Below are 104,932 nucleotides of genomic sequence, written 5' to 3'. Positions count from 1 at the left end.
TTGTATCTAACAAAAAGCAATGAATTTAGAAATGTGAGTCACCTAAGTGTTGTTAAAAATGATAAGAGAATCCAGTAAGGGTTCGAACTCAGAAGGTAAAATAACCAACTTGCAGGGTGATACAGGCAACAGTAAGCAGGTCTATGGAATAAAAGACTCTTTTTCCATAGCAGCAAGAATTATAAAGGGCCCGGGGTTTGATCTGAGAGGTTACACAGAGACATATGTATATAATTAAAAATAAAACAAATCTTAAAAAAAAAGAAATCCACATCGTAGTATGTTGTTATGGTAGGACTTCCTGTCTGATCACGCTCGCTAATATCAGAAAACAAGAGACATGTCTAGCATGCAGGAGGCCCTGGATTCCATTCCCAGCACTGAAACAAGCAAATAACCAAATAAGCTATGAATGTGTCTCAATTGCCACCCGACTCACAGCCACGATAAGGTCTGATTGCAAAAAGGCCAAGGCTAAGTGTCGGGGTAAACACGTGGACCTCCAGGACCCGTCGACCTAAGGCTGACTGACTGCTGAGAGGGATTCTGGGTGAGAGAGACTGTCTTCCGGACTGCTTAAAACATAAAACTGGGGACAAGTCAACGTGGAGGGGTGAAAATTTCCTATGGCCCCACCCCTAGACATTGAACTACACGTAACTGATGACCGCGCGGAGAGGGAGAGGTAGCCTCTGCCAAGGGCGCCCCTCATTGGTTGTCCTCCTTAGAGTGGTCAGCCCCGGGAGCATATACTCACAACAAAAACAAGGGGCAGCAGGCTGTGCTTACATATGTGTGTGAGTGAGAGAGTGTGTGTAACAAATAAATAAGAGAGAGCTCTAAAGCTGAAAGTGATGGGAAGGGCGTGGGAGGGGCTTGAGGGAGGGAGGGGCTTGAGGGAGGGAGGGGCTTGAGGCAGGGGAGCTTGAAGAAGAGGAAAGGGGGGTGGGCGGAGAAAACGAATGACAGCCGGGCGGTGGTGACGCACACCTTTAATCCCAGCACTCAGGAGGCAGAGGCAGGCGGATCTCTGTGAGTTCGAGGCCAGCCTGGGCTACCAAGTGAGATCCAGGAAAGGTGCAAAGCTACACAAAGAAACCCTGTCTCGAAAAAACAAAACAAAAACAGCAACAAAACGAATGACAAACGTTGATGGTGGTGTGGATGAAAGGGAACCCTTAACCTCCGCTGCTGGGGATGTAAACCAGTCCAATAACTACGAAACTCAGTACGGAGGGAGGCTTCTTTACAAAAACACCAGGAGGATTTCCATAGGACTGGGTTAAAGCCTTCCTGGGTATTCGCCCAAAGAGCTCCAGCAGGTTGACTCGGCGCAGAGACACTTGCACTGACGTGCTTATTGTAGCTCTAGTCACAACAGCGAGTTGGGGGACCAACCCCGAGGTCTCAACTCCGAGGAACCGAGAAGGAAAAGGTGGTGTGTGTAAACGGCGGCGTTTTCCACAGGTGTGAAGAATGAAGTCAGGGTGTTTTCAGGAAAACGGACGCAACTGCAGATAATCATATTAAGGGAATTAAATGAGTCTCAGAAACACGGATATTGCATCTTATCTCTCATTTTGGCTCCTAGATTGTATGTGGGTACAAAAAAATTATATATATCACGATATATATATTATATCGTTCAAGTAAACTGTCTAGGGTTCTAAGGAGGACCAATGGGAAGAGAGAGGGAGGGAAAGGAGTGGGTACAGAGGGTGCAAGGAGGAACGTGCTCAATATGAAGTATATACATGTACAAAAGCTTTTAAAAATTAAAATATGGATCAGTGAGATGCCTCACAACCAGGACCGACATTGTGAGAGGAGAGAATCAACTCTTGAAAGTAGTTCTCTGATATTTACATATATACTATAACTTGTGCCTCCACCCCCCAAGTAAATAAATAAAAACAACAAAAATTGAAAATATATAAATTAGAAACACAGCTTGGGAAAAGTATAAAATTTAGAATGGGGTATGGTGGTCTACGCTTGTACTCTTAACCCGCTGTGGAGGCTGAGGCAGGGGATCACTTAAATTCAGGAGTTTCAAGCGAGGCAATGGAACATAGTTAAACCCATCTCTTCAAATAAAATTGGGACTGGACTGTAGCTCAGTCCAGAGCACATGCTTAGCATCCCTAAGGCCCTGGGGTTCAATCCCAGCACCGTGCAGAAACAAAACAAAAAACAACTCACTCAACAAAGCAGAACATAACCTCACCCATATCCCACAAAACTCCTAACAGAAAACCTGATTAAACACCCCCCCAAATCTGTAAAGATGACTTTTTTAAAAACTAAAAACTTTATACTTTTGAAACACAGTGTGCAAATAATGATAATAGAATCTGTCTGATGAGGAGAGTATTTACAGGGTGTTTGTAAGAGAGACTGAGGTAAAAGGAGCAGGCAGGAGACAGGGAAGAGCCTGCCTCTTCCTACATTCCCTTCCACAGAGTTAAATGTTGCTGAATTCTAATTATTATTACTATTATTATTATTTTATTTGTATTATTTTACCTGTTTGGTTTTTCGAGACAGGGTTTCTCTGTGTAGTTTTGCGACTTTCCTGGATCTCACTTTGTAGACCAGGCTGGCCTTGAACTCACAGAGATCTGCCTGGCTCTGCCTCCCAAGTGCTGGGATTAAAGTCGTGCGCCACCACTGCTCGGCCAAATTCTAATTATTTTCAAAAGAAAAATGTCGGGTTGGGGATTTATCTCAGTGGTAGAGCGCTCGCAAGTGCATGGCCCTGGGTTCGATCCTCAGCTCAAAAAAAAAAAAAAAGAAAAAGAAAAAAAAGAAAAATGTCAACTTACATCTTAAGAAGTTCACCACTCAAGAAACTTAACAGAGCAAGAGACAGTTGGCATTTCTTGTGTACCAAGAGACTAACTAGGGATTCTGTGGGCATCTTAATTAACCGGACTAATTTCTGGTGTAAGAAGTACCTTTTGCCCATTTTCCCAGAGGAGATTCACATCCTTGGAAGAGAGTCTAAGGTCTGCAGACCCACACAGCTTGTGACTATGGCAGCGTGTGAACTCACTTCGGCTGCACAGAGAAGGGGCCGACGGCCTGGAAGGTTGTTTGTGTCCATCCCGTCTTTGACCTAGAAAGTCTAGGAAGTTGAGGTGCTCTGGGAGAACAGGGAGGCCACCCAGGGCAGGTCTGGATGCCCCTCTGCTCTGCCTCCCAGGGGCCACACAGCCCCAGGCAGGGGTTAGGGAGCTCCATGACATGCGGCCAGGCTGCCTGTGGCACCTGGACTGGCCTTGGTGTACTTGCTAAAGCAAACACAAAATGTCTGTCCCTGCCCAGTGAGGGGACCCCAGACGCCTGAAGCTCTCCTAGAAAGACTGTCCTGGACTCTCCTGGAAAGACTGTCCTGGACTTTCGCTTCCCTGACCTTAGAGGTCCTTGGGTCTGATGCTACTCCAGATGGTCTCTACTCTGGAAGTCCTAAGATGATGTCCTGTTCCCATTGCAGTGTGCTGCCCCAACCCTCACCTGGCAGCCCAACCTCTGGGGTCAGCTCATGAGAGCCAGAGAGTGGGGAGGGCATGGGGGGGGCACACAACACCAGCTTCTCTCTGACCTCAGCCCTCATTCCCAGCATGGTTGGGCCACTGTCCTCCCCTGGGCCCTTAGCACTGGCCTAGAGCTAGGAAAGGCACTGTGTCGAGAGCACCAGGTTTCATTCCAGGGGTCCCCTCTCTTGGAATGGACCAAAGACCTGGTTTGGGGGCTGCTTTCCAATCTCGCGCCTGACCTGGGTCAGACCCAGGCAGGAGTGGTGGGAAGACAGCTGCCCTTCTGCATGACAAAGGGTGGCCCTGCTGGAGAGCCATGGAACACACCAAGTCTTGCAATCCACTATGGCTTTTCTCTTTAGCCCCCCGACTGAGGTTGCCAGAATCGGCAAATAAAAGCTCTAGATACTGGTATAATGCAAATCATAGGTAAACAGTGAATAATATAGTCGTGTAATCATGTCCTGAATTCAGTCCCGGTTTTATTTACCAGCTCTATTCCTGGTGGGTTGCTCAATTTTATTTCTCTAGTACAATTATTCAAAGGCTGGCAAATCCACATTCAGGTGTCCGTCCGGTGTCTTGGAGGAGGCTTAGTAGACTGGAGAGCATAGCCACACACACCCCATGTCCCTATTCCAGCCACACAAATGGCATGAGTCTTTCTGGCTTTCTTCATGTGCCTGGGCAGGACTTGGCAGAAGACAGCTAGATGTATGGAAAGCACTGACTATTGTGGGCACTGATTTTATTTTATTTATTTTTTCATGACAGGATTTCTCTGTGTAGCCCTGGCTGTCCTGGAACTCGCTCTGTTGACCAGGCTGGCCTTGAACTCAGAGATCTGCCTGCCTCTGCCTCCCGAGTGCTGGGATTAACGAACGGTGTGTGCCACCACTACTCAGCAGTGGGCATTGATCTTTATGCTGCCCCTTGTCTGAGCCGCTATCCTCTTGGCTCAAAAATTGGGAGGGGGTGACTTTCAACTTTAATTCCCATAGGGCAAGGAAAGGTAAGGATGGGGCTCCTTACTGGCCAGCCCCAGGCTCTGTGGCCAAGGAATCCTCTCCAAAGTGGGACATGCTGACTCTTATCAGCCTAGAAGTCTTTGGAACACCTGGCCAGGTGTACTGCGAGGCAAGTCGGTTGGAGAGCCCAGGTGTTGATTGGCATTTGGATCTTTCCAGGGTTTGGAAGCAGAATGAACAAGATTATAGCTGCACATTCCAGATACCGGGAGCAGGCACCCAGCAGAGAATGAGCCCTCCGCATCTTCTCCGAGATCAGCCCCCCCAGTCTGTGCTGGGGTTGAATTCGGGGCTTCACGTGTGCAGGCAAGCGCTCTACCATTGAGCTATTTCTGCTTCTGCCTTGAATATCTTAACTGGTCAGGCACTCTGAAGTCAATGTTGAGGCATATTAACAGACAGTGGTGGCCAGATGTTCTCGGTCCAGACAGGCCTTTGTGTCCTTTCTAGACAGCCCCTCCGCAGGGCTCAGGGGCTTGTTTCATGCTGAGCTCCCAGGAGGTCCCAGGGGTGTGACCCCTCTCCTCCTCCTTCTTCCCCACCCCCACCCACGGCCAGCTATAAAGCTGGTCCGCACTAGCCCTCAGTAGACTCAAGACCGTTTCAGGACACCTCAGGGATACACACAGCCACAACTCCTCCTCCTGGGCAGCACCATGCGGTCCCTATGGCTCTGCTGGGCACTCTGGGCACTGTCCCTGGTTGGCCCAGGGGCAGCTCTGACTGGCGAGCAGGTCCTGGGCAGCTTACTGCAGCAGCTGCAGCTTACTCAGCCGCCGGTCTTGGACAAGGCTGATGTGGAGGGGCTGGCCATCCCCTCCCACGTGAGGGCCCAGTATGTGGCTCTGCTGCAGCACAGTCACGCCAGCCGCTCCCGAGGGAAGAGGTTCAGCCAGAACTTTCGAGGTAAGCCTCCCCACGTCCTTCATCTCTAGGAAAGGCAGGCTCACCATGCATTCCCACCTGCGGTGTCAACGGGCCCTTGCTTTGTGGGGCTCAGTGTGGAAGTCATGGGGACATAGACTGAGGGGTTGCTAGAGGGTGTGAAGATCTGGGAGGGTGTCTGGGTCTGGGACCTGGCTGCACACTGAAGGACCCTTGGGGAATAGGAAAAGGGGGCCTGAACCTGCTGGGAAATTCAGGAACCAAGAAGAGGAGAATGAAGGAAAATAGAGCCCCAGGAGAGGTCAAGGCCACATAGAACTTCTTGGAGTCACCACCTGGAATAGTGACAGACTATGTCTTGCCATGAACAGAGAACAGTGACTGGGTAGAGGCAGTCTTTCTGAGTAACAGAAAGTTTGGAACAGTGAAAGCACAGGCGTCTGGCTGTCAGGATAGCAAGGGCCAGCCAGCACGGTAGCACCGCCTCTTCCAGCTGGAATCAGTTCCAGGGTACAGCCACACCCCCAAATTCACTCTTCTATGGTACCTAGGCCTGGAGACATAAGGATGCTGGTTTTGAGAAGGCAATAGAGATGATTGCTGAGGATAGGTGTAGCTGGCAGCTCAGATGACCACCTTGCTATCCTAGAACCTCGGGTGTTAGGGAACACGTTGACTGATGCCATTTAGGAATGTGACAAGTCCTTAACATTTGCACTAGGGTTCAGCGGTCCTGATAAAGATGTTCACAGGCTCCTGCTTCTCTTTCATGGATGTGCCATTGAGCAGAAATCCTCATAAGAGAGTCTGCCCCTTAAGAAAGGCACAGTTCCACTAGTGACCTTGGATTTCCAGTCAGCCTGACTCTGTACTCACCGTCCATCTTCTCTGCAACCTTCCCTAAAGAACCCTGCATTGCTGCGCTCTTGAATCCCATCAGCTCCTTTCTTGCACAGGGTTCCAAAGCCACCAGCAGGGGTGGAAGTGGATAATAAAAAAGATACAACCCCACCATTGTTTCAGCATCCAGGGCCTCATTGCAAAATTTACAAACCCTAGATAGGGGGAAGCACCTCTTTTTCATCAGGCTCCCAGTTCTCCTGTGGATTAGAAAGGAATCTTGGCCTCGGGTCTTGCCGCTCTGGAGGTTATCTGGTGCCAGTAGAGGCCCGGCTGACTCTGTCCATGTTCACAGAGGTGGCAGGCAGGTTCCTGGTGTCCGAGACCTCCACACACTTGCTAGTGTTCGGCATGGAGCAGCGGCTGCCGCCTAACAGCGAGCTGGTGCAGGCCGTGCTGCGGCTGTTCCAGGAGCCAGTCCCCAGAACTGCTCTCCGGAGGCAAAAGAGGCTGTCCCCTCACAGTGCCCGGGCTCGGGTCACCATTGAGTGGTTACGCTTCCGAGAGGATGGCTCCAACCGAACTGCCCTCATCGACTCTAGGTATTGGTTGTAGCTGTGTGTGTGTGTGTGTGTGTGTGTGTGTGTGTGTGTGTGTGTGTGTGTATGGTGGGGGGATGGGGAGCTCGGATCGGCCCTGCTGGGGGAGGGGAGCAGCAGACGATGGGAGGGGTGGGGACAGGACGGGACCCGGAGACTCCTCCTGACTCGCAGCTGTATCTCAGGCTCGTGTCCGTCTACGAGAGCGGCTGGAAGGCCTTCGACGTGACCGAGGCCGTGAACTTCTGGCAGCAGCTGAGCCGGCCGAGGCAGCCTCTGCTGCTGCAGGTGTCGGTGCAGAGGGAGCATCTGGGCCCGGGGACCTGGAGCGCACACAAGTTGGTCCGGTTTGCTGCGCAAGGGGCGCCGAGCAGCGAGGGACGGGGTGAGCCTCAGCTGGAGCTGCACACGCTGGACCTCAAGGACTACGGGTAGGCGCTGTGGGTTAAATTGATAAGCGAAATCCAGAGACAAATGGGGAATTTGACTTAACTGTGAAATGACGGAGTTTCAGAGTGTGTGAATATTTAGAAAAGTCCCTCCGACTATTAGGAAGCCCCCAGAAAATGTTATTTATTTTTAGTTCTATCCACACCCACATAAACATCCAATTCAGTTGTTTTCTTTGCTGTGGCGCTAGGGTTGGAACCCAGGGCTTCACAATATACCTGTGCTCTCCCCAGTGAGCTATACATTCAGCCCAATTCTTGAATACTGCGAGAGCTTTTTTTTTTTTTTTTTTTTTTTTTTTTTTTGAGACAGGGTTTCTCTGTGTAGTCCTGGCTGTCCTGGAACTAGCGCTGTAGACTAGGCTGGCCTTGAACTCACAGAGCTACGCCTGCCTCTGTCTCCCAAGTGCTGGGATCAAAGGCCTGTGCCACTCCCGCCCAGCCCAGTGTGGAACTGGATCTTAGTCTCCCTCCCAGACGCCCTGATTTTAGCCTTCTCAACTGACCTCTGCTGTCTCATCCCCACAGAGCTCAAGGCAATTGTGACCCAGAGGCGCCTGTGACTGAAGGCACCCGATGCTGTCGCCAAGAAATGTATCTGGACCTGCAGGGGATGAAGTGGGCGGAGAACTGGATCCTCGAACCCCCAGGGTTCCTGACTTATGAGTGTGTAGGCAGCTGCCTGCAGCTCCCAGAGTCCCTGACCATCAAGTGGCCATTTCTGGGGCCACGGCAGTGTATTGCCTCAGAGATGACTTCTCTGCCCATGATTGTCAGCATGAAGGAGGGAGGCAGGACCAGGCCTCAGGTGGTCAGCCTGCCCAACATGAGGGTGCAGAAGTGTAGCTGCGCCTCGGATGGGGCGCCCATACCCAGGACGCTGGAGCCATAGGCACAGGATGTGGCGTCCCCAAGGATGTGACTTCCATGTCTATCTGAAGTGTTCTATTGTACCGGGAGAGATGGGGATTCTGAATCCCTGAGGGGCTAATGTCTGTCTTTGCTCTTTGATGAGCTCAGCATTGGCTTTCTCTGGACCGGCCTCTTCCCCTTAGATTTTACCTTCAAGGAATGTGACTCAATGGCCACTAGGGGGCCCTACCTAGCCATCTCTGTTCTTCATATTGTTCACTGCACTATGTGTTAAAGCACTTAAATGTACAGTTAATGTCAGCTAGGGACAGAATTCCTAATTGTCACTGGATCTGGCCTGAGCCCCAGTCTGAACTTTGGACCTAAGAAACAAATGTATCAAACACGCTCAACCTAGGTAATATGGACTTTGCTAGATGTGAATAAAATGTGTTTTGTTCTGTAACTTTTGTTGTTGTTGTTGTTGTTGTTGTTGTTGTTGTTATTTGAGACAGGGGCAGAGGCAGATGAATCTCTGAGTTCCAGGCCAGCTTGTTTTACAGAGCTGGTTCCAGGACATCCAAGGCTACACAGAGAAACTCTGTCTCCAAAAAAATGTCAATGTCATTGTCATTCATAATTCTAGAAGAACAGGGCTCACTCCTCTCAGACTGATACAGGGAGCATTACAGCATTGTCTGGAACACAGCAGGATACCACGTTTACAGAAACTTTAAAGAAATAAGCGATGCAGGATCTCAGCCCAGGGAAGGGACCTTTTAGTCTCTCCGCCAGTCTGCACAGCTGTTAGCTGAAAATCCCATAGTCTGTCTCCTGACACTTCTCATCTTGACTCAGTAAACAGGAGCGATCCCCAACTCCCATAGTTTTGGTTTGAGGAACCAATGCTTTAATAATTACTTTACACACACTGATTGGCACATCTGAGCTAGTCCAACTCACACCCTGGATTTGTTTATTATGAGAGGGTCTCAATTTGGAGTTGCCTGTTTATTTTTTATTTTAGTATTATTATTTCTTTGAGACAAAGTGTCATGCAGTTTAGGATGGTCTCCAACTCCACAGGCCGTCAAAGATGACTTTAAATATTTTTAAAATTAAAATTTTTTTTTCTGTGTGTGTGTGAGAGAGAGAGGGAGAGAGAGAGAGAGAGAGAGAGAGAGAGGGAGAGAGAGTGAGAGAGAGAGAGAGAGCCAGCATGTGCTGTGGAAGTCAGAGGGCATCTTTTGGGAGGTGGTTCCTCCTTCAACAGTGGGTTCTGGGGGTTCAGACTCAGCTAGTCAGGATTTCATGGCAAAGGCTTTGACCCCCAGAGCCATCCTCTTGGCCAGGACCTTGAACAGTGTTGTGATTACAGGCTCGCACCCACCATGGCTGGTTATATGGTGCTAGGCATGCAAAGCAGGCTTCATGCACACCACCCAAGCACTCTGCTAGCTTGAGCTACACCTCTAGCCTCCAGTTTACTGTTTTCTTTATGTCAGCTCACACTCTGACCCATCACATCACAGCCTTCTCTGCACTTTGAGACAACTAACTGTCACCTACGGAAGAGCAGCCGCAGGAAAGCCTTTGCTTCCGTTATCAAGCATCCTAACACGCTCTTTTCTTTGGTAGTGGTGCCACCATCTATCCTAACAGGACTGGGGTTAGACCCCAGGACACAGGCCAGACAGGTGTCGGCATCATCCACAAAGGCAGGAACTGAGGGCTAAAGATGTGTGGAGCGGGAGCAGGCCGAAGAACAGACAGAATCCATCTGAGGAGCCAGGGGAATGAGCAGAGATCTAGAGAAGCCAGCTAGCTGTGGGGTCCTTAACAACGGCAGCAGCAGAGCAGGGGCATGGCCAGGCAGAGCTAGGGGAAGACAGGCCAGAACAGAGTTCTGGGAAATAACTGTTAGCTAGGCGCTGAAGTCAGAGGAGGTGGAAGTCAGAGGAGGAAGGACGCCCCGTTTCAGATAGCCACTGGCTAGAATCAGGGACAGGGAGGTGGCGAGGATATTTTTATCTTTACAGTAGAAGATGAAAGCTCAGACATGCAAGTGAGGTCAGAGAAGAGGCAAAGCTGTGTCCTGGGGCACAGGAGCTGCCCAGGCATGAAGTTGGCTAGTGCTGGCCAGGACTCCACGGCCAGCTTTGGTTCCACTCTTTTCCTTGTGGAAACTGAGGCCTGCAAGTGGGTAGTTTGCAGCAGTGGTCCTGCCCCAGGCCCATTCCCCTAGCACATCCAGCGACGGACCTGCCCTGGGTGAGGGGGCAAAGCAGGTGCAGAGGCTGCTGGTTCGCTGGAAACCTCCAAGTCCCAGCCAGAACACACCGGATGCTCAGCGTGTTTGGCTGCAGTTGGCAACGTTGGTGGCCTGGGCCGGAGCAATAAGGTGTGGTCCCAGGGAACGCTAGAAATGCTGTATTTTATTTAGGGCAGGACAGAGCTCTGGAACTTTCAAGATCCCGGCTCCTTACCACCGCGGCGGGCTTCCCTGTTGGCTACAGATGGCTGGAGGCAGGGTAGGTCTACAGTGCCCCGGCGCTCTCCAGCACTGCGCCCCAGCTGGGCCAGCTTATGAAGTTCCTGGGGACATTCAACCCCACACCGAGCCGATCACGAATGTTTGCAGATAGATACTCTCCAGCGCTGCGACCATCCTAGGCTTGGCCCAGTGTCGTCTCAGTGGGGATGTGCTGAGGCACAAAAGGAAAGCAGTCTGGAGACGTCCTCTCCCGGCCTTGTGGGCGTTGTTAGCTGGTCTGATCCCGCCCGCAGACCTCGGCGAGGACGGCCACGCGTGGACCAGGCTTAGAGAACCACAGCCGGGCTCACTGCCCGGCGCACGGTCTTCGCGGTCCAGCTGGCGCCGGCGCGGGCGAAGAGTCCAAATTAGGTAAGGCGTGGACGCAGCTCTGCGCATGTGCAAGAGGCGCCGGAGTTTCACTTTGTAACTTTTAAGTGGTGGGGACGCTGCCCCGCCCCGCCAGGTACCGCCAGACCACTCCCCTCGGCGCGCGTCGCCGCCGCCGCCACCGCAGGTAAAGTGGGAAGGGGAGCCCAGCAGCGGGAGGTCGCGACCCGCCGCTCCCAGGAAGCGCCGGCCGGGGTCCACACCGGGCAGTACGCCTCGGGTCGCTTTTCCTGGCGGCCGTGGGGTGACAGTAGCCAGGCAGGTGGCTAGAGGGTGCCAATCAAACCCCGCGCCTCTGGGACTTCCTGACAGCCTTCCCTGGCTGCGTGGCCCACACGTCCCTCCCTGTTCCTCCCCGGGCTTTGGAGTTTGTCTGCGGGGTCCGATCTCCCCGCCTAACTCGGAGGGCAGCCTCAGATCCCTCTCTAATTCCTTACGAGGCTAGACCCGGCTAGAGTACAGGCTTTTGTACGGTCCTGATGACCACTCCTGCCCTGGTAGCATCCGGTGGAGGAAACCTGGGGACTTGGGGAAGGGCGGGGGAGTGGGGCGCGGGGAAGAGCCCGGAGAGCTGCGACTGTAAAGAAACTACATCCGACAACTTATCCAGGGACCTGATAAGCCTGGCTACCTGAGACCTCGAGTGGGGTGGAGTTGCTGCTGTCTTTCAACCGTCGGCAGGGACCAACAGCTGTAGGGACTTCTTGCAAAAGTCCTGGGAACATATTTTCTTTCCTGAAGCTCTGGTTGGGTCCCAGAGCCTGCCCTGTTGAGGGTTTTCTTTTTTTGGGGGGAGGGGGTGGAAATGAGATGGTGTAATGCTGAGCATTTGCATAGATGTATGTTCATTGAATATGGGATGGTGACTACTGCTAAGCGTGGGCACCTAGGTAGGTCTCCTGAGCCCACAGTGACTAATTGCTTTTTTAAAAGACACCTCCCCTCCTGCTTTCGTAGTGATGGGGGGGTTGGAACACAGGCCTTGCTGCACATTTTAGCTTGGCTTCCACACCCCTAGAGGCTTCTCAGCTTGGCTGCCCCTCAATGGGTGCGCTCCCACCTGCCCTCCCAGAGCATGTTACTTTGGCAAGGCAAGAAAGGGCTTGCGAACCTCAGGAATGTTCCAGGAGCAGCCTCTGACTTTTCCCTCAGCTGGGGTGGGGTGGGGGGTGGGAACTCGTTGCCCTGGCTGGAAGAGCCGAAGGTCTGACACTATGAGCTTGCCCACGCTTGGTTCCTCCTCTTTTCCCTTCCCAAGCCTTCCTTGTTTGCTCTGCTGCATTTGATTTCCCCGATTGTAGGTAGCCCTTGGGGGACACTGAGGTACAGCAGCTGCCCTTGGTGTCTGCATAAGGCAGAGCTGGCCACCTGCCTGAGGAGGCTGGGTCTGATCTCTGGCTCAGGCTATCTTCCCTGCTGGCTGAGCCCCGCTTAGTTCTTTCTTTTTTGTTTTATTTGTGAGTCAGAGTCTTACCGTGTAGCCCTCGATGGCCTCGAACTCGCAGAGATCCACCTGCCTCTGCCTCCTGCATATTGGGATTAAATGGGTGTACCACCACACCCACCCTCCCTTACCAAACTTTGTAAATTCTCTTGGGAAACGTGCTTGGCATGAGCAAAGTGACTTAGGAGTGTGACTGGGCTGTTATGGAAAAGGGGGCCACAGGTACCCTCCTGGGGTCAAGGCCTCTCTCTTTCTCCAGGCCCTTGGACTTTGGTGAGTCACCCTTTCCACCGCCAGCTCCAGCACACACAGTGCCTCCTTCCCTGGGACAATGACCCTCTGTGAACATTTACAAGGATGTTTTTCCTTTTCTCTTTCCAAGCCTTCTTTGTTTGCTCTGTCTAGCTTCCCTTCCCCTAATTCTAGCCTTAGGGGACCTTGGGGTGCTGCAGAAGCCCTCCGGGTCTGTATGAGGGATTGATTTGGGATGGGTGCCACCTCTAGCCCGCGGTCACAGAAGCGGGAGAGAGGCCGCCTGACTTTAGCAGGGCCTTGAGCCACTGGACAAGAGATATGAAGCTGGAGCCGCAGGTGCTGCTGGGTGAAGAGAGGGGGATGGGGCAACCCAGAGGACACCTGGGAGCTGGAGGAGATCTTGTTCAGGCAGGAGGAAACCCACTGGGCAAAACCAGAAAATGGGCACATGGGATGCGAGACGTTTAGGCAGGTCTGGGGTAGGAGCAGGGTGCAGAAGGGCTTCTGTTCTGAATTGCTAAACTGGAAGAGGGTGGCTCCCTTGTGACTGATGTGGCCCTGGGGTCATCTGTGTGGCTATGGGGCAGTTTGTGAAGGTTGGTATGGCAGGGACAAGTCAAAGTGGACAGCCTAGCAGGAAATGAGAAGTAAGCCAGGGGCCCGACTCACTGAAAATGGGAAACTAGGGGTACTGATCCAACTGAGGACCTCCCCACTGACCTTCCTCCCTCGGTAAGTGTGGCAACCAAAGGCCTTGCATCACCAGGCAGGGATGTTTTGAAGTACTGATGTCCTGGTGATTTGTTTTTTCCTTTGAAGCAGTCTTATGTGGAGATTTCCATTCGTGCCAGGGATGCCTGAAGCCGCAGGAGGTGTTAGCACTGAGCCTGGGGCCGCGTCTGTTGGTCTCAGCTTTCTATTATAGCCAAGGCTGGCCTTAAAATCCCTTCCTCCTATTTCCTCCTGAGTGCTGGGCTGCAGGCCTTCTGAGACCGGTCCTTGCTCCTCTGGGTGAGGTTTAGAGGAGACAAAGCTTCAAGGTGGAGATGGCATCCATGACTGTTCACAGCCACCACCCCACAGCTATAGCACCATACACACGTCTTCCTCCTCCAGCCACTGCAAATTCCTCCGAGGAGGAGAAAGTGATCCATTCTCTTAGGCCTGTCTCCCACTTCCTATCTGCCTATCTGGCATCCCCTCACTTCCTATCTGTCACATTGCACTGCGAGAATGTGGTGTGTGTGTGTGTGTGTGTGTGTGTGTGTTCCCCAGCATAGCGGTCCCAGTAGCCAGAATTGGGATTGGGCCCCTGCTCCCATATCCTTCCCTCACTTCTTAGCACGCATATTGCATTGCACTGTGTGTGTGTGTGTGTGTGTGTGTGTGTGTGTGTGTGTGTTCCCCAGCACAGCAGTGTCAGAAGTCAGAACTGGGACCCTTCCCCCACCATGACCCAGAACACTTTCCTAGCATTTTAGGTAGGTCTAACTTCTGCTTCACTTCTCTCCACCCCCTTTCTTGTCCCTAATTCTTCAGTCTCTCTAGCAGATAGAAGAAACCAACTTTGAGGAAGTCCTCTGGGAATTGCAATTTCAGCAGATTTGGGGAGGTGGGAGCCCAAGGAGGAGGTGCTTTCTTATGACTCCCCACTCATAAATGATGTGAGGAACAGGCCAGAACCTGGGCTCCGAAGTCCTCAGTGCCAGGGGACAGACTGGAGAGATTTCCGTTGGATGTGCCAGGGGTTCCAGGAGCCTTCAAGGCAGCACCCAGTCTGCTGCAGCTGTGTCTGGGTGAAACACTGAACCTTCTGTTAGAGGGGAGGTGTAGACGGAAGAGGGCGGGGCTAGGGGCCTGCTTTGCCCCAGCCTCGCCCAGGAGAGGGCCTAGGCCTCTCCTCTCTGGCTGTCCCTCGGGCTTTTGCCTCTCCGGGAAGCACCCTGTGGTGGCACTTGAAGAGTCAGGGTTCGAGGCTCCTTCCTGCTGCACCCAGCTTCTTGGTTTGGGAGATAGATGGCAATTAAGTTTCTGAGACTTGGTTTCCAAGTGCAGCCAGTCAGTCTTGGAGATTCTGAGGATAGCTGGAGAGGGTTCTTGTCCTTGGCTCAGACGACCAACAGTGTGCCTGGCTGTTCCCATCCCAGTTTGCTGGTGTCTGAGGTTCCCTCTTCCCAGCCTTTGTGGCCCTCTCTCCTGCTTGCTTCTGGATGCCTTGAGGACTCTTGCAGGATCTGTTTTCCCAGCAGTACTTGAGGCTAGGGGAACTTCAGCAGACCACCCCCTCTGACCACCCCATCCCTTTACCTCATTTACCCCCTTTGGGGCATCGGCTCACTGTGTCCCCAGGTGGGTCTGACCATCCGGGCCATTCCCATGAACGGAGCTGGTGTCTGTGAGCTCTACCAGGTACAGAGGTGTGGTGTTCGGCTTTCCTGACGGTGCTGACTGGGAAAACCGAAACTTCCCACCCTCATCTTCTACTCTGTTCCCTAGGGAGAGAAGGCATGATGACCAGCTCCCCATTCCTGGATCCCTGGCCGTCCAAGGCGGTGTCCATCCGTGGGAACCTGGGCCTTGGGGACCGTCCCAATGATTCCTACTGCTATAGCTCAGCCAAAAACAGCACTGTGCTTCAGGGGGTCACCTTCGGAGGCATCCCCACTGTCCTGCTCATAGATGTCATCTGTTTTCTGGTAAGGTCCTCTCTCATTTTAACTTCTTGTTCTCTAGGATCATCTAGGGAATGCACGTGAGGTAGATACATGCACCCGTGCATGCTCTGTGGCCCTGGACGTGTGTAGATAGACCCTGAGCTCTGGAAGGACTGTAATGATTCCTTCCTCAGAGGACTTGGGCCTCGTGTGGCAGTGTGATCATGATCCCGATTGCAGAGCCATTAGCCAGTCCTGTCTCTTCCTCCTGGCCCTCAGGGTGGGTGGTACAAGAGATCTGAGGGTATGGACCAGGGTTGGAGCAGGCGCAACTTCTCGTGTGTGTGTGTGTTTGTGTGTGTGTGTGTGTGTGTGTGTGTGTGTGTGTGTGTGTGTGAGTGGGTACTTCCTGTAACCCTGGGGTGCCTGGGGCTTTCAAGAACCAGAAATAGATTCCTAGAGCTGACTTCAGGGGATGTGTGTCTCTTTCTTTAATGTGGACCTCTGTTCACAAAGATTCCTCCAATTTGAAACAGATGTTATTATCTTTGCAGTGACTCAACAATGGTTGAGGTGTGTGTGTGTGTGTGTGTGTGTGTGTGTGTGTGTGTGTGTGTGTGTGTGTCTCTGTGTGTGTGTGTCTGTGTTTTGCTTTAGGGGCAGAACCCAGGGCCTTGTGCATACTCCCCAGGTACTTTCCTATTGAGCCACATCCCAGCCTGATTAGTTTAGATTCGTTGGCGTTAACATGCACTGTCTTTTCACGAACACCCCCAGAGCAGCGGCTCCCCTGACCCCTAGCTTCTAAGAGCAGAGACCATGGGGTATATGGGAGGGTGGGGTTCATATCTTAGGTCTGCCCGGGACAGGTGGCTAAGCTGACTGGGTAGCTAGTAAAGGAGGGGAGGGAGTCAGAGGACCCCAGTCCCTGCCAGGCGGGAGCAGAGCCCCACACCAGCCTCTGACCCTAAATGTGACCACAGAAAGGCATTTCTTCCTAATTTTGGTTCCTAGGACTAAGGTCTACATTGTTGCTCTTAAAATTTGCTACATTGTTGTTCTTCCGGACTGACGGGGAAACTGCCGCTTACCACCTTGACTTGCCCGAAAAAGGGCTCTACTGCCAACGAGTGGGTTCTCAGCGCCATCCTGTTGGCAGGAGAAGAACAGTTCTCCACGCTTGTGGGACTTGGCCAAAAGGGAGGAGCAGACTAGGTGCGGCAGTGTGCTGAGAGGGGATGGGTGGGATCCTATGCCTTCAGCATGGAGAGCTAGGCTAAGGTGAGGCGCCCGGACAGAACTAGGAAGAGCCCAGGTGGGTTGGGTAGCTGTTTGGGAAGAAAGTCACTTTCATTTAGACTGTCCTGGGAGGAGTGATTTTATTTCTTTTTAACTCCATGAGGGACAAGGTCTCACTATGTTGCTGAAGTGATCTCTGAGCACCTGCCCTCAGGCAATCCTCCTGACTCAGCTACTCTAATAGGTGGGATGATGGCTTAGACAACCACAATGGATTTTTGTCTTGTTTTTGTATGTTTGTTTGTTTGTTTGTTTGTTCGTTCTTTCAAGACAGGGTTTCTCTGTGTAGCCCTGGCTGTCCTAGAACTCATTTTGTAGACCAGGCTGGCTTCAAACTCAGAGGGAGATCCACCTGCTTCTGCCTGGGATTAAAGGCATGCACCACCACCGCCTGGCTATGAGTGTAGATCTTTACTGCAGGAATTTATGGGGTCAAGTGGGGGCCATGTGTGAGAAGACCAGGTTGTGGGAAGTTATCCACACTGTGTGCACAGAGGCAAGGCAGTAGTGACAGACAGTGACCGAATGCTGAGGGACTTGTGTTTGTCCTACAGTGTGACTCATCTGCCTGTGAAACCACATCGCCCACTTCCTGACTTACCTTAAGAAAATCTTACAGAAACTCAGGGCTTATGGATTTCCCTTAAGGAAACAACATTCACCTTTAAAACCCCAGTTTCTAGGAGGGACTCTGCTCAGTGACTGAGCACTGATCTAACATGTCTAAGGTGCGGGTTCCATCTCAGCACTAGATAAACACATACATAAATAAATCCAGTTTTGACCAGAGCGGGCAAACCTGTGCTATTCAGATGTTACTTTTCCACACCTCTCAGAATCTCAAAGGAGTCTGTGTAGGTTGTGGGGAGAGCTGGCCAGGGTGGAACTAAATGGTCTGGGGAGGCAGGGAGCATCTCAGACATCTGGAGCTAATAGGCAGAGAGGGGCTGCTGGTGTCACATAGGCCTGTTTATCTGTCCCAGCTCTCTGGGTTGGGCCAGCCTAGAGTGCCAAGGCCTGACAGGGTTCACTGGATGCGCTTGCTGTGTGGAGTCTGCAGGCTTGCTTTTAGAGGAAACAAGTGCAAGCCTTGTGGTGCAAACAAGTGGTGGCACATGCCTTTAATCCCAGCACTCGGGAGGCAGAGGCAGGCCTGGTCTATAGAGCAAGTTCCAGGACAGGCTCCAAAGCTACACAGAGAAACCCTGTCTTGAAACCCTGCCCCCCCCAACCCAACAAACAACAGAAAAACAAAACAAAACAAAAACAAAGAAAAAAAAGAAAGAAAGAAAGAAGAAGAAGGAAAGAAGAAGAAGAAGAAGAAACAACTGCAAAGAATAAACAACTGACTCAAAATAAATTAAAATATAATTAAGAAAAATCAAGCCAGGTGCATGCCTTTAGTCCCAGCTACCACTGCCTGGGGCTGGAGGATCAGTTGAACTCAGGAGTTAGAGGCAAGCCTGGGCAATCTAGTGAGGGCTTGTCTCTAAGAACAAGGTTTGGGTACGAAGTAAAGGGGAGAAAAACAGTTTTTCCAGTTTGGTGAGGTCAGACCTCACCTTCTGACTTGGGGGTCTGCTGTGGCTGATGTACTTGAGCAGGAAGACTTCACTCAAGCCTGTGGCCATGTGACAGCCTTGGTGACATGGCCCAGGGGATGGAAATTGTCAGATGTGTGAAGGAAGGTGTCAGGCTGCTAAGTGTGTGTTATTTCTGGGCTGGATGGGTTCCTCTAGGTCGCTGAGTCCAGCCTTCCCCAGAACCCGGCCGGCCAATGTTCTTGACTTGGTTCCTTTTCTCCTTTTAGTTTTTAGTCCTGGTGTTTTCCATCATAAGGAGAAGATTCTGGGATTATGGCCGGATAGCCCTGGTGTCAGAAGCAGGCAGGTAAAGAAAGCATTTAACTGAAAATGTGTATCTACGCATCCCTCTGAGCGTGAGGGTCATGTGTGCATTGTGCAAATATGTGTGTATGTAGATGCATGTTTGCTTACGTGTGTACATTGATATGTGTATGTGTATGTGTATGTATGTGTATTTCTGGGATGGGCTGGAGCCGGAAGCTGTATCTTTCTTTCTGCTGGCTACTGAAGACCCCCTTGAGGCCTTCCTGCTTAGAACTGTGCTGAAGGAAACCGAAGCTGGAGATCCGCTCTCTCCTGGGGCTCTGGTTTCAGGCTGTGGAGGACCATCCTTGCCTTTAGGGTTATTGCACCAAGGGAGGAGGATGACATTTTCTTTCTCGCCTTGGACACGGCTCTCTGAGAACATCATATTTGAAGGGTGCTACCTTGCTCTGGGGCTGGCTTAGGGATCAAGAAGGGAGGTGGGGTGTGGGGAAGCGGCCCTCCTTCTTTCTTGGTCAGGGCTCAAGTTGGATGAGCCTCTCAAACAAAACACAGGCTCTCTGGCCAGACCTCAGGCTTTTCCGGTTCTACTCTGGGTGGGGACAGTTCTGTGCATCTTACTAAAGGTGAAGATGAATCCTAGAACTAGACTTTCCTGTTTGGTCTGGTTGCTGTGAACCTCTGGAACTTGTGTTGGATGAGGCAACATGTAGTGAATGGCAGACATCAGATGCCCACTCCCAGGCCTATCCTGGTGGCCCATGGTCATTGCTTCAGCTCCTAAATGTTGCAGTGGTGGGATGGGGAAGGAGGGTACATTCAGAGAGATGCTTCCTTCTCCCTCAGAAGATCCCTTCAACAGCTCACTCAGCTTGGGCCTGAGCATGAAGGTCCTACCTCAGAACACAGGAGAGGCTGTGGGAAGTGAGTTCTGTGGGAATGGTTTACTTTCTAACTCTTGAGGACACGTCCTTTCACACGAGTGCTATTCTCTTCCCTCCGTGTCACAGAACCGGGGAGGGCACCTCATTCTCAGACAAGGGGTCTTGGAGGACACTTTGAGACAAATATGTTTGGGTCTGAAATGCTGTGAGGGGTGAGGTGAGCAACCCCACTTCCAGAGCCAACTCCTCCGTGGCTCAAATAGCACATGGCATTTACTAATGTGATCTATTCTACACCTTGGCCAAAGCACTGAGCTCCAGGTTCAGTGAGAGACTCTCACACCATAAGATGAAGAGAGACAGAGGGAGATGCCAAGTGTTGGCCGCTGGTCACCACGTGTGTGTGCATGTACAGCTGTACCTTAGTGTATACACACACACACACACACACACACACACACACACACACACACACACACATGTCACAGTATTTAACATGCAGTCCATCCACTCTGAATTATACACTTGAGCATTTCTCACCTTTGACTTTAGAATTGGGATGCCTCTTTTTTTTTTTTTTTTTTTTTTTCCCTGAGACAGGATTTCTCCGTGTAGCTTTGCATCTTTCCTGGAACTCACTCTGTAGCCCAGGCTGACCTCGAACTCACAGAGATCCACCTGCCTCTGCCTCCCGAGTGCTGGGATTAAAGGCGTGTGCCACCACCGCCCAGCAATCTTTTTTTTATTTATTTTATTTTTATTTTGAGAAAATGTCTCCTATGCCCTGGCCTCACAGGTTGATCTTCTTTGAACCTAGGATCCTCCTGCCTTCACCGTCAAGTGAGTGCTGGCATAATTACAGGTGTGCACCACCATGCCCAACACGAGATTATCAGTTACAGCTTAACTGGCACCACTGTTCCTTTCTTAATGGTTCATTACAGAACTATGCATCTGACCACCACTGGTATCTTGGATTAGATAAAAATAAAGTGTGTATGCATGCAACATATGTATTTTTTTTTCAGTTTTTACAGTTTTTCAATTTTTATCTTATATGTATGGGTGTTTTGCATGCACACATGTCTGTGCACCACACGTGTGCTTGGTACCCACAGAGGACAGAAGGGGGTGTCCACAAGAGGGTGTTGGGTCCTCTGGAACTGGAGTGACAGATGGTTGTGAACCCCATGTGGGTGCTGGGGACTGAACCCAGGTCCTCTGGAAGAATAGTCAGTGTTCTTAACCACTGAGCCATCTCTCCAGTCCTGTGTGTGGTTTGAAGTGGGCCCATTCCAACGATGAGGCCTTACGAGTATTCTTACTTCTCTGAACTACTTCCTGGGTGGGAGGAGGGGAAACGTGTTCACTTGTCACCCTCTGTCCCTGTGGCCACTCGTTCTCAGGCGTCTTTCTCTGGAATGAAGCCTCTGTGGCTGTCATCCCAGTCATTTGGTAGGATAAAATACAGCATTCCAAATTGATCTAATGCACTGGAAACAGATAACACTCTGAAGTTCCTTTAGGTGAACCAGCTCAGTGCTGAGGTTGGAGTGTGTACACACAGGTGTGGTTCTTTGATGACCCCGGGGCCCTCTGCTCTTCAGCCCATACAACACAGTTTTTGTTTTTTTTGTTTTTGTTTTTGTTTTTGTTTTTTTTAATTTGGTTTTTCGAGGCAGGGTTTCTCTGTGTAGCTTTGTGCCTTTCCTGGAACTCACTTGGTAGCCCAGGCTGGCCTCGAACTCACAAAGATCTGCCTGCCTCTGCCTCCCGAGTGCTGGGACTAAAGGCGTGTGCCACCACTGCCCGGCACAACACAGTTTTATGCCATATGGGTTTGTGCATGTTGTCTCTTTGTTTCTGTTTTTGTTTTGAAGCAGTTTATATTTGTTGCAGCCACTGGGCGTCAATAACTTTGATCCTGAACTCTAAGATTAGTAAGCAAAACACTGGGAATGTATATTTAACCTTCCTGAATTTTAGAATTATTTATCTTTTTTCCCCTTTTTATGTCTCCAGTGAAGCCAGATTCCAGAGGTTGTCGTTGTCATCTTCTTCTTCCTCAGGGCAACAAGACTTTGAAAATGAACTGGTTGGTACCCAAGGATTGGTTGTTTTTGTGGCCGGAAGGGCAGAGGGTCCAGCCTGGCAGGAATGATTGATGGAGGTCTGGCAGTTGTACTCTGTTTCAGTGATTAAGAGCAGCACTGTGGTCTGTGAGTGGTGGACCCTGGAGAAAGCGCCCCTCCACAGGAGCAGAAACACAAAGGCTTAGAAGAACCTAGAAAGAGATAGTGTTTAAATGATCCCTCACTGCAAGGCTCCAGTAACTGCAGGCAGAAAGGGCTGTGGATCCCCAGGGCTTTGCCAGCAACTTGACATGGTTACTCCTCTCTCACACTTACGGTTCTTGTGCAAGAGTTAATTATTGACTTGTCTGTTAGATTTTGAGCCAAATGTGGGCAGGAACTCTGCCCCCCTCATACAGCCTTGTCCCCAGCACTAGATATCTGGTAGGGTCTTAGTCATTGTTGAATGAGTGGTGAACAAATATTTGTCTTTCCCAGCAGGTAACCACCTAGCTTTATGGAGTAGTAAGACACCAGTGATCACAGAACGTACACATGCTTCTTTCCCTCTCCAGGGCCTGCTCTGGGGTACTTTCCAGCTCTCTAGACTTGTTCCTGTTTGTTGGGTTTTTTTTGTCCCACTGTTTTTGCCATTTGGAAATAATTTTACAGAAGTTCACATCACTTTTCCCAGGTCTTGGTTGAAGTTTTGTGATTTGACCCTGGCGCTTATATAATGCCACCGACTGACAAAACTTGAGGGTTTTTTTAGCAAGGTTGTGGGTTTTGTTTTTGTTTTTTGTTTTAATCCCTGCCCCCCATGGGATTGTGCCTTGCAAAGACTGAGAGCATAAGGGAGTGACTTACTGGATGTGTGAAGGAAAATCCTGTTTTACGCAGCAAGAAGTGGGATGGTTATTTAATCTCAAAGATGTGATAGTATCTGCCTCCCAAAGACATAGGTGTTGGATGCTGATACCTGTTCTCTGTCTTCAGGGATGCTGCCCTTGGCTGACTGCCATCTTCCGCCTGACGTGAGTAAGATGGGGTGTCTGCTGCTGGGCATGTGACTTTGTGTGGGGTTTGGTCACTCAGGAGGAAGGACCTGAGGTGTTTGACCCTGTAATGGCGTCTGTCATACTTTTCCAGCTCAGGGCCCAAAGAGTGGAGAAGGGCTAGAAAGAAAGTGTCTGGGAAGTCTGTGCAGTCAGGGCACAGGAAAGAAGACCTTTCAGGCGCATAGCTCCACTGGCACTCAGGGATCCCCAAACTGCAGTAGGATTCCAAAGGTTCTTGAAGCTAGTGGTAAACTTCGTTTAAAAATATTTCATGCTGGAGAGATGGCTCAGGGGTTAAGATCACTAGCTGCTCCTAAAGAGGACCCGGGTTCAATTCCAAGCATGTGCATGGCTGCTCACAACTGTCTGTGACTCCAGTTCCAGGCGATGTGGTACCCTCACACAGACACACATGCAGGCTTCTCCACCTGACCTTGGGCTCAACTTCCATCAAGCTCCACCATTTACAACAGGGTCTCTCACATATTAGTTCATTGGAATTGGCCCAGGCTCCTCCATGGTTTCATCAGTTCTAAGATGGCTGCTTCTTCCGTATTTCCACTTATCAGAAACAGAGGACCTGCAGTTATAGCCTGTGGTTGCTTAGCGGCCAGCACTTTCTTGTTTGTAGTGTGACACATAATGACATGTGTCTAACAAGGATGGCTGTGTAGGCTTCGGCGTGGACACCAACAGTGGCCGAGCCGAGACTCCTGCAGGCCCTGATGGCTGGCTGGCTCCTTCAAGCACAGAAGAACCCAGGCCTTCATCACCAAGTGTTTCTTAGATTTCTCTCCTCAAGTCCAGAGACAGAGAGAGAGAGAGAGAGAGAGAGAGAGAGAGAGAGAGAGAGAGAGAGAGTTTTTGAACCAAATGAGGTCACTGTATGAACATGGGATGGGATTGAATCCAGGGCTTCATGCATAGTAGGCAAGTGTTCCACTTCTGAGCTCTATCCCTAGCCCTCGTCTAAATAAGTTTTATTTTCCCACTTATTCATTTCAATACATATAAACCTGTCTAGCAGAGTTCCTATTCATATCCAGTCAGTGTGAAATATGAAGTAGAACAATTCCTGCCTAAAGTAAGGCAGAACAACCAATCTTTAATTAGCTTACATAATTATTATAAAAGAAGAGGATATCATAGAATTAAGAAAATGTGTTGGTTTAGGGATACTGAGTCCCTCTCTCAGGGCCTCAGTTTCCCGCCTGAGTTTGAGTGGGAGTTGGGTGGCAGTTGTAGCTGAGGGGAGGCAGGGTCCCTGGGAGAAGCCAGAGGGAGCAGGTGGGTGTGTGCATGGCTTGCTTAGAAGTGGAAGGTGGTTCGACACTGAGCAAGCGGGAGACTCACTAGCATGTCCCTGAGCATCCTTGGGAGTTGGATGCGCTTTGTGTTCCTGGCATCCTGAGCTCTGCTGGGTGGATGAGGTGGGGGAAATGGGCAGTTAGTTCCTCTGAGCCCATTCAGGTGTGGCTGTGCGGTGTCTGCAGTAAGGTGCCTGGATGCAGAGCCCATGCTGCCCTGTGTAAATTCACTTTCTTTTAAAAAAATTATTATTATTTTTTAAATTTTATAATTTAATTTAATTTTACATATCAGCCACGGATTCCCCTGTCCTCCCTCCTCCCTCCCCCCAATCAACCTCCCATTCCCATCTCCTCCAGGGCAAGGACTCCCCTGGGGAGTCAGCTCAGCCTGGTAGATTCAGTCGAGGCAGGTCCAGTCCCCTCCTCCCTTCACCCAGGCTGAGCAAAGTGTCCCTGCATAGGCCCCAGGCTCCAAACAACCAGCTCATGCACTAAGGACAGGTCCTGGTCCCACTGCCTGGATGCCTCCCAAACAGTTCAAGCTAACCGACTTATCCCGAGGGCCTGATCCAGTTCCATGGGGGCTCCTCAGCTATTGGTTCACAGTTTATGTGTTTCCACTAGTTTGGTTATTTGTCCCTGTGCTTTTTCCAATCATGGTCTCAACATCTCTCGCTCATACAATCCCTTCTCTCTCTCTCTCTCTCTCTCTCTCTCTCTCTCTCTCTTTCTCTTTCTCTCTCGCCACTGATTACTTCTAGACTTGCTTCTCCGGCTTTGCCACACAGGGCTTTCTTGATCTCTGGAGCAGGAACCTTGGAACCCCTGCTGTGTGCAGACTATGGGGGGGAGGGGAAGAGTAGGAGGAACACCTGGCGCTCCTCTCTCTATGGCAAGGAAATCTGGCTGTTGTGAGCTTGAGATTTTCCTCCTGACTCAGGGATTCTTTGTGGGTAGGAAGGAAGGCAGCTCAGGTCATCTCTGGGGCCACAGCAGGGTGAAGGGAAGGACTGATATAGTTGGGTGGGATGAAACACAAAATGTTCAAAACATGGCGCACCGTATTCTCCCAGCCCTTCCTGGGGTTGGGGGAGGGGACAGAGGGTGAGAAGGAGGGCCTGAGTGCGCCACACTGCATTCCCCAAACGGCTTTCGTCAGCCATCTTGCTGTGGAAGCAGGTAGGGATTGTGGGAAAGTTGTATCCACCTACCTCATCCATTATATAATGAGAGCACGGATGTTTCTAGCAACAGAACGCGGAGGATGGCAGTTCCTCTGCTGAGAGCATGTTGTTAGGACTGAGGATGGCTCCAGACTCATGCCAATAGCTTTGCCTTACAAGTTGTGTGGTCCTTAAAGCTGTACAGTTTTTCTGTGCCTTTGTACCCACACATCACAGTGAAGGATGTGGGCTAAGACACTGGCCTCTACAACTGTCCTGAGGATTGGATGAAAACTCCAGGCCTGGCCTGCTACTGCTACCTGTTAAGAATGTCTCCACATGTGTGTCTTGGCCAGCGATGACCAGATCCTGGAGTGGTGTGGAGAGGATGCCATCCACTACCTGTCCTTCCAGAGGCACATCATTTTCCTGCTGGTGGTGATCAGCTTCTTGTCCCTGTGCGTCATCTTGCCCGTCAACCTCTCAGGAGATTTGCTGGGTGAGACCCTTTCTCGGCCATTGTCTGTATTGGAATGGAGCAGGCCAGTGGCTCCACGGAAGGGACTTGATTTGGTAGAGTTAGACCCTGGGGGATGTGAAACAATCTTAGAGTGACTTCAAGAAAATTATTATCCAAATAAAGATCTAGAGGAGAATCCATTTAAATCTGGGCTGGGAGCTAGGGCCCCTTAAATATCAATTTTTGGTTCCATCTAAGTAGGGGAAAAAAAACCCACCCACCCACCAACCAACCAATCAACCAACCACACCACAGGTGCTATAGAATTGGAAGGTTTTAGCAGGTGTGTTTTGCTTGTTTTTTGAGACAAGATCCTACTATGTAGTCCAGGCTAGCCTTCCTCACCCTGCTGCGTGGCGTGTTGGGGTTGTAAGTATAGCCACCATTCCTGGCTTCAGAATGTATCTTTCCATTTCCTGCTCTTACCCAGGTCTGGAGACCACGATTCATGGATCCAGAAGGTGTCTGTGATACACTATGAAAGTCATTGTGGAATTATATCTCCCTAGCTTCCAAAATGCCATCCCAGATCCACTTATGACGTTTAGTGGTTCTCAACCTTGAGAACCTTGAGTTGGTAACATCCAAGGATGCTTCTGGTTATTATCATCAAAGCATCTTTAAAACAAACCTCAGTGCAAAATGAACTTAAATTCTGACTTTGCTGGCATGGTAAGCTGTAGCAGAGGTCCTGGTTGATGGAGCTTTGAATAGGTTGGTGAATGATGTCCTTGTCTTCCATGTCTAGGAAGACCTGCCACGTCTAGGCATCTTGTGCTGTGCCTCCCTGAGCTATAGAACTCTAAGCCAAGATCAGTTAGGCTTCTTCCTGTGTTCCCATCGTGATCCTGGAACTAAGTGTCCGTTTCTCTGCAGATAAAGACCCTTACAGCTTTGGGAGGACAACCATAGCCAACCTGCAGACCAAGTGAGTATGGAGCTTGTTGACCTTGAAGAAGGTTGGTTTGGGAACCTAGGGCAGGCTGGAAACACCCCAACACTGCTGTGTTGTTGGGCTATGGTGTGAACATGTCCCAGGCAGCTTTGGTTTCGCAGGAGGCATAGAGCCCTATGTCAGGACAGGGAAGCTGTGAACATGTCTTGGGAAGCTTCAATTTTGTAGGAGGCTTGGAGCCCCATGTGAGGCCCTGGGGAGTTAGAGTGTGAACATATCTCAGGCACTTCAGTTTTGTAGGAGGCATAGAGCCCAGCGTAAGAATAGGGATCTCTTCAAAGTATTTACTCCCTGATGAGGGCCATTGGCCCACATGGCCTCTGTTGGAGGCAAAAGCTATAGGCTCTTGGCAAAGTACCCCTTGAGGGTGATCCTGCCCAAGCCCTGCAACCCATTCCTTCTGTCGGGATGCCCAGCCCTGATAGCAGGTGATCTCTTCCTTAGCAATGACCTCCTTTGGCTGCACACTGTCTTCTCCGTCATCTACCTCTTCCTTACCGTGGGCTTCATGTGGCATCACACACGGTCCATCAGATACAAAGAGGAAAGCCTGGTGAGTGAGGCTGGGGCCTGGGACATGTTCCGGGAGGGTCTCAAGTGAGAGATGGAGGGGACGGCCCCCACGGTCTCCGCAGACCCACATCAGTCATGAACTTGAGGTGAATGCTGGAATCTGATTTCCGTGTTTATGATCTCACGTGGCATCACACTGCCACCATCACCTGTCACTGTTTTTCAAAAGACAGGGTCTTGTGTAGCTCAGACTGACTTTGAGCTAGCTGTGTAGCCAAGGATGACCTTGAATTTATGATCATTTTGCTTCCATCTCCTAAGTGTTAGGAATACAGGCATGCATCGGCACAACTTATTATTATTTAATTTATCGGTAAGCTGTAATTTGGACATTTTCCTTTCTTTTCCCAGTTGCTATTTGATCTGTGGGGTCAGGGCTTGTAGCTACTGCTGTGAAGTAAAGAAGTACGTTGAGGACTGAGTGTGAGCCCGGGGTAGAGTGCTTGGCTGCCATGTGTCAGGCACTGGGTTTGATAACCTAGCACGGCAGGACAAAGTAACACGCCCTCTCCATTTCAGTTTCCTTTGTTCCTGTGATAAACACCATGCCACACAGCCAAGTTAGGGGAGGGGAACGTTGATTTAAGCTTGTACTTCCAGAACACGGTCTGTCATTGAGGGAAGTCTTGGCAGGAACTGAAACTGGGACCCTGGAAGAATACTGCCTACTGGCTCACTCCCAGGCTTATGGCCTTGTAGCCTTTTTTTCTTTCTTGCCTAGGGATGGTGCCCCCCATAGTAGGCTGGCTCCTCTGACATCAGTCATCTATCATGACAGTCTCTCATAGATATGGCCACAGACCAGTCTGCTCTGGGTGATTCCTCAATTGAGGTTCCTTCTTCCCAGGGGACTGAGTCTAGGTTGTATCAAATTGACAAAAATGAGACAAAAACCTAACCCTCCCTCCCCCAAGCCAGAACGATTTGGGCTAAGGATGGGTGCCCCGCTATGACTTGCTTTGTTGTGTGATTCCTTTGAGCCACTGTCCTCTCTGGGCCCGTTCTCAGTCCCCTGCCCTGCAAAGGAGGCTCATGAGTAGTGTTGGAAAAGGATGCAGCATAAATAACACCCCTGGACCTCCTATCTACCGCTTTCTTTCTTGAGATGTGAAGCAGGTGATACCAGCTGCCCCCCTGCCCCCCATTACCCCGTGACCTGTCTCTGACTTTCTTCCTGATACTTCCCTGCCAGGTGAGACAGACCCTGTTCATCACAGGACTCCCCAGAGAGACAAGAAAGGAGACTGTGGAGAGCCATTTCCGGTAAGAGAAAGACCCTGTGAGCCACTCACTGGGCTGGCGCCTCTGAGGCCTGTACTGTATAGATGGACACCCGTGTCTTCTGTCTGCATATGCAGGGCTAATCCCTCCCTGACACGAGTATCAGGTGGCTTCCCGGGGTGGCCCGGCTGAGCTGTGCCAGCAGCCTGGTGGGCTGGTGTGTACTCGGTAACTGTTGTAGTTAAGCCTCGGGGACCCAGGATCCAGAGTGCTCACACTGGAGACTGAGAGCCCAGCCCTCACAGATTGGTCTCCCAGACCCCCAGGATGCTGGCTGGCTGGCTGCTGGGAGAGCCTCTGGCTGTCAAGGGCTCTGGGACAACCTCTGCAGCCATCACGCCTGCAGACAGAGCAGGCAATGCATACGGCCACCGGCAAAGGCTCGGGTTCAATTCCTAGCCAAAAGAGCAGCTCCAGGGCTCCCTCTTCGTCCTTGTCAGTTCTGCCAAATACCAGGAGTCAGCTACAGACTAACTTTGTGCAGTTTGTGACAAAAACAAGAGGTGAATCATCAGTAGAGACAGAACTGCAAAAGAATGTTTAAAATTATTGACGAGTCGCTCCTTCAGTAACCACAACTGTTTTTGGAAAGATTTACGTGGAGGTGCATAGTTACATGTGTATGTGAATGTATTTGTATATTCACTTGATACGAGAGTGATTTTCTATTCTTTGGAAAACATTCCTCCTGCCAGGCTTTGTTTGGAAACAGTGAGTCCACTTCATGCACACACTTAATTAGAAAAGCCAGTGTCCTCATTGCCCTGCAAGCGCTGCATGGCTCTGGCTTTGGAGGCCTTCCCGGGGAAGGCTGTTGGAGTACAGCAGGGACCTGGGGCTTGCATTGCAGCAGGGTCACTTTCCCTGGGAATCCCTTCCTCAAAGTCTTTTCCTTTCACCTTTTTTGTGGTTCCGATGATTAAATCTTACTAGACAAAGCCTCTACCACTGAGCCACATCCCCAACCCTCCTCTGAGCTTTTGTTGGGGTCTGAAATGGTCCTACTGACCAACAGATTAGTTAGCTCCTCCATGGGCTTGCCCTAAACTTAAGCAGGCTCCGCTCCCAGCACCCAGAATAGCAGCAGGTGGTGCCCGATATGGAACCAGAGACCTCAGGAGGCATTTGGACGGGGTTTTGTATATGGCGCAGGGCCATTTTGCGATCGCTGACCTTGGAGCTAGGCTGCCTGGATTCAGCTTCTGGCTCAAACATTCAGTCATTGTGTGACCCTGCTCACAGGAAACCCTTACTCTGCGTTTTGTTGACTGTTAATGTGTGTGTAGACATTTTCCAGCCTGAGGATGTTTTGCTGTTCTTAGACCCTCTAGAGGTCTATTGCTTTCTAAAAGGTTATGGGCTGAGTAGGATTTCAGGGGTAGCCTAAGGTAGATACATCCCTGGAACAGATGATCAGTTTCTTTCCTTGAGTGTCTGGAGAGGATAATAGTGCTGGGGTGGAACCCAGGGCCTTATGTATGCTAACACTCGACCACTGAGCCGTACCTCGGGCCTGCTCTGTTCATATTTCCCCACGAGAAATTCCTGCTAACCAAAAGCTGAGTCGGTAGAAATTTGTCAGTTTAAGGCAATTACTTTCATATTATTAAAAATAATACCTCTGGGGCTAGGGATGGAAAAAGTGATACAGTGTATGTTTAACATTTACGCGGCCATGGATTCATTCCCTGTCAACACACACTCTCACACTACATACATACACACATACAGACACAGATACACACACACACAGATACACACAGACACAGACACACATAGATATACACACAGACACACACACACACACACACAGACAGATGAACAGACATACAGATAGACACAGACACACACACACAGACACACACACACACACAAAGACAGATGAACAGACACACAGATAGACACAGACACACACACACAGACACACACACACACACAAATACACACACACACACACAGATACACACATAGACACACACACACAGACACAGATACACACACAGACACAGATACACACCCACAGACACAGACACAGACACACACACACAGACAGACGCACAGACACACAGACACAGACAGACAGACAAGACACACACACAGATACACACAGACACACATAGATATACACACACACACACAGACAGACACACAGACAGACTGACAGATGCACAGACACACAGATAGACACAGACAGACAAAGACACACAAGACACACACACACACACACACACACACACACACACACAGACACACAGACAGACTGACAGATGCACAGACACACAGATAGACACAGACAGACAAAGACAGACAAGACACACACACACACACACACACACAGACACACACACACACACCCCTCTTTGTATTAAACTTAAGTATTTCCCTCTGGAAAATTAGGGACAATAGGCAGACAGCAGCAGTGTGACCCCAGTGCAGGGGCGGGGCGGGGTAGTCATTTCTACAGGGATGTTCTATTTCAATGGCCTTCTCTGCTCCACCTTGCTGGCCCGCCGCAGGGATGCCTATCCCACATGTGAGGTGGTGGATGTCCAGCTGTGCTACAGCGTGGCTAAGCTGATGTACCTGTGCAGAGAGAGGTAAGGAGGTGGGGGCCTGAGTTCAGCCACAGCTTTCCCCCCCTCTTGCTCCGAGATGCCCACCTGCATCCTCGCTGGGACCCTTCAGCTGGCAAGGGGGAGGGTTGGCCTGCCCCTTTCCGGATCTCAAAGCTGAACTCCTAACCCTGCTGGTGGTGACTAATTGTTGGCTGTGGCATGGCCCCGGGAGTGTGAATCTGAGTTTGTGCCTCTTTCCTACCTTACAGGAAGAAGGCAGAGAAGAGCCTTGCCTATTACACAAACCTGCAGGCCAAGACAGGCCGACTGACCCTCATCAACCCCAAGACTTGTGGCCAGTTCTGCTGCTGTGAAGTACAGGGCTGTGAGCGGGTGAGACATTGCCACCTACCTGCCTGGAGCAGGGGACAGGCATGGGTACCCAGGTCACATCACCCAGGGACTGTGTCTTCCGGCAGGAAGATGCTATCTCTTATTACACCCGAATGAACGACAGACTGCTGGAGAGGATTACAGCTGAGGAGTGCCGGGTCCAGGACCAGCCCCTAGGAATGGCCTTTGTCACCTTCCGTGAGAAGTCCATGGCTACTTTGTGAGTATGCTCACGTTTGTCTCTTGTGTAGAGGCACACTGCCCTCACCTCTTGGGTGCCCTCACTCTCTGTTTGAGTGACAGCTGGTAGGGCTGGGTCCCTGCCAGGCTGATGTGGCCAGCCTCACTGTTGAGCTTTCACCCTCTGCTCCAGCCCAGCAGTCCACCCTGCTGTTTGTGTGCAGCATTCTGCTAGGTGGATTGGAACTCAGGACCCGGGGCCCTGCTCTGTCTGTTGACACATGAACAGCTATGGGGACACTGTGGAGCACTCTGGGTGTCCGTAGCTACAGGATCCCGGAGCTGCGAGCTTATGAAGTTCTCTCAGGCCTAGGACCTTGGTGTCATCTCACCTCAGAGCACAGAGTGTGTGTGCAGGGTGCAGAAAGGATGCCAAGCCTACAGTGCTTTATGTGCTTCAGGCGTGGTGGCTCTGGGGATGGTCTCTGGGATGTTACCAAGGGCTCTGGCCTCAGACTGTGGGAAGAGGAGAGGTACTCAGAGGCAGCCAAAGCAAAGAGAAGCCTGAGATGGTGAGGGTGGGCCATGAGTCCTAGGAGGGAACTTCAAGAATGGGCCATGTGTAATGTGACCTGATGCTGTTCCTGGACTGGCACAAAGTCAGCTTTATGCCCCAGTGTCACAAGGAGGCATAGAGCATGGCCCCTGGCAGGCATGTTCTAGTAGGGCTGTGCAAACAACATGGAAGCGGGCCAGACATCTGGGGATGCTAAAACCTAATGTGCTGGGCCTTGCAGAGTTATGATGAGGATGAATCAAAACCTTCTGCAGCATGGTAGGCATGGCATTTCTTTTTGATTGTTTGAGACAGGGTCTTAAATAGTTCAGATTGGCTTGGAACTCACTATGTGGCCTAAGCTGGCCTTGTCTACTGTCTTAGTTAGGGTTTCTATTGCTGTGAAGAGACATCATGACCATAGCCACTCTTATAAAGGAAAACATTTATTGGGACTGGCTTACAGTTTCAGAGGTTTAGTCCATTATCATCGTGGCAGGACACGGTGGCATGCAGACAGACATGGTGCTGGAGAAGGAGCTGAGAGTTTTACATCTGTGATCCACGGGCAACAGGAAGTGACAGTGGACCACACTAGGCCTGGCTTCAGCTTCTGAGACCTCAAAGCTAACCCCCTAGTGATGCACTTCTTCCACAAGGCCACACCCACTTCAGGAAGGCCACACCTCCTAACAGTGCCACTCCCTATGGACCTATGGGGGCCATTTTTATTCAAACCACCACATTTACTCATGGTCCTCCTGCCTCAGCCTCTCCAGTGCTGGGATCACAGTGTGCAGCACAGCATGCTTGGGTCTCCTAGCACTAATTATAATATGATAGTAACAATGGGGCAGGCATCCTGTGCTCAGACCCTTATTCTGCCTGCAGCTGCTGTGGAGGTATGCGACACACAGGTGAACGGCACCGTAATGGCTTCTGCATTTCTTGACAGCATCCTCAAAGACTTTAATGCCTGCAAGTGCCAGGGCCTTAGGTGTAAAGGTGAGCCCCAGCCATCCTCCTATAGCAAAGAGCTCTGTGTCTCCAAGTGGACTGTCACCTTTGCCTCGTACCCTGAGGATGTCTGCTGGTAAGTTCCCAGACTGGGAAGGGTGGGAGAGGAACCTGGCTTCCTGCAGGGGTTAGGGGGTGGAGAGATGGGGGATTGAGGATTGGGATGGGGGCTCCCTGGTTACCTGGAGCATAGATGTGGCCTGGCTTTTTTTTCCCCCTTAAACAAATATTTACATACTGCCAGGTGGTGATGGTGGTGGTACACACCTTTAATCCTAGCATTCAGGTGGCAGAGGCAGGTGTATCTCTGTGAGTTTGAGGCCAAACTGGTCTACAGAGTGAGTTTCAGGGCAGCCAGGACTGTTACATAGAGAAACCCCTCAGGCTGGAGAGATGGCTCAGCAGTTAAAGGCTAGGCTCACAACCAAAAATACAAGAGAAACCCTGTATCAAAAAACCAATAAATAAATAAATTATTTATTTATTTACTATTTTATTATTTTTTGGTTATTTTGAGATGAGGCTCTGGCTGTCCTGGAACTCACTATGTAGACCAGACTGGCCTTGAACTCACAGAGATCCTCTTGCTTCTGATATTAAAGGTATGCACCTATATACCCAGCTCTTTAACAAATATTTAAACACCTACTATATGTGTAAGTGAATTAACAAGATTCTGAAAAGGGTATCAAGGATTTATTAAGATATAAAATGGAAAGTAAATGCACTCATGGATACGGAACAAAGTAAACAGCCACCGTGGTCCTCCATTCTGTCCCTGTGTGTGTGTGTGTGTGTGTGTGTGTGTGTGTGTGTGTGTGTGTGTGTGCATGTGTGTGTGTGTGTGTGTGTGTGAATGGAACCAGCAGTCTGATCTCTGACCACCACAAGAGACAGTAAGCGCTCTCTCTACACTCTCTCTCCTCAGTTTTAAGCAGTCCCATACCCAGAGAAAACCACGCCTCTGTCAAGCCAGATACCCCAAGGTCATTGGCAGAGCAAATTCCGAAAACACTATATGCCAGATACCATTCTATTTTCATTGGTTTTATTATTTAGTTTTTATGTACAGGGGAATTTTGCCTGCATGTATGTCTGTGTACCACATTGTGCCCATAAAGACCAGAGAGGGTGTCATATTCTCTGGAACTGGAGTTATATAGATGGTTGTAAGCCTCCATGTTGGTGCTGGGAATTGAACCTGGATCCCCTGGAGCAGACGGTACACTTAACCATTGAGCTGTCTTCTAGTTCCCATGGCCTCATATTTAATGGCCAGCTACACAGGTCACGAGGAGTCTAGGCTCTGGGCCTGGGGCTGTGATATGTTTGATAAGTCTGTGCTTTTCCCCATCAGTCTTTAGCATTCAAATGCTGTCCAGAAAAAATACCATGTGAGCTATGTACTTCATTCAAAACTGTCTAGTAGCCATGTTAGAAAAAGAAATAATTGAAATTAATCTTAATGTAAACCTCTTACAGTATACTTCAAATGTTAACATTTTAACACACAATATATATCGAGACTTTTGTTTCTTTCATTCATACTCAGTTTTTGAAATCTGTTGAATATTTTATGTTTCTAGCACCTGTCAGCTGAGGCCACTCACACCTCAAGTGCTCAGTAGCTGAGTGGGTATGTGCCCTGCCACACTAGGCAGCACAGCCCTGGATAGAATGGCGGCCATACTACGGAGCTGAGCCATATCCGTAGACCTCGGGTGACATTTAGGACCCACACTGAGGATGGAGGCATCCTAACATGCTTGCTGCCTGCCAGGCAGGGCTTTCTCAGTTGCTTGGGTGGAGTCAATGCACATATCCAGCCTCTGACAAGATCTTTCCTCTGAGTCATAGCGTATCCCGGAATTGAGGGTGTTTTTGTGGGGTGAGGAGACAGGTCCAGCTGTGCCCATGCTCCCTGGCTCCTTGCACCTCAGCCCATGCCCTCCCTGGAAAGAATGCACTATTAGTTACAAAGTGTCTCGGCACTCTGAGAAGTGCTAGGCTGGAGTTTTGCCTGGACAGTGTAAGGTGTCTGTGACATCACTGGTCATTCCCATCACTACTGACAACTGTTCCCTTCTGAGCTCCAGGACCTGAAACTCAGCCTTCTTGTGGCTGAAGGCCAGTGCAGAGAACTTGCTTTGCTCTTGAGGTCCAGAGGAGCCTCAGCCAGAGTCCTAGTCTGGCCTCCCTAAAGTTGCCCTGAGGCGCCTCAGCCATGAGCACTGCTGGCATTGTGGGTGGCCTGTGCCTGGGAGATTCAGCTCTTGGCTGGTGTTGCCCTCTGCAGGAAGAACCTCTCCATCCAGGGTGTCCGCTGGTGGCTGCAGTGGCTGGGAGTCAACTTCACTCTGTTTGTGGTGCTGTTTTTCCTGACCACACCCTCCATCATCCTGTCTACCATGGACAAGTTCAACGTCACCAAACCCATCCATGCGCTGAATGTGAGTTGGTCAGCCTGCAGGAAGAGGGCGGTGGGGAGCAGTGAGAACCGGACATGGAGCTTGAAGGTTTGAAGTGGGGGGCCATGTCACTCAACTCTGTGTGTGTGTGTGTGTGTGTGTGTGTGTGTGTGTGTGTGTGTGTGTAAGTGTGGAAGCCAGAGAAGGATATTGGTTATCCTGCTTGATTACTTGGAGACAATCGCTCGTTGATCCTGGTATGAGTTGGGCAGCTAGAAGCCCCAGTGATCTTCCTGGCTCCACCACTTACAGTGCTGTGGGCAGAGGTGTGTGCAAGCCTGGCTTTTCACATGGACTGCTGGGGATTTGAACTCAGATCCTCATGCTTGCACAGCCAATAGTCTTACCCAATGGAGCCTTCCTAGCCTGCGTTCGCCCTTTTAAGCTTTAAGTGTCATGGTGATGTTTATTATAGAACCTTTATGGTAATGCAATTATAATCACTTAATGGAATCATTCTAATGCTCAGCAGGGAAGAGCATCCAAGTTGAATGAAGTCTATTTAGTCTGAAGGAAATGGGAAACATTTATGGAAAAATTGCATAGTGATTTTGGTAAGCTTACAATAAAGCAGAATATACAGCTTGACATGATGGCTCATACCTTTAATCCTAGCACTTGGGAGGTAGAGGCAGGAGGATTAATGTAAGTTCAAGGCCAGATTTGTCTACTGAGTGAGACCCTGTTTCAAAAACAGGCCCAGAGACATATCTCATGGCTAAGAGCACTTACTGCCTTTCTAGGGGACACAGGTTCTGTTCCCAGTACCACACCAGGCAGCTCACAACAGCCTGTCACTCTACTCTCCACACCAGCCTGAACGTGGTGCACGTAAGGTCACACAGGCAAACATACATGTAAAAATAAACAAGTCTAAAAAAACCCAACCAAACAATCAAATAAAACCCCCGACACACAATGTAGAATGCTCCGAAGCAATGTCTCCAGTGATGCATATATGTGAGGACAGAGAAGGGGCACAAGGCATAGGACACACGAAAGGAGCCTCTTTGGTTGGGTGGGATTGTGAATGGGTTTATTTTACGATTTAGTCCTGATTATCTTGCTTTAAAGCACTATATATTTGCTGTAGGTAATGAATGGTTTTCAAAATACCTCAGATGATCAGGCATGATAGATACTCAAGAGGCTATGATAGGTTATATGCCCAGATGTGGTAGTGCACACCTGGAACTCCAGAGCTTGGGAGAGGCCTTGGCACCCTGGACCTGGCTTTTCCATCACTCACTGGTGAATCCTGAGTCTGAGGGTTTGTTTTTTTGGTTTTTTGAGACAGGGTTTCTCTGTAGCTTTGGAGGCTGTCCTGGAACTCGCTTTGTAGACCAGGCTGGCCTTGAACTCACAGAGATCCACCTGCCTGTGCTTCCCGAGTGCTGGGATTACAGGCATGCGCCACCACCACCCAGCCTGTCTGAGTTTTTCATTCACTAGCTGGAATTGGTCACCTGTCATGTTACACCTGTGATAGATAGAAGGAGCACTGATCTGACTCCAAAGATATTAAAAAATACCTCAGTATACACGGCATGGTTTCCTTTAGATTGACAGCAGGTACAATTCAATCTCTTGCCAATCTTTTTTTTTTTTTTTTTTTTTGTTTTTTTGAGACAGGGTTTCTCTGTGTAGCTTTGCGCCTTTCCTGGAACTCACTTGGTAGCCCAGGCTGGCCTCGAACTCACAGAGATCTGTCTGGGTCTGCCTCCCGAGTGCTGGGCATGCACCGCCGCCACCACCACTGCCTGGCTCTTGCCAATCTTTGGATGCAGGGCCAAGGCCTGTTTTTCTGAGATATTTCTGCTGGTTAGAGTTCCCCTTTGTCTGTCTTCTAGAAACTACATTCTTATTTAATCAGTTCTGATCCTAGTTTGCATTTCTCTAAGTAAGAATTTGAACTGTGGATGCAGCTCAGCGGCGTAACAAGAAAGCAGGCACAGAGCCCTTCATCCTCTCCCAAGTACCCCAAATAGATGAATACATGAAGTAAAGCAAATCTTGAAACATGTGCATGCCTGGTGCTCGAGGCAGCCAGAAAAGGGTGTTGGGTCCCACTAGAAATGAAGTTATAGATGGTTGTGAGCCACCATGTGGGTCCCGGGAATTGAACCCATGTCCTGCGGAAGAGTAGCCAGTGTTCTTAACCACCGAGCCATCTCTCTGGCCCCTAATTTACTCTTTCATAATTCGACAACATATTTTCAGAAACTGACCTTAATAAGTCCTTTAAACACATTCAACTTAAGCTTTTAAATTCTTACGTATTTATTTTGAGGTCCTGGGAACTCACACATACTAGGCAAACTCTCGATACTGAGCCACACCTCTAGATATCCCAGCTTAGTTTTCAAAGAGAATCTCTTCCTGTTTTTAATGTTCCTTTAATCAGTGAAAATAAATTCTGTAATGACAGTAGCCAGTCCAACCAGTATAAACAGGATTAGGACCAGATACCATGAGGCTGTGGCAAGCTGCAGCTGGACAGTGGGGACTGACTGGCAGACAGGCCGGCCGGAGAGGAGCCCTGGCCTCCAAGCAGCCGCTGTCAGCTCTCCACTGGGGATGGGAGGCCGGTCTCACCTGGCCCGTCATTGCAATGATAACGCCTTTCTTTGCTGTAAAGGTCTGGGTAATCATGCAGGACAGTTACTGTTTATTTGCTAGTGTTTGTGGACTGCCCACCCGTTCCCCCACACAGTTTGGATTTTTTTGTTTGTTTGTTTTGTTTTTTTAAGGTTTTGTTTATGTTTCTCTTTTTTTTTTTTTTTTTTTTTTGCCAGAGCTGAGGATCGAACCCAGGGCCTTGCGCTTGCTAGGCAAGCGTTCTACCACTGAGCTAAATCCCCAACCCCCACACAGTTTGGGTTTTGGAGGATGGCTAGGAGCACTTTGAGCCGCCAGGTCCCCAGGGACCCCCAGTCCTCTCTTGACCCGATGTGGTCGGTGGCCCTTGTTTTTCAGAACCCTGTCATCAGCCAGTTTGTCCCCACACTCCTGCTCTGGTCCTTCTCGGCGCTGCTGCCGTCCATTGTCTACTACTCCACGCTGCTGGAGTCTCACTGGACGAGGTGAGCAGAGCCTGAGCCTGTTCTGGGGTGGATGCCTCTTGCCCCACCCAGGGCAGCAGGCACATCGCTGGATCTTACTCGACAACTTATAAACTTGTCTCTGTCCCCTGCAGGTCGGGGGAAAACCGGATCATGGTGTCAAAGGTCTATATCTTCTTGATCTTCATGGTGCTGATCCTGCCCTCTCTCGGCCTGACGAGGTACCCCCGCCCCCGGGGCAGCCCCCCGTCAGAAGCAGGACCAGTTCTTGCCATCTATTCTGTAACTGTGATAGTCCTGAAAAACAGAAAGCTTGTGAACAAAACTTACAGAAAATCTCCTCTGCAGGGAGGGTCTGTTCCTAGCTGTGTTCTTCTTGTGGAAGGAAGTGCCTGTTAAAACACGTGTGATGAGTCACATGTAAGGGGCACCACAGGAAACAAATGTCTCAAGATTGGGGCTGCTTTGAGAGGGGAAGAAAAAGAAAGTGTGTCGTGACTACATGATCATGACAAGAAAACCGGAGGGCAGAGCTCTCTCGATTGGTGTGATCTCTCGATTGGTGTGAGCGAGAACCCGGGTTCCATCTCCAGGATTAAAACAAACAAACACAAACAAACAAACCCCCCCCCCCCCCACAAATCCAAATGAATAAGAAACTCATGGAATTCATCTGCCTTTCAGCCTGGATTTCTTCTTCCGATGGCTCTTTGACAAAACTTCCTCCGAGGGCTCCATCAGGTTGGAGTAAGTATTGGCTCAGCCGCCATCCAGAGTGCAGCTCTAAAGAGCTTTGTGGGGGAGGGCCCTGCAGTGTGGTGTTAGGCTCCGGGATAGGCATCCCTCCCTGGAAATAACAGGCCTTGCAATCACACCGGGCCCCCCCTGCATTCCTGGACCGTGCTGTGGGAGCTGACCTACTTTGTGTATGCGTGCAGAGATGTGGTTGTCATTTAGGCCAAGGTTCCATTACTGGCAGTCACCTCCCTTGTTTGAGACTTACTTACAGGCCACAGAACCACTGGGAGAAGGGACGGCTGGGTTTTGTGAGGCCCCAGTCAGGGAAGGATACCAACCAAATGTAGTGACTGTGTAGCCTGTGGATTGTTTTGTCAGGAGAATGGAGTTCAGTTTAGGGCTGGTATGTGTCCTTGCTCCTCCTGTAAGCCTAATTGTGACAATGGATCTATGCTAAATGTTTATGAGTCCTTTTTTATTCAGCCCTCATAAGAAGCTATGAGGGATTGCTGGAGAGACAGTTTCCCGTGTGTAAAGTGCTTGTAGTCCAGGTCCTGGGACACAGACAGGAGGATTCCAGGAGCTTATTGGCCATCCCCAGCCAGTGAGTGGGCTCCAGTTTCAGTGAGAGAGAGAGATAGGGTCTGAAAAAATAAGGTGGAGAGCCATAGAGGAAGATATCTAGTGTACACACATACACATATCCCCCACACCCCACAGAGAGAGAGAGAGTCAGAGAGAGAGAGAGAGAGAGAGAGAGAGAGAGAGAGAGAGAGAGAGGAAGCTGGATAGGGAGATGGAGAAAGCTGTGATTTACAGACAATGGGGATCAGAGATGTTGAGTAACTCACTCAAGGTTGTCTGGCTAGTTATTCAGCCTATTTCACTATACTGGGGGCTTTCAATAGCCCCAAAGGCTCTAGATTGATTGGGAATGGTTGTGGGGAGGTTGGCCTGAAAGGATGGGACATTTGTTTCTTGCTGAGTTGACTGGTGACTCAGGAGCAGAGAGCTCCAGATAGACAAATACCTACCCAACTAGCTCTTGCCTTGGTGGCCAGTGGCTTCTGACTACCAAATCCGATGGCCTGCTCTCTTCCTATTCTCTGTGACCTATGAGCCATATCTGACATATTGGTGGAGGGAGGCTCTTCCTGAAATCAGTGTTCTCGCTTGACTCTGAACTCTGCTCCTGGCCTCTCCGCCCACAGCATCTCCTGTGCAACCTCCTTGGGACTTCCTGCAAAGCTGGGTATTGGCTGCCTGAGGGCTCTGTCCTAGCCCTCCTCATCTGGACTCAGGCTTCATTGCTTTTTAACTAATGAATTAAAATCTGTGCTCAAAGGGGCTAACGGTATGCCTCACTGGGCTTCCTCAAGAAGTTAAAGAAAAAATTAAATTCCACGGTATCCACACTGTTAGGTTAGAGTGTGCTGTCTCCTTCCTCAGCCTCAGTGGGAGCCCCTGCTGTGCCCTGGGGACTTTACCTACCCTAACCTAGATCTGTTATGCCCCCAGTTTTCCTCCTAACTCTCAAGTTGGTCCAGAAAAAGCCTTGGAGCTCCCCATGCCTTTCTTCTTCCTCCAACTCCGTATCCAGTCTGTCAGCAGATCCCCCAGTTCCATCTCCAAGAAAGATGTAGAATTAGACCCTGCCTCCTGATGGCCACCAGCACCTCCCCCAGTGCGCCCCATAGCGGTGATAGTGTCCCCCAAACAGTGGGATCCTTTCAGCCTCACGGTCTGCCTCCCCCCAGCCTGTTTTCCAGGCCCACCTCCCCTCATACTGTTCCTGGCAATGCCAAGTCCACAACTCTTCATCAATGTCATTATCCATGGTCTTTTGGTGTCCAGGTGACCTGCTTCCTCAGTGACCTTTTCGATCAGTCTCCCAAGCTCATTCCCACCCAGGCAGACAGCCCCTCACTGCCTGTCATATAGTATATGCCTGTGTTTGTTTGGGTCCCCAGAGAGTGTGCAAATGCAAAGTCAGCAGAGTCTGGGGCTTTGTTTGTTTGTTTTTGTTTGTTTGTTTTTGTTTTTTGAGACAAGACAGGTTTTCTCTGTAGCCTTGGCTGTCCTGGTACCTGGAACTTGCTCCATAAACCAGGCTGATCTTGAACTCACAGAGATCTGCCTGCCTCTGTCTCACAAATGCTGGGATTTTCTGTTTGTTTGTTTGTTTGATTTTATTTTAAAATTTGAGGCAAGGTCTTGCTGTGTAGCTAGAAGGGCCTAGAATCATGATCCTCCTGCCCCTGCTGTGTCAGTGATGGGATTACAAGCATGATGGCTTGATTTTATTCTTAGCTTTCAGCATAGTAGCTGACACACAGATTGTCTCTGCAAGTGTGTGCTGAAGGAGGGAAGCAGGGAAAGCCCTCCTCCCAGAGGTCCCCCCTTCTCCTTCCAGCTGGAAGGAAGTTTTGGGTTCCCAGCTCACAGGCCTGTATCACTTTCTAGGTGTGTCTTCCTGCCAGACCAAGGCGCCTTCTTTGTGAACTACGTCATCGCCTCAGCCTTCATCGGCAGTGGCATGGAGCTGCTGCGGCTGCCCGGCCTCATCCTCTATACCTTCCGCATGATCATGGCCAAGACGGCCGCTGACCGCAGGAATGTTAAGCAGGTACTGCCTCGGGTCCTCCTCAGTGCTCCCTGCCTGTGAGCCTCTCAGCTCTCTGGAATAAGTGCTGGGCACAGTGACAAGAGCTGTTCAAGTCCAGGCCCAGGGTCGCCTCTGCCTAGAACCTCTTTGGATCATGGCAAGTCTTTCTCTAGCTTCCGTTCTGAATCATGGGCTGGAAGAAAGAGCTTGGGATTTTTTTTTTTTTTTTTTGGTCTAACCAGTCTGGCCACATATGTATTACTTTTCTCATCCCCCTTACAAAGTGCCTGACCGAGCAGCTTAAGGAAGGAAGGATTTATTTTGGCCTTCAGTTTGAGGGTACAGTCTATGGTAGAAGGAAGGAGTCGGGGTGAGAGCGTTTTGTACCTGTGGGGTGGGAGCCTGAGACAGCCACCTCACACTAGATCCTGTTAGGAAGCAGAGAGACCAGTGATGGCGCTCAGCTTGCTGTCTCTCTTTCTTTCTTTTTTCAAAATTTATTTTATTTATTATGTATACAGAAGAGGGCGCCAGATCTCATTGCAGATGGTTTGTGAGCCACCATGTGGGTGCTGGAAATTGAACTCAGGACCTCTGGAAGAACATTCAGTGCTCTTAACCTCTGAGCCATCTCTCCAGCCCCAGCTTGCTGTCTTTCTTTCAATGTGAGGCCGTAGGGCACACAATGATGCCACACACCTTGGGTGGGCGTGGTCTTCTCAGTTAAACCTCTCTAGTACTTACACAGAGAGCTCTGTCTCCTTCTAGGTGATTCTGAATCCAGTCAAGTTGACAATTGAGATTAATCATCGCACACCAAACACATAGCTAAAACCTACACATTCAGTGGTTTAAACACCTGCTTAGCAAGAGAGAGATCTATGTCACCCATAGATCCCCTTTCCTGGGGATCTCTGTTTGGACTGATTCTTAGGAGCACCTCCCATGTCAAAGCTATTCCAGGCTATGGCACATCTCCAGACCTCCTAAGTTGGATGGTATGGGGTTGCTATTTCCCTGTGCCCTGGTGAGAAGAAGCAGGGGGCCAGTTGTCCTCTGTATTTTGGGATGTGGACACCACTGATCTCCTTGTTTCAGGCCACTTGAACTAGGGTTGAGCTGGTGGCAGGGAGAATGCCCCGTCTGGGTGAAATCTCTGGATGGTGAATACTCCAGCTTGTGTCTCTCCCAGGAGCTCATAGCCCTGGTGGTCAGACACAATTCCAGGGACTCTGTGAGAGCACACACACCAAGCCTTGGAAGATCTGGCTGGAGAGGAGAAAGCCAAGACTTGCAGAAGCTCTCCTAACTATTTGTCCTTGCCAATCCTGTTGGACACCTCCCACCCCCCATGCTTGGAGTATATAAGAGGATGTTTGGGGGCAGAACCAGCCTGGGAGTTCCTTAACCCTTTCTTTCCCTAGAACCAGGCCTTTGAATACGAGTTTGGAGCCATGTATGCATGGATGTTGTGTGTCTTCACCGTCATTATGGCTTACAGCATCACTTGCCCCATTATCGTGCCATTTGGTAAGTGGCCCTGGCATCAGTCTCAGGGTTCGTGGACAACTGACTCTTTCATACCTGTGTGAGAACGCCGGGTCATAGTGGATTCCCAGCAGTGACGTGGGGTTACTGGAACCACAGCCTGTGACACAAAATTTCCTTTCCTTTCTCAATGATTGCTTCTGCTGGCCTCTCTCATCATGTCTGGTGTGAGTTTCTATTCTGGCCCACCATGGTATCCTGTTTGATTTGTATATGTATGCATATGTATGTGTGCATGGGTGAGTATGGGTGTCCATGCACTTGGTATATAGGCCAAAATAGATATTGGATATCTTTCTTTAGTCTTTCTTTCTCTTCTCTCTCTCTTTTTTCTCTTTATTTCTTTCCTCTTTTCTCTTTCTTCTTCCTTCCTTCCTTCCTTCCTTCTTTCCTTCCTTCCTCTCTCTTTCTCTCTCTCCCTCCCTCCCTCCCTCTTTCTTTCTTTTTGATTTTCAAAGAGAAAGTCTCATTTTATAGCCTTGGTTGGCCTAGAACTTACTATGTAGACAAGATTGGCCTCAGACTCCCAAAGATCTGCCCACCTGTGCCTCTGCCCCCTGTCCTGGGACTGTATGTCACTATGCCTACCCTTGGATACCTTTCTCTGTTACTTTACACTCTGTTTTTTGGGGACAGTCTCTGAGTAAACATAGAGCTCTCTGACTGGCTAGACTGGCTAGCTCTGGGGACCTACCTATTTCCACTCCCTCCCCTAGGGTGTGGTTACAGATGTGTCCCCCATGCCTGGTGTTTACATCGGTGCCGGGTCTGATCTCAGGACCTCATGCTTGCAGCAGGCACCTTAAGGGACTGAGCTATCTCCCAGTCATGATTGTTTTTTTTTTTTAAGCTGAGGATTGAACCCAGGGCCTTGCGCTTGCTAGGCAATTGCTCTACCACTGAGCTAAATCCCCAACCTGCCAGTCATGATTTTTATTATCATTATTTTTATCATCATCATCTATAGCTCATGTATTTCATAAAGATGAAGTCTTGCTGTGTTGTAGCACACACAGATCAGCTTCAGACCCAAGACCCTCTGCTTCAACCTCCCAAACACTCAGGTTGTAGCTGTGCTCCCATGATTGGCTCTTTTTAATATAATTTAATTATTTAATTAATCAAGGACTGGAGAAATGGCTCACTGGCTAAGAGCACATATTGTTCGTGCAGAGGACCCGAGTTTGATTCCCAGCATCCACATCAGGCAGTTCACAACTGCCTGAAAACTCTGGCCTCAGAGAACTGACCTCTCTCACCTCCTTGGTCACATATATAAACATACACAGTCACATAAATAGATAACAAGATTTAAAAAATTATTTATCTTTTGAGACCAGGTCTCGCTATGTAGCTCTGGCTGTCCTGGAACTCACTATGTAGACCAGCCTGGTCTCGAACTCACAGAGATGCATCTGCCTTTGCCTCCCATGTGCTGGGCTTGTGGCCCAGCAGAATCTCCTGCTCACAGCCCCTCTTTGGCAGGCCTCATCTACACCCTGCTCAAGCATCTAGTGGACCGGCACAACCTGTACTTTGCTTACCTCCCGGCCAAGCTGGAGAAGAGGATCCACTTTGCCGCTGTGAACCAGGCCTTGGCTGCTCCCATCCTCTGTCTCTTCTGGCTGTTCTTTTTCTCCTTCCTTCGTCTGGGTAAGGGGCATTCTGCTCTGTGTCCGGTGCCAGGGGCCTCATTTTCCCACATGCCCACCAGCCAGTTGGGTCACTAACTGCTTTCACAGCACCAGTGTGGTAGAACGTGGTGCTCCTGGGTGAGGGCTGGTTGGTGTGGTGTTGACAACCTGGCTACTGAGCTAGGTCAGGTGTGACAGAGCTCCATAAATCCCCATGGAGAAGACAGTTCCTGTATCAGTTCTGGGGGGACTGAGTCAGAGGAGATGAAATTCTACAGTCACCCCCAGAGAGTCCTTGTCCTGCCTTGCCCTGGGCTCCAGAGGCTGGGGGGATCTGTCCCAGCAATCTCACTGTCAATGACCACTTACTTGGTGTCCAAAGTCTGACTAGGGATGATTCCAGCCATCACGTGGGTCCTATGCCCTGTGTACTCTTGGCTCTGAGGACACCATTCTGGCTATTGTAGTGAGGGGCAGTGGTGGAGGCTAGGGAGAAGTCACCCACAGTTTGAGCACCAGGCCTGACCCCTTCCTCAACAGAGCAAGCAAGATAGGAAGTCCCCTGCCTCAAGGCTGCTCCTGTGTTCCCAGGTCTGAAGGCCCCCGCCACTCTGTTCACCTTCCTGGTGGTGCTGCTCACCATTCTGGCCTGCATGCTCTACACCTGCTTTGGATGCTTCAAGCACCTGAGCCCCTGGAACTACAAGGTACCCGGCTGTCTGCTGTGCCTCGGCTCTCTCTTCTTCCTCCCTCCCCACGTGACTGCAGTACCAGCCTCCTGCAGCTTTTCTTTGGAAGTGGGGTGTGATGTGGCTTCCCTCCCTTCTTGCAGGCTCCTGTCCCTCTCCCTCAGTGGAGCTGAGCTGGGAGCCTGGTGCCGACTGGTTCCATTATTTTGCTGGTTATAAGTCTGTTTGTTTGGGGGAACTTAGTTCAGAGAGACCGGTTCTGTTCCTCATTGTGTCTCTGCTGTTGTCCACAGACAGAAGAGTCAGCAAGTGACAGAGGAAGCGAAGCAGAGGCCCACGTGCCCTCGACTTTCACAGTAAGCATCCGAGTTTCTACGTGGTAGCTACCCTTTGTCACTCCGGTTGTAAGGTCCCATCCAGAGACGCTGTAGGAGTGTGCTGGAAGAGTTCTATAAAAACAAATCCCAGGGCAGTTGGCAGGCTAGTTTTGAATTAATGCCAGTTGAAAGGACTCCCTAGTCAGACAGGATGCTGCACCTGCACACCACTGAGGCATACTCTGCCTAATAGATGCCCATCTTTAGGTGGACCGCAGTGCCCCACCCACTTGCCCTCACTCAGCCCTACCGCCTGGAGAGTTGGGCCTTTAGTGTGGCTGTATCCTGTGGTTGGATGCAGCTTTGTCAGGTTATTCAAGTGTCTGTGTGAGGACCTCTGACAGCACGGGAGACCGCGGACTTATGCCCCTTTGAGTTTAGCAAATGTGTAGGGCACCTGTTCTAGAAGGGGGTGCCAGGTTGGAAAAGCCCCTTTTTCTTCTTCTTCTTCTTCTTCTTCTTCTTCTTCTTCTTCTTCTTCTTCTTCTTCTTCTCCTTCTTCTTCTCCTTCTCCTTCTCCTTCTCCTTCTCCTTCTCCTCCTCCTCCTCCTCCTCCTTCTTCTTTTTCTTCTTCTCCTCCTCCTCCTCCTCCTCCTTTTCTTCCTGCCTCTGTCCTCCAGGGTAGGGTGTGGCCCTTGGGCCCGGTGGTAGAGTGGTGGCTGCTGGCCCTCTTAGCGGCTGTGAGGCTAGGACTCTGGCTAGCCTCCTCGGTCTTAGTCTTTCCAGCTTCCTTCCTGGGGTAAAAGACTCCTCTTAAGGTCCATCCTTGTCCAAGCCCCTGATAAGTTGGTATTCAGGAGCATAATTACCCAGAGACACCCTACGCCCTGCCAGCCAGCAAGGAGAGCAGGCTGCGCAGACGCTGGAGGTCCCTCATTTCCAGCCTGGGCCTGGAGGATGCATAGATGACAGACATGTGTCTCTACAGACAGCCTGGTTCCCAAATAAACTGAGATGGTCACCCAGAGTACAGGAGCAGGAAGGAGTGTTTCCTCTGAGAACTAGAGAAGCCACTTTGTGTCTTCATATGATCATGAGAACTGGGTTGTAATCTGCTTTCCATTTTGCTCTGGCTGCTGAGAAATGCACAGTTGACTTTTTTGGGGTCCAGACACTCCATGTGAATGCTATTTCTTGCTATGTATCCACCGGTTAAGAGAAAGAGGGGTAGCATGGGGCATGACCAGGATGTGGAATGTCAGACCTGCCACCATCTAAGATCTAACTCTTGAATTTGCCAACAGCCCTATGTGCCTCGGATTCTGAATGGTTTGGCCTCAGAGAGGACAGCGCTGTCCCCACAGCAGCAGCAGACCTTATGGTGCCATCCGTAACATCAGTGGGACTCTTCCTGGACAGCTTGTGGCTCAGAATCCTAGTGACAGTGTGGCCTGTGCCTACCAGGAATCCTGAGAGTGAGCAAGCTGCTGGTCTGGCAGGCTCTGGGCACTCAGGAGGCCTGAGGGACAGAAGGGACTGTAACTCAGACAGGCTCTTGAGTTCTTTCCTGTTTTAAAGCTCCTGTCTTGTGAGAAGAGGGAACCAGTGGGTCATGGGGGCTCAGGCCCTTGGCTGAGGGGATACGGTAGGGCTGCTGTCCCTATGAGCCTTCTGTAGGTTGCTTTTCTGGTTCTAGTGTGGGGAGCACCTGCAGCTTGCTCCCTCCCTCCCTCGTGTGGTCATGTGAGGATATGCACATTTATTCCCCCATCCACTCAGCAAGGGTACAGTTCTGTAGGTGGGATGATGTCCCTAGTGGTTTGTAGCCAAGATCATGTGTTGGAATTTTGCCCTCAGGCTGATCAGATTTGGAGACTATGGGTTGATGCAGAGTTGTGTCCAGGAAAGCCCAGGACACTGTTTAGCCTTCTGCAATGACCAGCGAGCCTGAGACGGAGCCCATGTGGGGTCCTACAATGCTTCCTCTGCCCCTTCTCAGGGATCAGTGGACGGCTGTAAGGACAAGGAAGTATCATGTCTTTGCTTACAGCAGCAGGGCAGCAGGCGCCTGCCCATTGGCTATATAGCCACCTCTGCACCTGCTGTGTCTCTGGGATTTTGTATAGTGTTGCCCAAGATTCTGTGACTGGGGTCACCCCGCAGTAGGCAGGGGCACTGAGAACCATTAATAAAGTACCTATTGGGCTGGTGGTAAGATCCCACCTCTCATGAGTCTTCCAGGTTAATGTGTGGCTTTTCATGTCCACAGAGACTTCACCTAGCTTCTACTTGATGTGTCTGCTCTGTCCAAGATGGGAGGAGCATAGTCAAGGGTACCCTGGAATTACGAGAGGACAGAGTGGCAGGCACAGAGAGAAGAGGGTGCCCCCCCTTTCTTCTGTCTTTGGTAGCTCTTTCTTTTTCCAGAGTGGGATCTGGGGTTGGGCCACAGGGGACAGGGTGAAGCCGGGTGCCCACATGGAACAGAAGGGGTGTGGTAAGACACATCTGGGGATATGGGACTTAGCAGTCCAAGGTTGAGTGAAAGTGTGGGCCAGGGCAGAGCTGTGGTAAATCAGAAGCTAACTACTTGGGCCTGCCTCAATTCCTTACCACAGACAGGGTCCCTTAGCATAGGGACCAGGCAGGATCTGCCATCCCTCTTTCACAGGTCTGGTGGCCCTTGACTATCAGGGCCTTTTCATGTGAGCCGGCCAGACACACTGCCTTTTCTCCATGGGCTTGAGCTTTGTGAGTGTCTGGATGGTGCCAGCACTACTCTGGGGGCTGCTTGCTTGAGGGTGGCACTGGCCAGTGACTGTTTCCAGCTGCCTTCCCTGCCTTTGCCAGTCTGGACTGATTTATAGGGCCCAGTAGGCACCAAGCACAAGGGCAGAAGTGTGAGTTCACCTCTGGGAGGAGAGCCGTGTGTGGGTCACAGAAGTGTGAGCTCACCTCTGGGAGGAGATTTCTGTGTGGGTTGCTTTGGAGTAGAGGATGTCATTTGGTCCAGCTGTGCTTAGAAGTAAAATCATTTGCCACCAAGGCCACATTGCTCAACACAGCACGTCAGGTAAACTTTAGGAAAGATGCATAGGTGTCACAGACAGGTACTGAGGTGAATTTTGCTCCAGAAAAGCTTTATTAGGTGTGCTATGAAGGGAGGAAGCAAGCCAGAGAGCCTCTGAGGATGTGGGACAAAAGGGGGTTCTTCGCAAGTTGGAGAGGTTCCATGCTGGGTGATCTAGCTAACGTGCTGGGGGTGGGGTGGGGGAGAAGGTACTAGATAAGAGTGAAATCGTAATCCAGAGTTGCCTTGGGTCTTGGCAGCAGGGGATTAGGGGTCTATGCTTGCCCATAGCTGCAAGGTGGAGGGAGAGGCTTTGAGGACAAACCAGTTGTTAGTTCTCCACCTCCTCTGCAGGAAACATGGCTAGATCTTTCCAGAGCTGAGGCACCTGGTTCTTAAAGTGGCCATGTGCTTGTTTGTTTGTTTATTTGTAGCTAGAGTTTTTCTCTCCGGGTCCCACCAAGCCCCAGCAGTCCACTTATAAAATAAACACACAGACTCTTATATAAACTGTATGGCCGTGGGAGGCTTCTTGCTAACTATTTTTATATCTTAAATCAACCCACTTCTATTAACCTATAAGTTGCCACGTGGCTTGTGGCTTACCAGTATCTTAACATCTTTTCATGGCCTTGGCTGGCAGCGTTTCTCTGCCTTAGCCTTCCACTTCCCAGAATTCTCTTCTCTGCTTGTCCCGCCTATACTTCCTGCCTGGCTACTGGCCAATCAGCATTTTACTTATACAGAGTGATATCCACAGCATTTATTTGGTGTTTTTTTTTTTTTTTTTTTTTCCGAGACAGGGCTTCTGTGTGTAGTTTTGGAGCCTGTTCTGGATCTCGCTCTGTAGACCAGGCTGGCCTTGAACTCACAGAGGTCTGCCTGGCTCTTGAGTGCTGGGGTTAAAGGCGTGTGCCACCACTGCCTGGCTGGCCGTGTGTGTTAAGATCTGTAACCTAACATGAGGGTGGTGAGACATGGAGGAGGTACCCAGGCTCTCAGAGCCTGCAGGGCACAAAAACTTCCTTTAGAAAGAGGGCGTCTTTCTTAAGGGAGACTGGGGAGACGCCAGGGCTGCTGCTGCTGCAGCTGAAGGTTGATCCCTGAGGGCATCACTGCCTCTCTGCCAGGGACACAAACTTGCGGATGTCCTGGGCCAGAAGCTTGGGCTCTTCAAAGGCAGCAAAGTGGCCCCCACGTTCCATGTAGGAATAGGAGATGAGCTTGGGGTACTTGACCTTCACCCACTTTTCTGGAACATGCAGAAGCTCAGAAGGAAAGGCGGCATAGCCGGTGGGCACGGAGACCTTCATCCTGTGAGGAAGAGGAGGGGTTGCTGTGGATTCAGGTTGTGGTCCTGCTTGCTTGTCCCTAAAGCAGGACTAGTGGCTCAGGGCTGAGAGAGGCCATGGGAACCTTAATGACAAGGACAGATTCAGCAATCAGTCAGCATTCCACTACAGCCCCTGTGTCTACTCATGAAGGATCCTCTCTATCAGGAGGACCATGTGACAGGTCGTGTGAGCCTCTAAATGCCCACTTTGCTAGTCCTGATGTCACCTGAAGGTCTCCATGTAGACCTTGCAGATCCCAATGCCTCTGTCCCCGCAGACCAGGATCCCGAGATCATCTGATGTCTTTCTTAACTTGCCATCACACCTTCTTTGGATTAAAGGCCAAGTGGTCCCCAGCCCCAGAGGCCCCTCTCCCTGCTCAGCCGGGCTTACCCCTCATGCCTGTGGACCATGACGCCCTGGCCCAGGTTCTCCTTGTAGAAGCGCTGGGAGGAGACAATGGTTCCTGTTGTCCAGTAGATCATGATGTTGGTCAGCAGATCTTCCAGGGAGAACTTCCTGGGAAAGAGCACAGATGTCCAGGCTTGGTGCAAAGGCCCTTGCCTGTCTGGCCTTCCTTAAATGACGAATGCTGTTTTCTCCCACAGACTCAGGAATCAGTCAGCCATTCCTGGGTCAAGGGCCTGTTTCTAGATGGATAGCTACTGTAGAGTGCCAACCATGGCAGGCAGCAAGCGCTAAATTCCTCAGCAGCTTTCATTCATGAATTCATCTCTGCCACCTGTCTCCATGGGAAGTCACGCCACCCCGTCTCACCACCGGGCAGCACCTGTACACCCAGGTGCTCTGAGCCCAGAGGTGCTACCACAGCTCTGACCTCCAACTTCCTCCTGGGCTTTCCAGGTCTCTGCTAGTACCACCTACCCTCTAGTGACCATTCTCCCACCCCCAGTTCAAGATTCCAGGTTTCTCAGAGAAATGAGTTTTCCTCTCTTAGGATCCCAAGGGATTTGAAACTCCTGGCAGCGGGAAGAGGCTGGTCTCCTGGGTATTCCTCAGGAGCCAGCACACAAACAGGCTGGAGGTACCAAACCAAGAGTCAAGGGACTGCGGTGCTAGTCTCGGCCATTAGTACTAAAGAGCCCTGGACTCTGGCAGTTGTTTGCCATGCCTGTGTCTCAGTTTGCCCTCAGGTAAAAATAGAACGAGGACACTTGGAAGACATGTAGGGACATCAAAGTCAAGCACAGTAGAAAACATGGGTCCCTTACTTTGATCGCATGTCAATCAATGTGATGATTTGGATATGAGGTGCCCCACACAAGGCTCAGAAACCGATTTGAGGTCGGGCTTTGGGGAAGTGATTGGATCCCGAGGGGTCTGACCTCATGAATAGGCAACTCTATAGATGTCTTTCAAATTTGATAGCATTTAGGAGGTGGTAGAAATTGCAGATGAGTCCTGCCCACAGCTCTGGAATTGGTGCTTTGTGTCACTGAACAGGGAAAGGAAGGCATAGAACCTGGGGACTACCGGTCAGAGCAAAATCCTGCACCAGGCTGAGGAACAAGACTTAAGTCCTGTGCATGGTGCATCTTCCAGAACTCTGGAGATGGGCTGGCTCCCCAGTCTTTTCCACAGCCCTCCCTTGATTGGCCCCGACAGAATCTAACCTACAGTCTAGTCTGTGGAGGTTCTGGCTGAGAGGCCCTGAAATTCTGCAATAAAGGTTGCTCACTGTCCTGGAGACTCCTTGGCTGTAGGGGGAGCTGCTGAGTTCTGAATTCTCTGTGTCACTAACCTGCTGAACTAGACATTTGTCCTGTGGGTGCCTCCCCGTCCATCCTCCACACAGGGTCCCCCGGTCACAGATGTAGGACACCAAAGACAGAGGAACTTGCTGGCCCCCTGTAGAGGGTCTTGATCAGGGATGAATAGTAGGCAGAGAAAGGTAGAGCCTGGAGACTGGGTCCTTGCAGCAGAGCGGAGGTGGGGGTGGGGGCTCACCTCTCCAGGCCTCCATCCTCCAGTTCAGGGTATTCCTGGTTGGTCCAGGTGGAGAACTTCTCTAAGATGTAGGCAGCCAGGCCCACGGGTGAGTCGTTCAGAGCACAGCCTGGATGGGACGGAGCAAGGGAGGTACTGAAGTCTGGCCCTAGGGAGTATGACTCCAGGATGGAGGTGTGGGGATGGATCAGCATTGTGCCAGGCAGAAGTCCTGTCTCCAACACAGCCCTGCCATGAATCCCGCATCTGGAGCCTGTGGAACCTCATCTGGTAAATGGGTCCAATCCTCCCCATGATCTCATGGGACTCACTATAAGGCAGTGTCTTTCAAACTGAAGGGCAGATCACTCTGGAGTTCTTGAGGTCCAAGAGAACACACACACACACACACACACACACACACACACACACACACACACACGCTTTATGTGGCACTGAGCCTTGAACCCAGAGTTTCACGTTTGCTAGGCAAGTGCTGTAGAACTCAGCCATTCATCCCACCTACAATGCTGTTTCTATAAAGGTGAGAATTTGGGTCTCTATATCCTGATACTTAAAATGAGAACAGAAGATATGGCTTAGTGGTTAAGAGCACTCACTGCTCTTGCAGAAGACCTGGGTTCGGTTCCCAGTACCCATGTGGCAGCTCACAACTGCCTGTAGCCCAGTTCCAGGGGGATTGGATGACCTTTTATGACCTCTGAGGGCTCCTACACACACAGTGCATATAACACACACACACACACACACACACACACACACACACACACACACACACACGAGAGAGAGAGAGAGAAAGGAAGGAAGGAAGGAAAGGAAAGGAAAAGAAAGATCTGAAAGTACATTAGAGGAAAACCTATTGGAAACATCGGCACATGGCTGAGATAAAACACATCCCTGCGATTAAAACTGCAGGACATTGGGGTGGAGCTCAGTGATGTGATACCTGCTGAATATGCATGAGGCTCTTCATTCATCCTTAGTGTCAAACCAAACAATCAAAAACAAAATAATAGACCCCAAACAAGCAAAACAGGAAAAAGCCCCAGACCAAACCAAAACACAAGGTTTCAACCATAACGTAGGTGAGTATCTGGAATGTTGTGTTGCCATAGGAACTGTGAGATGCTCAGAAATGGGTCCAACAAATTCTCAGGTGGGTTTTTTTGTTTGTTTGTTTGTTTGTTTTTTGTTTTTGTTTTTCGAGACAGGGTTTCTCCGTGTAGTTTTGGTGCCTGTCCTGGATCTCACTCTGCAGACCAGGCTGGCCTTGAACTCACAGAGATCCGCCTGGTTCTGCCTCCCAAGTGCTGAGATTAAAGGCGTGCACCACCACTGCCTGGCTCTCAGGTGTTTTTAAGTGGACTAGGGGACCATCCAGAGGGCCCTTATGAGTCCTCCAATCCTTTAGGGCAGTGGTTCTCAACCTTTCTAATGCTGCGACCCCTTAATACAGTTCCTCATGGTGTGGTGACCCCAACCATAAAATTATTTTCGTTGCTACTTCATAACTGTAATTTTGCTACCATTACTAATTGTAATGTAAATATTTTTTTGGAGAGAGAAGTTTGCCAAAGGGGCCGCAACCCATAGGCTGAGAACTGCTGCTTTAAGGGTCCCATCTACCTTTGATATTGAGTCACTTCATGGCTCATTAAATTACAGAAAGCCAGGGCAGTGCAAATGCCTCTCGTCAGTAGAGATGGACAAACGCATTTTTCTAGTGATCTTTATTTATCACTCTGTGGATGAGCTCTGCATTCATTAGAAAACTGGTTTGTAAGCCAAGCAGTAGTGGTGCACACCTTTAATCCCAGCACTCAGGAGGCAGAGGCAGGTGGATCTCTGTGAGTTCGAGGCCAGCCTGGTCTACAGAGTGAGATCCAGGACAACCAAGAGAAACTGGTTTGAAAAACCAAAAATGAAAGAAAGAAACCTGGTTTGTTCTTCTGTCTGCCTTTGCTGCCGTTAACATTTTACTGGTTTCCCAGGAATAAATGAATGAAGTGTTCTGGGATCTGCTCACTCGATACTGGTTAGGAAACTTTGAGCTTTTCAGGTTTCAAAGCAAGCTGTCAATAGAACCTGGGGACAGGAATGGTGGCTAGCCCTCCTCTCAGACGTGGCTGAGACTTCAAGTCCCCAGGGTATCCCAGAGCTGCTGAGCCCTCAGCCTTCTGCCCTGAGTCCCCCTTCCCTGTCCTCCTTGGAGAGGACTGAAAGTCAGGCTGGCAATGAGCAATCTAAGCCCCGCGAGCACACAATGAGTTATGTTAGTGGAGGTGTTTAGATTAGCCTGGGAATTTGGAAAGTGTGTGGAACTGTGGGAACTCGCCTCCATAGAGAATGCAGTCTCTGTTCCTAGGCCCTTGCTAGGGCCTTTCAGTCTGTGCACAGCGTTCCTAGGGGGAACCGGTTTCCCTCGGGGTTTGCCTCTCCTGAGTGTGCTTACCCACAGTGTCTGGCTTGGTGGCCTGGATGTGTAGGTAGCCACTCTCCCTCATGATGCTGTAGAAAACCTTCTCCTTGAAGGGGTACAACAGCTCGATATCCCTCTCAGTGTAGCCAAGAAATCTCCTGAAACGCCGGCCCAGGAGAGGGGTCAGGGTGTAGATATTTTTTGTAATGAAAGCTACATTCAAGTGCAGGCCTTTCACGTGGCTGTGGGCAGAGAAATGGGCACAGGTGATTTTGGCTGCTGTGAAGCACAATGAGAGGAGATGGGGGAGGGCAGGGACAGGCCACGGAACTGAAGAGCACAAGCCAGCCTCCTTCAGCAGTCTGTTCCATTGGGAATCCATGGGCTTGGAGGTGAGGGACAGGAAAGGACAGTTTCTAGAGAGTTCTGGTCAGGGCTATTTCGGAGTCTGCCAACCATGAAGGTCTATCAGGTGTGTCCAGCCTACAACCCGTGGACCACTTGTGTACCAGGAAAGGTATGAATGGCACTCAGTACATTGTGGTGATACTGGATTGTAGTGTTGGAAGGTTGGACATCCATGGATGTCGCCTGTATCTCTGCTAATGGTGCTTTGCCTGGGTGCCGGTCCAAGGGTCACCGTTCTTGTGTTATCCCAGGAGGATGGTGTCAGTGTGTTTCATTTTCAGATATTGGTAGGAGGGGAACTCTCTCTTCTGCACTGGGTCACCACGGAGGGCTTGGCTTAGAGAGAGAGAGCTCCAAGTCTCCCTCCAAAGGGGCCTGGTGTGAACAATGCTGTGTCCTGTGTAGATGCTGTACACACACAGATACCGTGAGGCTGTGCTATGTACGACTTCATCGACTCACTTGGGAACCATCTGGGCCATGTTGGTGCAGATGAGGGACCCCCAGTCCCCGCCTTGAATGTAGAATTTCTGGAAGCCCAGCCGTGACATCAGCTTGTAGAAGATCCTGGCAGTGGCCACCGTATCCAAGCCTGAGTGTGAAGGGGACAGAGAGGGGAGGGGAGTCATGAGGATGCCTTTGGAGCACTCAGGTGCCTATGAAGTGCCCCAGACTTGCCTCCCTCCAAGCTGAAGAAACGGAGGCCCACAGAAGGACAGCAGGAATCTTAGAGCTGCCAGGAAGTGTCCCCCTCACAGGGAAAGGTGGTGAGAGCTGCCCTTCTCAGGGTAGGGCATGATTCAATAGCTACCACTCTGCCAGGCAAGGAAGGTATGTGCACAGCTTGGCTAGCCTCTGCAGAATGCAGGCCACCCTGTATAGGGGCTTTAGTAGCCATGCTGGCCTAGAGCAGGGCATGGCTTAGGTATGGAGCTGTCCCTGAGCAGTAAATATAAGAGTCTAGGCCTGAGCCTAGGCAGCTATCTGTCCCCTTGACTCATGCTCTTAAAGAACTGGCCATGTAGAACCTAAAATGTCCCTCAGATTTTCTTTCCCAACTGTCTAGCCACCCTGGTTCATCTTAGAATGAAAACGTGGTGGCATCTTGGTCATATGAGGCACAGTCTGGGACGTGCCACCCTCCGGCACCCTGTACCTTTCTTGCTGGATGCCTCTGAGAAGCCATAGCCAGGAATGGAGGGACAGATGACTTCAAACACGTGCTCGTCACTCAGGCCATGGGTCTTGGGCTCAGTCAGCAGCGGGATGATCTTGTAAAACTCATAGAAGGAGCCGGGCCAGCCATGCACCATCAGCAAGGGCTTTGGGGTGCGGCCTGAGGGCAGCTGGGGAGGCTTCACATGGATGAAGTGGATGTCCAGCCCTGGGGACAGAGCAGTCGGGGTGAGGGAAGGGGGGTCCTGCTGTAGTGGAGGCTGAGGTCCTGGGGAATCTGGTTTCCCTGTGTGCCATTCCTGGGAGAGAATAAGTGCTGTGCCCTTGGTGTCCCCAAGGTACCCATGACAGCAGTGACAAGTCTCACTGTTGGGTGCTCACAGTGTGCTCTGGCTATGTGCAGGTGTTCACTGACCTCCCAGTCACAGTAGCGTGTTCTCTCTGGAGGGCAGAGATGGGCTGGGGACATTGCCTGGTTTACAGCAGGGCTCATAAACACTTGTTCACTGAGAACACATCAGGGCTGGGAGAGGCCCATATATCCAGCCACCCGGGGTAGCCTTCAGCAGAGCAGTGCAGTCTGGTCTCATGAAGGGACTATCATCCATGTGCTCATTAACATACAGAAAAGTTCACTGGTAGATGCTAAAAGCAAATCACCATGTCATATCTGTGGTGTGATCCAGTTTTTTGCAAAAGTTGGGCTAAGATTAATCAGAGAACCAGGTGTCAGAGCTTGGGGGAAAGAGGGACCTGGGAAGGTCTGTTATGAGGCAGGAGGATGGCGCCAAATATGAAGCAGGAGCTTTTCAGACTAAACTTACACTGGAGAACACAGAAAGGGAATCTAGCTGGAGACTTGATTCACCTGGGGTCTGAGGTCACCAAATAGCATTGTGGATGGTGAAGAGAACCACAAACCCAGGCCCAGAAGAACCCATCCTGCAAGCATCAGGCCTAGCAGAACCCATCCTGCAAGCACCAGGCCCAGCAGAACCCATCCTGTAAGCACCAGGTCCAGCAGAGCCCATCCTGCAAGCATCAGGCCCAGCACAGGCTGCCAGTCCTGCTAGATCACACAGGATTGTCTTAGTGGGCCGCTGTCCAACGTGGACTCGAGGCTGGAACTGTCCTCTTGGAGCATTTGTACCCTGAGGAGGGCTTTGCACTGTAACACTCTAGTAACTATGGTTACTAGGGAGACAGTAAGTCGAGGCTGAGCTCCCAAGCTTGCCACCCATGAAAGGGAAATATTGCTTAGTGCCATCCTGGCCATCGCCTGTCCTGCTTCCTCCTCCAGAGGCCACTTGCTCTAATGTCAGGCTCTGTGTGGTTTGCCACAAGAGAATATGAACTTGAAATGTTTATACAGTGGCTCTGGTTTTCTTAAGTGTTTCCATATCTGATTGTGTTTAAGGTTTGTGATAGCTGCCATGAATTGTTGACTTGACAGGATGGAGGATCATCTAGGAGACTTAGATTTGTCTAAATCTCTGGGCAAATCCTTGAGGGGTTATCTAGATTAAGTTAATTAATGTGGGAAGACCTATCATAAATGTGGGCAGTACCAGCCCACAGACTGGGTAACTGGACTGAATAAAAAGAAAGCCAGCTGAGCACAGGAATTCATTGCTCTGTGCTTCTGACTACAGATGTACCATGACCAGCTTCTTCCTGCTCCTCCCAACCATGACGTCATCACGATGGCCAGCACCCTTGAACTGTTAGCCTGTTAGCGGAAATAAACCCTTCCTTTCTCAAGCTGGTGTGTGTGTGTGTGTGTGTTTGCATATGTATGTATACGGGTGTGTGAATGTGTGTGCATGTGTGTTTTAGGCCACGGGAGGACACCAGGAATCCTTCCCTAAGATTTTGCCTTACTCCTCTTAAGAGAGGATCTGCCACTGAACTTGGAACACGTGTTGTTTTGCCTGGGCTGGGAGCTGCCAAGAATCTTCACCTTCTGACCCCACATTTCTGGGGTTACAGCTGTGATCTTTATCGCCAACTTGGTTAGTTTGGGGATCACTAAGGAGATGTGTGTGAGGGTATTTCCATCGAGAGTTAAGAGAAATGAGAAGACCCGCCCTGAATACGGGAAGCCTGGGGTGGTCAAAAGACTGACTAAGATACGGAAGAAAGGAGGAAATGGGAAGACCACATTCCTTTCTACCACTTCCTGACGACAGACAGACCAGATATGAGATTACCCCGCTGCTGCAGAGGCTTCCCTGCTGTGACAGAACCCACAAACCATGAGCCAAAAGAAACCCAATGATACTTAACTTGTCTTTGTCAGGCTTTATGTTAGAACAATGAGGAAAATAACGATTCAACAACTTTGAAGCACACCAGTGACCTTCCACCCACCCAGGGTGATACTGCATGATTGACTTGGGGTCACTCATCTCCCACAGGAAGACTTCTCCCGTGACTCACACCCCCCCCCCCTCTGCCAGGCTGGTGTTCTGGAAACTCACCTTCAATCTTGGTCTTGAAGTGAGGGTACTGGTTGAGGATCTCCACCTGTTTCCTCCAGTCAAACTTGTTTCTCCAGAAGGACACCACTTTCTTCAGGTAGTTGGAGTTGAAACCGTAGTGGAAGCGGCCTCCCTCCAAAGGCGGGGATGCCCGGAACCTGTCAATCCTCTGGTGTAAGTCCTGCAGGGAAGAAGCCAGGGTGGGTAGCAGAGGCAGGAGAGAGCTTGTGTCCTCAACTCAGAGTGAACCCTGCAGCCATAGATGGGTACCATGGAGGGGCCACATGTGTATCACAGGGCCCATGTGTGTCAGTGGATCCCCGAGAGGCTGACGGGTCCTTCCCTGTGGACTTTAGATTCCCTTTCATCTTTGTTTTGGTGGAATGGGAGGTTCAGGGAGAGGATGGAAGGATTTGCACAGGCCACACATGATGGGTTCTCCCTTTCAGCTCCATCCCAGCTGTCTTTTCATTTCTCAGGTGTGTGAACAATACTTACTCTTCTCTCTCTCTCTCTCTCTCTCTTTCTTTCTCTCTCTCTCTCTCTTTCTTTTCTTTTTTTTTTTTTTTTCTGAGACAGGGTTTCTCTGTGTAGCCTTGGCTGTCCTGGAACTTACTCTGTAGACCAGACTGGCCTCAAACTCACAGAGATCCGCCTGCCTCTGTCTCCTGACTGCTGGGATTAAAGGCGTGCATCACCACTGCCCAGCTCCAATACTCACTTTTAATTCTCCAAGCCTTCTGTAGAGTAGGGGTTGGTAAACTTTGTCAAGAGCCACAGAGCAAGATTATCAGGCTTGGCAAGGTGCAAGTCCTCCACCTTCTCCCTGCAGCAAAGGAGCTGCTACAGATGACCCCCCCCCCCAATGAACAATAAGGCCATAGTCACAGATAACCCACATCTGAGCAGTGAGGCCGTGGCCACAGATGGCCCCCATAGGAGCAGTAAGCCATGTTCCATCAAACTTGCATATATGACTGAAGCTCAAGTGTCACATAATCATCGTATACCTCCAATTATTAGCTTTCTTTTGGCTTTTGTCCATACCAGTCTCAAGCTATAAAAGCCATTCTTGACAGTGGCCAGTGCAAGAAAAGACCACAGACTACACTTGGCCTGTGAGCCGTGATGTACCAACCCTTGCTCACAGTTGAAAGACTCACCCTCACCCCGTGAGATAAAAATGGACTGTCTAGGAGGCAGTTCTAAGTGCCCTGGGTGTGAATCAGATACCCATCCAGCAACCCATCTGGGCATGCTCATTTCAGCTCATGGGACAATTCAGGTGCCACCATTTCCAGAGACTTCCCCCATGCTCTGGCCCTTCCCAAACAGGTTTGCAATCCTCAAAACTTAGCTTCCGCCCTCAGCCTCCTGGTTCTTGGTCCCTTCCTCCTTGGAACTTTGTCAGTGCGTCTGATGACATTGATTCTTCCTGATCCGTGGGTCTCCAAATCTTTACATCCTGTATTCCTTCCTCATCTACCGATGCTGACTGTGAAACTGTAGGAGGGAAGTGGGGGAGGGGCCTATCTTCTCCCACGCATTCCAGGGCTTGCACCCAGTAGGTACTCAAGCGCCTAGGGTAAAGAAAGGACCATGTCAGCTCTTCCCCCTCAGGCCCTGCTCCATCCGGGCTCTTAAGGAGGCTCTTCCCTTTGCTCTCTGTCCCTACTAGTCTGCTTCTCTTGACTTTGGGCTTGTGAGTGGCCTTGGAATTGCAGATGATTTCTGACCATTCTGCTTGTTCACACAATCTCCTGGGACCTATGGTTGTACCATTTCCAGCTTCATTTTTATCCTCTGTGAGCTGAGACAGCAAGTCCCTTGGGGCAGCATGATAAAGATCATGATGGGCCCAGGAGTACCCAACACACAGAAAGGACCCACCTGAGGCTGACCCTGTGAGCTCCATGCTGTTGCATTTCCTGGGGGGCATTGCCTCCCACATAGAATCTGGGGCATCTGCTCACTTTTCCCTTCCAGCCACCTCAAGCTCTATCCTTTAGGTTAGGCAAGGGGAAACGAATATCGCAGCTTCCTGTGACCTGTTGTGTACACAGACAGCTCCCTGGCAGTCTTCCTGACCCATCCTGGGCCTCAGGTTAAGGATGGGGAGACACAGGAGGGATAGCCCTGGAAAGTAGACACCTTTCTTGGGAGCAATCTGTGTCTTGCTTGAGGAAGAAGGCTGGACAGATAAAGGGGGTCACCAAAGGGCTACCTTTCGGCTTTTGCTCCTACCTGTAAGAGGGTGTCTCACCTTGATCTCCTCATCCGATGTCTCCACCTTGAAAGGCCGGATGCTCTCGTCTTCTCTGGCTGAGGGCTTTGACCCTGGGCCCCACCAGCCATCTTCAAGTGGTAAGGTTTCTTCCTTGTTCCGGGCGACAAACCAGTAGATGACAAGGCCCAGCACTGAAGCCAGGAGAAGTTCCAGCCACATGACTCCTGGGAGATTGAGTGGGAAAAGCAAAGTAACAAGCTTTAACATTAATTAAACATGACAAAAAGGGGTTCACCACTAGGCCTGCTTAGGAAGCATTAAGTTACATAGAAATAACTTAAACTGAAGGCCCCTGCCTCAGTGTTACCGGAGCACATCTGTAAGACAGACATCTCTTAGACAGTTTAGAGAGTGGTAAGAAATCCTCATAGTTCTGACTTAGCTGGAACTTTGGTGTATTGAAGTCGTGCTTTTAAAACTTGCCATCAGGGACCCTCCTCTCATCAGAAGAGAGCAAACATTTGACAAACTGCCTTGAAGGAACCACCCCGAGAGCGGCAAAAGTCTAGTTTAAGGCAGCAATAGCCATGCTCCTCAGCCTCTGAGATCAGCTCAATTGCTCCCCCTGTTTAAAAAAAAAAGCATCATAAAGATAACCAAAGCCTTCAGTTTCTGTTTCTGCAGCACTTGCTTAATTGCTCAAAAATGTAACTTGGTGTAGGAACTTAAAGGTCATCTGTAGAAGAACGTGTGTGTGTGTGTGTGTGTGTGTGTGTGTGTGTGTGTGTGTGTGTGTAAGATTATAACATTACAGCATTCTATATACAATGTGACACTGTTTCCAGGCTGAATTCCCTGAGCATTAGCAGGGCTCTGGATGTACACTTTAGAGTTTTCCTTTTGTCTCTGAGTGCGGGTTCAATTTCTCATGGGGTGAGGTAAACTTCCATAACAAGATGAGGGGACCAGCAAGAGGAATGACTTGGCCAGGAGTTGGTGCCAGGCAGGCCAGAGGTTCCAGGTGCCAATGGGCTCCTCCCTGGCACCTGCCCCACCGACTCCTGGCTCTGTTCATGCTTGTCCTGTAAGAAAAATGTCAATGATGACAGAATGAAAACCACGCTTTTGTCTCAGCTGGGTTTTGCTTTTTACAAGAGCCCTGGGTTGATGATTGTTTGATGGTGGCTGTGCTTGCACACAGCCACCGCCGCCTCACCTAGAAGTACTTCTTCAAGGTGTCGTCAGCACAGTGACTGTGCACTCCGTCTCAGACTGAGGCACTGTCCTTACCAATCACTATGGTCAAAGGTCATTAAAAAAAAAACAACCTCTGCCATGTGTCTTTTCTTTGTATACCTTTGGTGCCTGTCTTGGAACTCAATTTGTAGACCAGGCTGGCCTCAAACTCACAGAGATCCGCCTGCCTCTGCCTCCCAAGTGCTGGGATTAAAGGCGTGCGACACCACTGCCCGGCTGGTTTGTTTGGTTTTAATTGCTGTGGCTGTGGCTACAGTCCACATTCTCAACCACACTAGGCCAGAACTCTTTCTCGCTCATCTGAGCCCCACATTCCTTCTTTGGCCTTTAAGAACATCCCTTTGTTCCAGCCTCTTTGACTACGTCGTGGTTTATGATTTATGTGTTCCTGCACAGGTAAAGCTACCACACTCCCACTACGTCAAGAAAGCCATGCACTATTCTGGGGAAATAGCCTGGTGACTTGGGCACGACACTGGATGGGTCCCTGGGGTGCATTCTGAGGCCTGGGACCTTTGAGGGAGTCTTCGGCTCCTGAAGTTGCTAGGGAGGCTTTCTGCACACCTAGATCCCTGGGAGAGGAGGGACTGTCGCTGTGGTCGTGACAGCAGGGCTTGGGTCTGGGACTAGAGCAGACCGGGCTCCTTGCTCTGTCTCTGTCTCTGAGGGCTGTCCTTGAGGTGTGCAAAGTGGGGCAAGAGGTCAAAGGTTCTGGGAGATGGAGTCCAGGTGGTGATAATGGATTAGGAAGCCACCCATATCTCTGTGTATTTCCAACAGCTGTATTGAAATAGACTGCACATGCCCTTCAAGGGTCTAATCCAGCTGGTTGGTGTGTACTCATGGTGTGTGCAGTCACCCATGTGGTTCCTGGCTCTTCTATGTCTCACTCCATATACAGCTGGTTCTTCTATGTCCTCCCCTGGGCCCAATGCAAGCAGTTCTCAAATTTTCATGGCTACTTGTGGCCTATTAAAACTCAGAAAATCCGGTTATGTGTTGATCTGAATTTGTTTGATTCCTGTGCATTTTTTTTTTCCTCAGAGAGGAGGGAAGGAACTTGGTTTCTGCAAACCAGTGAGTCTCAGCCCAGACTGTGGCCTGGCTCCTCAGCTTCCCTTTTCCCAGGGAGCAGTCAGCATGGCTGTGTCGGAAGGAGTTGGCTGGACCATGAACTGCATCCTCTGGACAGTGGCAGGGAGGTTTCATAAGACACAATGCATTCAGGGCCAGCGGGAAGACAGAGCATGGAGGGGACAAGATGAGCTCAGGGCCACTCTAGGCCGTGGAAGGCCAAGGAAGGAAAGCAGGCTGCCTGCATGTCAGCCTTTCTCTGGTGTGGGTAGAGGCCCCAGGACACTCCTATTAAGAGTCCCTTGGGCTGGAGAGATGGCTCAGTGGTTAAGAGAACCGACTGCTCTTCCAGAGGTCCTGAGTTCAATTCCCTGCAACCACATGGTGGCTCACAACCACCGGTAATGACATCTGGTGTCCTCTTCTGGCTTGCAGGGACACATGCAGGCAGAATACTGTATACATAATAAATAAATAAATCTTAAAAAAAAAAAAAAAAAGAGTCCCTTAAAGGTGAGAATCGGGCCAGTGGGTGCCCTTCCTAAATATACTGGTGTAAGGACCATCACTAGGGGCTCTGCAGCACTGTGGCTGGGTATAGGGCACCTGCTTCCTGATGTGTGTAGGAACTCACATGTGCAAACCGGTTATGTTTCACAAGTGACCCTACCGACATTCCCAGACCCGTCATCAGCCTTGGAGTCATTTCCTCATAGCCATCCATCACTAGGCACTGCTGTCACACAGATTCAGGCCCCTCCAGGGCCAGGTCCTCGCTGATCAGACTCCCCATCCTACATCAGATATGGCTGTGGCTTTCAAGACTCACCCCGATCCCATTAGCTAGAACCGCAGGCACACCGAATGCTCACTCACTCCCGCCATCTTTAGAAGCCAGGCCCCGTGAACAGACTTGAACTCCCCACACATTTCCTTCTTCAGTTCTGCATGGCTCAGAGTCTCTGAGTGACGGAAGCAGGCTTTGCCCATCCCCACCAGAGGGGATGCTGGGGAGTGGCCCATCCCCAGCCTGGCAGACTGAAGGTTTTTTCCCTCACCCCCAGTGCCTTGTCCCCAGGAGCCTTGTCCATGACAACGGTCGGTCAGGTGGTGAGACCAGTGTTCCTTGAATTAAAACAGGCTGGGGATGGCCACAGACAGGCCCCCTGACTTAAGGGGACTAAGAAAAGAATGTTGAAACAGAGAGAGAATGTTGTGTTGCACAGGTTTCTTCTTTTTTTCCTTTTTTTTTCTTTTAAACCCAAAAGCTATCTTCTCCCTGACAGAAATCTTATTCTCTGAGAAGGGGCACAACGCCCTCTGGTGCCCCCTGCATTGAAGGTAGGCTAGGTGCAGGGTCTATGGGGCACACAGGGTAAGCACCCTGGCATCAGGGCAGGTGTGTGCGGTTCACCCAGCCTGAGGCTAAAATCATAACAGACCTGTTACCAGCAGGTGAGACTATGCCTGTCTTGGCTCCTGTTGCGTCCCTAGCACCCTGCCCCACAGCCGGCACAGACAATCACTGTTGTTTTGGACCCAGCTGAACAGGTCCTGGAAGCTAATGAGAACAAGTTTGCATGATGTCACCAGGAGAGGCGCATGGACGGGCAGCAGGAAAGATGGCCGGCCTGTCTAGGGAACTTGACGAAGAGCCCCCTACCTGACTGCAGCAGGGAGAGACCAAAACACCACTGTTGCTTTCCTTGGGGACAGAAGCATCTGCTTTCCTTTTCTGGGCAGGATTATCCCAGCATGCTCTGCTGTCCACCAGGGCTCAGTGCTGGCTTCTTGAGCCCCGTCAAGCAGCAGACCTAGGAGCTCTGCACACAGTAGCGTCCAGAGTCCCCGGGAGAGGCCGGGCAGACTGAGCGTGAGTTCCTAGCCACTCTCTCTTTGTACACTTGCACAACCCCAATGACTCAGCTCATTTGCTGTGTGCACAGGCCAGTTATGACTCTGGACTTCAGACAGCAAACTGAACTTCAGTGACCCACAGCCCAAGTGCAAAGATCGTTGCTGGACCTCCATCTAAAGGAAGAGAATCAAGGACACAGAGTGTTAGGACGGCCCATGCCAACTTGGGCCAGCCGGTCTCCCTTTTTGGGGGAATTTTGGTTATATGTGGGGAAACTGCAACCTGAGAAACAGTATATTGAAATTTCAGAAATAACTCATCATTTAAAACCGTGTGCCGCCCTGAGTGGCATGATAACAGCTCCCATTGTCCTAGTCCATCCTACCTGTTTCACAAGCCATGCCTTAGTCCACTGCATCAAAACTGTACATGCTAGGTGTCTGTTAGTAGTGATCAGCTATCACATCGACTATTACAGTATGGCAGAGCTGTGTTCTGATTTCATTTAATAACAGTTCCAAAGCTCAGGTCCAGTGATGCTGGTACCCCTGTGCAGAACACTGTTAACATTCAACTGGATTATTAGTTATTGTTGCTAATCTCTCACTGGGCCTAATTATGAACAGCTTTATCATGAGTGTGCATGCATGCATACACATAGTATATTCCAATACGTTCTTCAGTTTTAGGCTGCCATGGGGTGAAGTTTTTTGGAAAGTATTTTCTTCCAATAAGCCAAGTGAAGTTACAATGGAGAATGAAATAACAGCTCTAAAGTGATATTTAAATTGTTCTCTTACCCTCTAATTAAGATATGACAGTACTTTGCTCAAGGAAGGGACCTTGAGACTCACGATCTCAGACTACAAGGCAGGTTTGACTACAGTGTGTTAGTTCCACATCTACCAACCTCCACTCCTTATTTTACAGCAGGTGCTATCTAGATTAGCCCAGAGTAGCAGCTGGCATTGACCTTCTGTAGGTCAGGTCTCAAGGATGTGATAATAGACAGTACGTACAGATTCATGAAGAAGACACAAGTCACGGAACTGAATCTGGCCCAGGAAACAACAGCAAAAACTGGCAGGTGGGGTGGTGTCATGCTGCAATTCTGCACTGCAGAGAGAAGCGATGACCTCAGGATGGGAGAAAGGTTTGGCTAGTGTTTCATGCAACAGAAGATTAATATATAGAACACACGAAGAATAAAAAATAAAAAACCAAAAAAATCCAATTATCAATGGGCCAATGCTTTGAGACACATGTCAAAAGAGGAACAAATAGCCAATGAACAGAAGGGAAAATGCCCAATATACTTTGCTATTAAGGAATGCATTGCCATTCCAGTAAAAATGGCTGCTACCAAAATATCTAAAAGTAGCCAATCCAAGTGAGAATGTGGGGGGGAAGGAATCTTTATACACTGTTGGCAGGAATGTGAATTAATACAGCCACTATGGAAATCAGTTTGGAGGTTCCTTAAGAAACCAAAGTTAGAACCACCGTACGATCCACCCATAGCATTGGTTATAAACCTGAAGGAATGCAAGTCAAAGCATCACAGAGATACCCTACACATCTATGTCAATTGCTACATTATTCCAAGGCCAAGAGACGGGCAGAGAAACCCATAACAGATGAATGGATAAAGAAAATGAGGAGGGATGTATACACAAAGGGGTTTTTAACTAAGCTATAATGATGAATGACTTTGCAGGCAAATAGAGAGAGGTTGAGGTCATCATGTTAAGCCAAAAGTCAGACGCAGAAAGACACGTATTTTAATTGCTTTTCCGTTGATGCAATGAAACACCATGACCAAGCAACTTACAGATTTATTTGAGCTTACGGTTCCAGAGGGATAAGAGTTCATCATGGTGGGGGAGCATGGCTGCAAGTGGAAGGCTGTGGCAGGAGCAGGGTGCTGAGCCCCTCACCTCTTAACCACAAGTGTGAAGGAGAGAGCCCAATTAGAAGTCCGGTGAGGCCTTAAGCACTCAAAACATGCCCTCAGGAACATATTTCCTCCAGCAAAGCCTCAAGTCCTAACCCTCCCCAGACAGTGCGACCAACTGACAGCCCATTAAGTGTTCAAATGCTGGCCTCGAACTCACAGAAATCCGCCTGGCTCTGCCTCCCGAGTGCTGGGATTAAAGGCGTGCGCCACCACTGCCCGGCAGGAGTTCTAGTTTTAACTTGAGGAGCCTCTTACCCATTTCCTTAGCGGCTGCACCCCGGTTACATTCCCAGGAGCAGTGGATAGGCTGCTCCTCCTTATATCCTCACTGGCAGTGGCTGCTATATTTGGGACATTTCTTCTCCGTGTATTTTTCAGGTCATTTCCCTCTTTTGAGCTGTTCATTTCCCATCCATTGACTGGATGATTTTGGGGGTGTGTGTGTCATTTTTGGAGCTCAGTATAGATCCTCGATATTACTCGATTCCTAAATGGTCTTATAATCAAAAGGATAATAATCTGGAGCCAGATATTGGGGTAAATGCTGAATGATCAGAGGAAACAAGCCACAGCCACTTCTCAACTCCTCAGCTGAAAAGAGAAGATCTTATCTCCACAAATCTCCAGACTGAAAGCCTCTGAGCCCTCAGCCAAAAGGGCCTGTAGTTCCTGTCTCCTCCCACCTTATGTTCCTTTCTCTGCCCAGCCATCACTTCCTGTCTCAACCTTCCTAGTGCTGGGATTAAAGGTGTGTGACTGCCAAGTACTTAAATTAAAGGCGTGTACCACCACTGCCTGGCTGTTTCTCTTTTAAACTGGATTAATCTCTTGTAGTCCAGGGTGGCTTTGATCTCACAGAGATCCAAACAGATCTCTACCTCCTGAGTGCTAGGATTAAAGGTATGTGCACCATTGCCTGACTTCTGTGGCTAACTCTGTGGCTAGCTCTGTCCTCTGATCTCCAGGCAAGCGTTATTTGAGTACAAGGATATATCACCACACTCCCTGTTAGATGTGTAGCTCTGTGGGCTGTCCCCTCACTCAGTTGGTGGTTTCCTTTGCTGCACAGAGGTTTTTGATGTCATGTAATCGATTCGTGAATTCTTAAGATTTTTTCCTGGCCTGTTTAAGTCCTTGTCTGTGTCTACAGCGTGTCTTGAATTGTTTCCTTTTAGCAGTTTCAGAGACTTAGTTTTTTTTTTTTTTCCCTTCCCCAAGACAGGGTTTCTCAGTGTAATTTTGGTGCCTGTCCTGGATCTCGCTCTGTAGACCAGGCTGGCCTTGAACTCACAGAGATCCATCTGGCTCTGCCTCTGGAGTGCTGGGATCAAAGCTATGTACCAACACCGCCCAGTCAGAGACTCAGGTCTCACATGAAGGTCTTTGATGCACTTTGAATGGATTTTTGCGCAGGGTAGTGATGTGGTCTAGTTTTCTTCTGCACTTGAATATCCAGTTCATCACCGTTTGCTGAGGCTTTCTGTCAAGGTGTTTTTGACACCAGGGTAAACCATCAGGTGCTGTCACTGCATGGGTTTATGTCTGGGCCCTCCACTGTAGTCCGTCGGTCTGCATGTCTATGCTTGAGTTTTATCATGATGTTTTTGTCACGATAGCTCTTTAACATCATTTGAGGCCAGGTACTGTGGTATTTCCAGCGCTGCTTTTTCTGCTTGGGACTGCTTTGGCTATTTGGGGCTGTTTGTGTTTCCATATAAATTTTATGATTTTTGAAATGATTTTTTTTTTTATGATTTGTGAAATGTATTGTTGGAATTTTGATGGGTACAGAGTTAGGTCTATAGATCACTTTCAGTAACATGGACATTTTCACAATGTTAACTCCACCTATTCATAAGCAGTGGAGACCTTTCCATTTTTAGTGTCTTCTATTTCTTCATTACAGTGTCTTAAAGTTTCTATTGTAGAGGTCTTTCACCTCCTTTGCTACATTTATTCCTGTTTTATTTTTTATTAACTTTAAAATGTTATTCTTTTAGGTAGATGGTATTTGGCCTGCATGTATGTCTGTGCAGAACGTGCATGTCCGGGGCCCGCAGAGGCCAGAACAGGGCACTGGATCTCCTGGAACTGGAGTTGCAGATGGCTGAGTCACCGTGTGGACGTTGGGAATTTGAACCTCTGGAAGAACAGCCAGTGCTCTTAGCTGTTGAGCCATCTCTCCAGCCCTGATATTTTACTTTTAAAAGTTATTGTGAGTGGAGTCTGATTTCTTTCTCAACAAGTTTGTTACCAGCACATAGAAAAGCTTTACATGATGCTTTTGCATCTTATTCTCTTTGCTGAGAGTGTTTATCAGGTAAGAGTGTTTGGGAGCATCTTTAATTTTTTTTTTTATATGAGAGTTTTGCTCACATGTACGTCTGTGTACCACACGTGTGCCAGAAGAGGGAGTCAGATCCCCAGGAACTAGAGTTACAGATGGTTGTGAGTCCCCATGTAGGTGTTGGGGATAGAACCCAGGTCCTCTCAAAAAGCAGCCAGTGCTCTTAACTGCTGAGCCTTCTCTCCAGCTCCCTTTAGGGTCTTTTAAAGATAGGATCATGTATTCTAGAAATAAGTATAGATTGATCTTCTTTCAAATTTTATCTCCTTTTTTTTTTTTTTTAAAAGAAATAAACTTTTAAGCGCAGTGCACTCACACATCATTTTCAGTCTGTCCTGTGTGCCTTGTGTCCCCATGCATCCACACCCTGTTAGCTTCTTGCCCCTTACTCACCAGTCTCGGTATGGTTAACCAGATCAGTGGTCAGTGCTCGGGGACAGGTACCATTATTTCACTTAATGATGCCCCTGGTGGGCAAGGGGAATTATGTGGCATTCAGAATGCTAAAGAGGGACTTTGAAGCAATTCCCTCAAGTGAAACGTGAATGTTCTTGTCATATGAGTAAAGAAAAAGTTATCAAATGCTGAGACTCTTGAGGATCAAATCTTTGACCCATAAACGTATGAAGAAGGAAAAAGAAATTTCTGTCATAGTCACTTTGGCTCATAGTCACTGTGGCACCACACACCATGCCAGCTCCAGCCACAGTGTGCAGTAAGTGGTGGATTTACGGCTTCACGGGAGTTTCACGTGACTGTTGGGAATCTTGGGAGGCCTGCCCTGTGGATAAAGGGGAAGCCCTGTGGGGTGGATGCCCACTCCCTGGGCTGCAGTGCCCTCCTTGCTTGCCCTCTCTCAGACCCACTGCCTGGAGTGGGTTTTCAGTGCAGCCAAAACAGGAGGCTCTGTGGATGGGTGAGTTCCTCAGACAGCCACAAGGGGGCGGCAAACACACATGCCTCTGAACTCAGCAACCGCATGAGGCATCTGCTCCAAAGGGATAAGATGCCGGGACCCCTTTCCTTCCTGGGTCTCCTCTCTTCTAGCCTCCAGATGTTGCCTCAGCGAGACTCAGAGCCCCAGACAGCAGAGCAGTGATGGCTGCTGGCCTCATAGTTGAGGAGAGGAAAGCAGTCCTGTACTTTGCAGCGGATACCTCCTTGAGGTCGGGGACTCTTCTAAGAATAGTCTAGTCTGTCCTTGGACAAGTCCCTCATGAGAAGGTCCCCAGGGACCGTCATCACTCTAGGGCACCTAAGGTCCTGCCAACAGCAAGAGAACAGGCCAGATGGGTGCTGGAGATCCCTCGTTCCCAGCCTGTGACAGGAGGAGGCGTAGCTGACACACACCCATCTCCACAGACAGACTGCCTTCCCAAGTAAAGGTGGGAATCTCCCAGCAGACAGTACCAGGAAGGTGTGTGTCCTCTGAGGAGTCGGGGAACATCTCTGTTGCTATCCTGTAGCAGTCAGGCCTGATATGGACTCCATATGGGTTCCAGAGCTGCATTGCAGCCCCACTGAGGGACTCCCAGAGGGGAGGTGTGGGGGGACTGGGAAGGCTCCTGCTGTTGCTGATTTTAGCAGCCTCCTAGCAGCTGTAAACCCTGCCCCCCAATCCCTACCAATGTTCTGGGTTTCTGTATCACGTTACCTGGGCCTCAGGCTGGATCAGGACAGAGGTTCTGGGTCATTACGGAGAAACCACAGAGTGGGGTGCCCAGGTTGAGTGTTGGGGTGCCCTCAGTCTGAAGCTGCAACCCGCAGAAGGCCAGGCAGCCCCTTGTGTTTCCCCAGTTGGGGCTTGGAGCTGGGCAGCTGCTTTTGGCAAAGAGCATCCTCCCTGCTGTCCTCTGGGGAATGCCTGAGGTACAGGATCATGATGGGGAGGTTCTTCAGGGCAGAGAAGGAGGTCCTGCTCTGGCGACATAGATCCAAGCATGGGTGAGCCTTCCCTATACTTCAGCCAGAGGACCATGGGACCAACACAGCTTTGCAGCCCTCTCTGGGCTCATCTGGAGGCCTGGCTGGGCCTGGATACTCAGCTCTTCTCACAGACAACAGCCAGTCACTCAACTTCTGCTACCAGTGGCCTGTGTACTGTGAGTGGCTCAAGGGGAGAGCTACCAGTCTCCTGGAGACTGCCCAATGCAGCACAGCCTTGACCCCTGGTGGTATCTAACTGTCTCTCTGCCCTAGTCAGCAGGGCCAGGTTCAGAGGGCCCAGCAGGACCCTCCATGATGGGGGCAGCGGCACCTGGCAACTCTCTTTTGGAAGGAAAGCCCCACATGGGTGTCTAAGAAATACATGGCATGTGGTCCAGACACTCTTAGAAATAAAACCATTTATCATCAAAGCAATGTAGCTTAGTACAGGTGTGTAGTGGGGTGATCCACATGGGGGTGGTGAGAGGCGGCTCTGTGAGAGGTTAAGTCTGGGCCCCCAGTGTGGTCAGGGGACAAAAACAAACTTATTCTTTAGAAAGGGGGCGTCTCCCCTCCGTGTGACTTGGGAGGAACCAGGGCAGCTGCTAAAGCCGTGGTTGGTATCTAGTGGCATCACTGCAGCTCAACCAGGGACATGAACTTGCGGATGTCCTGGGCCAGAAGCTCGGGCTCTTCAAAGGCAGCAAAGTGGCCCCCGCGTTCCATGTAGGAGTAGGAGATGAGCTTGGGGTACTTGACTTTCACCCACTTTTCTGGAGCATGCAGTAGCTCGGAAGGGAAGGCGGAATAGCCGGTGGGCACGAAGACCTTCATCCTGTGAGGAAGAGGAGGGGGGGATGAGGCTGAGGCCCCAAGTTCTTCTGTTTCCAGAGGAGACTCCTAAGGCCTGGGGAGGACTCAGCGGGGTCATGTGGAGCCCTAGAGACAAGGGGTTACACTACCCTTTCACTATAGTCCCTACTTTTCACTCATGAAGGATCCTCTCTGTCAGGAGGACCATGTGACAGGTCCTGTGAGCCTCTAAATGCCCACTTTGCTAGTCCTGATGTCACCTGAAGGTCTCCATGTAGACCTTGCAGATCCCAATGCCTCTGTTCCCACAGACCAGGATCCCGAGATCATCTGATGTCTTTCTTAACTTGCCATCACACCTTCTTTGGATTAAAGGCCAAGTGGTCCCCAGCCCCAGAGGCCCCTCTCCCTGCTCAGCCGGGCTTACCCCTCATGCCTGTGGACCATGACGCCCTGGCCCAGGTTCTCCTTGTAGAAGCGCTGGGAGGAGACAATGGTTCCTGTTGTCCAGTAGATCATGATGTTGGTCAGCAGATCTTCCAGGGAGAACTTCCTGGGAAAGAGCACAGGATGTCCAGGCTTGGTGCAAGCCGTGGCTGTCAGGAACAAAGGGGGCTGCCCCTTCAGGCTGAGGACATCAGGTAAGGTCTAGCTCTCATGCTGGGAGCCCAGGGAGGGGTTGATGAGTTATAGTTGCCACTCAAGGGTGTGACCTTCCACAGCTCCAGCGATCCCTGGTAGCTGTCTGTCTTGTAGAAGGGTCTCTGTTTTGGCCCGCCACTGCAGCATGCTGACATCCCTTCTGTGATACTTGCTGGCCTCAGAGATTCAGCCCTGTGGTCTGATGAGTCTTAACTGTGACTAGCTATAGCCCCAAGTGACCTCTGCCGAACCCTGCTGACCGACCCCACTTGATCCCAGTTGCTGACTCCTCCCAAGGCCCTGGGATGTGTCCTGATGGGTCACAAGTCTATCACAGTCCCACCTCCCTGGTTGCCCTTTTTGAGAATATCTTAGTCTGGCAGACCAGTCTGGGCCTGGCATTTCCAGGTTTTTCTACCCTAGAGTTGTGATCCGCCAGTGTTGGTCCCTGAATCACCCACCGGCCTCCTTAGCCACATTGGCTTCTTCCTCCTCCTGGGCTAGCCACACTCTCTGGTCTCACGTTGCCCTTAGGCCCTTCTAGATGCCTTTCCCACACCTCCATCTCCACTCTGCTCTACCCTCAACTCCATCCTTTCTCTGTCTTGCTTCCTGAAACTGCTTATTGCTAAGGTCTGTAGGAGTGAGGCTCTTATTGGACTCTGTCCTTTTAGTCTGTCTGTCTGTCCCATCCCTCTGTCCTTCCTTTCCCTCCTCTGTAGCCAACAAGACTTCCCAGCATCCCTAGATGCCTCCACCCACATTTTCTGTGATATCTAACCAGATCACACAGGACTGTCTCTTCCTTATGGTATCTTACCCAGGCTCTACCTCTGTGGATCCAGGCTCTGCCTCTGTGGATCCAGGCTCTGCCTCTGTGGACCCAGGCTCTGCCTCTGTGGATCCAGGCTCTGCCTCTGTGGACTCAGGCTCTGCCTCTGTGGACCCAGGCTCTGCCTCTGTGGATCCAGGCTCTGAATGGACAGCCTCACTTGGGTGTCTCACAGTCTGCCCCTGAATGTGACCATGCCACAGATGAGCTTGGCATCTATGCTGAGCTCCTCTGACATAGTAGTGTGTCAGAAGGACACATGAGTACACTCTCACAACCCTGCCCCTTCCCTTTGGTTTTTCAGAGAGCTCACAGGCTGTGTGGGTCCCATGAGAGAGGGTTCAGCTAAAAGGGTGTCGGCTACTCTGGGGATTTCCTGGCACACATATTTTGTCTCACCACCAACTGGGAGGTTGAACAAGTCACTGGACCTTTCTTGCCTCTACCTCCCCATCCCCGACACAGGACTCCACTGGCCATGGACTAGGAGGTGCAGCAAACCGAGGATTGAAGAAGCTTGCTAGCTTTCCCCATGGAGTGCTTGGAGACATGGAATGGCAGGCCAAGAGAGTCAGAGAGCCTGGGGATCTGGTCGACAGCAGGGTGTTGGGGCCTCACCTCTCCAGGCCTCCATCCTCCAGTTCACGGTATTCTGACTTGGTCCAGGTGGAGAACTTCTCTAAGATGTAGGCAGCCAGTCCCACAGGCGAGTCGTTTAGAGCGCAACCTGGATAGGAAGAAGCAAGGGAGGTGTTGAAACCTGGCCCCAGAGAGTATGGCTTCAGGAAGGAGGTGTGTGGGTCCCACAGAGCAGCACCCACTTCTGGAGTCCTGGCCTGAGCAGCCTCATAGAGCAAGTAGAGATCAATATTCCCATCATATTATGGGACTCACAGACTATATGGGCTGTATCTTGGTCAAAAATAAGACAATTGGTTACAAATAAATATTGATGTACCCATGAGCTAAAATACTGTCCCAGTCACTGAAATAGCAGGGGTCAGGGGAGATCAGTGGAGCAGCACATGCTTAGCAGCCATGAGGCTCCAGGTACCTTGCCTAGCCTTAAATACCACAGCTGGGATAACATCATAGAACACATGCATCTCAGCATTAAGTACCACAGCTGGGATAACATCATAGAACACATGCATCTCAGCATTAAATACCACAGCTGGGATAACATCATAGAACACATGCATCTCAGCATTAAATACCACAGCTGGGATAACATCATAGAACACATGCATCTCAGCATTAAGTACCACAGCTGGGATAACATCATAGAACACATGCATCACAGCATTATATACCACAGCTGGGATAACATCATAGAACACATGCATCTCAGCATTAAGTACCACAGCTGGGATAACATCATAGAACACATGCATCACAGCATTATATACCACAGCTGGGATAACATCATAGAACACATGCATCTCAGCATTAAGTACCACAGCTGGGATAACATCATAGAACACATGCATCTCAGCATTAAATACCACAGCTGGGATAACATCATAGAACACATGCATCGCAGCATTAAGTACCACAGCTGGGATAACCGTATAGAACACATGCATCTCAGCATTAAGTACCACAGCTGGGATAACATCATAGAACACATGCATCTCAGCATTAAGTACCACAGCTGGGATAACATCATAGAACACATGCATGCATCGCAGCATTAAATACCACAGCTGGGATAACAGTATAGAACACATGCATCTCAGCATTAAGTACCACAGTTGGGATAACCGTATAAAGCCTCACAAAAGTCATGTTGAGAGAAGGAGCAAGGGTGAGTACAGGCAACAACACCCTAGGATACTTAGAGGAGAGGGGGACACATTCAGGCCCTGAAAGAGGCCGTCACCTGTGTCTGGACACATGGGGATCTGCATTTACAGCATGCATAAGGGACAATGTTGGCAAGCTCTTCTGGAGATACCAGTGCTGCTGGAAGGCACAAGAGCCGGAGACTGACTTCTCTGGTTGTTTGTTTGTTTGTTTGTTTGCAGTTTTTGCATTTCTAGTCAAACATCTGCTTCACAATTGGGAAGAAAGCCTGACTTTATAAAGTGCTGTTATGGTTAGGAGCTGTCCTTGGTGCGGGTATGGGACTGCCATAGGAACTATGGGAAGCTCTCAGATGAGCAAGATGATTCCCAGGGGTCCTCTGAGTGGACCTGGGGACATTCAGAGGACACCTGACAGTCTCGGATCGTCTAAGGTAGTGCTCCTCAACCTGTGGAATGGGACTCTCTTGGGGTTGAGTGACTCTTTCTCAGGGTCACATAGCAGATATTCTGCAGAGCAGGTATTTACATCAGGATTCACAATGGCAGCAAGATTACAGTTATGATGTAGCAAAGAAAATACTTTTATGGTTGGAGGTCACCACAACAGGAGGAACTGCCTTAAGAGGTCACAGTGTTAGGAGGGTTGAGAACCACTGTGTTAGGGGTCCTACCTTCCCCTGTCTTTTAGCTACTTTACAGCTCTGTAAATGATAGAAAACCAGGAAAACATAAATGATCCTGGTCTATCAAGAAGAAAGACATTTTTTCCCAGTGGTAATTTTTCTTTTATGCTGGGGGATTGGACCCAGGGACTTAACAGTCAAGGCCAACACTCTCCCACTGAGCTACCTCACCCACATGGCTACTTGTTTACTATGAGATCGGGTCTCAGAGTAAGCCACCCAGGCAGGCCTGGACTTTTGGATTGTCTAGCTGCAGCCTCCAGAGCAGCTGGTTTTATAGGCCTGCATGCGCCACCAGGCCTGGCTACTTGTAGATGTTAATGAGTTCTGTATCCACTAGAAAACAAATTTGTATTCTAAATACCTTTGAACAAACTATTGTTTGTTTGATCATCTTATCGATTTCCTTATGAATTAAAAGTTTTGGTTTCTTTTTTTTTCTTTTCACCTTCTCCTCCTCTTCTCCCTTTTCTTTTTCTGAGACAAAAGTCTTGCTTGGAACACACTGTGTAGACTAGGCTGGCCTAAAACTTGTGGGGTTCTCCTAGCCTCTGCCTCTCACATTCGGGATTGTGGCTGTGCTGAGCGGCAGATCCCTTATCTAGCATGTGAGATGCCCTGGGTTCAGTTCTCAGCATGGAAAACAGAGTCCTGTGTTCCTTGTTGGGGCTTTCTTTCTATGAGCTGTGCTCTCAGGGCCAGTCAGATTCCCCCTGTCCCCCTGCCCTGGTGTGCTTACCCACGGTGTCTGGCTTGGTGGCCTGGATGTGTAGGTAGCCACTCTCCCTCATGATGCTGTAGAAAACCTTCTCCTTGAAGGGGTACAACAGCTCGATATCCCTCTCAGTGTAGCCAAGAAATCTTCCGAAACGCCGGCCCAGGAGAGGGGTCAGGGTGTAAAGACTTCTTGAGATGAAAGCCATGTTCAAGTGCAGGCCTTTCACGTGGCTGTGGGCGGAGAGTTGGGCACAGGTAAGTCTGGCTCCTATGAAGGACAGGTGTGAGAGGAGATGGGGGAGGAAGGGACAGGCCTGGAGAGCCAGCCTCCTTTGGTACCTGTCCCTTGAGGGTATCCACTGAGTTGGAGGTCAGTGGTTGAGGAGGAGGAAATTTTGCTAGAGTATTCTGGTCAGGGCTGTTGTAGATCTTGTCCCACAGGGTCTAACACAGACCTCATCCTCTGCTTCAGACAGCTGCCCCAGTTACCCCAAGGAGAGGATGGGGCCAACACACCCTCTTCCACCTAATGAGGGAAGATCTGTTTCCTCTGCTCCAGGCCCACACACATCTGGGCCTGTGGGGGCCTGGCTAAGGGGATCTCCAATGTCTTGGACATTGCTGAAGAGAGCCTGGCGTGAACAGCCCCATGTCCTGTGTAGATGCTGTACACACACAGATGCCCGTGAGGCTGTGCCATGCCTGTATGACTTCATTGACTCACTTGGGAACCATCTGGGCCATGTTGGTGCAGATGAGGGACCCCCAGTCCCCGCCTTGAATGTAGAATTTCTGGAAGCCCAGCCTCGACATCAGCTTGTAGAAGATCCTGGCAGTGGCCACCGAATTGAGCCCTGAGTGTGAAGGGGACAGACAGGGTGTTCTGCACAGTCCAGAGAATGGTCTACGGTGGCTGTACTTTGAATGAAGGAATTTAGGTACAGCAGCAAGAGCAGCAGCAGATAAAATAGCAAAACAACATCAAATCAGACATTTACAACAGGCTGGAGAGACGAGAGGAGGCACCTGCCTGAGACAGCAAGCAATAAAGGGACCCTCCAAACATCCTGCAGAAATCAAAGAGGGAAACTGAGGCAGTCAACTAGCATTCCCAGTGGAGGGCTTTCTCTCCATGGACGAGCTTCCCACTGCAGGCTTTTTTGTGCCGTGGAATAAGCACACCCGTGCCTGCTGGAAATAACTGCCTTCTTGCTGTCCTCAAGGACGCAACGTTTGTAATATTCTTAGCTATTTGCTATGGCTCCCTCTTCCCGTTAGAGAGGCAGGGGACAGCCTGACTCAGGACTGTGTGTCCTGAAGGACACTTGGAGATAAACACATTTGAGTCTGAAAGAGTCTTGGTTCCCAGAGGCAGCTTCACTGTGAGCTCACACAGCACAGGACAACTCACCAGTACAATGAGTCTTACACAGGGGAGACACGGGTAGTGCTCAGGTGCCTGTGAAATTCCCCAGACCTTTCTGTCCCCAGCTGAGGAGAAAGTAGCTCACAGGAGACCGGAAGGAAGGAGCCTTGGTGCCCTGAGGACGACCCAGACCACAGGGCAGTGTGCCTGGTCCTGCCACCCTTGGGGCACTGCAGCCACTGAAAGGTTTCTGAGCCGCACAGTGGCACAGGGCTCAGGGTGGTGCTGCCCCTTGCAAGTGCTGGTGAGAACAGAGCACGGTCTGGGACGTGCCACCCTCTGGCACCCTGTACCTTTCTTGCTGGATGCCTCTGAGAAGCCATAGCCAGGAATGGAGGGACAGATGACTTCAAACACGTGCTCGTCACTCAGGCCATGGGTCTTGGGCTCAGTCAGCAGCGGGATGATCTTGTAAAACTCATAGAAGGAGCCGGGCCAGCCATGCACCATCAGCAAGGGCTTTGGGGTGCGGCCTGAGGGCAGCTGGGGAGGCTTCACATGGATGAAGTGGATGTCCAGCCCTGAGGACAGAGCAGTCGGGGTGAGGGAAGGGGGTCCTGCTGTAGTGGAGGCTGAGGTCCTGGGGAATCTGGTTTCCCTGTGTGCCATTCCTGGGAGAGAATAAGTGCTGTGCCCTTGGTGTCCCCAAGGTACCCATGATAGCAGTAACAAGTCTCACTGTTGGGTGCTCACAGTGTGCTCTGGCTATGTGCAGGTGTTCACTGACCTCCCAGTCACACTAGCGTGTTCTGTCTGGAGGGCAGAGATGGGCTGGGGACATTGCCTGGTTTACAGCAGGGCTCCATAAACACTTGTTCACTGAGAACACATCAGGGCTGGGAGAGGCCCATATATCCAGCAACCCGGGGTAGTCTTCAGCAGAGCAGTGCAGTCTGGTCGCGTGAAGGGACTATCATCCATGTGCTCATTAACAGACAGAAGAGCTCACTGCCATGAAATTAAATGACCATGTCATGGCCATGGTATAGTCCAGTTTTGCAAACAGTTTTATGCATAGTGTATTCACTTACATGGGGTTACATTCTTTTAAAAATTGAAGTATTTTTATTACTCTTCAACAATTTCATATATATGCATATCTATAAATAAATAATTCTTGATTGATCCCTCTTCCTAGGACCCCTCTCTCATCATCGTGTCTTTTTCCCCGAACTCACTGAGTCCAGTTAGTGCTGTCTGTGTGTGCATGGACAGCCTACCATCAGCTGCAACCCCACAGAAAAATGGCTTCCCACCCCTAGCAGCCACCAACAGCCAATAGCTTCTCATCTAGAGGAATGCCTTGTTGGGATTATTGACCAGCTTGACCACATTCATGAATGCAACAGCCATCCTGTAGCTTATATTCTGATGAACCTGCCAGAAGTTGAAAGTTTTGGAAGTAAAAAATGCATTAGTCAGTGCAGATCACTTGCCTAATATACATGAGGCCATGTGTTCAGTGCACACACACACACACACACACACACACACACACACACACACACACATACACACTTTAATATACCTAACTTGAAAGCTTAGCCTCCTCAGTTTCCTGCAGAATAGCTTGTTTCCTCTGTGGTAATGGGGCTGTGTGAGAGTTGTGCCTTCCAGACAGACTGCCACCAGCCCAGAAAATTTCTGTGGTTTCTACAGAATGCATGTTGACTTCACATTATAGTAAAGGAGAAAAACCATGGACTTCACCATCAGGGGCCAAAGACTTTATGTAACTCTGTATGCAGAGATTTGAAGTTCTCAGGGATAAGTTCCAAAATTGTACAAAGTAATCCTCCAGGAGTGATACAACTGAGTACTTTAATTTTGTTCTTTTCATATATGTATCTAATTTTTCTACTATGAACTGATATAAAATGTGTAAGTTTTCTACATGTATTGGCTAAAACATTTCTTATTTTCAAATTATAAAACTAAACAGTTTTAGATTTATTTTATGGTATGCCTATGAGTGTCTTGATTGAATGTATGTCTGTATACCAAATAAATGCCTGGTGCTTGCAGAGGTCAAAAGAAGGTACTTGATCTCCTGGGTCTGGGGTTACAGATGGTTGTGAGCTGCTGTAGGACAATGCCTTTATACAATGTGAATATATATTACTCTCATTGGTTAATAAAAAGCTGACAAGTTGGTAGCTGGGCAGGAAGTTAGGTGGGAAAGCCAACCTGAGAATAATGGGAAGAAGGAGGGCAGAGTCAGGAGAGATGCCAGCCAGCCACCTAGGAAGCAAGATGTGCTAGAGGACAGGTAAAGCCATGAGCCATGTGGCAATACATAGATTAATAGAAATTGGTTAATTTAAATGGAAGAGTTAGCTAGTAACAAGCCCGAGCTATTGGCTGATCATTTATAATTCATATTCAGCCTCTGTGTGGTAGTTTGGAAGTGGCTTCTAGGATGGGAAAACTCCATTTGCAGTGAGCCATCATGTGGGTACTGGGAACCCTGGGTCCCTGCAAGAACAAGAAGTGCTCTTAACTGCTGAGCCTGTCTCTCCAGTCCCAACACTAAACCTTTTAAGTCCTCAAAATTATTCATTAAAAATTTCATCCATTCACTCTGTAGTGCTGGGACTTTGTCCTAGGCCCTGCATGTTCTAGGCAAATGGCCCACCATTGAGCCAGACCCCTCACCTGCAGCACTGGTCACTATTGCTGTGAAAAGCAGAGCGGTCCCTGGAACTACACATCTGCCATTACCACAGCATCCTACACAGTTTTAGCATCTCCCCAGTCCAGTTAGCCTGTTTCTGTCCATTTCTGTTTCAGGTACCTCACATAGGTGGAATCCTGAAGAATCTGTCCCTTTGCCCCCTAGGACAATATAAAAAAGTTTGGTCCATGGTGTCACACTGAAGAGTTTTTTCCTTATCACTGTCCCAGGTTGACCCTCAACTTTCCATCCCTCTGCCTCTGCCTTCCAAGTGCTAGGATAATAGATGACCACACTGCTTCATTTTCTCACTCCTGAAAGCTGTATGACATTGGCACATACATCCGGTGTTGTGCCATCCATGGTTTCTCGGCTTTAATCTGACCTCCTTCTCAGGCTCCTTCCCAGGGCCCGACTTGTGTTCTCAGGCTTCCTTTAGCATAGTTCACATTTCAAGAAACACTTCAGGGCCTTGCGCTTGCTAGGCAATCACTCTACCACTGAGCTAAATCCCCAACCCCTCAAGAAACACTTCTAGAACATGTCTTCCTTTTAACAACACTAAACAGCCATGCCTGTTCTATCTGGGAACCTTGTTTTTCCCACTTAACAATATCTCCCCGGGTCCTTCTCTGTTGTTTAACTTACTGCCATCTTCAAGTTTATTTTAGTGGGTATTTTTATGATTTTTGGACTAAGCTGCATGGTATGAGGCTATTTTTAATTCAAATTTTAGTATCACATCATCTGATTTTAAAATTAGAAAAAAGAAATACACACCCACAGAGCTCTCCCCATGTAAGGACAGCAGAATTTGGATCTGGGATGGAAACACACTGACAGGAATCCTTGCCTTTATCTGTGTTCCCTTGTAACAGCTATACTATAAAAATGTAAAGTTATCATCATCATCATTGTTGATTCTTATTAGTACTAGATATAGAGCCCAGTGTCTTGCACACGCTACCTAACTGGGCCACATTCTAGCCTGAGGACATTGTTAAAATCCTGTAGTGCCGAGGTGACCTCATGGATCCATTTCCTTTCTGGAAGGAAAGCCTTTGGTTGGGTCTCCTGTGGGACAACAGTCCACAAATCCATAGTGAGTACAGGAAGGCAATACTGGGTCTGAAGAGAAGTGGGGGAGTCATGAGGTTGGGGGTGTCACTGGCAGAGAGCCTGTGTTCCCTGGACAGTGACTGGGGGGCAGATGAAGGGTAGAAGTCAGATGGGGGCCTGGGAGGCCGCTTGGGCTTGCACCACCACCTCCCGACCTCAGGGGCAACTGTCTCCTCCCTGAATAGTGCAGTGAATTTACCCATCAGCCTCCGAAGCCCTCAGACTCTTTGAAGCGGCAGTGGCCATTGTATCAGGAGGCCTGGGGCAGAGGTGGGTCTGATGGCTCATTGGAGAAAGCAGAAATTTGGTAGAACAGGGGCTCCACAGAGGGAGAGTGAGGACCTGGACACACCACTGGGGAAGGAGTTTGAGACTGAAGCACAGACACTGGGGACACAGAGGGCCCCAAATAGCACAGCACAAGGCAGGGGGATGGCAGGAGACAGGGTGAGCTACCCTAGACTGTGGGGTCTAGGAAAGGAATGGAAGGGAAGACTTGCTGTGTATGAGGGCTGAAGCTGGTACATGGCCCCCGTAGGGCAGGACAGAGAACCATGATTCTAAGTTCAAGAGACAGAACCCATCCTGCCAGGACCAGGCCTGGGAAAAGTACACAGAACTGCTCAGAGGTGAACTCCAGGCTGGAACTGCCTTATTAGAGCACTTGTTTGTTTTGTTTTGTTTTTCCAGACAGGGTTTCTCTCTGTAGTTTTGTGCCTTTCCTGGAACTCACTCTGTAGACCAGGCTGTCCTCGAACTCACAGAAATCTGCCTGCGTCTGTCTCCTGAGTGCTGAGATTAAAAGCATGCGCCACTGCCACCAGGCATCTTGGAGCACTTGTACACGGAGGAAGCTTTGTGTTGTAACACAGTGACTGGGGTGTCCAGAGGTCACTGGGGTAAAGTTGTGTTTCTAAGTTCGTCACCCAGAAAGTAAACAGCCCTTGGCACCTCCTGCCCCTGGACTCTGTCTTATTCTTTATCCTTGGCCCACCTGTCCCTCACAGTTGGCTAGCTCCTATTTATCTTGGTGTAGTGGATCCTTCTTCCAGGAAGCCCTTCCTCACAACTGGAGGAAGCAGCTTTGGAACCTTCTTTCTTTCTGCCCCTAACCATGAACTGTGAGGCAGGAAGGCTGGAACCTTGTCCTTTCTAACTGGCCATCCTACCCAAGCACAGTGCCTGGGCTGGAGAAGGACACTGTTCATATCTGCTGCATGGACACAGAAAAGTTGAGACAGCAGAGAGATCCACGTCTGAGCCCAAGATGGCTTTAAATGACAACCTGTGGGGCCTGGGACATCCGTCTGGACAGAGGGCCTTTGGTAAAGTGGCTTGGATGCTCTTGATAAAGTCACAGCAGGAGATGCCAGGGTCGGGAGAAGAGCATAGCAGCACTCATGAAGAATAAAACTTGATCACACAGTCACTCCAAATTCCACCTACAGCCCCAGCTATTTGGAAGGCTGAGGCAGGAGAATCATTTATACTCCCAAATTCAGGCCAGCCTGAACCATACAGTGAAACAGCATCCTAATCAATGGGCAAAGGATTTGAACACACATTTCTTCAAAGATCTGAAAATGATTATTATGCAATGAAAAGATGCTTGATACCATTAATCATGGTGAATAATGTGTCTGTATCACCACAAACAAAATTACAACACACACACACACACACACACACACACACACACACACACACACACACGAGGGAGAGAGAGAGAGAGAGAGAGAGAGAGAGAGAGAGAGAGAGAGAGAGAGAGAGAGAATCAATCCATACCCATTAGCATGGTTACTGCTAATTAACATGCCTTGAGGGAGGATGTGGAGAAGAATTTGGAACACCTGTGCACTCTGGAAAACATGGTGGTTTCTCAAAAAATTGAGCATAGAGTTTCTATCTGATTCAGCACTGCCATTTCTGGATGGCAGCACAAATAGTTGAACAGTCGCTTTGCTTTGTTTTGTGTTTTGAAACAGTAGAAAGCCTACTTTGACCCTGAAGTCAAATCCTCCTGCCCCCACCTCTAAAGTGCTGGGATTACACCTGCGTTCCATGTTATTCACAACAGCAAAGGCGTCCTTGGGTGGATGAGTGGATAAAGAAAATGTCTCATTCACACTATGGGATTTGTAGCCTTGAAAGGTAAGAAGAGGGCCGGGTAGAGTTCGGGAGGAGCAGTAGAGTTCTCGCCCAGCATGCTTGAGTCACAGGTCCCACTGCAACAACACAATTCTGACAGCTGCAGAGGAGACGAAGACAGAAGAAGAAGCCAGGCACCAGGGGAAAAAACCACTTGCATGATTCAATTATGTGAGTGATCTAGAGCACTAGGATCCACAGAGATAGGAAGGCAGGCTGCCAAGGGCTGAGGCAGGGCGAGAAGTGTGGGCTGGGGTGTGACGGGGGCAGCATTTCAGTGCAGGATGGTGGAAAACTTCTGGAAACGGCCTGCCTAACAACGAATCATCTTCATGCCATGGAAGAGCACACCTTTTGCCACTGAGCCACTGAACTGTGTACGTAAAGATCACCAAGACCAGAGGACGTTATGTTACATGCATTTTACCACAATAAAAATAAATGGGTTAAAAAGTTAACAGCATGGTTTAGTTTTACTAAAGATTCCCTGCTTAATGGAGTGTTGTCAAAATTTTGTTTTCTATTAAGGATCTATTAATTCAGACAAAATGATCCTGGGGTCACCCTTCCTGGAAATAGAGTTAACTTTGTGTCTTCATGATTAGTCTGAGTGACAGTGTGTGGGAGGCCTTGGTCATGAGGTTGAGGGCTATAGTGGACAGGACAGTTTATCATAGGATTGACCACTGAGCACCCCCTAGAACTGCCTAGCCCCAAACTCCAGCAGGAGCTGAGCAGATTCAGGCCATGCTCAGACCCCAGGCTTATAGACACTGCTCAAGGACCTCTATATTGCTAACTGGACTTTGCAGGTTTCTGGTTGCAAAATCAGTGTTCTGCCCTCATGTCTGGTTATACACACTGATGGTTTGTTGACTGTTGGCATTATTTGTACATCTTGGCAAGATGGTGAACCACAACATCTCGGTGACCTTCCACTGGATCCTGGGGTGCTACTGCATGATTGACTTGGGGCCACTCATCTCTTAAAGGAAGGCTGCTCCCGTGACTCACACCCCCCCTCTGCCAGGCTGGTGTTCTGGAAACTCACCTTCAATCTTGGTCTTGAAGTGAGGGTACTGGTTGAGGATCTCCACCTGCTTCCTCCAGTCAAACTTGTTTCTCCAGAAGGACACCACTTTCTTCAGGTAGTTGGAGTTGAAACCGTAGTGGAAGCGGCCTCCCTCCAAAGGCGGGGATGCCCGGAACCTGTCAATCCTCTGGTGTAAGTCCTGCAGGGAAGAAGCCAGGGTGGGTGCAGAGGCAGGAGAGAGCTTGTGTCCTCAACTCAGAGTGAACCCTGCAGCCATAGATGGGTACCATGGAGGGGCCACATGTGTGTCACAGGGCCCATGTGTGTCAGTGGATCCCTGAGAGGCTGACGGGTCCTTCCCTGAGGACTTCAGATTCCCTTTCATCTTTGTTTTGGTGGAATGGGAGGTTCAGGGAGAGGATGGAAGGATTTGCACAGGCCACACATGATGGGTTCTCCCTTTCAGCTCCATCCCAGCTGTCTTTTCATTTGTCAGGTGTGTGAACAATACTCCACCAACCCATGCATAGGTTTGGAATTGGAAAGGTTTGTAAAGAGTCACATAGCAAGTTTTTAGGCAAGATGCAAGCTCTCTACTCATTCCCTGAAGTGAAGGAGCTGCCACAGATGAGCCCTGCATGAGCAGTGAAGCCATGTTCTAGTTAAACTTACACACAGGACTGAAACTCAAATGCCATACAATCATTGCATGACTTCAATTATTATTTTTTCTTTTGTTTTTTCCCCATACCCCTTTAAGGACGCAAAAGTTTACTCACTGGGCAGTTAGAATACAAGTGGCAGGCTACACTTGACCTTGAGCCACAGTGTGCCAGCCCCCGCTGTTCAGCAACCAATGATCCTAACTCAGATGAAAAAAACTGCCCAGGACACAGAGTCCAACAGAGTGGATCCAGTTAAAAGTTCAGCATTCCAGCTGAGGGACGTGCCTGTTGTCTCATGGAGTGGCTCAGGTGTCATTATTCCCAGAGGTTTTCATGTCCCTCGGCCTCCCCCAAACAGGTTTGGAAACCTTAGACTCCTTCCAAGTCTTGACTCCATTCATGATGATCCTCAGAGCTCAACTTCCGCCCTCAGCAGCAAGGGCCCAGCGTGTCCCACACAGGAACCTCAGCCACTTGCTCTTGGCTTCGGTCCAGTTCCTGGTCTCAAGTCCTTCCTCCTGGGAACTTTTGTGACCTTTTGCTAGTGCCCAATGACGTTAATCTTCACTGATGTGTGGGTCACTGTATCTTTGGATGTACTCCCCTTTCATGGATGGAAGCTAAGTGCTGAGCTGTGTGGGGAAGGGGTCTCTGTTCTCCACAGACACTGCAGAGCTCCTGCCACAGAAGCTGCTTAAGGCCGCACTGTGAAGGAAAGGATGAGCCGTGGGAGGTCTGCCTGCTGTGACTGAGTGTGGCTCCTCCACATGACTTCCTCCTCCTTCTACCCACTGGCCCTTCCTTTCTGACTCCAACTCTGTGTGGAAGGGCCAAGACCCTTCGACTGGAACCCACTGCAGTTGTTGGTTGTTTTTGCTCTTTTTAGGGGCCCACCATCCAGCTCCCAAATAAATCACACATGGAGGATTATTCTTAATTACAAATGTCTGGCCTTAGCTTGGCTTGTTTCTTGCCAGCTTTTCTTAACTTTAAATTATTCCATCTAACTTTTGCCTCTGGGCTTTTTCCTTTTCTTACTTCTGTAATCTTACTTTCACACTTACTCCATGGCTGGCTGTGTGGCTGTGTGGCTGTGTGGCTGTGTGGCTGTGTGGCTGGCCCCTGATGTTCTCCTCCTTCTCTCTTGTTCCTTGATCTTTTTCTCCTCCAGATTTCTCCTTCTATTTATCCTCTCTCTGCCTGCCAGCTCCGCCTATCCTTTCTCCTGCCTCGCCATTGGCCATTCAGCTTTTTATTAAACCATCAGGTGTTTTAGACAGGCACAGTAACACAGCTTCACAGAGTAGACAAATGCAACATAAACAAAGGTAACACACCTTACAATACTATTCTACAACACACTGCTGTACCATTCTCAGCTTCAGGGCCCACCTCTGAGGGCTGGAACAGCAAGTGGGGTCAGTAAGTAGGAAATACCTTTTAGGAGCAAAATGCACCTGCCCGCAGGGGGAAGAGTGGACAGATAAAACCTCAAGACAGTTCATTTCCAAAGCTCCGTCTTCAACCATGTCCCCACTCTGGTTCAAGGAAACCACAGCCAGTCTGCTCCCTTGGTTTCTACCCAGGCTGGGAAAGGGTGTCTCACCTTGATCTCCTCATCCGATGTCTCCACCTTGAAAGGTCGGATGCTCTCGTCTTCTCTGTCTGAGGGCTTTGACCCTGGGCCCCACCAGCCATCTTCAAGTGGTAAGGTTTCTTCCTTGTCCCGGGAGACAAACCAGTAGATGACAAGGCCCAACACCGAAGCCAGGAGAAGTTCCAGCCACATGATTCCTGGGAGACGAAGAGGGAACATCAGCAGAGGAGCGACCTGGCCAGAACCTGGTGCCTGGCTCTCCAGAGACTCTAGTTATCCAAAAGGCTCTTCCCCGGTGCATCCCGAATGCGATGTTAATCTTGGCTGTTGGCTTGTCTCAATACTAGGAGACAAGCCTCCGGGTGTGAGAGTGTTTCCGGAAGACAGGAACTGAGGTGGGAACACTCGCCCTGAACTTGGTTGGTGCCCTTCCACGTGCTAGAGCCCCAGACTGAATGGGAGGAGAAAGGGAGCTGACAGCCACACTCATCTCTCTCTGCTCCCTGACTGGGACACAATGTGACCAGGGACCTGCTTCTGCCATGTCTGCCCTGCCGAGATTGACTCTACCTTAAACACAGCCTGAACCAATTCTTCCTCCCATGTAAGTTGCTTCTTCTCAGGTGTTTTCTCACAACAAACAGTAAATAACTAATGTGTGACCCGCCACCGGCCATATTCATGTTTGTCCTGTGAGAGAAGTGAGTGTCGCCAGGGTGAAATGGGGCTTCTTGTGTCATCCCCACAAAAATAAAAAATAAAAATAAAAATAAAAAAAAGCATACGAGAAAAGTCTTCTACATGACTAATGGTGGCTGTGGAAAAGACAGTCATATCCTAAGCTTGCACGGTGGCCGCCACGGCCCCACAGAAGTTCTTCTGCAAGGACAACAGTTTAGCCAATATCTTCCACCTCCTTATGAAGCCACTCTCCTCGTTAGGCACAGTGGCCAAAGTTACTGTTTCAAAGTAACTGATGTCGTGCATCTTTGTTTTAATTTGTCTGTTGTTGTTATTATTATTATCATCAACATTTTGTCACTGGGGGACATAATCCCCGGTCTCAAGAATAATAGGCAAGAGCTCTACTGCTGTTGAATGGCCAGATCCACATTCCTTATTTTTGCCTTTAAAAAACTCCATTTGTGGGGTTGGGGATTTAGCTCAGTGGTCGAGCGCTTGCCTAGCAAGCGCAAGGCCCTGGGTTCGGTCCTCAGCTCTGGAAAACAAAAAACAAAAAACCTCCCTTTGTTTCAATCTTTTCTAATATGAGCATAATTTACTATGACCTATGACCTGTGTATTCTCTTGTATCTGTGAGCCTGGTCTTTAATGGCTGCGCCGTCTCTACAGCCCTTAACTGTGTGTTCTCATTGCCTTTTTCTGCTATTCCTAAATTAATACTAGTAATTGGAGAAACACTGGTTCTTGTTTGGTTTTAGTGATGTTTGAGATGGAGTTTGGCTATGGTATCTAGGCTGGCCATGAACCCCAGCCATCCTCTTGCCTCGGGCTTCCTAGTTCCCAGGATTACAGGAATGGCTCATCATGTCTGTCCAGTAATTTTCTTATTCAAGCCAACAGTGCTGAAGACATATAAAAACGTATAAATGTTAGACAAACTTACTCATAACTCTAGTAAGCAGTGAGACCTGCCCCCCTCCCTAGGAAGGGTGTATGGTGGTTTCAGCATAGTGCTGGGTGGAGGCTGGGCCTCTGCTCCCAAGGCTGCTCAGAAGGCTCTCTCTGCACCCCGATGTGTTCTGTGTGGGTCCTGGGAGGAGGGTTCTTCATGGGGCACAAAGGGAAGTGAGAGGACAGAGGTCCTGAGACACTGCACACAGCTGAGGGGGGCAATGTTGGGAAGCCCACCTTTGGCTACACATGGCATCTCATGTATTTTCAAGGGTTTTATTGAAATAGGATGGATATACGCTACAGTGTGCCTATTTCAATTGTACAGCCCAACTGTTTGCAGTGTATTTGTGGGCATGTGCAGGCAGGCATCTGCACAGTTGATGTTAAGATATTGTCATCCCAACAAAGAGAAACCTTACACCCTGAACCCGTCAGTCCCCTAGTCCCCAAGCCATCCCGGGCCCTCGGTAACCACATCTCCGGTTTCTGTGGGCATGCACTATTACATTTCAGAAAATCCAAGCTGTACTTGAACACCTATGAGTCCAAGCCTTTTGTCTTCTCTCTTGGGATGAAGAAAAAAGAACCTAGTATTTGCTCACCAATACAGAAAGATCCCAGCCCAGCATTGTGGCCTGGCTTCTCAGCTTCCATCTTCCTAGGCAGTGCCCAGCTTGGCATGAACATCAACCTATCCTTGGGGCAAGGGCACAGGAGGTTTCACTGGACACACTATAGCCAGGACTGGTCTGGGTGACAGAATAGGAATGGAATCCCAAGGCAGGGGTAGCCTTCAGAAAAATACCCGTGTGCACTCCATCTGCTAATTTCAGACAGTCAGGTCTCCATCAGTGTTCGCTGAGGCCCCAGGTTTATTCCTGCTGAGAGCTGAGAACTGGGCCACAAGGTGCCATTTCCAGAGATACCTGTGTGGCTTCCACAGAGAAGTGGCTGATGTAGGGGCACTTGTTCCCTGATGGGGAAGGAATCTCATATGGAAACTGTTTCTGTCTGGCAGTGACCCCACTGATCTCCCCAGCCCCACTTCCAGTCTCCAAGCCACCACTGCTTCTCCCTTCACACCATCACCAGGAACTAGTGCCACATGGGTATAGCCTCCTCCATGGCTGCCCCTCCCTGACCAGAGAGCTCATCACCCCACATCCATACTGCCAGAGATCTCAAGAGAGGCAACCTAGCCTCTACCAAAAGAGGCAACCTAGCCTCCATCAAGATAGGCATCCTAGCTTCCACCAGCCGAAGTCACTGGGACGCTGAGACCCCAGCACAGCCACGCATGGAAGACATGCACCGTGGATAGAGACTCCAGTTTCCACCCATCCCCCTCTTTGGGCTGTAAAGGTCTGTGTGACTCAAAGTCTCTATGAGAATGTTTCCTGAGAGTCTGGGTACCAGAGAGTAAGCTTTACCTATCCTAGTGAGAGGATGGTGTGTGTGTGTGTGTGTGTGTGTGTGTGTGTGTGTGTGTGTGTGTGTTTCTGTGCACTTGTATCTCAGCGTGTGTTTCTCTCTCTCTCTCTCTCTCTCTCTCTCTCTCTCTCTGTTGGTGTGCATCCCACCATTCCATCTCCAGACCAAGCTCATGTCTCTCCGACCTGAGACTCCTTCAGCCCTTGTCCCTAGATCCCTGATGAGTCAAGTGCTGAGATCTACTTAAATTAAAACAGGTTAGAGATGCCTGAAGTGAGGTCCCTCTGAATTCAGACAGAGACTATGCATGGCCTTGTTCCCCCCTTCCATTTGCAGAGACTCTCTGTCCTTACCAGAAAGTCCTCTCCTGTTGCCCCAGAACCACCGAGAGAAGATCAATTTTGTATGATGTATTCAGGAGAGCTGGAAGAGTCAGCAGGAAAGAGGACTGTCCTGCCCAGAGAACTTGACACTCAGCCCCACTACCTCCTGACTGCCTGAAAGGCCAAAGCCTCCTCTGTTGCCTTTCTTGGTGACAAAAGTGCCTGCCTTTTCCTTTTCTGGACAGAATCATCCCAGTGTCCTCTGCTGTTTTACCGGGGGCTCAGTGCAGGCCCCTTGACTCCTCCATGGTCACGGCTGTGGGACAGGTGAGGGTGGCTGAGTGTGAGTCCCTAGCCACCTGGCCTTTTTACACCTGCACAGCCCCCATGACCCCTGTGTAGACAGAGCAGCTGTGACTTGGACTTCAGACAGCAAACAGAACCACGGTGATAGTGTCCGGGAGACCCGGTGCTGGAGCTCCATCTAAAACAACGGAATCCAGGCGAAAGGGCATTAGGATGACTCAGCCCGGTCTCCTTGGTCATCGCCCCTCAACAGGGATTTGTTTATCCATGGGTGACTGCAGCCTAAAAATGTAGACAGGAATTTTAGAAACAATTCTTAGTTTAAAACTGTGTGCTGGGGGTTGGGGATTTAGCTCAGTGGTAGAGCGCTTGCCTAGCAAGCGTAAGGCCCTGGGTTCGATCCTCAGCTAAAAAAAAAACCAAAAACAAAAGCAAAAAAACCAAAACCAACCAACCAACCAAACAAAAAAACCTGTGTGTTGGGCTGGCAAGATGGCTCCATGAATCAAGGCACTTGGCGCTAAACCTGATGGCCTAAGTTTTATCTTGATGGAAAGAACTGACTCTGAAAAGCTGTTCTCCTACCTCTTCACATTCCCTTCTCCCACAAAGACCCAAAACAAACAACAAAACCCAAAAGCTGTGATCAGAAGTGGTGACATCTCCCACTGTTCTGTTCCAGCCCACCCATGCTGTAAATTGTTCTTTTTTCAACGTATCCATGATGTATACACTAGGTGTCCATTAGTTACACAGGAGCACCCACAGTTATCACAGAGATGATTCAAGTGGCCTGTTTTACTTAGTAATGGTCCCAAAGCTTGGTTGTAGTGGAGCTGGAATGTTCCACAGTACAGTGCCGTCAATGTGCCATTGAATTATTAGTCACTGTCAGCCTCTCATTGGGCTTAATTATACGCCCGGCTTTATCATGAGCAAGGGTGTCCAGGAATGGGAGGTACATTACAGGTTTCAGGAGTGCCTTTGACTTAAGGCTTTCATGTAGTGGGGTGTCTTGGGAAGTATTGTCCTTCAAAAAGCTCAAGAGTAGAGTGGTGTGTGTGTGCACGTGCGCATGTGCGATCCAACAGATCTAAAGAGTAATTTAAAGACTCTATCTCTTACATTCTAATCCAGGTAACAAGAATATTAGTATTATTTATTCATTATTGAGGTAGTTTGAAAGAAAATGGCCCCCATAGGGAGTGGCACTATTAGGAGGTGTGGCTTTGTTGGAGGAAATGTGTCACTATGGGGGTGGGCTTTGAGGTCTCCTTTGTTCAGGCTACCCTCAGTGTGACACATAGTTGCTTCTGCTGCCTATGGCCAAGATGCAGAACCCTCAGCTCCTTCTCCAGCACCATGTCTGCCTGCATGCCACCATGCTTCCTGCCATGACCATAGGGACTAAACCTCTGAACTGTAAGCCAGTCCCAATGTTTAATGTTTTCCTTTATAAGAGTTGCAGTGTCTTGGTGTCTCTTCACAGTAACAGAAACCCTAATGAAGACAATTATATAAAACAGTGGTATACTTTGCTCAAGTGCCTTGGAGTCTCTGGGCCTCAGACTACAAAGCAGGACTGGCTGCAATGTCTCAGTTCACCCCTGACTAACTGCTATGTGTTACTTAATAGCAGATAATAAAGGCACACAAATACTGGAATCTCTGACTAGCCCCAAGTAGCGGCTTGCATTACCCTTCTGCAGGTTGGGTTTGAGGCATTTGCTAATAACAGTACAGGCAAACCCACTGTTCATGGGCCTGCAGTAGAGAACATTCGAACCTCTTCAAAACACCACGGTTTCAGGGATCTCGGGAAAGACTGGGCAACAAAACAAAAAAAAGCAATCCCCAGATTCCTTTCCATCATGCTGGCCCCTGAAACTGGAGGTTAATTCATCCGGCACGGAAGTTTCATCCTTTCAGCAGGCTTTTTATTTGCCTTGTAACCCAATATTCCAACGAGAAAAGCACGGTGCCCTGAGAACTAGAGTTGGAGAGGAAGCCTTTCTAAAAGAAAGCAGGATATGGGTGTGGCTCCGTGCAGAATTCCCTGGCACATGTGAGGAGATGTGTTTGATGGCCAGTGCTGCAAAAGTCAAAGGAAACCGTATTTTTTCCCCCTTGGAGCCACGGTATTCTTCCCAAGGAAATGATTAGTTGTCTAGAAGATATGGGGTGTTTGTGTTTTTTTTTTTTTTTTTTTTTTGGTTGGTTTGTTTTTGTTTTTGGTTTTTTAAGAAAGGGTTTCTTTGTGAAACAGCCCTGGCTGTTCTGGAACTGGCTTTGTAGACTAGGCTGGCCTTGTGCTCACAGAGATCCAACTGCCTCTAGCTGCTGGGATTAAAGCGTGCCCCACCACCTACTGGCAGAAGATGTGTTTCAACAAATAACAAAATAACGAGAGCTGGATACATATGTTACAACATTGTAACGGAGGGACTGGGGAGATGGCTCAGCTGTTAATAGCATCAGCTCTTCTTTCAGATGGTTGGGACTCGGTTCCCAGCACTCAGATCCACCTGTAACTTTGGTTCCAGGGGACCTGGCATCTGCCTGAGTTGTACACATGAGGCTTACAGACATACATGCAGGCAAAACACCCAGGTGCATAAAATTAAAAAACAACAGCATAGTACTGGAGGAGTGGTCATTTATTGGAAATCTGGTGAGCTATCAAGTCCTCATAAAAATAATTAAGGTTATACACAGTTCAATGTCAGGTGCTGGTATGTACCTCACCTTGGTGGCAGAGAGCTTGTCCAGCATATATGATGCATCCCACCGTCAGTACCACAGATGAAACACCGTACTTATTAGCTTTTGTGCCATTCAAATAATTTTTAAACAAACACGCATGCTATCTAGTAAATGTAAATTTTAATTTGCCATTTTTAAATCACAAAAAGCTCTATCTGAGAATCTATTTCAACAGTGTCAGGTGTCAGGTGCTTCCTAGCACCCGAGTCTTGTACAACACACTTAAGCAGGTATGACAGGTTACTGGGGCACTGCTGTGTGGCTTCCTTCTGTTTGGAAACCTATGTGCACCAATCTGGTGGCCAGCAGCCTAGTGCAAATGTAAACCCACGTAGACAAAGTTGGCAAGGTGGAGATAGGGTAAAGGTGGGGCAGGGAGACGGGAAAGAGGCCACGGGGAACTGGTGTAAAAGGGGGCATCATTTACAGGATGTGACCCCACAGCTACCTCTGTAGATGACTGAGACATGTGTGTTTATTCTAGACTTCCTGTGAGTCTCATACCATTATACCTGCCCAGCAGCTCATCTTCTTGGATGTTCCCCCATCTCCAACACATGTGGCACTGAACTGTTATCCCGTGCCCCGAGTTTTATCTTCTTCTGGGGTTTCCACACCGGCCACTGTCAGGTTCCAAAACACAGATTCCCTGGCCACTCTTCCTTATTCTACCGATGTATCTCTTAAGTTCCATAACTTTCCTCTCAAAGCATAACTGTCAAGTCGATCTCTGCCATACACCCAGCCCGGGCATCTGCAGGCTACCCCAGGATGGCTGCAAGCCCCTCCGACTGACCTCCCCCCTTCTCCCCCTCTATCTACCATATGTCTCTTATGCAACTCACTCATTCTCTCTGTCTCTATGTGTCTGTCTGTCTGTCTGTCTCTTTCTCTTACACACACACACACACACACACACACACACACACACACAGCATTAAGGAACTTCCTATGGCTCCAAGACAAAGCAAAACTGCTTAATGGGACCTTCAGGGCCTGTGTGGTCAGATGACCCACCACCCCTGTCGCCTGCACTGGAGCCACACACTCCAACCATCTTTGTTTAGTTCTTGTGCTCATCAATCTCTGCTTTTCCCGGGCTCTGGGGGGCTGCTTACTGCCTCTTTCACCTCTGTGTGTGCTTAGCCATCATACCGTGGCGTGCGCCTCTCCCTGTGAGCAAGCTTCTCCGCTTCCCTTCTGAACTCAGACCCTGGCACTTACTGGATGATTGTTCAACACTGACTGAATGAAATTTAAGGTTCCCTGGATAATGTGGACAGTAGAAGTTTTGAATGAAAAGGGTTTTAAATTCTCCTTAAGCAACAGCATACAGCTCTTTTCTCAGTCTGGTCTGGAGGGCTGAAAGATTGCGGATCATTCAAAGCAGGAGAAAGACTAGAGAGCAGTGTTGGTGTTCAAGGGTACTCACTGCAAGTCTCAGCGTTTGGGCCAACTGTTGTCTGCCCTCTTTAACCCAGCAAGTGCCCACCCGGACATGCTCCCTAAAATCACCCTCCAGTACCAGCTAATTGTGACTCAGCAGATCTGGTCTTTGCAAGGTAAATTACAGGTCTGGATGCTTGGGAATTTTCCAGAACACAGGCCAACAAAGTGCCTAGCCTTGCCAGTGTTAGCAGCGGCCCTGGGTCTGCCTGGACATGAGTAGTGCTCCTTCCAAGAGGCTGTGCGAGATTCCCTGGTGGTCACTTGGACTCCTGGAAGCTCCTCCTGGGGGTATCCACACTTTGGCTTGGGAACTGTGGGGGCTGAGGAGATAAGGGAAAATCATGCATCTGCTACCCTCAGATGTCCTCGGGCCAAAGGGAGAGTGAGGTGTGGCCCTCTCTTGGCCCTAGGCCCGACCAGCCCTGCAACCCCATCTCCCTTCCTGGGGAGACAAAGGGGGACATTTGGTCCCTCCTACATTCTAGTCAGCCCGCCACACAAGGGAGGGTGCAATGATTGACAAGCAGGGGCCTCCTCAGACCATACAGATGGCTAATGGCCATCTCTTCCCCCTCAGGGCCGCAGTCTCTGTGCTTTGGTGGTTTGGCGGTGGTGCATGCTCCATTTTGGGCCTACAGCCTTGTTTCTCTCAGAGCGCAGCCTTGGAGCTGAGCTCAGGAAAGCAGTCGGAGTCAACCAGCAAGAGAGGTTAGAGTGTTTCTGGAGGCAACACAGAAGAGAGAAAGAAGGGGACAGCAGAGATGGTCAGGAAATTCACGATCTGGAAGTGTGCTCTGCTGAATCCAGCAGGGCCCAGGACCAGCCCGGCTGGAGGCCAGGCCCCCAGTGCTGCCCCTGTAACCAAGGACAAGGACCACCCTTGTCCAGGCCTCAGTCTGACCACCGCCACAGAGGAGCTGGCTAGGGAGGGAGCACACGCGTGGGTGGGCAGGCCCTGCTTGCCTTTAGAGAGGGGGTGGATACTTCCAGTGTGGAAAAGCCACTTAAGTTTATTGGTTCAACCCTGTGTGTATATAAGCTTTAAACCTAAGGAGGCTGGAAAAATTAACCAGTTAATTAGTTAGGAATTATTATTTTGTTTAGTCTCAGGCAAAGGTTTCATTACAGATGTCTCTGAGATCTCATTAACTATGACCTTGACTCCATTTTATACATTCTCAAACAAACATACTCCATTAAATTTTTTTTTTTTTGGCAGGCGGATCTCTGAGTTCAAAGCCAGCCTAGACTACAGAGAGAGTGTTCCAGGACAGCCAGAGCTACACAGAGAAAACTAAAAACAACAACAACAACAACAACAACAGCAACAACAACGTTTCCCAGTGCTGGGGTGGATCCAGGACCTCACTCATGTAGACACACGCTCTGTCACTAAGCTGCAGCCCAGCTGTTTTCACTTATTCCCCCAATGCAGCCACACAGCCTTTACAGTCTTATTAATGAGGGCATTGTCAGCCTGGTGTGCCCAAGCTTGGGAGTTTCACCAGAGCCTTCTTCCAGCTCCAGCCCTGCCAACTAAAATCGGAGCTGTCACTGTTTCCACTGGCCTCAATGTCTGGAGGAACACATCTCACCTGCTTTAAGGAGGAGGTTTAACTCATGCCTGCTGTGAGCTAGCATGGCAGTTGCCCATGTTGGGGTAGCAGGAGTGGACCATCCAGCAGCATACTATTGCCTTCCACCCCAACCCACCCCACCCCACCCCACCCAGCTTTTCCTCAGTGATTGTAACCTCATGGTCTGGAAGCTTCCTCACTAGCAGGCAACAGAACTGCTGGGAGTCTGGGCCTTCTGAGCAATCCAGTCCACCCTCCTGACTGCTCGGGTGCAGCGTGAACTTCCTGCAGGGCCCCTGAGGCCCAGCCAGCCTGCCAGCACTGCACTCTGGGTGATTCTGAGGGACAAGCTGGTTGGGCAGCCCGTCTGCCGGAGACAGGCAAGCCGCAAGAGGGGAAGCATACCATTCTAAGTGGGCAGGGGAGACCAGCTCCCCTAAACTGCCCTGCCGTTCCCAGGCACTTAGGTCCAGAAACCCGGGGCCTGACTTCCTTATATTTTAAAAAGATTTAAGAAACAAACCATGTAAGGAAAGTGGATTTGTTTACAACTTAGACATGGGAGGCGTCTCCTCCACACAGTGTCATCTTACAACTTACAGAAAGCCGTGAAACAAAGGTACAACAGGTAAATTCACCAGTGAGCATATCAACGGATGACATGACTGCTCCATGACATGCTTAAGGGGAAGCTTTTATTGTAGATGTGAGGGAGAGAACAGCCAGAGGCATCTGGAAGGTCCAGAGGAGAGAGAGAAAGTAGTAGGCTGAACATGGCCAGCAGACTGGACCTGGCCATGAGAGAAGCAGGGGGAGGAGGAGGAGGAGGAAGAGAGAGAGAGAGAGAGAGAGAGAGAGAGAGAGAGAGAGAGAGAGAGAGAGAGGGTGGGGGGTGGGGTGTGAGGGAGTGAGAGATGAAGACAAAGAGACCAAGAATACACGTAGCCAAAATAGCAGGGTTATAAGGAGAATGAACAGCCGGAGTGTGGGCAACCCACGAGCTGCAGACATTTATGGTAGTGGAGGAGGTGAGAAGAGCTGGGTACTGGTGATACTGGGGGAGCCTGGAGACCAGAGTGGGCTTTGGTATGCTAATAGGCACCACAGACAGCCATTTGTCCATTCTGCCAGTGATAAGGAAGGGCTCCTTTGGTAGAGGGGAACAGGCTTCCCAAGGTCCCCAGGAATGCTGGCGTTTGTCTAACCCCCAGAATTTGGGGAAATGGAGCTTCCTTTGGACCTGACAGTGAGACAGACTTATTTGTCTTTTCCCAGGGCCAAGGGAACCCAGGCTGCCTCTGCTCTCTGCTCTAGAGAGGAGTTTTAATTTCAAGTCTAAAGAAAATATGAATCTTAAAGAGACTCCCATTTTTCAAAGAGGAAAGAATCCACTCATTTGGGGCCTGGTAGAGTTCTTTGTCCCTGAGCCTGTTCTTTTGGTGTAAGTCCACTTGAGTAAAGGAAAAAATCAAGACAAAACCCAAATGAGCTGGCCATCTGGTTGCCCAGCTGATAGGTCAAGGAGGGTATAAATATATTTCTAAATCTCTCACCAGGGCTTCAGCATGGGATGGTAGCATGGGACTTCTACTTCAGAAGCCAACCCTGTCTGCCAGGAAAGAGTTGGGGCTTGGTTCTGGAGCTAACTTATTTCTGGTACTACCTAAAAGTCAGTCTTCAAAACCATCATGGTCACTCCTTCTACAGGAGCGCCAAGTTCTGGGTAGGGTGGCCAGAAGACAAATTCTGGGGGTTAGATAAACACCAGCATTCCTCAGGAACTTGTGAAGCCTGTTCCCCTCTACCAAAGGAGCCCTTTCCTTTGGAAGAAGGGATGAACAGCTCTCTGTGATGCCTGTTAGCATACCAAAGCCCACTCTGGTCGCTAGGCTCCCACAGTGTCACCAGTACCTGTTAAATATTTCAGAGACCTTGCTGGCATCCTGGCTCTTCTCACCCCTCCCCTACACTAAATGTCTCCAGCTCAGGGGCTTCCCTCTCCACAGCTACTCATTGTCTTTACAACCCTGCTATTTCCAATATGTCCCTCTCTGTCTCTCTGTCTCTCTGTCTCTCTCCCTCTCTCCTCTTCCTCTCCCTCTCCTCTCCTCTCCCTCTCCTCTCCTCTCCTCTCCTCTCCGTCTCACACTCAGTCTCCCACTCTCTTGGTTCTCTTTATCTTCCTTTCTTACTCACCCTCTTTCTCTTCTCTCATGGCCAAGTCCAGTCTGCTGGCCATGTTCACTTCATTTCTCTCTGCTCTGGGCTCTTCAGGATGCCTCTGGCTGTACTCTCCCTCACATCTACAATACAAACCTTCTGCTCAGCCGTACCCTGGAGCTGCCATGTCCTCTTTATACAGGCTGCACTTCACCTGTGGCTCTCTGATGCCCCGTGGAGGCACTGGGACCTCCTGCCCACTGCTGTGGTATCCCATAGCCTTTCCAGGTCATAGTGCAAACTGAAGCCACGTGAAAGGTAGCCAGGTGTGTCCCTGGCAGCAATGTTCACCCGCAGTCTAGAGGGAGTTCAGAGAGAACCTGGACTGTGACACTGAGGTAGTACTTTGAGATGATAGAAAGACAGAGAACAAAGAGAATATGAAGAGATAAAGAAGCCCCTCATCCCTGGGATCTGGTTAAGTCTCTTGCAAAGAATTTTCAAACTGCCTGTGAGGGACTATAATCCTTTGAGAAAAACCTCACAAATAAGACTGAACCATGCTTAACAGTCAAAATCCGTCTCCCACTTCCTTGTGACATACCGTAAGAATTACTTTGACCTTTTTTGACCTGCTTAAAAAAAAAAAAAAACCAATACCCCTTTCTTACCAACAAACAGGTGTACAATGAACCTCATAAACCACTTTGTAATCTCAGTTGTTAAATAAAAATTAGATAAAAATAGATATGCTAAAACATACCTTTGAACAGGAAGACTTCAAAAGCCACCAAAGAAACTAGGTAGGATCTGTCTCTTGAAAGGGTACTCACGCACAGATGGGCACCACCGTTTACTATGAGATGGGCACCACTGTTTACTATGAGATGGGCACCACCGTTTACTATGAGATGGGCACCACCGTTTACTATGAGATGGGCACCACCGTTTACTATGAGATGGGCACCACCGTTTACTATGAGATGGGCACCACTGTTTACTATGAGATGGGCACCACCGTTTACTATGAGATGGGCACCACTGTTTACTATGAGATGGGCACCACCATTTACTATGGCAGCTTCCTCTAGGCATGGCACAGCCATCCTATCACCAACAAGGAGGAGAGATACCCTGGCCCCTTTGTGACGAGGAAGAAGGCAGTGAGAGCTAGGCCTAGGGTAATGGCACTCTTCATACACCCTGGAAGGAGTTTCCCCATCCACCATCACTCTTGCTCCCAGCTATGTGTGGTCTTAGGCTGGGCTAGGGCAGGGCTACTAGAATATGCAGGAGGTAAGGTGACTGCAATTTACCTGCAGTTATGATGAGCTTTTGAGGAGCTGTCATGCATGACGGGATGGGACGTATCAGTGATGCAAACTATCTTTGAGTCACCCACGCTGCTGTAAAGAGCCCCTTATCAACGTTCCTGTAAGGCTAATCAAGTCATTGACCATCAAACTGTTCTTCTGTGGAATCGTTTCTTTGGTTCGTCACTGGCACCTATCTGAGATGAATGGACACTTGTTCACCTGTTTCCAGAGAAAGTCACACAAGTGACCTTTTCTCAAGTCAGTCATATTCTCTCTCCCCCTTTAGGTCTATATTGAAATCTTTTTCTTCATAAACTCCAACTCTGCTTCCTACTGGCTAACCCCTGAGCACCCGAGGTCAAGATCCTGGCTGCTCCTGGCGGGAGGTTTTACAGGGAAAGCCTCAGGCTGCACAGCCACAGTGCTGAGCTGTGTCGTCGCTGCTGCTGACAGCCGGACTCTCCCATCATCACCTCATGTACTACTCTAACCTAAGAAGTAGAGGGGGTTCCCCCCGGTTTGAAAGAGCACTTAAAGTTCAGAGAGGATGTTTGCTCCCGATAATCTAACCAGTCAGCGCCAAAGAGACATCCACATTGTGCCACTGCTCACCAGCCTCTCAAATGCTAAAGGCAGCAGACTCCTTCTTCTTACTCAGCAGCAAGGCTTCTTGGTTGTTGGTTGGTCAAACTAGAGAATTTTCTGTAAAACCCTTTTTTTTTTTTTTTTTTTAAAAGATGTATTTATTACATATACAGTGTTCTGCCTGCATGTATGCCTGCAGGCCAGAAGAGGGCACCTGCTGATCTCATTACAGATGGTTGTAAGCCACCATGTGGTTGCTGGGATTTGAACTCAGGACCTCAGAAAGAACAGCCAGTGCTTCTTATCTCTGAGCCATCTCTCCAGCCTTTTTTTTTTTTTTTTTTGGAGCTGAGGATTGAACCCAGGGCCTTGTGCTTGCTAGGCAAGTGCTCTACCACTGAGCTAAATCCCTAACCTGTAAAGCCTTTTTAATAACACAGCTGGAACAACACTGTCCCCCTAAAGTGAGCTCCCCAGGCTTTGGAAGAGTACACAGGGTGTGGCTTTGCTGTGGCTTGGCTCCATAGGAAAGTGGGGGTGACCGGCTGGCAGCAAAGGGAAGGCAGGCAGGCACTGGGCCAGGAGTGAAGATCCACTCCAGGCTTGTGATGGTGGGAAGGAACATGCAGTCTACTTTGAGAGGGAAAACAGTTGTCCTCTGGGGAGAAAGCAGGAACTGTGATTTCCCCCACGATAAATCCTGGGAGCAGGGCAAACACTCCTTTGAACCAGTTTGTGCAACTGATTATGTAACAGGACGGGGACCCAGTCTCCCCCACTTCCCTGGGCACCACCGTGCAGGGGAAGGTTCTTAGCAGAGGTTGGCTCCCTCTTGGAGGCCTTTTCCCAGCATTATCAGCTAGCCCATTGGAGACTCCAGCACATCACTGGCTTGGCCTGAAGACCACCTGCAGGGGACCCCAGAAGGCCAGTGGGACTGAGTAGTGGCCCTCTTGTCTCTAATGTGTCCTTGTCTCTAATGTGTCCTTGACCTCTGTTGCCTCCCATCTCTACAACCAGGCTGTGTTCCCACGCTTTCAGGTCTCAGAATAAGAGTTAAGGAACGGAATTTAGGGCAGCTTCTGCCCTTCACATTATTGAGCCTGGGCCAGAACACTGGGGGGCAGGGAGGAGTAGGTGCCAGGTAGGTAGGGACTGTGCCTGGGCATGCCGGGCACCCCTGTGGATGGGAGAAACGCTGCTCGTGGTAACAGGGGCTTTTGTGGGTACCACTTGTGCACTAATTGGACACTAGGCAGAAAATGGGCACCCCAGGGGTCTGGTGGAGGTGCACACTTTCCTAACTTTGACTAAAAGTTCTTCCCTCTGCTCACCTTGTACTTTCCACCTCAGTACATCTGTGGCAGCCAGTGTGTGTGAGGCACACCAAAAGGCAGGCGCAGTCACACGGGACAACGTGGGGGATTACGGATGGTCCTCAAGTTCGCACAGCTGACCTTCTGAGCAGTTGAGAGTCTAGGGGAAGATCTTGTGTTCTTAGAATTGGGGGCAGCAGACAGCTTGGGGCCCTCTCTCGGACATTGCTCACTTCTCTCAGACTGCAAATAAGGACATGAAAGCCATGGACACAAGGCGTTCACTCCTGCCTCAGGACCCTTTGCGGGCTCTTTCCTCACCCCAGTGCAGCTGGACACAAAGCGGCTCCCTAACTCTTCAGGAGTGTTAAAATGCTGCCTCTGTGAGGCCTTCTTCACTTTCCATTCAACATTCCTTTTCCTCTTGTGAAGGCTGTCTATTTTCCACAGCACACATCACCTTCTAATAAACCGTAAGTTTTACAAATACGTACTCGTTTATTTTATGGTGCTGGTCCTTGAATTTTGCTTGGTGTCTGTCCTAAAAAGCATGTCCCACGAAAACACATCCCCTGCCATCCCCAGGGTGTAGGGCAGTATCTGAACAGCCAATCCGGTTCCCTAAGCACAGCCCCATTGGAGACACTTCTTCAGGGACACAGGAAGTCATCACGTGGCCCTCCTCGTGTGGGTATTTGGGAATGGAAACTGTTTGCTGAACACGCCCATGGATTTTTTTTTTTTTTTTCTGTTTTGTTTTGTTTTCCTTTAGTCCTCTGCTACGTCAGACTAGGCACAGCCAGTGAAAGGCTCCACTTGAGGAAGGAAGCCACGGTTACACTAGCAATATTAGTCTCTGGGGCACTGAGGCTTTAAAAAACAAAAAAAAACAACGACCACGCCGAATTCAGAGGCAGAGAAGCAAGCAAAACACACTCCCACCCCCCCCCCAAAGTCTAACTCAACAGTCCTGGCCACCAGCGGCGGCAGAATGCTGGCAAAGGCGCGGTCCTAGACCTAGTCCTAGGGTGACGTGCACGCGCACGCACCGGATGCCTCCTCCTCCTCCCGCCCGATCCCACCCACCCAGCGCTGGCAGGGCGACCCTGGCCTTGACCGCCTAAAGTTTAAACAGCGGGAGGTACCGAGTGGAGAAGTTAAAATGAAGAGTCCCTGCAGCGCTAGCGCCCTCGCCACCAGGGCCGGGGCAGGTGCCCGGGCAAGCCGCGAGCTGGGAGCCGAAGGGACAAACCTGCACCTGTCGAGAGGGAGCCAAGGATCAGCCCCAGCACCCACCCCTGGCTTCGGAAGCGCACCCAGACTGCCCAGGGAGAGGAGAGGGGGGCGTCGGATGCAGGACTAGGAGGCAGGCCGACTGCACGCCCGGGGATCAGCCTTGGGATAGGGGGAATCGCATTTAACTGCAGGAGCTACGCGGAGCCCTGGCAACTCTCAGGCTGGGGTGCCGCCGCTGTCCCCGGAGCTTACGGTTAGGGTTGTGCTCACGCTCCAGCGGCCGCAGGTGTGCAGTCCCTCCACTCCCCAACTCCTCTTGCAAGTCTGCTTGGCTCGGAGTTGCGGGGACCCGAGCAGAGGGGACGCTAGCTGCCCGTTAGCCCCGCCCCCACTAGTCCCACCCCCTCTCTCGGCTCCACCCCCACCCCCACCCCCACCCCGAGTTGCCTAGGCGGCCAAGGCTAGCCGAGCACCTAGCAAAGTTTCACCTAGTCTGGCAGAGTCTGCAGCCTGTGGAATCTAAACACAAAAGCCCGAGCTAGCCTGGTATGACAGCCTTTCAGGCGCCTTTCTAGCGAGTCGTTGTAATTATTGTATAGATGAATTGGTAAGTGAACGAAGTTTAAAAGCAAAACCAAGGTCTGATGCTTGTCTCGCATGGAGAAGGCCCTGGGGTTCATTCTGAGAACCACAAATAAAATACAAGTAAATAAAATAAAGAATGAAGTGTGGGTATAAACACGAAAAACCTTAAGTTTGTCTTTAAGCACACACCGTGCAGTGAGCTAGTCTGAAGGCCAGGAGGTGTGGAGGCCAAGCAAAGGCCAGCACAGGGGGAAGGAAGCAGGGCCGCCCATGCAGAAAGGTCTACCACAGTTCCTGGCACCCTTGGGGCTCACCTGCTCTCCACTGGCCAGCCTGCCCCGTCCCCTGTCCTCACCCCTGCTGCTCTCCTAAGACTGGCCAGTAGCCTCTACAT

At 49.8% G+C, this 104,932-nt stretch overlaps 4 protein-coding genes across 8 annotated transcripts; 2 read left to right on the top strand and 2 right to left on the bottom strand.

Annotated features, from left to right (window-relative positions):
* Positions 1-5,138: 5,138 nt before the first annotated feature.
* Lefty1 (left-right determination factor 1) lies at positions 5,139-8,658 on the top strand. Of its 2 annotated transcripts, XM_036201771.1 has the most exons (5): positions 5,224-5,473; positions 6,648-6,690; positions 6,793-6,894; positions 7,077-7,322; positions 7,869-8,232. In XM_036201771.1, the coding sequence occupies exons 1-5, from the start codon at positions 5,224-5,226 to the stop codon at positions 8,230-8,232; spliced, it is 1,005 nt and encodes a 334-aa protein (XP_036057664.1). The 2 variants fall into 2 exon arrangements, with proteins under 2 accessions (XP_036057663.1, XP_036057664.1); XM_036201770.1 differs by having other exon boundaries at positions 5,139-5,473; positions 6,648-6,894; positions 7,869-8,658.
* A 1,669-nt stretch (positions 8,659-10,327) lies between these two features.
* On the top strand, positions 10,328-48,435 carry Tmem63a (transmembrane protein 63A). Of its 4 annotated transcripts, none has more exons than XM_036202372.1 (23): positions 10,328-11,097; positions 15,311-15,510; positions 18,578-18,657; positions 21,524-21,596; positions 22,570-22,607; positions 25,461-25,603; positions 26,501-26,552; positions 27,024-27,132; positions 28,345-28,415; positions 30,950-31,030; positions 31,258-31,381; positions 31,468-31,601; positions 33,073-33,210; positions 35,431-35,584; positions 38,579-38,685; positions 38,799-38,885; positions 39,349-39,411; positions 41,866-42,028; positions 43,432-43,537; positions 45,041-45,208; positions 45,781-45,896; positions 46,172-46,234; positions 47,500-48,435. In XM_036202372.1, exons 2-23 carry the CDS (start codon positions 15,322-15,324, stop codon positions 47,587-47,589), a joined length of 2,349 nt encoding a protein of 782 aa, XP_036058265.1. In that variant the 5' UTR covers positions 10,328-11,097; positions 15,311-15,321; the 3' UTR covers positions 47,590-48,435. The 4 variants fall into 4 exon arrangements, with proteins under 4 accessions (XP_036058265.1, XP_036058266.1, XP_036058267.1 ...); XM_036202373.1 differs by lacking the exon at positions 10,328-11,097 and adding an exon at positions 11,120-11,242; XM_036202374.1 differs by lacking the exon at positions 10,328-11,097 and adding an exon at positions 12,990-13,546.
* A 1,845-nt stretch (positions 48,436-50,280) lies between these two features.
* On the bottom strand, positions 50,281-61,498 carry LOC118592741 (epoxide hydrolase 1-like). The gene is made up of 8 exons (XM_036201772.1): positions 61,314-61,498; positions 59,051-59,231; positions 56,551-56,778; positions 55,857-55,986; positions 55,020-55,228; positions 52,568-52,676; positions 50,993-51,118; positions 50,281-50,579 (listed from the first exon to the last, which is right to left on the bottom strand). Exons 1-8 carry the CDS (start codon positions 61,494-61,496, stop codon positions 50,378-50,380), a joined length of 1,368 nt encoding a protein of 455 aa, XP_036057665.1. The 5' UTR covers positions 61,497-61,498; the 3' UTR covers positions 50,281-50,377.
* Positions 61,499-72,100: 10,602 nt separating this feature from the next.
* LOC118593494 (epoxide hydrolase 1) lies at positions 72,101-104,333 on the bottom strand. Its single transcript, XM_036203002.1, has 9 exons — positions 104,206-104,333; positions 87,863-88,050; positions 85,610-85,790; positions 78,911-79,138; positions 77,916-78,045; positions 77,214-77,422; positions 74,602-74,710; positions 72,937-73,062; positions 72,101-72,531 (listed from the first exon to the last, which is right to left on the bottom strand). Exons 2-9 carry the CDS (start codon positions 88,043-88,045, stop codon positions 72,330-72,332), a joined length of 1,368 nt encoding a protein of 455 aa, XP_036058895.1. The 5' UTR covers positions 88,046-88,050; positions 104,206-104,333; the 3' UTR covers positions 72,101-72,329.
* Between the last annotated feature and the right edge of the window lie 599 nt (positions 104,334-104,932).

This window comes from Onychomys torridus, chromosome 11 (assembly GCF_903995425.1).
Source record: "Onychomys torridus chromosome 11, mOncTor1.1, whole genome shotgun sequence".
In the NCBI taxonomy this organism is placed as follows: domain Eukaryota; kingdom Metazoa; phylum Chordata; class Mammalia; order Rodentia; family Cricetidae; genus Onychomys; species Onychomys torridus.
This window is presented reverse-complemented; position numbering and strand designations above follow the sequence as displayed.

Bases quoted from the DNA above. Each gene is read 5' to 3' on its own strand.
- Lefty1 (XM_036201770.1), top strand. From the start codon at position 5,224: ATGCGGTCCCTATGGCTCTGCTGGGCACTCTGGGCACTGTCCCTGGTT. The intron at 5,474-6,647 runs GTAAGCCTCCCC...CCATGTTCACAG, and splicing joins GTTCAGCCAGAACTTTCGAG to AGGTGGCAGGCAGGTTCCTG. The intron at 7,323-7,868 runs GTAGGCGCTGTG...TCATCCCCACAG, and splicing joins CTGGACCTCAAGGACTACGG to AGCTCAAGGCAATTGTGACC.
- Tmem63a (XM_036202372.1), top strand. From the start codon at position 15,322: ATGATGACCAGCTCCCCATTCCTGGATCCCTGGCCGTCCAAGGCGGTG. The intron at 15,511-18,577 runs GTAAGGTCCTCT...TTCTCCTTTTAG, and splicing joins TAGATGTCATCTGTTTTCTG to TTTTTAGTCCTGGTGTTTTC. The intron at 42,029-43,431 runs GTACTGCCTCGG...TTCTTTCCCTAG, and splicing joins ACCGCAGGAATGTTAAGCAG to AACCAGGCCTTTGAATACGA.
- LOC118592741 (XM_036201772.1), bottom strand. From the start codon at position 61,496: ATGTGGCTGGAACTTCTCCTGGCTTCAGTGCTGGGCCTTGTCATCTAC. The intron at 55,987-56,550 runs GTACAGGGTGCC...CTTCACACTCAG, and splicing joins AGAGGCATCCAGCAAGAAAG to GCTTGGATACGGTGGCCACT. The intron at 55,229-55,856 runs GTGAGTCGATGA...CTCTGCCCACAG, and splicing joins ATGGCCCAGATGGTTCCCAA to CCACGTGAAAGGCCTGCACT.
- LOC118593494 (XM_036203002.1), bottom strand. From the start codon at position 88,045: ATGTGGCTGGAACTTCTCCTGGCTTCGGTGTTGGGCCTTGTCATCTAC. The intron at 79,139-85,609 runs GTGAGTTTCCAG...CTCTGTCCTCAG, and splicing joins CTTCAAGACCAAGATTGAAG to GGCTGGACATCCACTTCATC. The intron at 74,711-77,213 runs GTAAGCACACCA...CTTCCTATCCAG, and splicing joins CACCAAGCCAGACACCGTGG to GTTGCGCTCTAAACGACTCG.